The sequence below is a fragment of the Anguilla rostrata genome, chromosome 18 (genome assembly GCF_018555375.3).
Source record: "Anguilla rostrata isolate EN2019 chromosome 18, ASM1855537v3, whole genome shotgun sequence".
Classification (NCBI taxonomy): domain Eukaryota; kingdom Metazoa; phylum Chordata; class Actinopteri; order Anguilliformes; family Anguillidae; genus Anguilla; species Anguilla rostrata.
Window position 1 is genome coordinate 14448399 of NC_057950.1, and position 127014 is coordinate 14575412.

At 47.5% G+C, this 127014-nt stretch overlaps 6 protein-coding genes and 2 long non-coding RNA genes across 22 annotated transcripts in view; 4 read left to right on the forward strand and 4 right to left on the reverse strand.

Annotated features, from left to right (window-relative positions):
* disc1 (DISC1 scaffold protein) overlaps positions 1-20519 on the forward strand; it is a 28204-nt gene extending 7685 nt beyond the window's left edge. The window contains exons 4-15 of the mRNA XM_064318148.1: positions 1384-1540; positions 1768-1885; positions 2742-2965; positions 3685-3739; positions 4224-4395; positions 5089-5148; positions 5279-5305; positions 12678-12738; positions 13585-13810; positions 15317-15355; positions 17523-17645; positions 18727-20519. Coding sequence (XP_064174218.1) covers positions 1384-1540; positions 1768-1885; positions 2742-2965; positions 3685-3739; positions 4224-4395; positions 5089-5148; positions 5279-5305; positions 12678-12738; positions 13585-13810; positions 15317-15355; positions 17523-17645; positions 18727-18870 — 1406 coding nt within the window. The 3' untranslated portion in view covers positions 18871-20519. The remainder of the gene's footprint in view (positions 1-1383; positions 1541-1767; positions 1886-2741; positions 2966-3684; positions 3740-4223; positions 4396-5088; positions 5149-5278; positions 5306-12677; positions 12739-13584; positions 13811-15316; positions 15356-17522; positions 17646-18726) is intronic.
* Positions 20520-28537: 8018 nt separating this feature from the next.
* On the reverse strand, positions 28538-31946 carry LOC135244520 (uncharacterized). Its single transcript, XR_010326990.1, has 2 exons — positions 31640-31946; positions 28538-30687 (listed from the first exon to the last, which is right to left on the reverse strand). It is a non-coding gene; the product is annotated as an uncharacterized LOC135244520 (long non-coding RNA).
* Positions 31947-32079: 133 nt separating this feature from the next.
* On the forward strand, positions 32080-33639 carry LOC135244521 (uncharacterized). The gene is made up of 3 exons (XR_010326991.1): positions 32080-32382; positions 32536-32615; positions 33464-33639. It is a non-coding gene; the product is annotated as an uncharacterized LOC135244521 (long non-coding RNA).
* A 2233-nt stretch (positions 33640-35872) lies between these two features.
* On the reverse strand, positions 35873-73662 carry LOC135245102 (signal-induced proliferation-associated 1-like protein 2). Of its 7 annotated transcripts, none has more exons than XM_064317941.1 (20): positions 73529-73662; positions 57738-59302; positions 55687-55820; positions 55059-55247; positions 52073-52247; positions 51158-51261; positions 50144-50301; positions 49164-49740; positions 47310-47584; positions 44529-44750; positions 43902-44131; positions 43644-43729; positions 42639-43009; positions 42087-42311; positions 39832-39967; positions 39012-39231; positions 38722-38853; positions 37915-38032; positions 37571-37652; positions 35873-37240 (listed from the first exon to the last, which is right to left on the reverse strand). In XM_064317941.1, the coding sequence occupies exons 2-20, from the start codon at positions 59017-59019 to the stop codon at positions 37094-37096; spliced, it is 4863 nt and encodes a 1620-aa protein (XP_064174011.1). In that variant the 5' UTR covers positions 59020-59302; positions 73529-73662; the 3' UTR covers positions 35873-37093. The 7 variants fall into 7 exon arrangements, with proteins under 7 accessions (XP_064174011.1, XP_064174012.1, XP_064174013.1 ...); XM_064317942.1 differs by having other exon boundaries at positions 57738-59299; positions 73529-73661; XM_064317943.1 differs by lacking the exon at positions 73529-73662 and adding an exon at positions 72909-73058 and having other exon boundaries at positions 57738-59299.
* map10 (microtubule associated protein 10) lies at positions 73212-76819 on the forward strand. Its single transcript, XM_064317945.1, has one exon. The coding sequence runs from the start codon at positions 73450-73452 to the stop codon at positions 76393-76395; it is 2946 nt and encodes a 981-aa protein (XP_064174015.1). The 5' UTR covers positions 73212-73449; the 3' UTR covers positions 76396-76819.
* A 460-nt stretch (positions 76820-77279) lies between these two features.
* Positions 77280-81129, forward strand: ntpcr (nucleoside-triphosphatase, cancer-related). 2 transcript variants are annotated; one of them, XM_064317946.1, is made up of 6 exons: positions 77280-77429; positions 78474-78636; positions 78850-78952; positions 79355-79507; positions 80236-80295; positions 80462-81129. In XM_064317946.1, the coding sequence occupies exons 1-6, from the start codon at positions 77396-77398 to the stop codon at positions 80528-80530; spliced, it is 582 nt and encodes a 193-aa protein (XP_064174016.1). In that variant the 5' UTR covers positions 77280-77395; the 3' UTR covers positions 80531-81129. The 2 variants fall into 2 exon arrangements, with proteins under 2 accessions (XP_064174016.1, XP_064174017.1); XM_064317947.1 differs by lacking the exon at positions 77280-77429 and adding an exon at positions 78195-78391.
* A 1512-nt stretch (positions 81130-82641) lies between these two features.
* Positions 82642-111138, reverse strand: LOC135245101 (spectrin beta chain, non-erythrocytic 5). 8 transcript variants are annotated; one of them, XM_064317932.1, is made up of 34 exons: positions 110510-111138; positions 108886-108978; positions 106775-106882; positions 103944-104075; positions 102796-102987; positions 102602-102688; positions 101555-101673; positions 101163-101277; positions 100835-100912; positions 99925-100040; positions 98379-98541; positions 96254-96399; positions 96055-96157; positions 95798-95947; positions 95549-95698; positions 94302-94570; positions 93920-94058; positions 93417-93617; positions 92899-93051; positions 91893-92110; positions 91561-91744; positions 91294-91449; positions 90451-90747; positions 89821-89940; positions 87010-88776; positions 86495-86599; positions 86275-86343; positions 85904-85990; positions 85715-85806; positions 85467-85552; positions 85268-85337; positions 84688-84821; positions 84467-84601; positions 82642-84220 (listed from the first exon to the last, which is right to left on the reverse strand). In XM_064317932.1, exons 1-34 carry the CDS (start codon positions 110987-110989, stop codon positions 83973-83975), a joined length of 6762 nt encoding a protein of 2253 aa, XP_064174002.1. In that variant the 5' UTR covers positions 110990-111138; the 3' UTR covers positions 82642-83972. The 8 variants fall into 8 exon arrangements, with proteins under 8 accessions (XP_064174002.1, XP_064174000.1, XP_064174003.1 ...); XM_064317930.1 differs by having other exon boundaries at positions 102602-102685; positions 106775-106915; XM_064317933.1 differs by having other exon boundaries at positions 87010-88692; positions 106775-106915.
* On the reverse strand, positions 111134-112092 carry LOC135245105 (protein myomixer-like). The gene has a single exon (XM_064317950.1). The coding sequence runs from the start codon at positions 111360-111362 to the stop codon at positions 111135-111137; it is 228 nt and encodes a 75-aa protein (XP_064174020.1). The 5' UTR covers positions 111363-112092; the 3' UTR covers position 111134.
* Positions 112093-127014: the final 14922 nt, after the last annotated feature.

Consider the following 127014-nt stretch of genomic DNA (forward strand, 5'->3'; position numbering starts at 1 on the left):
GTATGCTTGTATGTGTACGTGTATGTGTGTATGTTTGTGTCTATGTGTGTATGCGTCTATGTGCGTGTGTTTGTGTGTGCGTGTGCTTGTGTGTGCTTGTGTGTGCGTGCGTGTGCGTGTGTGTGTGTATGTGTGCGTGTGTGTGTGCGTGCGTGCGTGCATGTTTGTGCGTGTATGTATGCTTGTATGTGTACGTGTATGTGTGTATGTTTGTGTCTATGTGTGTGTGCGTCTGTGTGCGTGTGTGTGTGTGCGTATGTGTGTGTGCGTGTGCTTGTGTGTGTGTGCGTGCGTGCGTGCGTGCATGTTTGTGTGTGTATGTATGCTTGTATGTGTACGTGTATGTGTGTATGTTTGTGTCTGTGTGTGTGTGCGTGTGCTTGTGTGTGTGTGTATGTGCGTGTGCATGTGTGTGCTTGTGTGTGCGTGTGTGCATGTGTGTGCTTGTGTGTGCGTGTGTGTGCGCGTATGTGCGTGTGCTTGTGTGTGCGTATGTGTGTGTGCTGGGCCTTCTGACCCCAGGCTGACCCGGTCAGAAGCTTTTCCTGTTCGCATCCCCCCGACCCCCCCCCCCCCCCTCCCAGATTCCTGAACTTCTTACAGTGTGAGGCACGGTATTTCCAGGACAATTAGGTCCTGTTTCAGGCTCAAAGGCCTGTCGGATTTTAGCCCGTCATTCTGGAGGAAGTAGAGTATTGCTGGAAAATGAGCGTGTGCAGGACTAACGCCTGCAGCTATCCCACCAGCTACCATGGTGAAATGCACCATGAAATCAGTAACATCTACCCTTCAGTAATGGCATTTTAAATAACATTTTACTTGTGAAATCATTATGGAAGAGTGTAGAACATTTTATGAATTATGTGACTTCATCTCTTGACCAGCATGTCCTGTTTAATTTGCCTCTCTTGTGTTCCGACTGTCTGAACGATCTGCTTCATCGGCCTGAACAGCAGCTCAGTAGGTCAGCTCATTGGCCTAAATTTAAGATGCAGTCTTCACTCTGTCCTCTGCCTGCCACAAGAGTTTCTGTTTTACCTGAAAAGCAGGTGTGTAAGTCTATGTGTGAGACAGAGTTCCTGAGGGGTCTCAGTGTATAGGTCTGTGTGTCAGATGCTGACAGAGTTCCTGAGGGGTCTCAGTGTGTGAGTCTGTGTGGGAGACAGGTCCTGAGGGGTCTCAGTGTGTGAGTCTGTGTGGGAGACAGGTCCTGAGGGGTCTTAGTGTGCGAGTCTGTATGAAATGCTGTTGCTGAGGTACCTCAGTGTGTGAGATGCTGTTGCTGAGGGGTCTCAGTGTATGAGTCTGTGTGCGAGATGCTGTTCCTGAGGTCTCCCAGTGTGTGACACGCTGTTGCTGAGGTACCTCTGTCTGCTTCTCCAGCGGAGCACTTTGGGCAGAAGCTGGAGGAGTTACGGCAGGAGAAGAGCGCGCTGCAGCTGGGCCTGCCCTCCAGGCACCCCGCCGTGTCCCACTTCCTGCAGCGGCTCCGGGTGGGGGTGAGCGTCGCCCTGCAGGAAAGGGCGGGAGGCCACAGCGGGTGAGCGGGGTTGGGCGGGGCCTTTACAGAACTGCTTGTACACGGCGGGATTTCAGCTTTGGGCCCAATCAGCTAGCACGCTAACATGGATGCAGGTTTGAGCCCATATTCAGCCCTGAGCTGGATACTTAATTTTGCATTGCAGCTTAACATCAGAGTCAGCTGTCAGTCAGAAGTAGCACTGTGTGCTGATCGTGCTGTGTTTGCGCTGTTTTTGGCGGGAACAGAGAGAGGCAGGAGATGGCGGTGGAGGAGAGGGGGCAGGGGTCGCCCCAGGACAAGGACCTCTCCCAGGACCCCAGGAAGAGGAGAGAACACCTGCTTCAGGAGAAGAAACGTGTCCAGGTAATGCGGTCACGGCCATAATGGACTGTAGGTGCACCAAAATCTCAGCTCAATACGGACCTCGGTTCAGACTTCACGGTTTGGTACATTTTTGGTACCGCAGAAGAAAATTAAATGAGAACTGTTAAAATCTCTTCATTTATTATGAAAATGTAAACAGTGGCCACAACTGGCCATAATTCCATGCTGAACAAAATTTACATGAAGTAATTGACTCAAAGTTTTGAAGTTTGCATAAAAAAAGATCCACACGTGTGTTAAAAGACTCTGCCTCGAACCATGAGAACTGTAATGAGTGTGCCCCCAAACACCGTGTCCCAGAGTGTGCTCCCCAACACCGTGTCCCAGAGTGTGCTCCCCAACACCGTGTCCCAGAGTGTGCTCCCCAACACCGTGTCCCAGAGTGTGCTCCCCAACACCGTGTCCCAGAGTGTGCTCCCCAACACCGTGTTCCAGAGTGTGCTCCCCAACACTGTGCCCCAGAGTGTGCTCCCCAACACCGTGTCCCAGAGTGTGCTCCCCAACACCGTGTCCCAGAGTGTGCTCCCCAACACCGTGTTCCAGAGTGTGCTCCCCAACACTGTGTCCCAGAGTGTGCTCCCCAACACCGTGTCCCAGAGTGTGCTCCCCAACACCGTGTTCCAGAGTGTGCTCCCCAACACCGTGTCCCAGAGTGTGCTCCCCAACACCGTGTCCCAGAGTGTGCTCCCCAACACCGTGTCCCAGAGTGTGCTCCCCAACACCGTGTCCCAGAGTGTGCTCCCCAACACCGTGTTCCAGAGCGATGCTACCTCCTGAAGTAACGCTCCTGCTTCTGAGAGCTTCGTTGCCGATAACGACGGTTTCCCATGCGCAGGAGGAGATGCAGGCGCTGCGCCGCAGGCTGCAGGAGCTGCAGGGGCGCAGTCAGCGGCTGGAGGAGGAGCTCCTGCAGGAGGAGCAGCTGGAGGAGGGTGTGGGACCCGCCCTGCGCAGCTGCAGCCCCGCCCAGCTGCAGGAGCTCAGCCGGGCGCTGGACGACCTGGTCACCTCCGAACACCACGCCCACATCTGCAGCCAGCTGCCCCCCCTCCTCCTCAGGTCAGAGTGCCCCCCCTCCGCCCCCCCTGGCCTCCTCCTCAGGTCAGAGTGCCCCCCCTCCTCCTCAGGTCAGAGTGCCCCCCCTCCGCCCCCTCCTCTTCCTCAGGTCCTTCCCGAGCTGAACACTGCCACCCCTCCCCCCTAGCTGGCACCCAGGCCCACCCCCATCAGGTCAGAGCTCACCCGGCTGGCCCCCAAGGCCCCTTCCCCCCCCTGCCCGGCGGCCTGGCTTCATTTCAGTGGCAGAGATGCTGGTTTACTCACAGCTCCTGTGAAGGAGGGCAATCATGCATTAGTTCTATTGAAGTACGTCATGCCCGGTGCCTTCTATAGTTACTGATAAGCAGTGATTGGTTTAATACAGTTTTATTTCTGCAAAGTGACTGAAGTGACACAACATGCCCAGATGCTGAGGTCTTCACTGTGAGTAGAAATAGACTTTCTATTCTGCTTTCCCTCTGGCTCATGAGCACAGTCAGGGGTGATTCTGTGCTGAGGATGAAAGATTCGCTCTCCAGGAAACAGGTGCTGCTGAGCGGGGGTTCCTGCGAGATGAAACAGAATAATTTAGACTAAACAGTGTACATGCAGTCAGTTAGACTGTGTAACCTGGGAAGCAAACCGTCCCATCCTGTCCCCCCCCACCCTCAGGTACAGTGGGTAACTTTCTCCCCCAGCACTGGAAACTGATGTATTCTATCCCTGTATTTTAACTGCAGGCTCGTGGAGCAGGAAGCAGCACTGAAGGCCAGTATCAAAGAGACCAGCGCTAAAGTAAGATACACGCATGTGATATTCAATGGCTTTCATTTTCCCTGAAATCTGCTCTTTACTTACAAAAAACCCCTTACTTTCATTTCCCCAGCACACTGACTGATACGTATGTATCCAGGAACAATAAAAAGGATTGTTTATTTAGATTCAAACTGCACCTTTTGAGTCTCTTGTTTGTTGAGACGGATGAAACGCGCTCTCCTCCCCGTCCCCACCTGCAGATTGCCCCACCCTTACCCCAGGTGTGTACGGCTCTGCTTTGATGTTTTTAGGTGAACTGTGTGTGGAGCCATCTCTATGTCTCAATCAGTCCGCCTCTAACCCACTGCTCCATAGCCACCATACCCATCCTGTTCTACTATACAAATATGAATGATCACTGAACGTTTCCTCTGAAGGTATGGAGAGGTAAGGAACACAGTGGGTATGATTTGATTGGAGGTCCTGTTTGAGTGACAGCTTTGTGGGCGGGGTCTCTGTGCAGGTGCTGATGAGTCAGAGACTGGGCGGCGGCCTGCAGAGGAAGGTCAGCGCCAGCGAGACGCAGCTGCTGGCCCTGCATGAGGCCAAACTGGCTGCCATCTCAGGTAGGCCTGCCCCGCCCAGCCCTAACCTGCCCCATCCTAACCTGCCCAGCACTGCCCCAACCTGCCCTAACCTACCCTAACCTACCAAATATTGCTCTAACCTGCCCCGCCCCACCCTGCCCTAACCTGCCCCGTCCTGTTCTAACCTGCCCAGCACTGCCCAAACCTGCCCCGCCCTGTCCTAAACTGCCGTGCCCTGCCCTGCCCTAACCTACCCAGCACAGCCTCGCCCTAACCTGGACTCTGAGCCTGAGTGTGTGTCTGTGCCACTGCAGGGCGTGTTTTGAACCTGAGTGCGTGTGCTCTGCCCGCGCAGGAGTGTTGAGCCTGCGTGTGTTCTGGCCTCTGCAGGGCATGTTCTAGCCTGTGCCTGTGTGTCTGTGCCGCTGCCGTAAGTGTTTGAACCTAGTGCGTGTGTCTGTGCCCTGCAGGATGTTTGAGCCTGAGTGCCTGTGTGTCTGTGCCGCTGCAGGGCATGTTTTGAGCCTGAGTGCCTGTGTGTCTGTGCCGCTGCAGGGAGTGTTTTGAGCCTGAGTGCGTGTGTGTGCAGCTGCAGGGCGTGTCTGGTCCCTGAGTGTGTGTGTCTGTACTGCAGGGAGTGATTGGACCCTGAGTGCCTGTGTGTCTGTACTGCAGGGAGTGATTGGACCCTGAGTGCCTGTGTGTCTGTACTGCAGGGAGTGATTGGACCCTGAGTGCCTGTGTGTCTGTGCTGCTGCAGGGAGTGATTGGACCCTGAGTGCCTGTGTGTCTGTACTGCAGGGAGTGATTACCCTGAGGCCGGAGCTGAGTGTGGACAGCTGATGTGTCGGCTGCTGCGGAGTGAGTTGGAGCCTGAGGCCTGTGCTGAGCTGCAGGGTGTCAGGCCCGGGAGCTGAGGTGGAACTGGCCAGTGGAGGAGAGCGGAGCGGCTGGCCTGCAGCAGCCGGACTGGCATGAACGGCACGCTCTGCACCGACCTGGCACAACGCCCAATACGGTGAGACGCACCGGGACGTCCCGACTGGGCTGGGGCGGGGGGGATTGTGGTGCTATTTGAGTGGGAGGTGGGCAGTGGGGTGTGGCATAGGGGGATGGGGGTGTGTGCTGTGTGGACGGGGGGGGGGGGGAGGGGTTAGGTGTGGTGCTGTGGGGGATGGGGAGTGAGGAGTGGGGGGTGGGGAGGTGGGGTGTGGCATGGAGGGGGGGGGGGCGTGGTGCTGTGGTGGATGGGGAGTGAGGAGTGGGGGGTGGGGAGGTGGGGTGTGGCATGGGGAGCGTGGGCACGTTGTTCACTTTGGCACACAGCTCACCTGAATCACTAAGTGCAAATCAAATGAACAGATTCCTGACATTGATGGTGAACAGCCTTTCCCTTTTCCACACTGTCAAGCTTATATAGATTATGGGAGTTTTATAATGAACACGTCAGGTACATGGTGATGCTTATCTTAGCTTATCTTATAGTGATTCACTCTCAGAATACCATCCTCCTCAAATCACACGTCTCGTTGCAGTTAATTGCCGTTTTGTGAAGGTCATTCTTAAAGCAGCCTATCGAAGGTGCCAGACTCTCTTGGGGGCTGGGAGGAGGGAGGTGCTAATTCTCCCCCCTCCCCATCCGTCCCGTGTCTGCACTGTCTGTTAATGATTCGTTCATTTGTGAGGGATCGGGGCCATCTTTCCTCCGCTTAGTCAGACGCTTATCGGTCATGATTATCACTTGAAGGCTTTTTCATTGTTTGATGTGTGGCCTAAAAACAGGTCCAGAGGGACAGAGGTGGCCACTAGGGTTTCATCACAGACCAGTCCTTCTTTGAAATTAAACCAGACAGTTTTTTGCTTTTGCTGTGCTGTGTGTGTCTGGGTGCACAAGTGACTGCGGGGGGGGGGGGGGGCATGGTCAATTTAACCCCAGCCACACCACTGCTGTGACAGTGATTGCTGTGATTCTTCCTGGTGGTGAGTGGAGTGGCAGTGAAATGGTTTGTGAAGCCAGTATCTCTGTCTCAAAGCTGTCCCTGTGTCAGGCATGGGGACTATTATTTAGCTATTATTTGTCTTGTTGATGGTTTGATATGTAGTTTACTTTCAAATCTGATTTAGTTACCGGGTTCAAACAGCCACCTTCAGTGCAGCTCTGTGCTTTCACTTCCGTAGTGAATGCACAAGGGGGCGCCGTTTCTTCAGGATGTGAGAAACCCATACTCCGTTTCACTCTCACACGCACAGATTTTTTACGGACACACATTTTTTACAGACTGTGATTCAAGCTTTTCTCGCTCTCCACAGTGCCAAATAAATGCTGTAAATTATCACTCAGCTTCAGTGAAACATTCTGTTTGAAACTGCATAATGATGTAAAGATTTTTCATTGCGGTAGGAAAGGCAGGGACGTGTTCAATTTAACCCCAGCCACGGCACTGCTGTGACAGCCAGGGAGCGGTTCTGACCCGTGGAGCATGTCACTGTGTGGAGAGCATGAGCTTTGTTTGACTACACCCCTCAGGTGCCCTGTGTCTCATACCGTTCAGGAAGAGACACATGAATGTGATGGTGCCCTTAGATTCCAGACCCCCGCCCTCGTTTCCACAGAAACCCCAGCCTCTTGATCCTTCTGACAAGGGGTTGAATTGTTGCCACTGGCAACAAGAATAAACCCTGATGGGTAATTATTGTAATTTCATGTGTTTAATTCTCAAAAAATGTGAGATGAATTCAGGGCGCGTGTGTGTGTGTGCATGCACATGCATGCAGGTGTGTGTGTGTGTGTGTGTACACTGGAGTGTGTTTGTGTGTATGTGCACTGGTGTGTGTATGTGTGTGTACATGTACATGCATGCAGGTGTGTGTGCATGTGTGTGTGTGTGTGCATGTACATGCATGTGTGCGTTAGGTGCAGTAGCTGGTAAATTATAGGTTATGTGTGGTGTTAAATGTCCACTGAGGGCGAGTTCAGTACAGCTCGCATGATATCACAATGGCTCTCTGACACATAAAGGGCACATTGTGTTCCTGTCCCCACAGGGAAGCGTAGTGTGACACGCACACTGATACACACACACACGTGCGTGCGCGCACACACGTACACACAGACACACACATGCATACAAACACACACACACACGCACACATAGACACACACGCATCCAAACCAGAATGGTGCTCTTGAGTTTGGAATCATCGAAAAAAAAAGCTTTGATATGAGCAGTAATCGGTTGTCTTTCGGGTGATCTTTGCTAGTGCCAACTGCTTTCTACACATCAAGTCACCCATAATAATAATCCTGACCAATGCAGATCATTGTTGTTTTAGTGGAGATTATTGTTGTCAAAATCTTTATATTTTCATCCTGAGCTCTTGCTACTGATTCTAGTTCAGAGTAAATTATGAAAAGAAAATCCAAAAACCAATTTATTAGTGTAATTCACAGACAATTAACAGCTTGTCTCCTTAGAGCCCTTAAGCATTAGTACAATCTCAGCCAATCAACCACAGGTCCTTTTTAGCAGAGGGATAATGACTCGATGTCAGAAGAGAGATAATGGACTCACTGTGCCCAGATGGATAATGTACTCACCGTGCCCAGAGGGGTAATGGACTCACTGTCAGCAAAGGGATAATGGACTTACTGTCAGCAGAGCGATAATGGACTCACTGTCAACAGAGAGGTAATGGACTCACTGTGCCCAGAGGGATAATGTACTCACTGTGCCCAGAGCGATAATGGACTCACAGTCAGCAGAGAGAGATAATGGACTCACTGTCTGCAGAGAGATAATGGACTTACTGTCAGAAGAGAGATAATGTACTGACTTTCAGAAGAGAGATAATATACTCACTGTCAGAAGAGAGATAATTGATATCCACTGTCAGCAGAGGGGTAATGGAGTCACCATCAGCAGAGAGATAATAGACTCACTGTCAGCAGAGGCATAATGGAATTACTGTCAGAAGAGAGATAATGTACTGACTTTCAGAAGAGAGATAATATACTCACTGTCAGAAGAGAGATAATGGATCCACTGTCAGCAGAGGGAAAATGGAGTCACTGTCAGCAGAGGGAAAATGGAGTCACTGTCAGCGGAGGGATAACGGACTTACTGTCAGCAGAGGGATAATGGACTTACTGTCAGCAGTTTGTCAGAGCTTCTCCATAGTGGCTTATCCTCTCCTGCTCACCCACAGTATCGACATTAACACATTCTCACATCACAATGGCTCTGTCAGCACCAATACCCATCATGCCGTGCACCCTTGGCTGGACTAGCCGCTGGGGCTCTTGACCCAGAATGCCGTGAGAAGGAGAAAATGAGTAAATGAATGAAGCACTGGTCAGCTCCTCGCTAAAGTTCCAATTCATTATTTTACTTAATGGGAACTTAGTTTCTGCATAATAGCATAGCATAATGAATGTTAATATCCTATAAGGAGAGCATTGACATTTTTTTATTTTTCCAGCTTGGAGAATATCAGACAAAAATCTAGGTTAAAACATGGCAGTTACATCACAGTTATTTGGCAGACGGTTTTATCCGCAGTGGCTGTTGATATCATGTGTTCTTTTTACATTTGCACTTCAGCAGGTGCTATAATCCAGAATGGTTTACACAGCACATATTTTATCGTATTTGATTTGATTCTCCATGTGAATGGATGCTTTGCCAGGCTGTGGTGCACAGCCAGTGGACTTCAGTGCGAGTGCTAATGAAAATGAGAAGAAGATGACGCTTCGGGACAGGTGGAGGTACAGCTTTCTTGCCGCCACAGCGTACGCGTCCTGGGGAACCTGTACAGAACGTTCCGGTACAGAGCGGCGGTGCGGTCCCAGCTCGGAGCAGAACCGCGGGGCTGTGAATGTGGAATATGGGAGCAGCGTTTATTAGAACCTGCGTTTATTAGAACCTGTCACTCAACCCGCCTTTCTGGATCCTTTGTGTCAGCAGCCAGCAATCTGTCTTTTACAGACACGCCCACCCAAAGCTCACATTTATCCTGCTTTTTAATCTGCTAATCCACTGGTGCATTTTGGAGTGTTATTATTATTATTATTAATATTATTAAGGTGAAGTACTCTGCTCAAGGGTACAGAAGAATGGGATTCAAACCTGCATCCCTCACTGCACACTCCTCACCACAATGTGCATTTTTCCTCGGTGAATGCTGACACATCAGACTTCGGTTGCATACTCAGATCTTCCAGAATGAAGCTCTTGTGTTACCCAGCTGTGGGCTCTCTGGCCTTGAATAGTCTGTATGGAAGCGGGTGGTAATGAAGCTCGTTCATATCCGTCTGCATTTGTTTTTTCATATTTTTACTTCCGTTTGTTTTTATGGATTCCTGCATTTTGGCTGCACTTTTGCGAACTCATATTTTGACAGATTATTGAGTGTTTCGCTGTCAGATTCAAGTCCCCTTGGTAACACTGACATCTCCTAGCAGCAGGGTAACCATGGCAGCAAATTGGGCAGCACTCACTTTCCCTCCCGTTTCTGTCTGTCTTTGTTAACGAGCAAACAGCAGAGTTCTGAAAGCATTAATCACGCTGAGCTCTTTAACTAGATTACCCCATACAGTTCCCCTCCATCCTTTAGTAAAAGTGGCATCTCTCTTTTTCTCTCCCTTCTCACTCCCCCTCTCCTCTCTCTTTTTTTCTTAGTATGGGAACCTCAAGGGTCCTATGAATCATATGATGCCTTTATTTTGGCAAGATTTTCGTTTAAATGTGTCTTTAGATTTCTGCTGTATTTTCTTGCATATTTAACAGCTTATGTGTTATTTTTGAATGTGCTGAGGTTTGATAGTGTTTCTGAGGTTTAAATGGCTGATCTCATTCGCCCTGGCTCAATTCAGTAATAACTGCAATCACAAGTTTGACCCTCAGGAGCTGCCATAGCTCAGTACATACAAGATATACATCTAACATAATGCTGTGGTCTCTGAACAGGACACGACCCCACCTCAACACTAGTCATCTTTTAGTTAAGCCTCCATTCATCCACACAGGGGACACGGTTCTCTCTTGTAGCCTAATTTCAGAGGGTAGTGCTGGGTGTGGGTTCAGGCTGTGCCTGAGTGGGCCTCCAGGGGTGGTGGCTGTGGAGGAGAATTCAGTCCACTGAAGCTCCGGTTCGGTTCCTTTATTAAACCTGACGCCCCGTATCTTTATTTATGAGCCGTCCTGTGAGTCAGGGCAGAGAAGCACAGCGCCAGAAGGCCGTGAGTGCGTGTGGATCCCCGCTGTGCCAGAGGTGGGGTGGGCGGGGCAGGGGGGAGAAAGAGAGAGAGAGACTGAGTGAGTGACTGAGTGAGACAGAGAGAGAGTGAGAGTGAGAGAGAGTGACTGAGAGTGAGAGAGTGTAGGTTGAGAAGGTTGATCGTAAGAAAGCAGCTGCCTTCTGTCACACACACTGTCACTCACACACACTATCATACTCTCAGATACAAGTGCAAAATGGGTGTGAGAGAAAATAGAAGTGTGTGTTTGACAGAGTTTGAAATGGAAGGCAGTTTGAATTCTCAGTTCCTGATTGGCTTTTTCTCAGACAAAGCCCGACCCGGAGAGAGAGACCTCTAATGCAGCTTTAAAAGTTCTCCATCATATCCAGTCTGTATGTGTCACTAAGTGCATGACCCAGTCTGTTTATTTCTATTTCACTGGATCGCACATACCCCTTCCAAACTGTACCCACCCCCACCATACTTACACCCTATCACGCCAGACATGTACCCACAATGCACAGGAACCTACACTACACACACACACACACACACACACACAAACACACACATGCAAACACACTATCATTATTCCTTGAAATATTGTCCGAGTGGGATCATTTCAGTCTGTAGAAGGAAACTTCCATAAATTATTCCTACCTTGGTGCCACTGAAAACACTATTTACAGTAATTTCGGTTGACCGCTTCTCTCATTTGCCAGCTTTAAATATTTTATAAGCTCTCGATTTCTGAGTTTAATTATTTTGTGCAAGTTGTGCTTTATTAGCTGTGTCTCCTGAGTGAGTGCCTTAACTCAGCAGGTTATATGAAGGACACAGTCTCAGGCTTCCGGTAATGGAGACTGTGGTCATTTAGAAGCTATTTAATGCTTCTTATTGCATCATTTCAACCTCAGCAAAGAGAGCGACCTCACACGCTGTTTGAGCGGTTTGTTCCTTCAGACCAGTACGTTTGTCCGTTTGATGATTAGAGTGTCTGGGATTTACTTTCTCATTGGCTTTCGTCAGCCGTTAAATTAGATTATCATTAGAACCAACCGTTAAAATCTCCTTAAACTTATTTTAATTTTCCATTTTATCGGTTTCGTTTTGGGGAATTATTTAAGTGTCTCTTGATGTGGTTAATGGCTCTCTTTTGAATGTTGTTTTCTAGAAGGCTCAACTGCAGTACTGAGTCTGATTTTATTAAATCTGGCTCAGTGTCACTTCAGCGTTTTTCCACCGTCCGTCAGAGATTTTACGCCGGCCAGAACACCAGGCTGGGTGGCTGAGTGGGACCGAGCCTCGCGTGGTTCTGTTTGAGGCCGCAGTGCGCGAGAGTCACACCGAGTCTGCGTCGTGAAACCTCGGTCTCCCTGCTGACTCCTGATCACAGTCTGTGCATGCTGCAGCCATTCAGACATGTGCTGTGGTAATTAGTCCCCTGGAAAGGTCTGCCTCTTCTCAGCCAAGATGCTCCAGTGTGACAGTGAGGAGAGCTTTGCGGAGATGGTGGAGACCAAGCGACAGCTCTGATATAAACTTAGCAAACTGCGCCAATTAGAGTGGGGGAACTTTTTTGCAAAAAAAAAAACATTCAAAAAATGTTTAAAAAAAAATTTTTTTTTTTGGGATCCTGGTGTCATCATCTGCAGGCCCTGAACTCATGTTTCATAATTAGCTAATTAGCACCTCTAATTAGCACCTCCATCTCTGCCCCGGCCACTTCCCGTCTCTGGCGCTGAGGATTGTGGGGCTGCATAGTGAATAGCGCTGAGCATGATGCGGGGGGAGGTGCGGAGCAGGAAGTGTGCGAAGCTGATGCTGATTGGTCAGTCTGGGTTTGGTCCTTCCCACAGTGCTGTGCTGTAACAGTCTTCAGCGCTGCCTGGAAAGGTGTGTTGCTCCTGCTGTGAGGTGAGAGGTACCTTTAGGCCTTATTAGCCCGGGCAAACATGCTGAGCCTTCATTCACTCCCCTGCTAAAGCTGTTGTCCTGGGTCGCTTTTGTTGTTTTGAACTTTGTGAGCACACTGAATCTGCAGATTGAGATGGTTTGTTAGCTGTGGTCATGCGCAGTCTCTTTGGTTTGTTGCAGCCATGGTCATGCACAGACTCTTTACATGACCGGTGGTTGTTTTCCTCCTTCACAGAGAGCATGCAGAGGGAGAATACCTTGAAGTACATCGAGCTGCTGGAGGACAAGCTGCACAGGTGAGTGACGCACGCAAAAGGCAGCATGCAGACTGTACAGGTGAGAAAGAGCGCCCCCTACAGTCCAGCCCATGCATCCTGCTGCTCGCCCCAGAACCCACAGTTCATTTTACATTGCGTCCAAGCCTCGGCTTTTCAGGACATCTTCCAGTGTGATGCTGCTGAAATCTGATTGGAGGAGCAGAATGATGGGCATCTCCAGTGCGATGCTTGAAAAGGAGGGGGAGGGACAGACGGTGTGGTGTGGGTGCCTGTGAAAAGGCTGGTCTCCGTGGAGACCAGCGGTGTTAAAAAGCAATTATCTCCGCCTTTTTATAGACTTACAGACTGACTGAAATGGGGCAGGGGGCTCATGTTCGCCTGAAAATTTGGCATTGACAGGAAGGGATGGGGTTCTGCTGGGGGGGTAGTGATCTGTGGAAGGGAGGGCTCCCAAAATAAACTAACTGCAATCTGTGTCTGGGACAGAGGTGATAGCACACTAACTCATCCTTATGTAACATTATTTTTCTTTCTCTCAGAGCAAGACCACAGAAGACAAATACAAATATGCCTATATATATATATATATATATATTATATATATATATATATAGACAATTACAGACTATATATACATAAATAAATAAATATATATAGAGTCTACATAATATTTTTAATTTCATTCCATTTAAGTACAATTGTACCCAGCATTTAATTAATTTCTAGCATGTGAACGTTGCTGTGCTTTACTCAGAGTGTGGGATGAGACCCCTGGGACTGGACAGCACTTAAATTGTCTTTACTGGGAGTACTGACTGTGATGTCACAGATTCTCCTCTCTTTCTCCCCCCCTCCTCCCCGTAGCTGTGGAAACTCCCTGCTGGAGCGCGTTTGGGAGGCAGATTTGGAGGTGTGCCACCTCCTGGTCCGCGCGCCCAGCTCCTGCGGGTCTGTCGGGGTGGAGGCCCCGCCCACTCAGGACCCGCCCCCAGAGCCACACCCAAAGCAGGGGCAGGACTGCGCTATGCTGACGGCCCTGGGGGGGCGCTGGTGCACAGAGACTGGCCTGCAGCACTCAGAGTTCACCAAGGTGAGGCACGCGCGTTTCAAAAATCGCATTTATGCACGACAGTGTTAACACGCCTCTCTGTTTTAATAATCGCATTTACAGGCGGAACGATGTTAACACACGCCTCTCTGTTTTAATGATCACATTTACAGGCGGAACGATGTTAACACACGCCTCTCTGTTTTAATGATCACATTTACACACAGAACGGTGTGAATATGCTCCTCTCTGTTTTAATTATCACATTTACACACAGAACAATGTTACCACACGCCTCTCTGTTTTAATAATCACATTTACACATGGTATGGTGTTTACATCATCTCCCTTTTGATAATCACATTAACGCACAGTAGTGCTCACATAATTTATTGGACACGAGCGTGCCTTAATTGAAATTTAATTGAATTACAGAGGCGTAGGAGATTCCAGCTGAGTGAACTGAGCGTTATCATGTGTTTTAATCCCTGTGTCAGTTGCACTTTGCTTACATTTCTGATGGCTCCTTTTCCTGAACACAAACACAAAACTTTACTGGCACTGCCACAAAGGAACTGCTCTGTACACTTCTTTTTGTTTTAGACTTTGGTTTTATCCATCTCTGTCCCTCCCATCTCTCTCTCTCTCTCTCTACTGCTCACTGTCCTGGTCCTGTGTAACGATGTGTTTTTCACGTTGTGTGGGTCTCTTTAAACTTCCATATACTGCACTAACCTTTACTGGTCTTCTCTCTTCAACAAGTAACAGGCCTTCGTCCTGCATGTTTTCTCTCCCGTTCATCCTCTCCCTTCCCCCATCCCTCTCTTTCTCTCTCTCTCTATCTCTCTCTCCTCTCTCTTTCTCTCTACGGCCTTGCTGAAGACTGGCTTCTCTTTCTAGCTTCTTCTTCTTCAGCCTGGTGGAGGTGAGCGAAGGCCCATGTGTCCTGCTTTCTCATTCTGATTTATTTTGCCGTGCCACAGGCAGCTCTAGACACACACGTCAAAAAGAAAACTGAGCCAAGACATTCCTTTCCTAAAAGTTAAAATGCCTTTATTAGGTCGACATAGCTATCAAAAAGGCTAAAGCAACGCCTACACACTGCGGCCACATGTAAGGCCTCCATCGCGGTTGTGCACATTCCGGAATTGATACGTACATGATTTGTGTATGAACTTGCTAAGGCTCAGAATACGGAGAACTCTGATAAATGAGGCTTATTATGAGTCTGCTTGATATGCTAATGCAACAAATTTGTTCCACAATATTTTAATTAAAAAAATAATCCAAGTGAAAACTAATTTCTTTCTGGTGATGTGTGATGTACTTTTGCCTATAGCCATAAACAATGTGATAGCCACCAGGTAGTAATTATTTACAGCATAAGAAACAGCTTATTTCAGTACAGCGGGAATACAGAGAGTATAATTGCACTATTGTTTGCAATTTGTCATTTATTTACAAAAATGATTTAGAATTTAATAATAAATAAGGTTGATAATTGTTTTTCAGGATTTAACGATCGTGTTTTTCATTTTGTTTTGACAGAAATTAGAAGAGTTTCTTTTCTGCATGGAAGACAGTCAGGTAAGGTGTAATATCTCTCGTGTTGTGTTGGTTATACTTGGTTTGCTGCTGTCCTTAAGCTTATCTGTTAATGAAGCCGCTGCCACTGCTGGCATGCCTGGAAGCCATTAGGAGTCAATGACTCAGGAGCTCCCATGATCCTTTGCCAATGCCTGACCTCAGACTCAGTGCACAGTGGATAATGGATCATTAGTAGCCTCCCAATCACATGCCTGTTGTGCTAGAATACCTTTTGATGGTTCACATCTCACTCATTTCGTTTTCTATATTTAATATGTTGCCAGTATTCCTGTGCTTTAATCTTTGAATGTTTTTTTAAAATTATTATTTTTGTTGTTGTGAAGTCTGGATGATTTTAAAAAACTGATGCAAGACAAAAGATGCATGTGGACTGGGAGTAGGAGTTAAGATGTGTCATGCTGTAAGATTCCATTATCTAGAAAAATTAAGTAAAATGATTCCCCCGTGTACTCTTGCCAAAACCCCCCCAAAGACTGGGGACCAAAGCAAAGCTTTTTCCGGGGGGGGGGGGGGTGGGTGCATGTTCATTGTTTTAATGGCCCAGGGGACTGCCCTCCAGCCTGCAGTGCTATCCTGTTGAGCCACAGACAGAGCGATGCTCGCCTAAAAATAACTTCAGCAGCACCAAATACCCTGCTTCACGGTGAGCCCAGGTGAGGGTATCTGCCCCCATTCCTGCAGGGCTCCCTGCCCCCCCTCTCTTCTGGGGTGAAATGGGTCTCTAAGTGCAGGGGGGTTGTTGCTAAATTGGCGGCACTTTAAAGCAAAAAAAAAAAAAAAAAGTGTCACAGCTCCGCCCCTCTTTTAGTTTCCATAGCGCCCGTGCCCTGTATAAACGCCCATTGGTTTATTTTCTTAAGCATGCACTGATTTCTGTATCATTTCTCCCGGGTTTATTTCTGTAGTTATTTCTGGAGGATGTAGCACTTGGGGTGGCCAGATTGGTGTGACACGCCCTTTAATCAGTACAACAGCTGGAGAGAGAAATTCATGTGGACTGTTTGTGGTTCTGTGGAACGTGTATTATACCTCCACCGTCTTGTGTTTGTGTGTACAGTTTTTGTTTTAGACAAAATTGGATAAAAATACACAAAACACCTTTTCCTCACTGATTTAGGACACATCACCCCGGCCTTACACCACAAATGAGTTTTTTAAATTTATTTGTTTATTGTTTTTTTACTTGAATCAATTTATAGAACAAACAGAATAAGCAAACAAAGACAAAGAATTCTACTGAAAACCTGGCTGTGGCAGTAAACTGGTGAAGGATGGTAATGTTTATGAGTCAGGACAGTATCACCCCTATCGCCACGGAAACGCTGATGTCGTACTTCTCTGAATAACCCCCATTATGGTCTATTATCATTTCAAGGCTGTTTGAAGGCCACTTCTCCAATTCACCATTGAATCTGCAAAATTACCTCCTTTTAGAGAAGGCTGTCAAAGTTTCTGTTATTGTCTTGAATTGACCTAAATTTTTCTTGCTGAAAAGACCAAAAACTTAAGGAGTGAATCTTAAAATATTATTTTCTATTTTGTTCTGTTCTGTTTTTCTCAGGTTCTGTGCAAAATGAAAAAGGGAGTGTTATATTTTGTTGCATTATACTTGAGTGTTACATTTTGTAGTCGACTGAAAAATACAAACTTTTGAATTCTGGAGCGAAGGCAGCATCTGACCTTCAGAAAATGAAGTCTTTGTAAAGTACTGAGTCAGATCAGTGTTTCTGTGCCTTGTGTGTGTGTGAGAGCGTGTGTGTGTGTGTGTGTTTGTGTGCAAAATCACTGTGGAGAGTGAGGAAACTAGGGCAGCTCCCCTTACCCATCCACCCGTCTTTACAGCAAGAGAAGGCTCACTGGAAGCTTAATTAGAGTGCGCTTGTAAGTGCAATACCAAAAACACAAGCTGAAAATGAGAGATTTGAGAAGAAGATTAAGAAGAGAACTCCAAGAGTTTTAATTATCCTGTTTTGGTTGCTACTCCTGCTCCTGTAAACCTATTAAACGCACTTACAGTACATACTTAATATTGCAAGTCACTCCAGATGAGACCATCTGATAAGTGGACGTGGTGTAAATACAAAGTTTGGTTGGCATGGAGATGGGGACTTAGCTACTAGGTGTCTGGCTGTTGTTTCCTGTACAGGACACATGTGACGTGGCTGCAGAGGTCACGGAGGTCACAGAACAGGGTGAGCTGATTGGCCGCAGACTGGAGTCACTGGAGGAACAGCTGCAGACTGCCATTTTGGACCGGGACCCTACCCTGGTGCATATCCTTATATTACACTCAGCATATAACATGCACTGCCCGTATACTTATATTACACTCAACATATTACATGCACTGCCCATATCCTTATATTACACTCAGCATATAACATGCACTGCCCATATACTTATATTACACTCAGCATATTACATGCACTGCCCATATACTTACATTACACTGAACATATAGATTGAATATACTGTCTAATTTAATCAAGCTCCATTTAAAGTGAACATAACAGTTGTCTATTATGACCTGTAAGGTGTGTGTGTGTGTGTGTGTGTGTGTGTGAGAGAGTGTGTGTGTGTCTGTGTGAGTGTGTGAGTGTGTGTTTGTGTGTGCGTGCGTGCGTGTGCGTGGCTGCACACTTGTTGAGGCTCGGACAGTCTGGCTGTTAATTTGATCTGCTGAAAAGGATATAAGTTTCATTATCTCTTATGATGTAGCGTGGTCCCTGCTCCATAATGCATGGGTGGTGGGGAAGTGAGCTTTAACAGCTGATTAATTATAAATGAGGAGAGATGAATGAGCCAGCGGACCATCTGCTGAGTAACACATCCCTTTGATTAGCCACTTAAACTGGACGCCCGCACTATTCATTTCAGTCTCCAAGCAGGTTAAACCGTCTCCCTTGATTGGCATGTCTGTATCCCTCAGTGGAAGATTCTGAATTATTTATCCTGGATAGTTTGTTTGGCCCAGTGCCGGCTCTAAATATAATGGTGTAGATATGACGGAGATCTTCATGAAGGATTTCCATGGTTTTAAAAAAAATTTTTTGTGAAAAAAGTTTTTAAAAAATGCCCACTCTGCTCTAAAGATACAGAAAACTATCCAAATGCCAGTGCTGACGGCAGAATAATGTCAATAATATAAATGAGGCCAGAATCACATGGTTCAGTACCTTTTGTTCCCACAAGCACAATCCATCTTACCGTTTTGCTGCGATGTTCTGCAGGGAAGAGTCCTTGAAAGTCATACATTTGTGGTTAAACGTGGTTGAGTCATGGTTGCATCATGGTTGCATCACGGTTGCGTCACGGAGAGAATGAATGCGTCCTTGACTCCTCCTGCACAGTCTCTAGAGGAGGAGGTCCAGGAGGTGAAAGCCACACTGCAGGCCATGCAGAGACACCTGGAGGAGGAAGAGGAGGATGACTTGGAGGAAAGGGAGGGAGAGGAAGATGAGGACCACTACTTCAGTGACAGCTGGACAATTTAACGCTTGGCGAACTCCCCCGCCTTTCCCCACATCCTCCACTCCCTGCAGGAGCTGGGCCGGCGTCCCCTTCCTGTCCTGAACCCGCCGAAAACGAGTGGAACGGGACTATTTCTGAGCTCCTGCAGACACACCCACAGCAGCTCCTTAAATCCACTAAACACTCCCCTGATGGGGCTCCTCTCTGCGCTGTGGGGATCCCCGTCTTCAGCTGTGGGAACTCCCAGAATTCCTCTTCAGTCTTTCCGCATGGTCACACTCAAGCACAAGGTGCATCCGTTACCATCTGTCAGAAGACAGCATCAGTGCTTTTTGGATCTGATTTAGAAATGCAGCAACATACCATAGCAAACACAAAACACAGGAAACTCATACTTATAACGCAGGGAATATTTCCACTCAACACAGGAAACATGTTCACGCAACACAGAAAATATGGGCACTCAACACAGGAAACGCATCCACACAATGCAGGAAACACGTCCACACAACACAGGAAGCTCATCCTTATAACGTGGGGATTATTTCCACTCGACACAGGAAAAAAGCCACTAAACACAGGAAACACGTCCACAGCAACAGAGGAAACATGTCCACACAACACAGGAAACACATCCACTCAATGCAGGAAACACGTCCACACAACATACATCCACACAACACAGGAAACACGACCACAGCAAGCGAGGAAACACGTCCACACAACACAGGAAACACGTCCACATACTGTAGCATAGGCCTATGGGGAAGGGTTTGACCACACTAGCCCCGCCCCAGGGAGGGAGGGGCTATGAGCGCTTGTGGAGTGCTCAGAATAATTAGGCTTTATGAGTTCTCGCTGAATTACTAATACTGAAATAACTATAATAACATTAATGGAGGAGATTGTTCATCCACACACTTGACTCCAACACCCTCCAGGGACCTAACATGTCTTTGCATAACTATTTTGTGTGAAACTGTTCTTTTAGGATACAGGATAAACATTCCTTGCAGGGACAATTTGTTACTTTTTGGAGCATGTACAATGTAGCATTGTCTTTGTTTTTTTTGTTGTTTGTTTTTTAAAGAGAAGTTTATATATGACAATTGCATTACATGCAATATAATATTTTCTATCACTTTTATTGTTATTTATGTGTGATGCTGCAGATTTTCTTAAACTGATATGACACTTTATCCTTCCATGACCCCCCTTGTCATTGCTGACTGGGATGCAGAGTGGTTACCATGGCACCTATTGTGGGTATGGGAGTGGTTACAGTGAGCCCCATTCTGGGATGTGATTGGTCCATGGTCCTGGGGGTGGTCCCGCTCGGCCCTCTTGAGAGGCATGTGCAGGTATGTTTGTGTACCTGTCTGAAAGGGAGGTGCCACTTAGCTCAGATTATTCTGATCTGCTGTTCTGTTTGACTGTACGAGTCTTGTTAAGCGTGTGAATGTATCCAGGCACTTTGTGTGTTTAAGGAAGGAACACCTGCAGCCCTGCAGGTAAAACCACTCCTTTAAGGTTTGTGTGCTGCAGTAACTTTGATACTGTATCCTAACTGCTGTGTCTCTTTTTACTGCATTTATGTTTTTAATCCTTTGCATTTTATTTCATATTTATTCATTTTCTGTTATTCTTACTAAATATATACCATGCAACACTTGATGGGCTTCTATATGAATTTTTGGATTACTCAGCACACACAGGTAACAGTGGTGATGTTGTAACAGCACACACAGGTAACACAGTATAGTCACTGTAACAGCACACACAGGTAACAGTGGGGCACCTGTAACAGCACACACAGGTAACAGTGGGGCACCTGTAACAGCACACACAGGTAACAGTGGGGCACCTGTAACAGCACACACAGGTAACACAGTATAGTCACTGTAACAGCACACACAGGTAACAGTGGAGCTGCTGTAACAGCACACACAGGTAACAGTGGAGCAGCTGTAGGTCTTCGCTGCTGATCTTCATCAATAAATTGAGATCCTGCACCTGCGCTTCTGGGAGCGGAGATACGGCTCATTCAATTTCCGCCCGACCCAGCCAGCGCGGCCGAACGCAAATGAGATGCATCCTGGGAAATAACAATATGAGACTCTCCCAGGAGGAGGTCATGGGTGGGGGGGGGGGGGGTGTTGGGCTGCTTCATGCAAGAAAGAAAGAGTTTGTTTAGCAGACCTGTCTGTGATGCAGGCAATTTTTCTGCCTCAGCCCAAGGGAACAAAATTGTGTTTAATATCACTCATCAAATTTAACAGAATTATGTTTAATATCACTTGCCGAATTTATTTGAGCCTTCAATGAGCTGTCAAATGCATTCAGGGTAGGGTGACAAATGTACATATTCCCTACATAATATCTGAGGATGTAGTCTCACTGCTTCTCAAAAGTGTTCCAGTATTTCCAGATCTTGGGTTGAGCTGACAAACTCAGAATAGAGCAGAATGCAGCAGCCTCTTATATTTACAGCTTTCTGCTCATAGATGAGTAATGCCATACTGCCCAGTGCATTAGCTGTGTTAGCATGCAATACATTACTGTTCACTTCATTAGCAGCATTAGCATCTAATACATTGCTGTTCAGCACATTAGCAATGTTAGCATGTAATAATGTGCAGCGCATAAACAGGGCTAGCACGTAATACATTACTGTTGAGAGTATTAGCAGTGGCACACACTTGCAGCACGCAGTGGCCACAGTGGAAAGTGTGTTCTCCAGGCGTGACTGAACGCTGTGACCACACGGTCATTGCACACGCCACACTGATGCCAAAGGACGCCGTCAGGCGTGTTTGGGATGTTGGCGAGAAATCACAGATGGCTCGAGCTCCCAGTACAGCAGGAATTAAAAGTGGAAACCGCCCCCCCCCAAGCGAAGCTGATGATCCAGTACATATTATACCTGGGGATAAGTGCTGCCGACTACTCTTGGGTGAGACTCCGCCCCTTCTTTCTCCTCATCCCCCTCAGAGTGATTTCTGTAGAACAACATGAGCAATTTTCACAAATTATCCTTAAATGATCGTACCTGCTTTGCTCACAGCTTTAGTGTGGTCAGTCTGTCAATAATAGATCCAAATATTCAGATGACTGCAACATGTCAACACACACACTCTCTCTCTCTCTCTCTCTCTCTCACACACACACACACACACTCTCTCTCGCTCTCTCCACACCTTTATGATTTTTTAAATGTTAAAGAATCTTTTTATACCACATGGTTTTTATGCTCACGGAGAAAGAAATTTGCCATTTTAAATGCTAACTGGTCTAGGATTTCTTCATCGAAATTACCATGTGAACAACATCAACATTTACAAACACTAATTTGCATCCATTGCACACACAAGCTATGACTTGTAATACAGGTGTACCCGCAGATAATCTGATAAAACAGATTTATTATGATAATGTGTCATATATTCACAGAACATTCAGGAGGCATGATGTTATCAGAGACAGGCTGACTCCATCCTTAGCTTAGAAAGATGGCTGCCGTGCAGGCTGAGGAAATGTGTCCTTTCATGCAGCTGAAGAGCGTGAGCTTTCTTTCTCTGGGGTTCCTCAGGGCTACGTTCAGGGACCTGTTGCTGATCCACATTTGCATTCTCAGCCTGAGGTCAGATGGGTTCGCAGGAGAGGAGACGTGACCGCCTTCTCTTCTGCTGTCTCTCCATGTCTGGAGCCTCAAGCACTGGAGAATGAGGCAAAAGGGATGGAAAATAAATATTCACATTTTTATCTTCGGTTTGAAAGATAATTCTCTGTTTTGCTGAAAAGGAAATGGACATAATTTACAAAATATTACAAAGGGTTGGCAGCGAAGGAGAATTTTCATTTTTAAAGTGTATTCAAGAGACTGATGGCAACAGTAGAATATGGCAGCACCTCTACCTCAGGTTTCATATCACGTCCTCTGCTTTAAATATTCAGGAGAGCTCATTCTGCCTTGTGATATTATTAAACGCACATAAATACTCACACAGACACACACACACACTCTCTCTCCCTCTCACACACACATTATCTCACATACACAGACACACACTCTCTCTCCACACATACACACACAACCACATACACACACTCACTCTCTGGGGGTTGAGATGACCCCAGTACAGATGAAACAGGAAGCAGTTGTTAATGATGCAGGAAGTGGACATGAAAGCTGTCTTTGAGCTTCTCTAATGCCTGTCAGCACACAGTGACCCTGGAACCTGGTCTCCCTTTCGCAGGGGCCTCTGAAGGCAAGCAACACAAAGCACTTATTTTGTCCTGTGTTTATTTGTTGTGATATTAAATTCTGCTCCACCAGCTGAAACTCTGCTCATTGTGACTTTTCAGCTTCATGGCCAAAAAAGTAATTCACTTCTGAAGAAATGCTGTTCCACAGAAGGGATAAGGAAACAGATCCATTATTCTGTTACACTGTAATTAACTCTGTGCAACCAAACCCAGGTACCTGTGAGAGCACGCTGGTGCAGCAGAAATGCTCAGCTCTTACAAAGAAAATCTGTGGCCACAATATTGTAAACTCCTTCAGACTCTTAAACGTTCTTCTCCTGTTTAGTTAGCATTCTGCTATTCGGCGATGATCCCAACATTGTTTTAATCGATTCTGTATGTACAGGTCCTAACAGGATGTGATCTACTGAGCACATCACTTCCTGTCTGAAACAGAACAATGGGTTTAGGGTTCAGTGAGGGTGTTGGGGAGGTGAGGTGGTGGCCAGGTGAACGGACAGGTGTGTTGTTGAGGCACAATGAGAGGGGCACTCTACACCCCTCAGTGCCCCATCGCAGAATCTCTCTGCAGGGACACCAGAATGAACGTCACACTCCACTGAGACCTGGATAACGGAAATAAAACGAGCTTCTCCTCTCCTCTGTCGCAGGCAGCCACCGTTAATCAACATTTTCATTTGCGCTTGCACTTGCATCGGAGCTCCCATGAGCGACAACAGCCTTCTCAAATCTCTAATGATTTCATCCAGGGGGAACAAAAAAACCTGCTCTCTCTAATCTGATCATTTTTAAACAGAAGCTAATTTGCCACCTGAATAAGGAAGGGAAACGGACTCCTGTCTGAGAGGCTGAAGTGTGAGAAAGGAAGGCAGTATCAATATGTAAAAGCCAGATTTTGATGCAATTTCTCTGTCCCCCACTGCAGAGAGACCCCATCCACACATGTCCAATCAAACAGTATAGCAGCACTTATGAGAACGGCTGGTCTGCACTGCAAGTAATACTCATATTGTGAGTCTGTGAACATCACTCCAGATAACACAAAATGCCCACACAATCTGTGTCACAGAACTGAGTTCTTACTGTAGTTCTCTAAAGAGCTACAGAAATTCAGTGTGATACAGGGGTGCAGTATCCACACACACACACACACACACACACACACACAGAGGATTAAAATACCCAGAGTTTAAAACCCCATGCTGGTACCTCTTTATCAAAGTAAAGCAGGGCTGAGCAGCTTGGTAGGCTAGCTCTGCTCATCAGCAGGAGCTGAAACATGCTGTCTTAACCAGGTGTGCGCCGCTGATTTCAGAGTCACACCTGTAATCAATGAATTGTTCGCGGCTGGCTCAGGCTGGCTTCAATCTCCAACCCTACAGGTCTCCCACAGGAAGTTCTCTCAGTGTTCAGGATGTTGAGCTGAACAGTACAAAAACACCTACTTCTCATTTCAAAACATTTCAGTCACGATTTTTTGAAGACATTTCAAGCTTTCATAAACCTCATAATTGTATTAATTTCAGACCTGACAGTACACTGCTCAATTCAATTGCACTACACACAGGTCATATGCGAATGGCTGCCGGTCGAGGTGTTGTGTAAACTATTGGAATTAAAGACCCGCTTTATTCAATCAACAGACAAGGTGTGGTTTTCTATATTATAAAACCCCCTGAGACTTACACCAGCAATTCGTCATGGAGCAGGGGGTTTAGCAGATAGCTGATAGAGAGGAAAGGCAGTTATGAAATGACCATCTATCCTGTGTGGATGTTCATACTGTGGTCAACTGTTAAGAGAAAATGGAGGCTGCCCAGGATCAAGCTTTCAGGGGAGAACAGTATGACACAAAAATCAGACATTTTCTCAGGCTGGTTCCAGGGGCACGCTGGGGGGTTGATCAAGAATAATAAAAACAGACCACCCCTGCCTCTATTACTGCACCTGGCCAGCCAGCCAGCCAGCCAGCCAGCCCTACAAAAAAATCACAGCTCCCCAAACTAAATGTTGTCAAACAGCAGAAAACGGGTAATTGCAACTCCACTCAGCATGCAATGTGTGTGTGTGTGTGTGTGTGTGCGATCATTCAGACATATGCGATAATTATATATCTGAGCAGTAGGAAGGTCAGATTGTAGAAGTGCATGCTGGGAGATGCTGGTTGATGTGGACAAGCTGCAGATTCCACATGGTAGAGTCGCAACCGAAAGATCAAGGGCTAATAAGAATGAAGGCCAAATAGTCAGACCTGAATGAATGAATGGATGGATGAATAGATGGATGGCAGATGTACAGTAACCAGCAGTGCTCTGGGAGAAGCTGTGTCCCCCAAGTCTTTCACGGAAGGAAAACGCACCCAGTGGCACAAACTGCCTGGCAACAACTGCAGAGGCTGACCTAAATAAGGAAACTGTGTATCATCCAAGCCGCTGTGTCATACAGGACTAATTCAGCCACAGCCAGCCGCACTGTGACTGCTCTCATACAGGATTAATTCAGCTGCACTGTGACTGCTCTCATTCAGGACTAATTCAGCCGCACTGTGACTGCTCTCATACAGCACTAATTCAGTTCCACTGTGACTGCTCTCATACAGGACTAATTCAGCCGCACTGTGACTGCTCTCATTCAGGACTAATTCAGCCACAGCCAGCCGCACTGTGACTGCTCTCATACAGCACTAATTCAGCTGCACTGTGACTGCTCTCATACAGCACTAATTCAGCTGCACTGTGACTGCTCTCATTCAGGACTAATTCAGCCGCACTGTGACTGCTCTCATACAGCACTAATTCAGCCGCACTGACTGCTCTCATACAGCACTAATTCAGCTGCACTGTGACTGCTCTCATACAGCACTAATTCAGCTGCACTGTGACTGCTCTCATTCAGGACTAATTCAGCCGCACTGTGACTGCTCTCATACAGCACTAATTAGCCGCACTGACTGCCTCATTCAGACTAATTCAGCCCACTGTGAACTGCTCTCAAAGCACTAATTCACGCACTGTGACTGCTTCTTACAGGACTAATTCAGCCGCACTGTGACTGCTCTCATACAGGATTAATTCAGCTGCACTGTGACTGCTCTCATTCAGGACTAATTCAGCCGCACTGTGACTGCTCTCATACAGCACTAATTCAGTTCCACTGTGACTGCTCTCATACAGCACTAATTCAGCCGCACTGTGACTGCTCTCATACAGGACTAATTCAGCCGCACTGTGACTGCTCTCATACAGGACTAATTCAGCCGCACTGTGACTGCTCTCATTCAGGACTAATTCAGCCGCACTGTGACTGCTCTCATACAGCACTAATTCAGCCGCACTGACTGCTCTCATACAGGACTAATTCAGCCGCACTGTGACTGCTCTCATTCAGGACTAATTCAGCCGCACTGTGACTGCTCTCATACAGGACTAATTCAGCCGCACTGTGACTGCTCTCATACAGCACTAATTCAGCTGCACTGTGACTGCTCTCATTCAGGACTAATTCAGCTGCAGACTGCTCACTTTGCAGCGTTTCTGAGAAATTGCTGATCTCTCCTTAACTTAAAGGTTTCAAGTTTTTTTGCCATTTGTAACAAGTACAAATACACTGGAATTCTTCTGCTCATCTCTGAGCATCCATTTCTCTTTAAAACAAATTTCCAGCCATGCAATTGGATGCTATGCAAGTTTTCTTGGATAAGGGCATATGCAAATAAAATGAACAATGATATCATAAGAAAATAGGGACATTCACCCACAATTCACTACTGCAAAGCTGGTGGACCAGCTCATAAAATTATGATTCATACTGCCCCTCCCGTTCTGGGGTAAATGACTACATACCCGACTCTGGGGTCAATCTCTGCATATCCCACTCTCGGGTACATTTCTGCATACCCTGCAGCAGGCTGCTCAGAAGCACCCGGTTTGTATTCCTGTAGCATTGGTCTTGAGGGAAGCCCGCTCTGTCAGAGGCTACATCCGTACCCACCGGTACCCCCTCTCCCCCAAAGACACTCCCAATCAGCCCGAGAGCTAACACAGTGTACCTGTAATCACATTGGCTCTTTTCTGGCAGAGACACCTAATCAAACATGATGAATCCGTGATCTCCCAGGAAACCTGAAACCTGTATAAAAAAAAAAATTCAGAAAGAGGGACAAACAAGGGAGGGGGGGGGGGGGGGTGAATGTTTCTAATTAAAACCACTGCGCTGAATGGGAATCTAACAGGAGTGGGAATTTGTCGTCTGTACACTCTACGGCATGGACCCCGTTAATTCAACCGTGCCGGTGCTTCACTAATATAATCAAATCAGAACCAAGTCAATTAAGAGCGAATTAAAGAGTTGTGCGAGCCTCCGGCCCCCCGTGCAGACCCTGCAGCTCCTGCAGATGGAACGAGGGATGCCCCCGGGGAGGCAGGCCGCAGCGCACCCGCGCGGGGCTTATGCAGATTCGGGGCGGTGCGGTCAGCCGGCGCCGGACACCGTTCCGTGTTCCAGTTTCGTGGGACTCCGGAGCACGCAGGCACCTCCGGCACAACTTTTCAGTTTTGTCGAAAGTTAAGCTCAGGCGGCTGTTAATGTAGGGCTGGGGCGTGCCTGCGATAGGAAAACACCCTCGAGCTTCCTGAAGCCTCTTTTCAGTAAGCTCGTGTGTATTTGGGCTCGTTCCGTCATCTGGCTTCACAAAAAATAAATGATTCTGCTTCTCAGAACAGCCGCAGGAGTGAACGGGACCCGAAGATCAGGCAGAAAGCAGGTAGCCTGAAAATAATCCACACAGTGTGGCTCTGAATTTATCTGTGCTTCAGATTAGATTTATGTGATTATTAAAGATACATTTAAAGCGGCTCCAAACGCAGACACACATTCATTTAAAGGTATAGAGGATAAAACACAATAGAGCACAAAGGGTTATTTCTATCACGCGTGTTATTCCAGAACACTTATCATGATGCATGTTCAGCGTGGAAATGAAATCTGGAAAATTGCCTCACGTGTGCAAACTCTGCGCGTTCAACGGTCTGGCTTAAATCCTTGGTGGAGGAATTGATTGAAATGGATTTGCTTTCCAGGCCTGTGCCGTGTATGAAAGCCAGCAGGTCTGCATCTCTGCTTTAAGACACAACTGCCTTGAATGAGATGCTGATATGCAACTGGGACTAATAACCATATGCTGATACTGATCTTCATCCATGGCCTGAGGGCGATGTAGCTCCCTAAAAGGAGTCCAGCAGCTTTGTTAAGCATGCTCCATCTCCCCCCCACTACCCTGCACCTCGCGCCCCGCCCCAATACCAGGCTATCCCTTGAGACGGGGTTGTGTTCATACTGGAGCCTGGTGCCCCACTGTGTACGCTGATGTTCGTTCCAACTCCACCATCCGAATACTAATGAGTTGTTAATGTTTCTTAAATAGGCTTAATGTCTACTGAAGGATCATTTATCCTCTTAAGATCACATTATGCCAGGAACAGATGAGTGGCAAGAAGGATAAATATTCCACATCCCTAGACTTTTAACAGTCAGAGCCTTTAATTTCCTGTAATGTGCTATTTTCTTTATAGAGGCTACATTTCTGAATTAATTCAATTATAGACTAGCAGGTGAAATCAATGGGGGTCTAACAGCTCAGTGCGTTCACACCTGATCACCTGAAACTTTTCATGTTCAAGAACAAAGAGCTCAATGACTGAGAATATGGCAATGAGAATAACTTGCAGTGAAAAAACAAAACCATTAGAACTTAAAGACCCCCTCCACTCAGTTTTTTTTAAATGATTAACTCCTCTTGGAAGGATGACTTTAATTATAGAGATTGATTTTTGAGCAGAACTTGTCACCAGAGTGCCTTTTTCTCTTCCACTTTACAGTATCGTGTCGGAAAAGTACACACACGAGCAAAATTTGTGATGTCACAAATATGTCAACCCTATCATGGTCCAATATGCAAAGATATGAAAATTATGGGACAGCGATGCGGTAAACAGAAACCTTTGCATACAGAAAGCAGACTAGTTAGTGACATTGTTATGATGGTTGGTGTGTTGGCATGGCAGACTGTGCAGTTTTAGGGTGTAAGCCCGAGGTAGGAACTTTGTTCCACTGGTTACCAACAGAGCCCATTCTAATACTCAAATGCGTGGAATTTGCCTATTAAAAATTGTTTGGATGTATGTGACGGCATAAAGGGAATCCATGCTTGTAGTGCACATTTTACAGCTGACTGCTTCCAGAACCTCATGCAGAAGTCGAAGGGATTCGCTAAGGAATTAATTTTGAATCTGGATGCCGTGCCTGTATATCCTGGGACCACAACAGCAAGCATTGCTAATTTGCATATTCATAAATTCTAGCATTCTTAATGAGGGCAAAGGTGAAGAGATGCTACAAAGAAATTTTCAGTAGTTTATTGAACTTTTTTGGCGGAATAACAATAGTAAACAATATACAATTTTTTTAAGGTTTTGAAATACATATTAAAGGGGTACTTTAAAGACATATTTTCAACAGCCCAAATTGACAAAGATATAACCTGTGACAAATCCAACACACACAGGGCTTTCCCAGGGCTGAGTTTGAAAGCGTTTTAGATGAGGCAAATCAGCTTTGTGCTCCTTCTAATATCAGAAGTATACTCATTATTATATCTTGTCATTTGGATATTAAATTTTTTCTAGAGAACATGAAATCACCTATTTCCATAATCTTTTTGGTGCTGTGTCATAATGCCCTGCTTTTACCAACGTTGTGAAGGTAGTTTGGCAGTGATGAATTTCACCCAGCCAATGCAGTATCCCTACAAAATCATCAAGAAGTCAGGAAACACTGATTGGAGCTGATATGGGTTCCGGGGTGTATTAGTGTCTGGGGGGGGGGGGGCGGGGGGGGTCAGGTTCCCGCAGAGCACTGCTGTACATCTCCCTGTCAGATGGCCCTTGCCTGGGGTTTGAAAACGGGGGTGTGAGTGATATCCTTTCTAAAATAGACACCGTTGCCGCTGAGAGCCCTTCGCTCTGTTGGGCTGGGATAGCTGCTCTGCTCTGGTCTGCAGTTCGGACTCACAGACTTTTATATGCCGACCGCTCTTCAAACTCACAGTTTTTGCAATTGAGAGTCTTGCAAGCAGGGATTCAGCCACAGAAACAAATTATTTCATTCCCACAATCCCCCTTTCATATGCTCCAGTCTGAAAATACGACGAGAACGACCGTGATTAGAAATGACAGTTACGACTATTTGTTCTCGGTAAAGCCAAGCCATTACCCTTCCATTCTGTATCTATCCAAAACAAAAATCAGTCACCTGTTCTGTGGGAACCTCATTTCAAACAGCGGCTGTAAACAGAGGCAGTAACCAGCTCTGTGATTTAGATGCAGGCGGCAGAAACAGGCTGAAGAGGAGGAACCAGAGGAAACTGGAGCAGGGAGGATCCCAGACGGGGGGGGGGGGGGGGCACACCCCCAAACCCCTCCCCCCCTCCTCTGCTGGACAGAAAAAGTGAGCAAAGCTCAGTCCCAAACTGTGTTGAGGCCAGGAGTAACCTCACCGCCTGTCACCTGTACCAGACCCTAAGAACCAGAAAGAGTAAGCTTTTATTATGAATCTGTTTCCTTATGGGACTAATTGGCCCCGACTTATTGTAGAGCCACCTTGTGGATTCTTAATAATTGCATTTTCCACTACCTGGAAACTAGTTGCAAATATTGTACCTTGTACAGTATCTTTTATTAAAAGCTGTGCAGAGTACCATTCATTGGAAAGTACCATGAATGATTAAAAGCAATAAATCATCCATAAATTGCAAATAAATAAAAAATAATTATTCAACCCCCACCCCCAAAGGTAAATAAAATACGTTTGCTAATGAAAAATACCACTTTTGAATTTAACATAAAAAGAATTTACTAATTAACATCAAAGACATCACAATCTGTACAACAAATAATTTTGAATGATACATTCAACCTAAGATTTTGTTGTTTTAGATAATCCAAAAGTAACATCAGTAACATTTAACCAATCCAATGTACTATCAGTGACATTCGGTCATAAACCCAGATGAAGATTACTATAAATAATGCACTTCCCATTTTGCTGTTCATATATTATAGGTCAACCAGGATTAAATCTGTGTGAATGCATTCAGAGACATTACCACCAATCCAATTATGAACATTTATTTTTATGAAATCTATTGTATTTTCGCCAGTACGTGAGAACAGCGATTAAAACATAGTGGATTAAACTGAGAGGGAATAACGATCTGCGCAGATATTCATGAGAACTCCCGTTACGTTTGGATTCTGGGTCATTTTGTCATGCGGGCAGTTTGGTATGAGAGGACAGAAAAGATCCTGTCTTCTTACTTTATGCTTACAACTGGCCGCTTCTCATGAAATCATTTCATATTTACCTTGCAATGCTCATCGGTCTTTGCTTAAAGTTTGGTTAAAACGTGTTACCATGAGACCTCCCTGTGGGGTGAAGTTACAGCACTGTTCAAGTGGAAGCATTCCTTACCTTCAGAAGCTCTGCACATCATCCCGGTCACATGGCAGCGCCACTGAGGTCATATGACCTGCAGTCACATGACTGTGAGCCTATGCATGAGCAGTACGTCAATGGGAGGAACTGATGTAGCAATTCCAAGGAGCCCAGGCCCAATTTAATCCTCCAAACACCGGGTAGGAAGAAACTATTTATCCCCAGTCTGGAGGATATAAAGGTTAATGAGGACATTCACCCAGTTTTCCCTTATTAAAAAACTCAAAAATAAGCACAAATGCACAGATATTTTGACCAAAGTCTTCTTCAGCAGACTGCACAAGAGAACAGTGCTTTGTGCAACTTAAAATGGACTGTGTTAACAGGTGTCTCACATATTCCTTAACGAGCTCCTTAACGAGGGGTAATTGAAGGGTATTGAAGACATCTGTTCTCAGCTCTTTGTAAATCAACAGAAAATACCGAGAGAGTGAACCACTTCTTTATTTCCATCAGCTAATTACACAATCAGGACTCAAATCTTCAGCTATAAAGCACAAAGCTGAAAATCCACACCAGGGTTGTCAAAGTCCTGGAGTTCAGTGAAATGAATCACTTGTACTAAAACACAGCAAAAAGCAGCAGACACTGGAGCCCTCCAGGACTGGAGTTAAACCAGCAGATGCTGTGGCCCTCCAGAGCTGGAGTTAAACCTGCAGACACCGTGGCCCTCCAGGGCTGGAGTTAAACCTGCAGACAATGCGGCCCTCCAGGTCTAGGTTTGAACACTCTTGATTTGCATTGAGTTAGCCATTCAGCACAGCTCTTATTCCATTTCAGCCTATTTTCATGTCATCTTTCCAAATGGCTGGGATGATTGACATCTTCGTTTAATCTGTCATAATGAATTTTTTTATTTCTGTTCCTGGCAGATATCAGGTAAACTTTAATCTCTGTGGTACATCTGCTCTATACGGTCATGGACCAACTAATCAGATCAAACCACAAAAATGTGAGTATTCCTTCATCAGAAATCAGATATATGATTTAGTCTACACATTATTAGCATTCACATGCTAACACGCTGCACCGCAGCTCATTAAAGCTGTGCATACTGCCCTGGTTTGCTCAAACTGTAATTAGCGGAAATAATCAATCGAGAAACTGCAGAAATTAAAAAGCGGAAAAAATCATGACCCTTTGATGACTTCACCTCAGGCAGTCTGGCTGTGAACTTAAATTCTCAGGCACACGCACAGGCAGACACTCACCCATACATGCACACACCCACACGCACAGGCTGACACTCACACATACATGCAGACACACATACAGCCACTCACACGCAAAGGCTGACACTCACACATACATGCACACACTCACACGCAAAGGTTGAAACTCACATACATGCACAGGCAGGCACTCACACATACATACAGACACCCACACGCAAAGGCTGACACTCACACATACATGCAGACACACACATACATACAGGCACTCATACAGGCAGGCACTCACACATACATGCAGACACACACATTCATACAGGCAGGCACTCACACATACATGCAGACACACACACATACATGCAGGCATGCATACTCGCATGTGAACGTGCTGAGGATTTCTTTCCGAGAAAAAATACATTCTAATGATTTATTTACATACACAGAAGCTGATTAACATCGTACATCTTTATGCACTGTGTGTACTTTAGAAACATGCCACCCACAGGCCCCCTGCTGCTCAAAGCGTCCTTGCAGGAGGTGTACCAATAATAACTTGTTCTAATGAGATGTCTGGACCAGGCCTTATGGCTACTGTACAGCTTTACTAAGACCTGCTTTTACTTCACAGCTCTACTCTCTCAGCTTTATTACATCTCTATCTGTCTCCATGGTATGCCTCTGCAGCACTGCATTTTCATTCACTTTGGCTCTGCATTACAGGTACTGTAACGCTGTTTAGTTCTTACTGCCACTGCATTTTAAAGGGCAGATTGCATGTAGTTCTTGCAGTTTGTTCCCTGGAAAATGGAATGATAATCAGGTTAAGTCATTTTTCTACAAAGGATCTTTCTTTTATGTGATCATCTAGAGATGATTCTGGAATTTTCATCATTATAGAAGAAGATTGGGTCAGTTCTCACTGAAACCTTATGACCGCGGATGTAAAAGAAAACATATCACCCCCCCCCAAAAAAAAATCAAAACTAGGTCTTTATTTTTTCTCCAATTCTGTGAACATCCAAATAATTCTGTAAACATGCAGCACTCGATTGCTGATTAACCATCCTTATGCATATGCAGGACAGCTTGGGGGAGTAGCACTGTCAGAAATTAGTGCTCACTGAAGCAATAAATGATGAATTTCGGAGATAGTTGTGTTTTGATATATTATATCAATTATATGAAACATACAGTAGTTTAAGGCATGTCATTAAAAATAAATGTTTCGTATCGATACCCCAAGACTTTTAATTAGTTCAAAATCGACCAATGCTTTCATTTTCTCCAATGTGGTATTTGGCAAATTATGACCCAGCCAACACAAAAAGGTTCTGACAATGTTGCTGCCATGGGGTGGCAATGTTAAAACACTGAATTCTGGTAAAATTGTGAGAACATTTAGAGTTAGCTGGGGAGCTTAGAAATCGCTGAAATTCTTTCTGATGAAATAATAGGCGGACAGGCAAAGCAGGGTCCTAAAAGATGACAGAATGGAGCCCTGGGACAGGAGTCACTGAAGCTCTACTGAAACATATGCAGACACACACCACTGTTTCCCAGAAGATTAATCCACCACTCTGATGGGGGCGTGGCTTACAGTCAATGCTCACATGTGATTGGTGCCCCTTCCTGCCAACTGCCCTAAACACAGAATGGTGGGACAACAGACCACCACATCCCAGCCAACACCAGCACCCTCAAAACCCCTCAAACCCCCCAGATCTGTATGGGGAGGGGTGGAGATTAAGCCATTCCTTGGCCCGGTCTCAATGCAGCATTCACAAAGTTTTACTCCCAATTAGTAAGGTATCTGCAAATTTTGAATGGCCGGGCAGTTGCTTAGAAACAACTAATTAGAAGTGTTAGTTTTTTTTAAATTTTATTTGTGAAGGAACCAAAAGCTGTGTGAAGAAAACGTGTGAAAGTCTGGAGCAGATAAAAGTTCTATTGGTTGGGGTGAGCTTGGGAACAGATTGTAGGAGCAATTAGACAGAAAGCTTGTGAAAATTTGTTTCAAACTAGTTTTTTAAAAACCCCTTATGTGCATTATTAACTTCAAAGCATTATTTCTTCTGAAACTTCTTTCCTTTGTAACATGAAACTAATTTGCCGTTAAATGACAATGTGTTACAGTGAACTGAAAGCAGGAAGTGGTCATTTGGCCAAAGTTCACATGAGGGTCAAACACAGCAAAAGAGCAGGCTGTCCGCATGCTTGTTCTTTCTTATTGGACCCCATGCAAAGCTCAGCAGCCTCACTACAGCTGGACAAATGGGCTCAAAGTTCATGATGTGTCTGACGCCAAACATCCACACCACAACTGACAGCCTTTTATTACTGCCAACAGGCCAATCAAAGGTACTTATTCTGCACCCTGCTGCTGTCAGCAGGCCAATCAGAGGTGCTTATTCTGTGCCCTGCTCCAGTCAGCAGGCCAATCAGAGGTACTTATTCTGTGCCCCGCTCCTGTCAGCAGGCCAATCAGAGGTGCTTGTTCTGCACCCTGCACTCTATGCAACAAATGTTGCCAGAAGGAGGAGGGGCCTGTGGGCACAGTATTTGCCGCATGCTCTTGACAAACTTATTCACACAATATCGTTGAGTGAAATGGCGGTTTAGGTCATGATTGTCCTGTTTTCTCCAGGGTTACAGGGATTTTCACACACCATGCATCCGCACGACTGCCAAATTAAAGCAGCCATGGTGAAAAAAGCAGCTGTTATATTGTGGTTTGGCTCCACTGAGAGGGTTCGGTACAGACAGTCTCAAACCTCATTTTCAAAAACACACCATTAAGTACCGAACCCGCCACTCCTCCCGGCTGTCCCCATGGTAACGCAGCCTCTACCCAGTGTTCACAGTTCCCAGGGTCTTTTCTCCACTCGTGGGGAAGGGTGGGGGGGGGGTGCCAGCATTCAGAGGGTTTGTCTCTCCCCTCCTGTATTGATTTTACATACCAGGCTACATTGTAGTATGCATCCCCCATACTACCCCCTCCACACACACACACACACACACAACACAGCAAGAGGCCACGTTCATCTTTACCACCTACATTTATTTTAAAAAAGCAAACAACGTCCCATCTTTAAAGGAAACGGACACGTGTAAAAGCAAACACACCTGTAATCAAGCAGCATCCAAACGCTGGCATCTTGTAAAAACATCGTTATTAGATTAATAACCCTGGCAGCCTCCCCACAGAGCTTTACCCTCTCTTAGTGCAGAACAACAGGGAAAAAACAAATATTCCTAATAAAAAAAGAACAGCAGTTTACAACAGGCTTCAATACTGCTGTTAAACGGGACACACGTTCTCTGGGTTTCTGTACGAAGGTAAACACATTTTGGCAGTGAATGAGGCTTACTGGCTCACATACTACACACACGGTGAGTCACAGACAGGGCATGTGTTTCTTTAAAAGAAAAAAAAAAGAAAAAAAAAGAAAAAATAATAATCGATCGTCAGTTCCTGTACAATAACATGGCGAAAACAGTGGCACTCTGACACAAACTCATCACATTAGTGCTAACTGTTACACACAGCTCTGTGACTACCCACTCACTACTTATTATTGCTAGGACATGGAAATAAACTACTTACGGAAAAGAAACACGTATTTATACATGTGTAAATCTAGAGAGAGCACCTTCTAACGTCAGAGCTACAGCCTGGTGGTTCTGAGGCCCGCTGGTTTGGATCTGATGGTTCTGACCCGGTCCGGCTCTAGGAGCACCCAGCTTCATTCCCCAGTGATTCCTGCCCTGGACGGGAGGGACTTCCTGTGTTTCCGGAACCTTCTTCCCTCATTAAGCTCCAAGTACTGCACATCCTTTGAGAGCACAGACAGACACTACAGCCACGCCCACAACAGTGTGTAGTTTACACAGCCACGCCCACAACAGTGTGTAGTTTACACAGCCACGCCTACAACAGTGTGTAGTTTACACAGCCACGCCCACAACAGTGTGTAGTTTACACAGCCACGCCCACAAGTGTGTAGTTTACACAGCCACGCCCGCAAAAGTGTGTATTTTACACAGTCAGGTCCATCAAGTGTCCGTCAAGTGTCTCTTACAGTACATAGTCAGGCCCATAAATGTGTGTGTTTTACACAGTCAGGTCCACAACTATTTATTTAACAGCCATGCCCATAACAGTGTACAGCTTATAAACTCTTAAAGTTTTACATTCTAGTGCAAGGGGGCGTGTCCTGGGCAGAGCAGAGATCCTTTTGTCCCAGGGGCAGGGGCTTCTTCATGGTTTCTTGTCGGTGGAGTGGAAGAACCAATCAGTGAACTTCCTCAGCTGGGCGGTGGCTGTCTGGCTCTCCTCCTGCAGCCGCATGTTATCCTGCCGCAGGTGCTGCACCTCCTCCTCCAACACCGCCTTATCCTCCTTCTCCTGAAACACACACACACACACCTCCACCTGAGAGATACACACACACCTCCACCTGAAACACACACACACACACCTCCACCTGAGACACACACACACACATACCTCCACCTGAGAGACAGACACACACACACCTCCACCTGAGACACACACACACACCACCTGAGAGACAGACACACACACCTCCACCTGAAATACACACACACCTCTACCTGAAACACACACACACCTCCACCTGAGACACACACACACACACACGCAGACACACACCTCCACCTGAAACACACACACACACCTGAAACACATACACACACAGAAGCTGTCTGCTCTTACCTTCTGCAAGTCATACTGCAGCTGTCTGAGAATCACTTCCAACTGGTTCACTTTATCAGTGAGGATGGCTGGAGAGCTATCCCTGAATAAAGGAGAGAGAGAGACGGGGGGAGGGGGAGAGAGATAAAGAGACGGGGAGAGAGGGAGAGAGGGGGAGAAGGACAGGGGATAGAAAAAATAGGGCGGGGGCAGTGAGAGGGAGAGAGAAGCGAGTGAGTTTTATATCCCCTCAGGTTAGCTTTGTTGTGCAGTTATAGCAACATGATGACAGTACATTTGTGCTGAGAATTGAAGAGCAGTGTGTGTGTGCGTACAGTATGCGTGTGTGTGTGTGTGTGTCATACCCCGGCTCCAGCACAGCTGCTTCTACTCCCGCTGCTCGTCTGCGCAGCTCCTGTGAGATCTGCAGAGCCTCCGCCCGCTGCATGTCCGTCAGGGTGCAGAAGGGCGCCACACGCTGGTCTGGAGGTAAACACACACTTACATTAACGCGCAGACACAGACACATGTCCATGCACACAGACACACATACACACAGACACACACACGCATACACGCAGACACACACGCACAGACACACACACGCACATACGCAGACACACACACGCATAGACAGCTGCTTTCACATGCAAATGAGCAGAGATAGCGGAAGTGCTGCTATACCCTAAAGCCACCATCTAAGAGCTTAATTACAGGAAGAGGATCCAGAGAGCTCTTCTGAGTGCTCACTGCTGGGTTTCTAATGTGGGAACAGCTTTATCTCAGCACTGAAAAGTGGCCTTCTCTTCACTAAGAGCATTACTGCGAGCACAGAGCTGTACACATGCTGATTCAATAAAACCACTCCAGCCACAAAACACCGAATCAGAGCAATCTCACCCTCTCATCCGCACAGAAACAGAGCACTGTCTAATCAGCACAGAAACAGAGCAATCTCACCCTCTCATCAGCACTGAAACAGAGCAATCTCACCCTCTCATCAGCACAGAAACAGAGCACCGTCTAATCAGCACAGAAACAGAGCAATCTCACCCTGTCATCAGCACTGAAACAGAGCAATCTCACCCTCTCATCAGCACAGGAACAGAGCAATCTCACCCTCTCATCAGCACAGGAACAGAGCAACCTCACCCTCTCATCAGCATCAATACCTTCAAATGCCCGCGCTGCGTCCACCAGGTGAGACCAGTCCAGGCCGGTCACCGTGTCAGGGAGTGGCATGATGCTTGGCTCACAGAACTTGGTCCGGTCCACTAGGGAGCCGTCAGAGAACCAGACCTCATCTGTGAAGGCCAGCAGCACTCACGTCAGTGATCATTAGTGTATGAACAAGCCTCAGTAGTGCTGTTTGTGGATGTGCCTTAGTCTTGCTGTGTGGGAATATGCCAGAGCTGTGTTGGGATGTGAGTGTGGGTTCTGGCAGTTTTGGCGGGGTACTCACTCCTCAGGTTGGCGGCCCCCTGACTAGCAGCCGTTCGGGGGGGAAGGGTGCAGCGGTAGGGGGGCGTGGTGCTGAACAGGATGTCGTTGGGCAGGGCGTGGTCCAGTGCCGAGCTGTGGGAGCCGCTGTAGGAGGAGCTTTTCCGGTTACCGCACACGCTCTCGTCCGACAGCGTGCGGCACAGCGAGCGGTGCGGGGACAGACTGCCCGCTGCCGACATCTGACGAGATGGACAGACAGACAGACAGACAGGGACATCACAGGGGGAGTGTTTACATTTATTCACAAACTGGGTGGGGGGTAGGCTAGATTCTTTCATCTGCAAGAAGTGGAGCAGGCAGGTGGAAGTGTTTGAGAATCAGGTCAGGCCAGTGCTGTGCAAAGCTGTATGATGCAGACCAGCTTAAACTGGATTAAATTGACTTAAACTGGCTTAAATTATTTTAGACTGGATTAAATTGGTTGCACATGAGAACTTCAGGTTTTGTTCTGATCAGACCTGGGTCAAATACGTATTTGTTTTGGATTCAAATACTTTTCTACGCTTTACTGATTTTGTCTGGTGTATTGGAACCAATTAAATACTCTCAAAAAGTGCAAACCCCACCTTCTGGTCATATTGGCAGGCTCAATTACACCAGGCAACATCAAAAGAGTACAGAAAAGTATTTGAATCCAAAACATATAAGTATTTGACCCAGGTCTGGTTCTGATACACAGCTTCTGACACACATTTACCACACACACAGGTACAGGTACCCCACACACATGCATGGCGTGCGTGCGTGAGTGTGTGTGTGTGTGTGTGTGTATATGTTACCGCTCTCCTGCTGTTCTCCTGCTGGTGGCTGTCCAGCATCATCCTCAGGTGCTCCTCCTTGGACAGGCTGTGGTGGAGGCGAGGGCCCCGCCCCGCTGCCCGGAGCCGGCAGGTCGCCTCAGCCGCGTACAGCCGCCTGTGGAGCAGCGGCAGCCAGTCAGTTACCGCCAAATCCGCTACAGAACATCTCAGACCATATCATGCCAGGGGAACTCCAAAGCACTTCTGAGACCAACGGCGTCTGAGCTGCTCTTCCAGCACATCCACTATAATCAGTGCCTTTAGGTGAACAAGCACACACCACAAGGGGATATATCAGGTGCTCTACTGCGGAAAGAGACACAGAGTCACAAACACACACACACGCCCCCTGGAGACTGGGAGGACTGAATGCAGGCATCACAAGATGAGGAGAAAATAGAATGCTGTCTGACACCTGATGTAGTGTCCTGAACGGTGAGCTAAAGACCCGGGCGGAGGTGGGGGGGGGGAAGGGGGGGTGTACAGGGACGTCACATCTGTGGAGTCACTGATGCACAAAGGAAAGGCTCCAGCAGGACACATAGGGGACTGAGCAACTGTGTGTGTGTGTGTGTGTGTGTGTGTGCATGTGTACTGTAAAGCACCTGTGTGTACCTTGTGCGCTCGGACAGTGTTTGTAGGAGAAAGGATAGTAACCCTTCAGCTCCACTGAAGCACAACGAAGGAAAGAAAAGCAGAAGATATTTACCCAGTGAAATACCCAGTTTTCAGTAAATAAACATCCCTGTTATATTTACCCAGTTTTTAGTGTGATAAACACCACTGTTGTATTTACCCAGTTTTCAGTTAAATAAACATCGCTGTTATATTTACCCATTTTTCTGTGACCCAGTTTTCAGTGAAATAAACCTCACCCTGTTATGTTTACACAGTCCCCTAGTGGAATAAACACACCACTCTCACATTCCTCCCAAGTCCCCAAAGCACTTTGACTGGGCTTCTGTACAGCAGGCTGGGGGAGTGCTAGCACGCTAATGTGCCCTGTTACTGTGCTGTCCCAGCTAATGACACAGGCTAAGGGATGTGCTAGCACGCTAAAGTGTCCCATTACTGTGCTGTCCCAGCTAATGACACAGGCTAAGGGATGTGCTAGCATGCTAATGTGCCCTGTTATTATGCTGTCCCAGCAACGCCACATGCTAAGGGATGTGCTAGCATGCTAATGTGCCTCTTTACAGTGCACCCACAGCTATTGACACAGGCTAAGGGATGTGCTAGCATGCTAATGTGCCTCTTTACAGTGCACCCACAGCTAATGACACAGGCTAAGGGATGTGCTAGCATGCTAATGTGCCTCTTTACAGTGCACCCACAGCTAATGACACAGGCTAAGGGATGTGCTAGCATGCTAATGTGCCCTGTTATTATGCTGTCCCAGCAACGCCACATGCTAAGGGATGTGCTAGCATGCTAATGTGCCTCTTTACAGTGCACCCACAGCTATTGACACAGGCTAAGGGATGTGCTAGCACGCTAATGTGCCTCTTTACAGTGAACCCACAGCTAATGACACAGGCTAAGGGATGTGCTAGCATGCTAATGTGCCTCTTTACAGTGCACCCACAGCTAATGACACAGGCTAAGGGAAGTGCTACCACGCTAATGTGGTCAGTAGCCTTGGGAGGCGTTCGTCTCCCATCTTTCAGGCATGCTTGATTAGGATGCAGATAGAAACCCAAACAAAGATCACAATATGGTTGGTTTCTGCAATACAGTCTCACACACGCCCGCCTGCCCGCACGCACGCACGCACACACAGCCGTTTCCAATTAACAAAGTATTTTTTTTAAAACAGTAAACAAGTAACTGCTGATGCAATTCTGAGATGCATTTCAAAAGCCCCATTTTAACGTCTAATTAGATCCAATTAGAGGGACAGGAATGGCATATTTTTACTGAACAAATAAAACAGGAACATTTTCCATGCTGAGAGACACCACATTTCAGGGAATTTGTTACATTAAGAATAATAGGACTGATTGAACAACAGAAACAAAACAGATATACACAATCCAGGTGCAAGCAGCATTTTGGCACCAACACCCAAAGCCCCTACTGTACACTACAGTACTGCAATACCCAATGCCCCTACTGTACACTACAGTACTACAATACCCAATGCCTCTGCTATACACTACAGTACTACAATACCCAATACCTCTGCTCTACAGTACAGTACTGCATTTACAACCCCCCCCCTCATGTTCACTTACCCACACTCCACCAGGTTCCCCTGCTCTTCAAGAGGGGGGCTGTCCTCTGCTTTCTTCCATCCAATCAGGTATTTGCTAGCCGGGGGCTGGCGGGGGTACGTGCGCACGTCGGGACCTGTCCCGGGGAGCACGGAGCCCTGCGGGACGATGTAGACCCTGGACTGGTCCAGAGAGCTGCTGATCTTACGACCTCGCATGGCGGGACTGCCAGAGTGATGGGAACCACTGCCCAAGGTACAGAGAGGATCACATGACCGCAGGGTGACCAATGAATAACCATTACTGAGGATCACATGCCAGGTGACCAATGAACCATATGGGATCCAGACCAGCTGACCAATGAATAACCATTACTGAGTATCACATGACCGCAGGCTGACCAATGAATAACCATTACTGAGGATCACATGACCACAGGGTTACCAATGAATAACCATTACTGAGGGTCACATGACCACAGGGTGACCAATGAATAACCATTACTGAGGATCACGTGACCACAGGGTGACCAATGAACAGCCATTTCTGCTCTGGCTGCAGGGGGTGTCTTACCTGGACTGGGAGGAGATCTCACTGAGGTCCCCGATGCTCCCGCCTGCGAGGGGCGGGGCAGTAACTGAGGAGGCGTGGCCTGAAGGCAAATAGATCTTGGCCGACTCCTCTTCTAGGCCGCTGTCCTCAGGGAGCTCGCCCCACTGCAGGCCAACCCGAGCACCCACCAAACCCGCCAGGGGCGGAGCCAGCAGGCAGGAGGAGGCGGTGTCGATGCCGCTGTCCGTGGATGCGCCCTTGATGTAGGTGAGTCCCAGGAGCTCGGGGTCCATCAGGTCCCCCGAACCGAAGCGCTTGTCATCGCTGCCGCTGGACGCGTTGCTGGAGAGTGTGTTACTGCTGGAGCGGCTGGAGCAGCTCCTCTCTCCCACCTGCAGGGGGCGGTATAACAGACATAATGCACCGCCCTGCCCCGTCTGGCCTGAGCTGCTGTTTTCAACATCAACAAAGAAGCAGCTCCAAGTAAAACAGGCCCAATTCCCTCCTCGCTCTCCAACGAATGGGGAGCGTGCCAATGCCAGGGCTGTCCCTAAAGCAGGGCTATATTTACATCTACCATCCTTCACCAAACTGCCACATTAACCATAAATGAGTGTTTCACAGTCCTTCAAACAGAGCATATTTCATAAAACTAGGCTACAGTGTAAAAGCATTATAGAGAGTACAAAATGTGGAGCTCTCACTTTAAAACTTTAATGTGCTCGTAAAGATGAACACGCACGTGATTATTCTCCCCCATTTCCACAATTTTCCACAGAAAAGTCTCCCCCAAGCTAAAATTAAGCAGTTTCTAATAAAGTTAAGGTCTGTCCTCCCAGTGCATTTTGACAGCAGCATTATTAAGAAGAATAACTGCGAGAAAAAAGCAGGTTTGTGGGAAAATGATCTTGCCCATGACACCCTGAGCAGCAGGCTGGCCTTTTCTCTGTAGATCCAGCCGCATCAGCTCAGTATGAACTGACAGTACCCCCCCCCCCATGTGCCCTCACGGCCCAGCAGACTCACACGGGACAGCTTGCTGGGGGAGTCCTTGCCTCCCTCGCTCTTCAGGGAGTTGAGGATTTTGGTGGAGGGGCTGTGCCATTTGGCCTCTGTGAATAGAAACAGGGCTAAGGGACAGGACCGAGAGGAAACTGTCTGCTCACAGTGTGAGTAGCTCACTGTAAAAGCACTGAACCCCAGACCCTGCGTTCAGCTGGACAGAGCAGGCTGTAGAAACACAGACAGAGCTCTCTCCAACACCACTGTGACTGAACGACTCACCGGCAGATCGAGCTCGCTCCAGCACCACTTCTCTCAGTGTGTCCCTGTCGCCATAGCCACCACGGCCGTCGGCTGCGTGCTCCTGCAGCGTCTCGAACCCGGGCTGCCCGCTGCCGCAGAGTCCTGGGTCGCTGGAGGAGGACTGGTTGCTAGGGGAACAGCGGTACTGAAGAGCGAGGTCCCCCTTACTGCAGAGGGGGGGCTGGGGGGTGTCTGCATCCTGAGCCCCCCTGCAAAATACACACAACAAGCAAGACTTACTCACAGAGCAATGGGAAGTTACACTACTCCAGAGTTACTACAGTGTCACTGCATCATTACTCCACCGTTACTACAGGGTCACTACACCATTTCAGCACTGTTGAATAAGTCTTTATTAATGGAACATGAGTCAATATGTTACATGGGTCCTCCCCTGTCCCTCTCCTGTCCATCCCCGTCCCCGTCCCTCCCCACCCTGCTCCACCCAATCCAACTGTAGTGTTTCACACCACTACAGGGAGAGAGGGAAAATGTGAGAAATAAAGGTAGAGAGAGAAAAAGAAGGACAGCAGAGAGAGGGAAATAGGAGAGAGGGAAGGCAGAGAGAGAGAAAGAAGCGAGAGGGACAGCGAAGGAATGTGGTACCTGGAGCCATCGGGCAGCTTCCTGTCGAAGGAGGCGGTTCGGGGGAGCGAGGGTGAGGCCTGCTGAAGGGTGGGGGAGGCGCGGGGGACGGCCTGTCCCGCTGGGGGGGGCACGCGGTGCCAGGTGGTGTTCCTCCGGAAGGGGGTCTTGTACTCACAGGGGGTCCCCTGACTGTCAAGCTTGTACTCCACCATGGGAACCCTGTAGAGCTCAGAGCAGCCCCTGAGAGGGAGGGGGGGTAGGGTTAGGAGGCCTGTGTGTGTGTGTGTGTGTGAGGTTAGGGTTAGGGGGCCTGTGTGTGTGTGTGTGTGTGAGGTTAGGGTTAGGAGGCCTGTGTGTGTGTGTGAGGTTAGGGTTAGGGGGCCTGTGTGTGTGTGTGAGGTTAGGGTTAGGAGGCCTGTGTGTGTGTGTGTGTGCGTGTGTGTGTGAGGTTAGGGTTAGGAGGCCTGTGTGTGTGTGTGAGTTTAGGGTCAGGGTTAGGCGGCCTGTGTGTGTGTGTGTGTGTGTGTGAATGTGCGTGTGAGTGTGTGTGCGTGAGGCTAGGGTTAGGATTAGGCGGCCTGTGCTTGGGGGTGTGTGGAACAGCGAGGTTAGGAGGGACTGATGTTCCTAAACGCCCCCTGCTGCTTGCTCGCCTCCTCTCGGTCCCCCCCAACACACCCCCCCAAGCATAACATTACAGACGTCTAATTTTTTCCTCAAGACGGCAGAATGAAATCCTTAAAAGGAAGCAGCTATTTACGCCTCCACAAAATGAAATGAAAACAGGGAGGGGAGATTCTAAAATAAATATGCTTTTTCTCACATGACTCAGTGACATCTGTCTAATACAACACTGTGAATCACTGCAACAATAATTTAACTGCAAAATGACAGATTTCTATAAATGAACAGTAACATGTCATAATAATAAAGTTCACTGCTAGGAAACCCCCTCCATGGCCACCATTAGGGCTCTGTGCTGAGGTTAGTGCGTCCACCATTAGGGCTCTGTGCTGAGGTCAGTGCGCTGCGTGTTGTTTTGATTCCTGTCTCTGGCTGTTAGGGCAGGCCGAGTCTGCAGTTCCCACAGATTCTTTCGGGCTGAGATAATGCCGCTGAAACAGCAGCAGCCTTTGTTGACTCGCCCCCCTTTCAACATGAACACTGAGGCTCTGGAAAACCCTTCAGATTCCTCCTCAACCCCCCTCCCCATTTCACAAGGACCCATAAGAAAACACCTGCCAAACACTGGTACCAGAACTACAACCCCTCCTACTAATCCCCCTCTACACACACACAAACAGGCACACACGCACGCACGCACGCACGCACACACGCACACACACGCGCACACAAACACGCATGCACGCACATGCGCATGCACACACACAAACCCAGACACACAAACACACACACACGCACACACACAACACATACACACTGACACACAAACACACACGCACACACGTACTCACACAACTGTACAGCTATTTTAAGGTAACCATACAGTGTCTGCATCAGAGGGAAGGAAAGGAGCAGTGTTTTACAGCCCTGCTGTTTGTTTGGTTCACCATCTCCCAGTCAGCGCAGAGGATGACTGTATTCTGCCCGACGGTTATAAGAGGTTATAACTCCCAGCGCTGTTTGTTTCTGATTCACACAGACACACAGGGGCACCATCTGCTGCCTCTGACCTCCCAGCCTGCTGCTTGAGCACACATCCAATCTCTCCTCTGTCTCCGCGGAAACATCAAAGGATCTCGCTATTTCAGTAAAGAAATCCATAACTCTGCATCACAACCGTACAACGCTCTGTTCAATTCTTTACGGGGAGAAAAGCAAACTGTGAAATTATATTTTTACATCATGCAGTATCATCACTGTTGTTCTATTATGATGCACCTGCTGCTATTTATTGTAATTCTTCAATTTTCTTCTTTTAACATCAAAAAGGCTCCTCTGCGTCATGAATTTTCTCTCACTCATCTGTTACTTGAACTATAAGCAAAATTCTCCGGCCCTGTTTCACTGTAAATATTCAAATAAGGGCATTGAGAGGTTTGGTTCTCAATCTGTTTTGTCAAGCCGTTCCTCTCAAACGTTGGCAGCCCCTTCAGTTAAACACAGTCGATTCTATTTCACAGTTAGCATGAGTCACCTCTTGAAGGCTGTGCTTACACTACCAGCTCAGCTACTGCTTAAGGGAGAACTTTAGAGAGGAAAGCTTTGCAGTACAACCACGGGGGCCAAGCGCCATTTGAAAAAGGGAAAAAAGAAGAAGGGGTTCAAGCCTTTATGAAGAAAAGCAGCAGAGATCCCTGAGAGAGCAGGATGAACATAGTAGGGTGAGGGACAAGGCAGGGAGTGTTCAGAGAAACCTGAGTGATGCAGAGCAGCAGTGTTATGTAACGTGCAGAGCTTGATCTATAAGTGTCTGCTAAAGCATGTTAATATGTGTGCTAATTCATGTGCTAATGCATGTGCTAAAGCGTGTTAAAAGCATGTGCTAAAGCATGAGTGTGCTAATGTGACTGCTAATAAATGTGCTATTGTGTGTGCTAATGTGTGTGCTTAAGCGTTTGCTAATGTGCATGCTAATGGTTGTACTAAAGCATGTGCAAATGTGTGTGCTAATCCATGTGCTAAAACATGCTAATGCATGCGCTAATGTGTGTGCTAACGTGTGTGGTAATGCATGTGCTAAAGTGTGTGCTAATGTGTGTGGTAATACATGTGCTAAAGTGAGTGCTAAAGTGTGTGGGGGTGGGGGAGGGCGGGGCGGGGCAGGGCAGATCATACCTCCGTGGTGTACCATCCTCTTGTGGCTGGATGATCACCACGTTCACGGTCGCTGAGGTGCGCAGCAGATCAATCATCTGCTCATGTGTCAGCGTAGCCACGGCAACGGCGCAGATCTCCACCAGCCGGCTGCCCTGCCGGAGCCCCGCCTGCCAGGCGAAGCCGAACGGCTCCACGTCCGCCACGATGCCCTCGAAGTTGACATGGAAACCCAGCTGGCCCAGCCCGTTCCTGCGCAGAGTCATCTCCACAGTCTCACAGCCGCGAGAAACAACCTGGAGCACAGGGAAGAGAAGCGCGACCTGAAACACAGTCTGCAGCACAGGGGCAAGATGCGCTACTGAAACACAGTCTGCAGCACAGGGGCAAGATGCCCTACTGAAACACAGTCTGCAGCACAGGGGAGAGTTATGCTACTGAAACACAGTCACCACATTTAGAGTTCTACAAGGGGAGGAGCCTCTGGAGTTTACAGACAGAAAGTTAGGGAAGAGAGAAGTTTAGAGAAAGAGAAGAGTTTAAAAGGAGAGAAATTTAGACAGAGAGGAGCGTAGAGAGAGAACGGTGTGGAGAGGGGGGGAGTTGCGGGAGGTTTGAAATAACAGACTTTCAGAAAGGGTTTCATATGAAAATAAAGGCAGTGAATGATGTCTGTGCTCATCACACACAAGTGTTTCCTTAAAGGATCAAAGCCACAGGGATAAGGACAGCTCTCACACAAGAGCACTCTACAGCACATTCATCGTCTTTCCTGTTTTTTTTTTTATTTATGCACTGGAGAATATAGATTTGCATTTTGTCAAAAAATTATTTTCCCTCATGAGACACTGAACCGAAGAACTGCAGCACAAACAGTTTAAAATTACCATTTTATACTTTTCGTATAGGCTCTCCTACATGCTGTCCTACATGCTTCTGAAGGCTTATTTTCCTAAATGATGACGTGCACACACTTTCCACAGATTCTTAGCACCCACACCACGGTGCTGTGAACACACAAGACTTTTGTGTGTGCATGCGTGCACATGTGCAATTAAAGCTGAAGTTTAAGTTGAAATTCCTGTTGCCTAAAGAAAACACATTTCTACAAATCAAACTCAAACTGCCCCCAGGTTAACAGGCTCTGTGCAGCGTGAATGCTGCAAAAGATTTGGGTGAGGACTCCATATGATGAATTACAGGCTGCAGTGTGGTTTATCAGGGTCGATAGGTCCCTGTTTACTGGCACACACAATAAGGCCCGGTTTCCACAGAACACTAAACATCACAGGTCTGTTAGCTCCCAGAGGCTGTTAAACACAAGTTGACTGGGGTAACAACCCGCAGAATGAAATATTACGTTTAATTGCAGGGGGCAATTCCAGTAGCAGTCCACAGACTGAGGAATGCCGAGCGATTGGCTCCCTCCCTTCCTCCCCACTCATCAAACAGAAAAAGCCTTTCTGAAAGGCAGCCAATAATCTGCTCCTTCATAAACAACCCACACACTGATTTACTTCCTGCCCAGCTCTCTGGAGGAAGCGGCCATGTTTAGCCCAGAAGGTCAAAAATAACCTCAGCCAATGATCTCAGACAAATAAAATACCCGCATACTGTACACAGGCCAACCTACTGGGGATTATGGAAGAAATTGCATTATGAAGTAACAAAAAAAGACACAGACAAAATCAGCAACCGAACACACACACACATATACCCACACCACACACACAATCAGCAACCAAACACACACACACACTTACACGCACACATACACACACACACACGCACGCACGCAGACACACTCTCTCACACATAGACACACACACACGCATGTACGCATGTGCGCACACACACACACACACACAGACACACCTCCAAACGCTGAACTATTTCCCTGATGTCCTCCTGGCAGTCCTCCAGAGCAGAGATCATGACGCATTCTCCACGCTCGTAGAAGATCTTGAGGCTCAGGGCCGCCGAGCTCCAGCCAATCACGTCGCGGCAGGAGCAGTTGAAGACCACGTTCCCGGACTCCTCCTCGATCAGCACGATGAACTCGTTGGAGACGGCCAGCAGGCTCTCCAGGTGGGCGGACCGGGCAAAGTCTCGGGCCAGGACGCTCCAGGTGATGGCGCCGACGCTGAAGAGGTGGGCGCCGTGGCGGGGGCGGGTCTTCTCCTTCCTCTTGGCGCCCAGCGAGATGAAGCTGAACTTGGCGCCCGAGTCGACGGCGGCGCCGCTGGCGAAGTTGGCGGCCAGGTCGCGCAGGCTCTCCTGCCTCATGCGGGCGGCCATGGCGCGGAACTTCTCCGACTTGTGCGCGGCGTTCTCGCCGTTGATCACCTTGGCCAGCAGGAAGTCCCGGAACACGGCCGACTTGGGGAAGGTCACCCCCTTGGGGATGGGGGGGCCAAAGGGGGGGACGTCTTTAGACCGCGACACCGCCACACTGGGGGGGAGAACATCGTGGGTCTGACACAGCACCACTGACAGAGTAATAACCACACCGGTCCTGACCGTAAAGACTAACTCAGAGGTTGCAGGTTCACATCCTGGATGGGGCACTGTCGATGCACCTTTGAGATAAAGGCAGATCACCTGACCTGCTTTAGTGAATATCCAAATGCATAAAGCCAGAAAGCAAAAGAATTTTTGTTACCTGGGTGAGGACACCTCAGTAAATGAATAATGAAAGATAATTGAACATAAAGCTGTTTGGTAAACGTGTCATATGATTAAACACACTCTTACCTGAAGCACACACCCTTACCTGGAACACACACTCTCAGTGCAGGTGTAACACACTCTTACCTGGAACACACACTCTCAGTGCAGGTGTAACACACTCTTACCTGTAGCACACACTCTCAGTGCCGGGGTTGTGGACTCTGACGATGATGAAGATGTGCTGGAAATGGGAGCGGATGTTTTTGGGGGTGAAGGGGAGGGCTCCGGGCTCCTGGAACACCACGGTGACGATGTCATTTCCTATGTGCCGTTTGCGCAAAAGCTACGCACAGCGAGAAAGGAAGAGAGGAGATATTAAAACCCTAAACCCTGCTCTGCTCACCCTGCATCCAGATATCAGCTCTGAACCCCACCAGTCCCAGAGGGACCCCCCTTGTTGCTGCCAGTGACTCCTGACTCACTTCCTCTCGTCTGAGTGACCTCTGACCCTGTGTACAGGAAGCAGCCTGCCAGGGACACGGTTCTGGAATGTTCTAAGTCCTGTCATCACTGTGAGCAGGCCTGTCTGAGACTGGGGTGAGCTGCAGTGGGCGTGTCCAACATCCAGGACACTGCTTAATTGGTTTATTAATCAGTCTTATCCACACCCTGCTCACATCGGCAACCATCCAATTAATTCCACTAATCAGACCATCCCCAGGCCGTAATAATTAACACCTGCATAAGGTGCCGTCACCACGGCAACGCTGCCTGCAGACATGCCGGTTATTCTGAGCTGGGGAAGATTGGCAGGTGCGTAAACTGCAGGTATGATAACTGGCCCAGCAATCTGCACTTGCCAATCAAACCCCCAGGGCCAGCAAGGGACACACACTCACCCACCCACCCACACACACACAGACACACAGACACACTCACACATTCTCTCACACACACCCACCCACACACTCACAAACACACATTCTCACACACACACACACCCACCCACACCCACACACACACACACACACACACACACACACAACACACACACACACACACACACACACGCACACCACACGCACAGACACAAACACACATTCTCTCACACACCCACCCACCCACACAGACACACTCACACATTCTCTCACACACACTCACCCACACACACACACAGTCCGGAGGCACAGTGCACTCACCTGCTGTCTGTTATTGGGTGTGTAGGGGAGCATGGTGGACACATGGAACATGAGCTCATAGTCCTTATAAGTGGTGTACAAGGAGTGGGTCCCTGTAGAATCAGCTGCAACAGAGGATCAGGGCTGGTTACTGTACAGTTACACAGAGGATCAGGGCTGGTTACTGTACAGTTACACAGAGGATCAGGGCTGGTTACTCTACAGTTACACAGAGGATCAGGGCTCCTTACTCTACAGTTACACAGAGGAACAGGGCTGGTTACTCTACAGTTACACAGAGGATCAGGGCTGGTTACTCTACAGTTACACAGAGGAACAGGGCTCCTTACTCTACAGTTACACAGAGGAACAGGGCTGGTTACTGTATAGTTACACAGAGGATCAGGGCTGGTTACTGTACAGTTACACAGAGGATCAGGGCTGGTTACTGTACAGTTACACAGAGGATCAGGGCTGGTTACTGTACAGTTACACAGAGGAACAGGGCTCCTTACTCTACAGTTACACAGAGGAACAGGGCTGGTTACTGTACAGTTACACAGAGGAACACGGCTAGTTACTCTAGTTACACAGAGGAGCACGGCTGGTTACTCTGCAGTTACACAGAGGAACATGGCTGGTTACTCTGCAGTTACACAGAGGAACAGGGCTGTATGTGTGTGTGCATGTGTGTAACGCGTGTGCAGTGTGTGTGCAGTATGTGTACGTGCAGTGTGTGTAGTACTGTATGTGCAGTGTGTGCATTATGTGTGTAGTAGTGTACGTACAGTGTGTGTAGTACTGTATGTGCAGTGTGTATATGATGTGTGTAGTAGTGTACGTGCAGTGTGTGCATTGTGTGTGTAGTATGCGTACGTGCAGTGTGTATATTATGTGTGTAGTAGTGTACGTGCAGTGTGTATGCGCAGCTCTTACTCTTGTTGTCCAGCTGCGCTCTGTACTTGCTGAAGCCCTTCAGTCGGACTGTCTGTCCCAGCAGGTCCAGGAACTGTGTGAAGGCCGGGCCAGCGCTCTCGTTATTGTACATCTGCTCCTCCGTGCTCTGCCCCGCCCGGCAGTACAGCACCCCCACCTTGTGCTGGAAACTCAGCTGCAGTCGCACACCAATCAGAAGGGTCCAATTAATCACACACACCAATCAGAAGAGCCCCATTAATCACCACTGCAGTCACACACCAAACAGAAGAGCCCCATTAATCACCACTGCAGTCACACACCAATCAGAAGAGCCCCATTAATGACCACACACCAATCAGAAGAGCCCCATTAATCACCACTGCAGTCACACACCAATCATAAGAGCCCCATTTATGACCACACGCCAAACAGAAGAGCCCCATTAATCACCACACACCAATCAGAAGAGCCTCATTAATCACCACACACCAATCAGAAGAGCCCCATTTATCACCACACACCAATCAGAAGAGCCCCATTAATCACCACACATCAATCAGAAGAGCCCCACAAATCATCACACACCAATCAGAAGAACCACATTAACCACCACTGCAATCACATACCAATCAGAAGAGCCCAATTAATCACCACTGTAATCACACACCAATCAGAAGAGCACCACTACCCGCCACTGCAATCACGCACATCTCCAAAGAGCCCCACTAACCACCACTGCAATCACGCACCAATCACAAGAGCCCAATTAATCACCACTACAAGCACACACCAATCAGAAGAGCTAAATTAACCACCACTGCAAGAGCACAGTTATACTGTATATCAGCCGCCTGTTACAGCAAAGTCTTTATCTGGTGGCAGTGGCCAACTGGGAATGTTAACACAGTTTCCTTCAGGCTTCTGTCTATCAGAGATCCCTGTAAAGTCTGTGAAAGTTCCAGAGCTCTGACCAGCACTTCAGTCAGCTGAGGTTCCCTTGCCCACCGTCGCCATGGAGGGCAGGAAGTGGCAGCCCGCTCGTCCGCTGCACGCCAGGGAGCCCGCTTAACACTAATCTGCAGCAACGGGAATCTTTACATCTAACACGCACTGCGGCTGTGTGAATAACAGCTCACTGGGCCTCCCTGTTTAATCAGGGTCATTACTGCTGCTGCACAGCCACGTCGACAGCAGCCAATCAGAATGCCCTGATGTTCCCTCCGCAACTACAAGAGTCATTTTATCATAACCCCAGAAGGAAAAAGGATAACATCTGATACTGCATGTAGCAATGCACACGGTGTTAGGTGTGTGCTGGTACACAAGACACTTGTGTATGAGGAATGGTCTTTAAAAAGCACACAGTGTGCTTACACTTTCAATGAACAAATGACAAAATTCTTTAAATAAAAAAACTATGAATGAAAAATAAGGTCAAGGGTAACTGAAAGAATGCAGGTCTTCCATATCAAACATATAAACATATAGTCTGCACTGTATACGCTGTTAAATATAAAAAATACGCAGTTGGTACTGTACGCTGTGTTAAATACAAAGATGCACAGTCTGTACTGTACACTGTGTTAAATATAAAGGTGCACAGTCCATACAGTACACAGTGTTAAATAAAGACGGAGCTCTGTAGATCCACGGTGGAGATCAGAGTGGCACTTTGACGCAGTTCTGAAACAGCGGAATGTTCTGAATGTTCTGTTCAGCCAGTCGCCGCCATTTTCTGCAGGACACGCGTCTCCCTCCTGCAGGTCAGGTGGTACCAGCACGCTGTTGCCATGGAGACTTTAGGCTTGAGGCAAACTGTCGCAGATTAGGGACCGGAAACCCGTTAAATCACCGGGCAATCACTGATCTCGCGTCTCCGTTTCAATCAGCGCCAGTGATGACACACATCTGTCATACAAGCACGCAGATGGAGGGCCTGCCACACGCGCACGTACGCAACTGTGCTGCTGTGAGTAGTGTGTGTGCGTGCGTGTGTGTGTGTGCGTGTGCATACGTGTGTGTGTATATATGTGCGCATGTGTGTGTGTGTGAGTGCATCCATAAGTGTGTGTGTGTGCATGCGTGAGTGTGTGTGCATGTGTGAGTGTGTGTGTGTGTGTGTACGTCATGCGTACACGTGTTTCTACATGCACGTGGCTCACATCGAATGAGAATCTCTCTCTTTCTCTCTGATGAAATCAGTCTAACAGACATAATAACCATAACAAGAGAGGATCTGTTCCCTGTCTGCTGAGCAGAACATCATTACTGCACATCAAAAGCACAAAATGAAGGGCTTATTTTCCGCACGTAATCCCACGGAGGATTATTAAAAATCACATAGTGAGGCTTTGAGAGGAGCACAGACTCATCACAGCGCACCATCCTGTCCCATTTCACTCCAGAACAGTGAGAAAATTCATGTCTGATTCCAAAATGCCCAGCATGCACTGCTACAGGCCCATCTGAATTAAAGTGGCGTTCTCTTTCATACACACACAGATACAGATCTGTAATACTGTGACTGTTACATGCAGAGTACATAATTTACAGTAAGCTTGTATCTTACGCTGTTTATATTGCGCTTGGTTAATGCTTTATGGTTCAGTCTGCCATGTCCCTTAGGGCTAATGCCATTCTCTGTGCTGTAAGGCCTTTTGTTTTATAGTGACCATCTGATTCCCTTTTGCTCTAATACCCCCTGTGATCATGCAAACAGATGTGCCCAACCTCAATAAGGTCATCAGCCAAACAGGAAGTAAAGGGGGTAGTAGGAGGACAACAAGGAACAGTAACAGTAGAAGCAGCAGCAGCAGTCAAGGGTTTAGCAATATGTAAGCATGCATGGGTATGTACAACATAGTTAGGTATAAGCATTTCAGTTGCTAGGGCTTCTCAGGCTTCATGGAGCCTCATGGTTTGGGGTTCACCCCCCCCCCTTCACTCACTCCCCCCAGCCCCGCATCCCACTCTCCTCCCCCCTCCCCAGTTCCCCAACACTCACCCCCTGCTCGTCGAGCCGGACCAGTTGCTGGGAGACGTGGGGGGAGCTCAGGGCCAGGCGGAGGCACTGTGTGTTCAGCTCGGGCAGCACCTCCTCCAGCACCTCCTTCAGCGGGAGCCCCCGGGCAGTCCCGTGCCGCGCTGTGGAGGGGACCGAGTCCTCCAGGATGGCCCCCCTCAGAGCGGTGAGCTGCAGCCAGGAGGCGGGGCGGGGGAAAGGGGGAGGGATGGAGCGAGTGAGATTGTGGGAGAGGAGGACAGAATTCAACTTTTCAAAAAATTATTTTAGTATGTTGTGTGTATATAAAGTATGTGTATATGTGTGTGACTCTATAGTATCTGGCTGTACTGTGCAGTAGAGCTGCGCTCTGTAAACCCTGTGCAGTAGAACTGTGCTGTGTAAACCCTGTGCAGAAGAGCTGAGATGTAAACCCTGTGCAGTACACCTGTGCTGTGTAAACCCTGTGCAGTAGAGCTGTGCTCTGTAGACCCTGTGCAGTAGAGCAGTGGTGTGTAAACCCTGTGCAGTAGAGCTGTGTTTTAAAACCTGAGCAGTAGAGCAGTGCTCAGTAAACCCTGTGCAGTAGAGCTGTGCTCTGCCTGTGCCCGGGCTGTGCGTAGCGCAGTACCTCGCTGGTTCTAAAGGTGATGCGGTAGGCGTACTGCGTTCCCTCCTTACTCCTGCCGTCCTCCAGCCGCTCCCGACGGACGCTCAGCGCCACGGGTCCCAGGTTCTCATCCACGCCAAAGTAGTTCTGATGCTCTGCAGGTGAAGAGGAACCCAACAGCATCACCGGCCGCGACTGGCTTTCTGCCCTTTCGCCCTCTAATGGTCACAGCTGGAACTGCAGGAGCTTTCTCTATTTTAATGCGAGCTTGTTAAATCCTGCGCCAAATACATTACTAACAAGGAATTAAAAATAATCTTGTTTTTATTTACCAAAATAGAGTTTTTTTCCAACATCACTGCCTATAATAATTACCAGACCATTGTAAATCACTCCAAACTCCACCTCCCTGTTCATACACCTCCCTTTATGTCCAAAAAGTATATTCTATCACAGAAAATTATTTTATGAGGTTTTGTGAACTGGTTCGTGATTTCCACTGTGTTTATGTTAAGCTGAAATTCATGGTAACAGGAATTAATGTGGTACACAACCAAGGCGACAGGGATTCAATAACAGCTTAAACCCACATAAGAGATCGGTGTAATCCACCAGCCTTTTAAGAGCCTCAGCCTAGGGCTTGAGGTCAAACATAAATCCTTTAGTCAACACGTCAGTATGGATACTCTGACCTATAATGTGACCACGTGACCACATGAGGCCAATCAGCAGCGCACTAGGAAGCTGACAAAAAATTCAGGCCTCTCATTTATGACATTTATGAGTGCGCAGCTGCTCAACTGCTGCAGCCAGTCTGTGTGTGTGCGTGCATGTGTGCGGGTGTGTGTGTTTGTGTATGTGTGGTAAGACACCCCTTACGCTTAGGAAAAGAAATTAGTAAATATAAATTACAAACAAAGTTCCCAAACACCCTCAACCTCCCTGTAAAGGGCATCTAAACACCCCAAACCTCCCTGTAAAGGGCATCTAAACACCCCAAACCTCCCTGCAAAGAGCATCTAAACACCCCAAACCTCCCTGCAAAGAGCATCTAAACACCCCAAACCTCCCTGTAAAGAGCATCTAAACACCCCAAACCTCCCTGTAAAGAGCATCTAAACACCCCAAACCTCCCTGCAAAGAGCATCTAAACACCCCAAACCCCCCTGTAAAGGGCATCTAAACACCCCAAACCTCCCTGTAAAGGGCATCTAAACACCCCAAACCTCCCTGTAAAGAGCATCTAAACACCCCAAACCTCCCTGTAAAGAGCATCTAAACACCCCAAACCTCCCTGTAAAGAGCATCTAAACACCCCAAACCTCCCTGTAAAGAGCATCTAAACACCCAAACCTCCCTGCAAAGAGCATCTAAACACCCAAACCCCCTTGTAAAGGGCATCTAAACACCCAAACCTCCCTGTAAAGAGCATTTAAACACCCCAAACCTCCCTGTAAAAAGCATTTAAACATCCCAAACCTCCCTGTAAAGAGCATCTAAACACCCAAACCTCCCTGTAAAGGGCATCTAAACATCCCAAACCCCCTGTAAAGGGCATCTAAACACCCAAACCCCCCTGTAAAGGGCATCTAAACATCCCAAACCCCCTGTAAAGGGCATCTAAACACCCAAACCTCCCTGTAAAGGGCATCTAAACACCCAAACCCCCTGTAAAGGGCATCTAAACACCCAAACCCCCCTGTAAAGGGCATCTAAACACCCAAACCCCCTGTAAAGGGCATCTAAACATCCCAAACCCCCTGTAAAGGCATCTAAACACCCAAACCTCCCTGTAAAGAGCATTTAAACATCCCAAACCTCCCTGTAAAGAGCATCTAAACACCCAAACCTCCCTGTAAAGGGCATCTAAACATCCCAAACCCCCCTGTAAAGGGCATCTAAACACCCAAACCCCCCTGTAAAGGGCATCTAAACATCCCAAACCCCCCTGTAAAGGGCATCTAAACACCCCAAACCTCCCTGTAAAGGGCATCTAAACACCCCAAACCTCCCTGTAAAGAGCATCTAAACACCCCAAACCTCCCTTGCCACAGGTGGGCGGACAGCCTCACCTTTCCCGTAGAAGTACTTGTGGTAGTAGTAGGCCCCCAGGTCGATGTGCTCGATGATGTAGCGCTTGACCTTCTCCCGGTGTATGGGCTGGTTCTCGCGCGGGACCTCCAGCACGGACACGCCCGCGTTGGTGCAGTGGGAGCTGAGGGAGGACTCGAAGGAGCAGCCCTCCCCCGCGCCGTACGGGGGGGCGCTGGCCCGGGACAGCGAGATCCGCCTCTCGCCCTCGCCCCCGACCTCGTTGCGGAAGAAGGGGCAGCTGAGCAGCAGCTCGCTGCTCTTCCCGTCACCCTCGTCCGAGTCGCGGTCCTCCCCCAGGTCCTCGCGGCTTGCCCGCGCCGGCTCGGCCGGGGCCCCGCCCCCCGGGGGCGGGTGCTGCGAGGCGGCCGACGCCCCCGTGGAGGTGTTCCTCCTCCTTCCCGGGCTGCCGCGATTGGCCAGCGCCTCGCCGACGTGGAAGAGGACGCTCTGCACGTCGTAGTGAGCGAAGCACTTCCGAGCTCCGCGCCGCCGCCGCGCCCCGTCCTGCTCGCCGGGGAGCCGCGCCCCCTCCTGCTCGCCCCGCCCGCCCCGCAGCTTCCGGAACAGGGAGGCGGTCTCGGAGGGGTCCGCCCTCCGCCGCTGAGAGACGGCCTTCTCCCGCTCGTGCGCGTGCGGGGGCGCGGCGTCCATGGCGATCTCCCCGCGGGCGATCTGCGCGGCCGTCTGCAGGCTGGGGGAGGGGGCGGAGGGGCCGCGGGGGGGCGGGGCGTCGGCGTGGCCCCCCCACAGCGCGGTGAGGAGCCCATCCTCACACACGCCCTGCTGGTCGATGGAGGAGGCGCTGCCGTACGCCCGGCGCAGAGACGCGCCCGTGTTGGGGTTGAGGGCGCGGCGGTCGGCGGGGTCGTCGGTGTCCATGTCGCTGATGGTGACGTCGCTGCTGCTCCGCTGCAGGACGGGGTGCAGCCCGCGGGCGGGGAGGACGCTCAGGAGGTTGTCCAGCGAGTATCGGAGTGCAGGGTCGCCGGAGTTCGGGGGGGCGTCCCCGCGGGCGCCGTTCTGAAAGCTCGTCGCCGCCTCGCGGTCGGCCAGTGGCCGGCCCTCCCAGCCCTCTGTCCTGGGGAGCCAATCGGATGTCCTCGCTCGCACCCCCATTTTGGGCCGAGCCGGCGTCCCGTTGGCCTTGTTTCCGGGGGGGCCCGTGGCTCTGGCGAGGGGCTCATCAGACTGCACGCTTGCGTGCCCCCCCGCCCCCCCCGGCGGATTCGCTCTGTCTGTGCTGGGGCTCCGATCGCTCATTTTCCCCTCGCCGCGTCCTCCGCAAGCAGAATCCCACCGTCCCGCCCCATTACACCGCCATCAGTCACTTACCGCCTTCACGAGAGGACACGCCCGCTCCGCTACCCAGCAACCATCCAGCTGTCAGCTCTTATCACACGTCCATAACTCACAGGAAGAGGGCGGGGCGATGCGGGATGAACTGCCTGTCCATGGTAAGGTCAGAGGTCACGGTTCAAGCTCGCGGGAAGTGAACTCGCGCCACGGTCAGCAGACGAGGAGACGCACTGCTTCACACCATCTGCTGGGGGAGAGAGAGAGAGAAATCACTCATTAGATGAAACAGGACATCCAGCAGATTAGTACAGGTTTCAGTGACTGTTTGCATGAGTGATGTACAGCTCTTTCTCACACACAGATACAGAACAGGTTTCAGAGAGACTGTGTTTGTATGAGTGATGTACAGCTCTCTCTCACACACACAGATACAGAACAGGTTTCAGAGAGACTGTGTTTGTATGAGTGATGTACAGCTCTCTCACACACATAGATACAGAACAGGTTTCAGAGAGACTGTGTTTGTACAGTAACTGAAACAGCAGGACTGAGCCTCAGCATACTACTAATACAAAACTCAGCACATCCTGCGCATTTAAAGAGAAAGCACAAGCTCTACCCATAAGCCCGAGCTGCATGGAACAAAGCCAGCATCCCAGAATACCCGCTGGAAATAACAGGGCTAACAGCAACTGATGAGGTTTACTGTCTGAGAACAAGACAGGGGAGATGGGGGCAGTTTTACCTTTAGCACTACCATACTGTCCACATGCACGCACGCACGCACACACGCACACACACACACAAAGTTGCAGTGTAACAGAGTAAGAGAAACCATATCTTTTATTTCGGGGTCCCCCTGGCCTCCAGACTGGCCGTCCAGCTGAAAAACTGAGAGATACTGTGATGAATTAGCCAACAGTCCCGTACCACACAATCATCAACCGTGATAAAATCAAATCAAATCATCCCATGAACCCCCGATTCCTCCCCACCTCCTCCAGGCACCGCACCCCCCCCCCCCCATATTCCCCCACTTCCCCCTCCCCACCTGCCCTCCGGTCCCGCTCCATGTGGGACTGAAGCTGATCCACATGTGCAGGGAAGCGCCCTTTCCCCCTGGAATTACTACATCCTGCCACATCTTACCCACGCAGCAGCAGCCATTCATAATCCGGGGGCTACAGCCCGGCACCGTTTACTCAAGCGCACTGTTCAAAGCCAGCGAGCGGCGCGAGGGCAACGTGGGCCAGATGTAGATTAGCGCTGCGCTACAAGTGTCTCACTGTCTGCCGTGTCCAACCAATCAGAAGGCCAGATGCTGTTAAGCACACTTTCAAAGGGCTCCAATCTAAATGCACCATTACGAGCATCTGAGACAACAATGATAACAGCCTGCGCTTTTGTTAACGGGACCCAGCAAACACGATTCAGAGGAAGTCTCTGGAGTTGCAGTTAGTCAGCCGCTCTCTCTCTCTCTCTCTGTCTGTCTCTCTCTCGCTCTCTCTGCGTGAGCTCTCTTAGTTTCCACTGCCAGAATATCTCAGATTCCCACGGAAATGGAGTCAAGCCTAAATCTCCTCGTCTTAAGTAGAGGGTAATGGTGAAAGCGTCTATAAACGCTCCCAGAGTCCGGCTGATGAGGAGAGGAGTGGATGCTTCCAGAAGCACGGCTCCATGTTAATGTCAGTGCAGCTCCTGAGCAGATGGGTCTGAACGCAGCCTGTAACAGCCCAGCTGTGCCCTCTGCGGAGGTGCACAGGCTGATCCTGCAGAGGAAAAAGCAGCTGTGATGGCCTCATCGTCTCCGCCGTTCCTCGTGTGCGGAACTGCGAACCCGAGCGGAAGGCCCAATCAAAACAGGGCGCCCCGCTGGTGAGCAGCTCCCTGCTGACGCATGGCCTGTGTCATATTAACTCACCCCCCACCCCCCCCGCCCCACATGGAACACGCCTGCACCGTCAGGACAACTCACGCCCACGGTTATCTGCCTGCGAGCAACATGTTATTAAGGACAAAATGAAGGTCTAGACGCGTAATAAATTGTATTCCAATGACACATGTTCATTACTATTCCAATAAAACTGAAGAATGGAAATTTAGTCAGCAGGTTTTTTTGGATTTTTTTTTTAGGTCAGTTGATTTTTCTGTGTCTGTGTGGGGAGTCACTCCGTCACACAGTCAGTCAGTCGGTTCTCTCTGCTCTGTGAAGCGATCTCGGAGTGCTGAGGAGGTCAGCAGGAGACGCGGTTCTCAGGGTTGAGGAGGTGAGCAGGAGACGCAGTTCTCATTCGTCAGTGCGCCTCTGTCGCAGATGGAGTGGTTATCATCATTAGCAGTGCACAGAGGAGAGCAGGCTAATTACAGCAATGAACTCATTTCTGCCTCTGAGACAGAGACTGTCCACTCTGACCCAGAAGTTCCACCAGGTCTTAAAATAATCCTGCGGCATCATGGCCTGATTCTAACAAGGGAATATGAATAGCTTGTCATAATGGGCACAGCGTTTCACACAGCACACAGCTTCAGAAAACTAATGTTTCATATAGCACACAGCTTCAGCAAACTAATGTTTCATATAGCCTAACACACAGCTTCAGCCAACTACCGTTACAAACAACAGCTTCAGCCAACTACCGTTTCAAACAACAAACAGCTTCAGCAAGCTAGTGTTTCATACAACAAACAGCTTCAGCCAACTGCCATTTCAAACAATAACCAACTTCAGCAAACTAGTGTTCTGTAGAACAGCTTCAGCAAACTACTGCTTCAAACAACAACTTCAGCAAACTAGTGTTTCATAACGGCTTCAGCCAACCACCTTTTCGAACAAACAGCTTCAGCAAACTACTGTTTCAAACAACAAACAGCTTCAACAAACTAGTGTTTCATACAACAAACAACTTCAGTTAACTAGTGTTTCATATAGCACACAACTTCAGTTAACTAGTGTTTTATATAACACACAGCCTCAGCAAACTAGTGTTTCGAATAAGACAGCTTTGGAAACTAGCGTTTCATATAACATAGCTTCAGCAAAATTGTGTTTCATAGAACTTCTTCAGTGTAACTTCATGCAAAAGTGTTTTGATTATGTCTCACTGAAGGAGGTGCTGCAGTTTAGTATTGCAGAGCGCTTCAGAAGAGCAAATTGCACAGCTAAGTGACAGCTCATGTACATGTACAGCATTTGTAGGGGAAAAAATTAAATTAATGTACGCACACACACGTACACGTACACACACACATACGTACATACACTCACGCACTCACACTCCCACTCACACACGTGCACTCACACACACACACACACACTCTCTCTCACACACACACACACACTCTGTCTGTATAAAGTGGGTCAGAGTGAAGGAGACTGCTGAATAGAAGACAGTGGGAGTGTTGCCAAACCGTGCTTCAGGAAACTCTTGCAATTACACTGTAGGACTAATTAATTTGGGGATTTTAATTGCTTAAATTGGGGATCTCATGCTTTTACTGCCAGCGCTCTGGGGCCTGGGAAACCCAGCTCCCCTCCTTCCCCAGCGGCCTGAACATCTGAGCATCCTGAACACTGTGTGTGCATGCGTGTGTGTACGGGTGTGTGTGTGTGCTTGCGTGCATGCATCCATACACGTCTGTTCGTGTGTGCATCTGTGCATGTGCGTGTGTGTTTGCAGACTGAATAATGAGATTTTGTGCAAATGAGACAAACATTTCTTTCAGCAGTCATTGTGTTTACTGAACAGCAGCAGTGCTTATTCATGGCTTTGTTTCAGCGGTAACAGCTGTCGGCACCATAATCCTTCCCTTCAGGCATCACACGAGTCTGGGGGGGTCCATGTCACACACACTGTGACCAAGGCCTAGAACACCTGATACACACCCGCCCCCCCCACCCACCGCCGCCTCTGATTTTAGTGAATAAGGGAGGGCATGAATTTACCTTAATTAGTCATTTAATGCAATCATTTAGATTTTTAGATTTGCTCAGTGTTAATCTGCAGTAATATCATGCATCTCCAGAGAGACAGCAGCACCCTTTGAGAAAGCTGAGGATTAAACAGGGTGGGGGGACAGCGCAGGCAGGGGGCTGAGGGGGAGGGGGTCGGGGCTCTGGGGGCTGGGGAGGGGGGGCTGGGACTGCTGCGTGTTTCCATGGAAAGCAGGTTTCTGCAGGAGGGGTGTTTGGTGCCACAAATGTTCCACTATGAAGCTTCTTGGGATCTCAGCCGAGATGAAAATGTGTCATAAATAGATTTGGATATGATCCCTGTTGCCGTGGTCACCGTTATGAATGTTATTATTACTGGTCTTCACAGGGAGCTGCGATATTAGCACAGGGCAGAAGCCCTGAGGCTCACCTGTCTGCAGGTTTCACAGGAATCTGAAAGAACTGCAGCATAGTCCAGTCCTACAGAGTGGAAGGTACACGCACACCTCAGCCAGATCCCCAGGCAACTTAACCCTAACCCTACACCAAACCCAAACTCTACCCGAACCCTAACCATAACCCAAAAACAAACCCAAACTCTACCCTAACCCTACCCAAACCCAAACTCTACCCAAACCCAAACTCTACCCAAACCCAAACTCTACCCAAAGCCAAACCCTAACCCAAACCCAAACTCTACCCGTACCCTAACCCAAAAACAAACCCAAACTCTACCCTAACCCAAACCCAAACTCTACCCAAACCCTAACCCAAATACAAACCCAAACTCTACCCTAACCCTAACCCAAAAACAAACCCAAACTCTACCCTAACCCTACACCAAACCCAAACTCTACCCAAACCCTAACACTAACCCAAATAGAAACCCAAACTCCACCTTAACCCTACCCAAACCCAAACCCTACCCAAACTCTACCCAAACCCAAACACAAACTCTACCCAAAGCCAAACCCTAACCCAAACTCTACCCGTACCCTACCCCTGCAGAGCAGAAGGTAAACGCAGACTTGCAGCCACACATCTTCTCTCCAGGCAGACGGAGGCCAGCAGCCAGGCTGAGGCTCGTCTGATTCAGCGCCAGTCAAATCACCGCGGCCCCGCGCGTAATGGAGGGCGCTGGAGAAGGCCTCGTTAACTCAGCGCAGCCTCCCGCTGGGAGCCGCGTGCGTTCGTCTGGGCATGCCGCGGGTCACCACGGCAACAGCTCCCGTGTGACAGCGCTGCCCAACCAAAGGTCTCGGGTGACAGCGCAGTTATGATACCGCTGGCCGTCACATCAGGTGACCTTAAGCAGAGCTCTGTGAGACGCAGGCAGGCTCTGGACTGGACCACAGGCGGAGTGGGAAGGGGGGTGTGGGGGGGTGGGAGGTGGGGGGTGTGGGGGAGGTTTGGGAAGTAAAGCTGTGGAAATGAAGGCAAGCTGGGTGATACTGTGGTGTAGTGTACACACATTGCACACTGTACACCACACACTCTGTATGCACTACACACTGCCTGCACACTGTACACTGTCTGTATACACTGCCTGCAGACACTGCACACTCCCTGCACAGGGCCTATATGCACACACACATGCATGCAAGCACGCGCTCAGAAAGCCCACATTCTGCTCCCCTAGCAGGGGAGAGGAATCTGGCTCTCAACACAAGAGTAATGTGTGTAAACTGCAGATATGCTGAGGCTGCATATTTCCCTCTGCAGGGGAACAGAGCCTCTTTATCTCTCCCTCTCTCACACACACACACACACACACACACACACGCATGCACACGCGTACACACGCACACACACCCACCCACCCACACACATGCACGCACGCACGCACGCACACGAGTAAGTACAACAGCCGATGCACAGCCTCCACTCTTCAGCACAGCCAATCAGACAAAATCTCCACAGCTGTCCTTATTGACCCTTACAATGAAGAGGGAATAAATATTATTCAATGAACTAAAACATGCAGAACTAACACAGCAAATCACTCGTGCCTACATATGAAACGCATAGCAGGAAAAGCCCCTTTTCAGACTGAAATCCTGTTTCATTTTCCAAAAAGAGTAAACAGGATTTCCACCCACAGTCACAGGGGCTGAATGAGGTGAAACAATGGCACAGCAGTGACTTCACCCTTTTAACACGAGAAAAGACTCCAGGGCAACCAGCAAATCCTCACCAGCAGAAATTCTTGTGTCTTTCATAAACACAGTCTGCTTTAGCTTTATCAGAGGGACAGAGACAGACTGTAAGACAGGAGAAGTGGATACAGGGATGCACATCCTCCATACTTGCAGAAAATATTTACACTTTTTTTTTTTTTTATTTCCACAAATTATCCCAAATTATGAATAATTTAATTTCCCTATCAAAAGAAGAAAAATGTGCAATTCTATTAGGAGAAGGATCAACAGCCTCAATTGAGGGACAGTCAGTGACCACCCACCCCAAGAGACATCTCAAGGTTCTACATTTTGTACACAGTAAATGCAGTCTTGTCACACAGGCTCCAACTGATTATCATATATTATGCAAAATACTAAGAGCAGAATCAGACCGGCATAACTTCAGGCGGTAGTACATTTCCTAGGGGAAATGACCCCAGGTCAAAGTATCTTTCCATCACAGGTATAGGTCAGACATATCCTCCCACAGAGTAAACACACAACTGATCTCTCCCCACAATAAGGTTAGACTGAGGTTGATCTCTCCCCACAGTGAGGCTAGACTGAGGCTGATCTCTCCCCACAGTATGACCAGACTGAGGCTGAGCTCTCCCTACAGTAAGGCAGCACTGAGGCTGATCTCTCCCCACAGTAAGACGAGACTGAGGCTGATCTGTCCCCATAGTATGACCAGAACGAGGCTGATCTCTCTGCACAGTATGACCAGACTGAGGCTGATCTCTCTCCACAGTAAGACCAGACTGAGTCTAAATTATAAAACTTTAACACATTGAAGCACGGGGCAGGGGCCTTTTTTCTCTCTCCTGTCACCCCATAACCATGTGTGACATCACCGCCTCACTCCAGCCCCCAGAGAACCCGGCCATGCTGCTCTGCCCCGTTGCTAGGCAGCAGGCTCAGACATGATGAGCTCTGAGTGACAGTGCCTCTCCCGTGCCCTGAGGAACAGCAGCAGCCTGATGGCCATGGACAGTGCACATAGGGCATAGGGCACAGATCATAGGGCATAGGGCCCAGGGCACAGAGCATAGGGTACAGGGCATAAGGCACAGGGCAGTGCACATAAGGTATAGGGCACAGATCATATGTCACAGGGCACGTGGACCGTCCAAGCCCACCGGCTGCGGGAAATGCAGGTCTTCACACAGCGTCTAGCCAAAGGGTCATTCTCTGGGAGAGAAAATGACAACGACTAGCAAGCCGTCAGCATTAAACATACCTGCCAGACCCGTACTGACAGGACACATTAACCACACGCAACAGCCGCACTGGAGCTGACCATGGCCGCGTGTTCCTGCGGGACATGCTTGCCCCCAGACGGAGTACAGAGCGACACACCTGTGACACGTCTGGTCATGCGTGTGACTCGTCTGGTCATGTCTGAGCCCCGGTGCCGTTACCAGGCTCTCCCGAAAAGCACATCCAACACAAGTGTGAGATCCAGCGATGCGCCCCCAGCACTGAATCTCTGACACTAAACCAACTCTGCGTGGGATTAAAAAAACATTTTCCAAACATGAACAGTGTTACATAACTGTGAACATGTCCCCGCTCCGCATGATAAAGGAAAATGCCAAAGCCTATTGGCATCTAGCCTAAACAGAATGACCTGACCAGGCATGCCCAAATGGTGGGCTACCCAGAAAACCAACAATCTACACCCAAACACCAGAGGACAGAGAGTAATTCACCTCTATAACCCAAATCTGCACAAGAGGGACAGCTGCTGGATCAGTATGTCCTCCCTTCCCCAATGGAGACTATTATAGACCCAGTCACACATTTTACATTACATTACTGGCATTTAGTAGACGCGCTTATCCAGAGATAACCTGCGACCTTTAGGTGACAAGACTGGTTCCTCACACTGCCGCCCAGTTAAGACCCAGGCAGCACAAACTTGAGCTCTCAGCAGCTCTACTGAACCACAGAGGCCTCCAGAGAAGAAATGACATCACTTTCAGGACCCCTCACATCACAGTGCTACACTAACCCTGACACTGCAGACCACAGGGTGCTGTTCTCAGGAGCTGCAGCATGCTGACTGCCCGTCTCTACCTGAGGGGGGCCGGGTCGCACTGCTAAGTGCTCAGGGCTGGACCATTTGCTTCTGTTGTCTTTAGTTTGACCTCACTTGGCTCCAACAGGCTGACACACACATACACGCACACATAACCCTTCAACAGTTACTCTTCACAAATACCATCAACATGTTACTCTTCACACACACACACACACACACTCAGACACACATCTTCAACACATTACTCTTCACTCACACACACACACACACACACACATCTTCAACACATTACTCTTCACTCTCACTCACACACTCACCTTCAACACATTACTCTTCACTGACCCACACACACACCTTCAACACATTACTCTTCACCCCCACACACACACACACACCCCTTCTACACGTTACTCTTTACTCACACACACAAACACTTTTAACATGCGACTCTTGATTCACTCACACACAAAAATGATCTATCATCATAATAATGTCTCTAGAAAACTAGGCAAAATGTCCTGATTTGCCACTGCTAATAAAATCCATACCAGCTCCTTATGAAAATAATGATTAAAGTTGAAACAGGTGTGCAATTAATGTTACACACCCACATTGGCTTATGGCTCAGACATAGCAGGTCATATGCTTAGTCATGATAATTACACCAACTAGGATTGAGGCCTGCAATTCCGTTTATGCTTATTCATGTTTTATTTTATTTATTTTTGCTGTAACAGCACTGAGTATCAGGTTCCAAAACTTGTAACAAGTTTATGAGGAGGACTGGTAGGAGATACGGAAACACTATCAATGGGCAAATCCATATTCCAGCAGCTGTTTCTGACAAGCTGCTTCCTGTAGAACCACAAGATGAGTGTTTATTTAGTTAAAAAAAACCTGCAGTAAGGCTGGAGAAAGAGCTGGACAGATTGCTAGAGACAGCTGGTGATTTTGAATGCTCTCCGACGCTCTCCCTCAACAAGATGGATAACATTCACAGCTGAGACTAATGCTCCCAGGGTGGCACATAGGCTAACATTACTCCATCATTTAACAACCCTGTGTGGCATATAGCAAAATAAACCCAGCAAGGATACTCTGCCTATACAGACCAGGAGACTACACTGTTAAACCTGTAAATATAGACCAGCAGACTACACTGTTAAACCTGTGAATATAGACCTGCAGACTACACTGTTAAACCTGTAAATATAGACCAGGAGACTACACTGTTAAACCTGTAAATATAGACCAGCAGACTACACTGTTAAACCTGTAAATATATACCAGCAGACTATATTGTTAAACCTGTAAATATAGACCAGCAGACGACACTGTTAAACCTGTGAATATAGACCAGCAGACCACACTGTTAAACCTGTGAATATAGACCAGCAGACCACACTGTTAAACCTGTAAATATAGACCTCCAGACTACAGTAGCAGTAAGACAGGACAGTAAAGTTCGGGACCTGTGCTCTCTTCCACAAAACCTGACAAAAGACAGCCGAGGACAAGCACAGTAAGGCCAGCACAGTCACGTGTGCGGGCTTTCAATCAGCTACATCGGGACAAAGAGAGCCGGGCTAATTCAGGATGCACAGACGAAATGGGCTCTCCAAACACACTCCTCCAGGCTAACAGAGTGGACCTTCCTTTGCGTTACGTTCATTCACCGCCCATATCAAGCATAAAGGGACAAACGGCTGCATATCGCGCCAACTTCTTTTGTCTGTGGAGCAGCATTACACACAGCCAAGCTTAATTCCCATGCAGCTGCACCCCTTCTTAACATATTAGGGATTAGGCACGCTGTCCATTGTTTCTGTAAATTCACTTGAGGGATTATTACCATCCACACCATTGGAAATAATACAGCACAACATGCCAAGCACAGGCTCATTGCTTTACTGAAGAGGTGTCCATACAGAGAGAAAACAACGAAAACCATGTACCATGAAAGTGTACTGCATAAACCAAAGATAGGGCGGTGTGTCCATCACAAACACTGGAGTAGTACGAACGATGAGCTGTCAGAAAAGCTACATTTACACAGCCCATCCTCTTTAAAAAAACAGCTTTGTGGAGAGGCTTATTGTGACTCAACAATAAATGGCTTTTGCATGCGTAGATTTAGTCTCAACGTAGTAAGCTTTCTGTACTAAGCTTAAATTTGCTTTTGATATCACAGACCAATAAATGTATTTTTAATTAGTATTTGATCCCTATTTAAAAATGTCATACTTACTTTTCAAATCCTGAAATATCATTCATTTTATAATCAAGCAATGCATTGGCTGAAATAAATATTTATAAGCAAGATCTCAGTTTCACATTAATGAATATGTCAGCCAGTTACGCAAGCCTTTAAAATATCCCAAGGGACATTTTATATTCACTCCCGCGCCCCCCCCCCCCCCAAAAAAAAACATCAAAAGACAAGAGTACCTGCAGGTCACCCAATCTGCTTGAATGTTGGCAGACACTACTTCCATATGGCCACTTAATTTTCACCAGGCATGACTAATTATGTCATTATACAGCGTCAAAGCAAATGGGTTGGCACTAGTAGCAATATTGAAACAATTACTAACTTTGTGGCACACTGGACCTTCCAGGCCCCGATGAATTCCTTTGACAATAATTTTGGAGGCAAGGACACTTACTGTCTATTGGCTCAGTATTTGGTTTTCAGAAAATAAAATAATTAACAGCGTTCTTTTGTATGGTATTTCAAATTACATAATAGATTTCAGTTACATTTAAACGATCAGGTACGGCACATCACAATATGGCAATATTTCAGGTACCCGTTCATTGTCGTCGCTTCAAAGATTTTACAGGGTTTACCCACGAGGCCCCCATTAATCTTTGACATTGTCACAAAGAAACTATCACTAGACAGTGGCTAGAATCGCAGCACGCGAAAACCAGCACTTCGTGGATCCCGCGCTGGGAAAAAGATTTCACGAGGAGGCAAAAGGCACAGATCAAAAGGATGAAAGGCTTTAACACCCAGTCCATGTGTTCACACCTCCTCATTCACCGCTGGAACCAACTGTGCAGTCGATCCTCTAAATTAACCTTGCTTAAAATGGCGTGGCTTGCAATGCCTTTCACCGAACAAAGCTGTCAATATGAAGACAATAAGTAAAAATGCACCCATGTGAGGCAGTTTATCAACCAGCTATTGCATATTTCTTTGTTCTGAATGCATCAGACAGAGCACGCTTGAACTGAGTCTTACAGTGTTTTTTTTTTTCCAGAGAACTGAGGCGTCTCGCAAGCTGAAGCAGTCGTATATTAATATTAAGGGCTATGATAACAATACTCACTTTCCACAGGTAGATTTTTGATGCTAAATGATATGCCCCTGGTGGCCAAGCTAAAGCCTCAGCTAAAATCAATCAGCCAGCCTGATCTAACACGTCAAAACTCGTGCATTATCGTAATGGAACGTTATCATCACCGGCATAACTGACGGGTCCCCATCCTGCAAACTAAAGCTACCAGTTCCGAGCGATCAAATGAAGCTATACTTTATCAGCGTCAAAAATGTGAGCCGTCGACCAGTATGTTTATTTGCCATTCATCTCACAAGTCTTCCAGTCGTACCTTAGCCGCAATTTATTTAGTCCATCTTCACTACCATCAATAAACTAAGACAAGCCGACTGGCGAGAGAGAAATATGCATGAATAACAACGAAACTGAATAGCAAATGTCTAGTTTGAGTATGCTCACTGTGTGAGAATTAACAAGCTGTTAAATGATTGACTTCTCGGCTCGAGGTAACTGAAAGCTTAACAAGCTCTATAACTTCGTTATCAAACCGCAAACCCAAGACTGCGACCATGCTAGTTAAACTGCAAGTATTTAACAAACCAAAATTGTACGATAACTTTCAGGCAACAAATTGTTTTGTGTCCATGATCATGCAACGTTAGTTAACTTGCGGGGTAAATCCATGTCCATTGCATATAAATTACAAACGCCTTTGTTGTTTTTTGTAGTTTGGGAAACGTATTACTATGCACAGAACGTGCTACAAAGCTATCCTTAGCTAGCTACCAACAAAACTTATCTGGCTGTCTACCTATAAACTTGCGGTCCTAACATTGGTTCTTCAACTACCTGTAATTGTACGCAGAAATTGCCTAAAATTGAACGCATTCGTGATCTTACCCCCAATGCTGGCCATAGAAAATCCCATAACAATATTCCGAAAAATAGCTATTTATGACAGATTGCCTCCTAGTTGGTGAACCTGTTTTCCGGACAGCCCTTCTTGACTCTCGACAGAGAAGTGAGCCGCCCATGCACTCGCAACTCCGCCGTGAAAATCCAGCATCCAACTAAAGCCATTCTGAGTACCGCTCCAGCTGACAGCCCCAGTGATCGGGATTCGCCTATCTCATGAGCTGATTGGCTGAGAGGCTGTAGAACTTCACATAGCATCCTTACTCATTCGTGTGCTGAGCAGTCAATCATTGCACAGGCTTAACATTTTGCACTCCACTGGGTCAAGTTCCATCACGTCGAATCGAGGGCAGCGCAATCAATATGCTGCTTTGCAAAAACTAACCACGTAAAAATTAAACCAGTAATTTCGTGTAGGCGAATATGGGAACCTCCGCCGGAATTTGCGTTGAAATCTTTGCAGCTTCATCAGCCGGGTCACAAGTTAAATAACGTTGCTACTGAAGTCATAGCAGCAAACCTGGACTGCTAGTGGCACCAACTGGAGGGTTTAAGAAAACAGTCCTATATAAAATATGGCACCTCCATTAGTAACAAATGGGATATGATTTACGTCTGACTGGTTTGTCTAAATCATTGGATTGGACGCAGAATGTAATAATTTTATTAGGCTGTGGACAATTGTGCTTTCCTTTAGAATATATTTTTCTTTAAGACAAATTCGTGCTATGTTCTAGCGATAATCCCGTTATCTCAAATAAAATGCCATAGCTCTGTATGAAAATGTCACGCTATTTTTAGTCTCAGACTACTGAGGTCGGGTCAGAGAGACCATTGGCATGAAAGAGTCAAACAATTTAATTATACACCTATATAATCACATTCAGCAGCAGTATAACCAGTATACATATCTGGCTTCATACGTCTTGTTAAGACCTAGCGTGCATGTTGAATTGAAATGTTAAACAGTTGTTTACCCTGAGGGATTAATAAAGGATGTGCTATGCCTATATAATGCGTTTCACAGCAGATCTATCCATAGGATCAAGGTTTTGCACGAGAGACCCCTCATTGACCTCAGAGGTAGAATTACTTAAATTGAATGCATTAGATTTTTCTAAATTAATGGGAACGCTTCTGGGTGAATGAGAGGCATCAATTGTAAAGCGCTTTGGATAAAAGCGCTAGGCTATATAAATGTAGTCCATTTACCATTGTGTGTGTATATATATATATATATATATATATATATATATATAAATATATATATATATATATGTGTGTGTGTGTGTGTGTGTGTGTGTGTGTGTGTAGTGATACAAATGCATTTCTCATATAGGTATCTTGAACATTATTTGCTTTTAAAATAAGCATCTGGGATAGAACATCCCACGTTCCCACCTTTAGTTCGAACACGTAGACCTCTTTCCACACAGCGTTGTCGCTCAGACCACTCCAACACAGTAAAATAGTAGTCTGGATACGTTTTTTATACTCACCATATTTGCCTGAAGAAGACCCGCAACAGTCAAATTCAAACGGGTTGCCTCCACATTATTGTCCTGTTGTAGACATCTGAACACATCAACAATGTAGGCTACCTGCTGGATGCGTGAAGACTAGACGACGGCAACAAACTCCGCTTTAGTTCATACAATAAAGAGGATTCACATATTTTCCCCACGTACTTCATCTGTACGAGCAACCTTCACATAACAACTTCCAAAGTTGGCCAAACTACGGCTCCCAGAGCACTCTGCAGACGCGTTGCTTACGCTAAAAACCCGCGACAGTTTGTATCCTTGGAGCTTAGCTTGGAGTGTCAACGGATTTGATGCTAGTAAGACAGTAAACTAGTAAGAGAAGTTATATATTAACTAACGTGCAGTTCATAATTTGCTATCCTCTTGTATTATAATTTTGTCTGAGCAATAATTTTATTTGGTCGAAAATATATATGTAAAGCCGACTACCACACTACATTTGAACAGTTACTGTGCATAATTTCATGTAACTAGCTAAAGCTAACGTTAACCAAACATGGCTGATGGTGAAACGTATGCTTCGGAAACTCTTTTTTCGTTTGAGGTGTTGGTGGAGTATATACGAATCCACAAACCTGGTTTAGTGAAGAGAGGGTTTGAGCCAGCAGTAGGGGTCCGCCTCTTGGATTTCCCTACTTTGCTCATTTACCGAGGGGAGCAGGACGATTCTCGGCACCAGGAGGACTCGGACAGTGAGAAAGAAAACACGGCGACCCACATTTCAAAACACGATGCTTCACTTCAGCAACATATGAATCGCAGCATGGAATACCGATTCAGGAAAGGCAAATCGTGTCTGTTTAAAATAAACTTGGATTTATTTCATACGCATCTCTCTAATGTGCCTCTCTATGTTATGGTTTTGGATTCAAGAAACGAAATTCCCAAATTGATGGGAAGCTCCATGGTCTCTCTTGCGAAAATTATCGACGTAATCAAAACGGACGTCAAGCAGCTTGGCATTTGTACCCCATCTGCGCAGGGAGAAAAGGGATTATTTGGCATATATAATCTGATGGGCGAAAAAATAGGCTGCATTTCTTTGGGATACAAACTTTTAAGTTTGGGAGCAAGTCTGATACCACACATTCCTGAAAGTAGGGTTTTGCATTTTGGTTCAGGTAAAACTCCTGTTAAACAACCTTTGAAACCATCTGATAGTGTCCCAGAAACCAAAACATACAGAGGCGAAGGCATTCTGCAACCCGACTCCTCTAATGTACTTTATCAGAACATTGAGTTAGACGGACAGCAAACCGACGTTGTGGTGTCAGAGACGGAGGCAAAACGGGCCCCCGCTGTATCGATGGGAACGCAAACTGAACCGGCAAGAAGGCAAGTGAAGAGAATTGAAGTGGAGCAAATTGACTTTGATAGGGAGGGGAACCTCAATGTGTACTGCCCCCCTCCTCTGTACTACAGCTGCTCAGAGGGGAGACGGGAAGAGGCGGACGCAGACAGATACAGGCCGGTGGACGTGGCGATGGAAGCACTCAGAGTTGAAGATCTCCATGCAGAAGACGAGGAGCTGGATCTCCCTGCCGAGAGGAGGAGCGTAGGTCCCTCAGGGGAGGCGCGGAGGAGCAGAGCTACGGAGCAGTCCCAGGCACCTCCCGCTCTCCTGGGGGAGGCTCTGAGACGGCTGCCTTTATTGAGCGCGCTCCTGCAGGAGCTGTCCCAGTTAAATGGCCAGGCTCAGGAGCTTCCTTTTCCTGCGCCCGCGGGGCTCGCCTGGCAGCGCCAGCCAGTGCCACATACCCCCACACCGCAGCCCCGCAGCTCCTGCGCATCACCGACATCCAGAGGCAGCAGGTCACCCAGCCCCCGGCTCAAACGCAGCCAGGTGAATTCAGCAGCCCCCCCGCTCGCCCCGCCGAAACACCTGGGCAAAGCGCAGAGGCAGAGCCTAAGGCCTGGGAAGGAGGCCCCGAAATCTCCTCCGAAGAGGAAATTAGTGCACCGTCTGACCAAAACCGTGCGGCTCAGGCTGCAGCAGCACAACCCTGACGTGCTGAGGGAGCAGGAGCGCAGAGAGCAGCTGTGGGGAAGTCGGGCCTCGATACTGAAACAGGCCAGCGGGAGGCGCCACCGGCCCAGCACCGCTAAATCAGGGCAGAAGCTAACCAGCTCCCCCAGGGGCCAGGCTCTGGACTGGACTGCGAATCTGGACGAGAACGTGCAGACGCTGGTTAGCAGCGTGGACCTCGACTCTACCCGGACAGGAACACCACCATTGCAGCCCAGAGCGTGCAAAAGAGGCGGGGGCCGCCGGACGGGTCAAAGTGAAAACGGCAGCGCCGTGCACTTCAGTCCTCCCTATGACCACGTTTCCAGACCCGCTGCAGAAGGAAGCCCAGGCCTGGGTCAGAACCGGACCGTGCAGGTCCGCATCCCCAGCGCGCTGAGCCAATACTCAGACCGCAGCGATGGAGGCGGGGCCCCGAGCGACACCAGCGACCCCTGGCTCCCGTTGAATAACCCTGGATTCCGCAGCCCCGCGGCACTCCGCTCAGATTCCTGCAGGGGTTCCCCCGATCCCGGTGAGTACCTGGACGATTTCACCAGCCCGGAGCCCACGGAGGGCTTCTCCCCAGACCTCCCTGGGAGCCCGGAGCCAGCCTCGGGCAGGGTCAGCAAACAGGCCTCAGGCATCAACAGCGCTTCCCAAGAACGCCGTAGGCTACAGGCCTCGGACTCCGACAGCGCTTCCCAGGAACATCGTAGGCCACAGGCCTCAGATTCTGACAGTGCTTCCCAAGAACGCCGTAGACCACAGACCTTGGACTCCGACAGCGCTTCCCAGGAGCGCCGTAGACCACAGGCCTCAGATTCCGACAGTGCTTCCCAGGAACGCCGTAGGCCACAGGCCTCGGACTCCGACAGCGCTTCCCAGGAACGCCGTAGACCACAGGCCTCGGACTCCGACACCGCTTCCCAGGAACGCCGTAGACCACAGGCCTCGGACTCCGACAGCGCTTCCCAGGCGAGCGGCCGGCCGGCCCTGACTTTCCCGGTTAAGTCGAGAGGCTCTCCCCAGCGCTCTCTCAAAGGCACTCACATCATCAGGCCTCGCACCCGGGCCTCAGCCATCAGCATCTCCTCGGGAGACAGCGAGCGTGTGTCTGCCTTGGCCCGCTCCGGTCCCGCCAGGCATCGTGGGTCTGGAGCAGCGGGCGGGGCCGCCGGGGGACCCTCCGTCTCCCAAGAGTCCGGAGGATCTGGGGTCCAGCTGTCCGAGCGCTTCGAAAACAGCCCGTCACCCCAAGCCTGTCCTGCGGACTCACGTTTACTCTCTAATGACTCTGAGCTCGACTCCGTCGTCTCCCCTCCTCCCGAAAACGAAGGAGAAACGAGGGATGAACTTGGGTCCTTAGGGTTCAGTAATAAATGCCATCACATCTCAGAGCTGGTGCTAAGTAAGCTCCCAGGGTACACGCTGTGAGCACTATAGTGTCTTTTCATGCTTGTACTTATTCTGTCATCTGTCATCCTTCCAACTCGTACATGCGTTAACTCCTGATAACTGCATATGCTGGACTCCATTTTGAGGATTTACACGCAGCAGGAGAAAATAAAACCAGTGGAATCTGCAGTGCGTGGTACAATTATTAGATTTGCAGTTCTAAGTTATCAGTTGCATTTTTTAAATAAAAACACATTGCAGTTTACAATAATCACACTACAAAACATGCAATTCAAAAAGGTGTAATTTTTTAAATTTTATTTATTGGATACTGAGGAAAATTCTTTTATTAGGAACTGTGTCCACTGAAGTGTTCATATTCTGAATCCAAATATCTATAAATAGTAATAATGTGTGTACCATATTTTTCAAATGGTGATTCAAATAAAAACATAACAGATGATTTCTGACTCTTGAAATAATTTACATCACAACATTGCAGTTTAATTGGAAAATCAATGAAATAAGTAAAGTACATCACACGACATTCAAACATGCATACAGCAGCATAATACGTAGTCGTTGTATGTTGTAAGGTAACAATATAGATTGATTTAGCCTTCTGAATGTAAGGTAGGCTCCTTTAGCTTTCTATATGTAAGGTAGTGATAGAGGCTTATTGCTGTGCGTGTTGAGCTGAAAGTTGAGAGCAGACGTGGGTAGAAGGTGAGTAGCATTTCCACCCAGAGTCAGTGTTTTCAATCTACTGCAGACCGACTAGTATCTCTCATCAGCCTCTCCTGTAATATTTATTGTGAATTGATGTGTAAATTAAAAGGAAGGGACTGCATTCGATATTATAAATGTAAATGTATCCAAAAAACAAGCTTCTGAGGTCAAGAATGTTAAATTGCATGTCTTGGGCCCGCCTCGTGTGGAAACATTTGGAATTACAGGCGCGAGCATTTCTTACGTACTGAGCCGGCGCACGCGCGTGGTGTGCTTCTAACTTGCACAGTAGATAAAAAGGGACTACAGCATGTACAAACATATATTTCTGACAGGACCTCCTGGTAAGTATAAACTCTGGAGGTATTAAAATGTCCGTAGTGGGCTGTTACATTCGTGAATCCAGTGCAGTTAGCCTAGTGGCTATACCCAGCCGAACCCTAACACAACTTGTAACGTAACTAACCTACAATTGCTTGCTTGCAACGTGTAGCTAGCTAGATTGCTAACTATATTTTAGTTGACTAGCTAATTCCAGCCTCGATGCGACCCTGTTTAGCGTGAAAGTTAAGTACATTTTCCCGAGATGAGCTGCAGTTGAGTGAAATCTCATTTATTCATAATTAATTTAACCGCCTTGCATGTTAGCTACGATTGTTTGTCCGTGCGTTGCAGTAGCTGTTTAGCTGGTTAGGTGGGTACTTACACGATTTTGCATGCAAGAAACTATATAATTAGTCGCGCTAGTATAAGTGCTTTCCCGTGTATCACATTGTACGGAAAGGCATTTTAACCAGTAAAGAAATACAAATACATGACTTGTGTTTTCTAAATATTAAAAATCTCTTTTCCTGAATACAAGTTTGTAATTATACTCAAGGTCAGCTATATATGCCTGGGATTAGATGGCTTTTCAGTCCCACAGTTTGATATCTAATTGGAGTCTATTCAGACAGTCAGAGATGAACCTCTGTTAGTCCTGCAATCACAGCCATTTCTGCACGTTCTCGCACCTGCGGGGAGTCACTCATCTAAGGTCAGTGCTTCTGTGAATTCAGCAAGTTGCCCTGTGGGAAGTCTGATGTCAGAGGCTTTTGTCACATTGCTTTCTTGTCTGATGAGGTCACAGTCAGTCTTTTCCAGTGAGATTCCAGTCACAATGCTCATGGATTATAATCACATTTAGAGTCAGTGACCCCCTGCTTTCTGTTATTTTAACGCCCTTTTCTGCTCATTTTAGCTTGTAGCAGCGTTTTAGCTTTATTCACGCGTCCCATGTCTATGCTGATTGCAGGCAGGACCTCCGGTTTGTATTTTGAATGTGAACTGAATTTAATAAAAGTGAAGCAAGGCCTTGAATGAAGGAGGCCTAACCGCTGTCTTCTCAGGTGTGGGGAAGACCACTCTGGTGCGGAAAGCGTGTGAGGCGCTGACCAGGTCTGGTGAGACCCTGGACGGGTTTTACACGGAGGAGGTACGGGAAGGTGGGAGGAGAGTCGGGTTCGATGTGGTGACCCTGTCAGGGAAAAGGGGCCATCTGTCAAGAGTCGGGTACTTTGCTTTTCTCTTTTTAATAATCAGTTACTGGAATATTTACTTTTATTCCCCCATTTGTAATGACCAGTCACAGCTGTAGGCACATTTGTGTCGTAGAAACAGAGCCCCACACCTCCATTTCCTTACTAGATTTGCTGTTGATTTGTGTGGCTGGGTACAGCATATTGGTATGGTGATCTGTAATAGTCCTCCTGCTCACATCCTCAGGGAATCCTCGGGTCATTCTTCTGGGAGGCGGGAGTACAGGGTGGGCCAGTATGTCGTCGATCTGCCATCGTTTGAAAACCTGGCACTCCCTCTGTTCAGAAATGTAAGTTCTCACAGCGTATCACTGTGAAATGTAACTGGGTCCAGTGTTTAAGTGCAGGGAAATGTGATTGGCTCCAAGCTTTCAGTGCAGGGAACTGCGATTGGCTGCAGCGTTTCAATGCAGGGAAATGTGATTGGCTGCCGGGTTTCAATGCAAGGAAATGTAATTAGCTCCACGGTTTCAGTGCAGTAAAATGTGATTGTCTGCATATTAGTCTGTCTGATGTGTGTGTGTGTGTCAATTGCTGTCCTGTGTGTTTGTGTGTCAGGCAGTGTTCTGTGCATGTGTGGGTGTGTGTGTGTCTAATGCAATGTTGTTTGTGTGTTTGGTGCTGTCCTGTGTGTGGGTGTCAGGCGGTTTTCTGTGTTCTAAGTGTTCTCTCAACACTGCCCCACCCTCCAGGTGGGCGTGGCAGTGGGCAGGGGAAAGAGGCCTGTGTTTGTGATCGATGAGATTGGGAAGATGGAGCTCTTCAGCCAGTCGTTTGTGCGAGCAGTGAGGCAGGCTCTGGATGGCAACGGCTGCTCCATTCTGGGGACCATCCCCATCCCAAAGGTAACAGTGCTAGTGGGATGCTAGGCTAATGACCATCCCCATCCCTAAGGTAACAGTGCTAGTGGGATGCTAGGCTAATGACCATCCCCATCCCTAAGGTAACAGTGCTAGTGGGATGCTAGGCTAATGACCATCCCCATCCCTAAGGTAACACTGCTAGTGGGATGCTAGGCTAATGACCATCCCTATCCCCAATGTAACAGTACTAGTGAGACGCTAGTCTAATGTAGTCTGCAAAGCTTAAGTGTTTAAGAGTTTAAGAGCTCCTGATCCCATACTTAACATGTATGGGGTACTGCTTTTGCTTGATGAGTGTCTTCTGAACAGTCATCTGGATGTAATCATTTTGAGAAAAGTGGTCGTTTGGGAGCATTAAGTGGTGTGAGTGTTCTATCACTGTATCTGCTTTAGGGAATACGCATTTCGCTTTTGAACTTTCAAGAGTACATCATTTCCTTTGCACGCAATTGGGTCTTATGTTTTAATTTGAGAGCCCTGAGATGTTGTTGAATAACCATGAAAATGTGCACTGAAGGTGAGCTCTCGAAAGTAAAATATTCAGGGTCATGCTGCCTAAAAAAATGTTCACAATTACCCTTTTCGGTAAATTATTTTTTGCTGAAATGAAAGATTAATCTAAAGTTTAAAGATTACTTCAGGTAATTCATAGCATTTGAAATGGATGGTCTGAATGTGTTTCTAACAGTCAATCATGTTCCTTTCCTAAGGGCAAGCCTTTGGGACTTGTTGAGGAGGTTCGCAGTAGGAGAGATGTGAAGGTGTTCACCGTAAGTCCCCTCTACACACACCCAAACATTCAGCATGTATACCCACTCCATTATTCAGCATCTGCACATACAGAATCTACACACACCCTAAACTTCAGCATCTACACACACCCTCACATACAGCAACTATTGTACAATTTCTGCTTCTTTTTGTTTTCCCCTCCAGGTTACCAAGGACAACAGAGACGTTATTCTGCAGGACGTCGTTGCTGCAGTGCAAGAGTGCGTAAAATAAGCACCTTAGCACAGGAGGAATGAGCTTGGCGTGTGTGAACGCACGGCCAGATAATACCCCCTGTTTAATGCCCCAGTGCCTCCTGTTTAACTCGCCCCTCCTGGTTAGCAGCAGGAGGAGCGTCGCTGCCACAGTGGAGGAGCGGGGTTAACGTGCCGGCTTTGTGATGTCAGTCACGAGTTTGTAATCTGCGCTTTCGCCGAGGGCCAGCCCCTGGAACATTTAGGCTAATTTGAGACTGCGCAGGGGGCTGCGTCTGGCGCAGCTCCACTGAGGAGCGCGGGGCGGGAGGTCAGCGCAGTGTTCCGTGCACAGATTAGGACTCCGGGCTCATGCGGTGTGAAAAGAATCCGCGTTTAAAAGCCGCTAACAACGCCGACAGGCCCTTGGCGGCTTGTCTTATTGCATAAATTATTGTAAATAAATCTGCTTTGGGAACATAAATGACAGGTTATATTTTGCAGGGACACATTAGTCGGTGATGTGTTTTTCTGTGGTTTTTTTTTTTTTTCCTGTCCTGAAATATTGCAACTACAGGTTTGTTCAGACTATACTGTGGCATATAGCAGTGGTTGAAAATAAAATGTTGAATCGGTTAAGGCTCGCTTACTGTTTCTCAGCAGGAAAGATTTATTTTACTTTACTTTTTTTTTCAGTATATTTGCGGTCGAAACTATTCCATTTGTGTACATTTATTTTGATTTATTTTAGCAAGTGACAGTCACGGGTAATGGACCTCTTAAAAGGGCATTCAGTACCGGCTCATATTCACTTAATTTGAACTGTATGGTGAGAGTGGATGACTGCGATTCTGAACGGCCTGATGATAGCACGCTAGCACATTAGCGCTCTTTTGATGGAATCAGGCCAACACGGGGAACAATGTTTACGTTCATTCGAACCGGCAAAGAGGACAGATTAGAGCCATGCAGTTTATCTGTAGGGCACCTGCCAGTACCAAGAATCCCTCAGCAGAGACAGCACACAGCACTGACATCATCTGTACTGACACCCACAGCACAGACAGCACACGGCACAGACACCCTCAGAACAGACATTCTGGTCTTGCTGCCAGGAAGGTCATGACCTCTGTGGGACTGCAGCCTAATGGGGGCATTCACCAGCTGATCTCACATTAATATCTGGTCAAACGGATCAGTGATCATTCCCTCATAACCTGTCATAAAACAGCACTGTGATCAGATCATTCAGAACACTGAACTGGAATAAATAATAAAAATGCCAGGTAGATAAATGGACAAATGCATAGCAGCTTTGTTCATATATGCTCAACATGACCGAATGTGGAATTTAATGTTTGGAGTTCACAGTGGAAGGTTGTGTTTGTTCCATCGTTGTAGTTGTAGTGTCATCTAGTGGCAGAGCAATGTAACTGCACGTTACAAAGGCGTGTATTGCCTGGAGACATCCTGTAGACCAATGGTAACCAACCCTGTTCCTGGAGATCTACCATCCTGTAGATTTTCATTTCAACCCTAATTTGGCACAACCGACTTTACTAATTAGTGACTCAACAGGATCTCTAGCTGTTGAATGAGGGGTGCCTTAGGGTTGGAGTGAAAACCTGCAGGATGGTAGAGGAATATGGTTGTTTACCACTGCCGTAGATGTACTCCTGCCTTTAAAGAACAACAACTAAGGCTGTTGTTCATCATCTGGTTGCTTATTTTTTTCTACCATTTGTGTAATCTCTAATCTCAGCAAAGTTTTATGTAATTGATTTTATTGTGGTGTTTGATTTACAATTTCACTCACCCTTTGAAGGAGATGTGATTCTGTTTATGCAGTTCGGAAGTGTGAAACGCATCACCCGTTCTCTTAAGAGAAACTCTGTGGCTGAGGTGCTTATTGTTCTAATCCACACTGGCTGTTGCATGCAGAAGTGGCCTGGAATGTTCCACGTAGGCACAGGTCTGTGCTGAGTATGCTGATTGAGCCTCCAGCATCCCAGCAGTGTGTCAGTGCTTCGCCCCTGAGCTCCCGTCTCGCTGCAGCACAGACGATTCGCTCGCTGACTGCTCCGTAATTGGGTCCAGGAGGGGTGGACTCGGCCAACAGGGTAAACCAAGAAAAACATCCGAGAACCTATCTTCTTTTTCAGTGTTATTTATTTAAAATGTTAGTTCTGCAGTCACTCCGCTTACAAATATCATAATGAACAAAAAAGCAGTTTCAAACTGCAGGAGAAATTATGATATCTTGTAAATGATATAAATGAGGTTTTGTGGTATTTGTACTGTTGCTCTACTCATTGACCGAAGACTGGCTAGGGTCTGCCGTCAGATTGGAATGCTGCTGAGCTATATTGTGATAAAAGGTGGTGAAGTCTGAAGAATTAAGATTTAAAAAATGAAAACACAGAAATGGTATAATGTCAAGGGCTACATTTTCTTTATATCCTGGGGCAGTTGGAGTGTCACATGCTCCATGATTGAAGCCGCTGAAGTACATACTGTTTAGTTATCAGTGACTTATAGTACGTAATGTCAAGTAGTTAAAAACCTAAACTAGAATTAAGAGTCAGTTTATTTCATACGCAGAAGGAGTGTGTCTGATACTAGACTAAATATGATTGATCAGAGTGGTTTAGATGTGTGGTGTAGTGTAGACGGGCAGCCTGATTGGTTAGTGTAGATTTGCAGGCTGATTGGTCAAATTGTTCTAGATATGTAGCCTGATTGGTCAGGGTGGTATAGAAATGCAATCTGATTGGTCAGAGTGGTGTAAATATGCAGCATAAAGAGCACTCCACACAAAGGTGAGATTTGGGCTTCTACGTGTAATGTAAACATGATGTTTTATATCAAAACTGCACAGTACACAGCAATACATATTAATAAAACAAACATTCAATAAATATTAGGAGAATGGGCAGCTATGTGTCAGTAAAGGCCAGACACTGTAGTCACAGATAAACTGATTATAACTGCAGAGGTGAAACGCTATGGGGCTTAGCCCGCTTTAGGCCACACTATCTCCTCACTGAGAGACGTGCCTCCTCTGATTAGCACTAGCTCTGTTGCAGTACTCCACCTGGCACTGGAGACTCAGCGAGGCACAACTACAGACCACAAATTGAAAAAAAAGATGGTTAAGCAAAACAAAAGTATAGCTGATTGCGACAGCAGGCTGGGTGGCAGACTACATGTACTGTATTTCAAATTCATAAATGATTCAGTAAAAATATTTAGCCGTCTTCTGCTTCATGTCAAGAGCCTTCTGCAGATTTGTCAATGACTCCTTTTTTGTCTTTGATTCTAATTTAAAAAAATACTTAAACACAGTTCAAGACCCATTGTTTTGCAGATACCAGACTGCAGGGAGAATGTAGATATCTGTAAATATGCAGTTAAGTGAAATTGTTCTGAGCACTGGAACTATGAGAGTGATGCTGCATTTTTTTCCCCTCAGAGGTCGGAGATCAGAGGTCATGTGTCCACTCCTTCTTCCCAAAAAACCTCCTGAAGACAGACTTGTTTCGCGGTCGGGGGAGGCTGACATAACTCCTCCCACCAGGGGAGTCTGGGAAAGCCTCCTGGCCCCAGCCAGTCAGCCGCGGCGCTTCACAGCTGTTGGGCGTGGTCTCGTCTCCAATGACCAGAGTGACAGAGTAGCTGGACCCACCCCCACGGGTGGCAAGAGGTACAGGGTTGATCTTCTGGTAGGTAGCTAGGAGACACACATGGCTCTTAAAATCATACTGACTGCACAAAAGTGAGTGATGCATCACAGTTTTGGTTAGGGCAGGGGGGCAGAGGGCTTACCTGTGGTGACAGACTGTGAATGAGATGGTGGGGTGGGGGGGGGGTAGAGGACTTACCTGAGGTGAAGGAATGTGAGGGGGGTGGGGGGGCAGGGCTTCCCGGATGCAAAGGACTGTGAGGATGGGGTGTTGAGGTGGGGGGCGGGGCCTACCTGAGGTGAAGGACTGTGAACGGCGCTTGTTGCTAGGACGGTCTAGACTGTCGGTTACTGTGGGGTCCCCAAACTTAGGTCTCTGGGACAGCCTCTGCTTCACCGCATGCCGCAGGGAGCTGTAGGAATCTGGGGCTTTATGATGATAAAGAGTGGCAGATGACTAGCTTGCTCACGCACATGATGATGGTACTCTCATGGCTGGGGTGTGTGGCTCTTACCACTATGACCTGCATCTGCAGAAAAACGGGGGGAGAGGTCCTCCAAGTTCCCATGGTGCCACTGTGGGTTCTGTGTGCCAGCTGTGGTCAGGACTACAATCTCTTTGTCTTTAGCCATGCCTGTGTGACCCCTTCTGGAGAGAGAGGGTGTGGCATTAACCCCAGGGGGTCACAGGTAGCACTGAAAGTCCCTGAGAGTGCTCCCAAAAAGAATTAATGTGATATGTAATTTAAATTAAATCATTTCCTTACATGTTTTGTGTAATGTTCCGATGTTATATTAGTTGAATGAATATTTAAGTCTCCAAAGTTACATGAAACTATGGAGCTTCCTCTTCTGGTCATTGAATGAAGTGAATACACAATCAGGTCTTGCTGACAGATCATAGCATGGGCAGATAGTGGTTAAAGAACTTGTGACTCCTGCTATAGCTCAAGGGGTACGTGCATGTATGTGAATGTGTGTGTGTATGTGTGTGTGCGTGTGTGTGTGACATTCCTGACATTAAAAAGCAGGATTATTGGTTGTTTATGTGTAGGAAGGAACTGGAAGGAACGGGAGTTCTATAACAGTTCTTACGTGGTTACAGGCAGGTTCTCCTGTGAGCCGGGCTCTGAGAAACTTCTGGAAGGATCTGACTGACTGAGACCTATTGAGAAAAGACACACACACACACACACACACACAGTTAGTGGTTTCTGAAAGTGAGGGTCAGTGGTGGTAAAATAAACCTGTACTGATTCGTTTGTGGATAGTCTCATGTGTTTTTTTTTTTTACCAGTATTTGCCTGGATCTTCAGCAGCCATTTCTTCATTAGGAAACGAGAGGAGGCGCTAAGGAGGTACTCTGAACCATCACGTAACCTGGGGGTGAGACAGAGGGCCTCTCAGAACACAACAAAGCAAACTCAGCCTGTCTAAAAACACGGTAATCTCAGCCTGTCTAAAAACACGGTAAATTCAGCCTGTTTAATAAACACAGTTAAAAACAGCCTGTTTAGTGAACACACTCCTGGTTTTGCTCACCGCAGACTGAAGCAGTTGCTCTTCTTGGTGTACTCCAGAGCTGGAGAACATTCTGCTCCGATGATGGTTAGCGGCAGCCCAGTCTCAGAGCTCTGTACAGCATACAAACACAGCACATCATCATCTGCTAAACACAGGGCCGTCACCCCAGACTCCCTGGGTTGACTGGTCCCAGTTCAGACCGCTTACCCTCAGAGTGTCCTTCCTGTCCTGGTAGAAGCACAGAGTCTGCCTGTACAGGACGGCATGGGAGGTGCTCCAGGTACGGCAGGGCGCCTGAGGGGGAGGTACAGCATTAATGACCCACCAAGCTAAGAGTGGTTATACCCCTTAATAATCCCACTCACACAATCTCACTTCCCTCCCGCCCTCCACCCACCCCCAGCTCCTCTTCTCACTCTGGCCCCTCCCCCTCACTGTAGTCTCACCTGTTTCATGTTGGCCCCTCCCCCTCACCTGGCTCCTCCTCCTCACCCACCTGGCTTTTCCCTCACCACCTCTGGCCACCCCCCTCTCACCTGCTTTCCCCCCCCTCTCCACGCCTGGCCCCTCTCCCTCACCTTTTTCCCTCCCGGCTGTAGTCTGTGTTTCCTCTCCAGAGTCCCCTCCATGGACTGGAATTCCAGCACCTGGAACACAAACCACGAGCTGCTCTCATAGTACTCTCAATTTTAATCTGTTCACTAGCTAGTTAGTTAATTTGTTTGTTTGTTTTTATGCTCATAACTCTGGCCTAATGAACGCAGTCACGCATGCAGGTGGTGCCGGTGGGGGCTGTACCGTGCTTCTGGGGTGCCCCCCCGCAGTGGGGCTCTGTCCCTGCTCCTCTCTTTCGGCCGCGTCTGGGCCCCCCATGTGGACGGACAGCAGGCTCATGGACTGCACCTGCCGGGTGTGCAAATGCTCTGATTTGTAAAGACAAAATACAAATCCACTCCCCCTTCCCCCCCCTCTGCCTTATAACTGACCACAAATCTAGTCACTGCCTGCAGTATGCTGTCTAAATGCATTTCATGACATGGCTAGCATGGACAAGGTTTGCTGCTGTTTTGTTTATATATGCTTATAATATATATAATATTTTTGTAACATATTGGCTCCAATGCTGTGACCATGGTTGGAGCATCGTATGTTGATGTGTTTTTTCCCACTCATGCATGTGTTGGCAGTGGAAGCCGATTTCAGAGGAGCACAAACTGATGACACAGGTCGGCTGAGGGGGAGTTCACTGGCTGCAGATCTGAGAGAAATCAACGGTCACTTCAGAGCGTCGAGCTCCTGAGCGTGCACCTCACCTTCGGACAACCTGTGTCCGCCCCCAGCTCCGCCTCCACCCCTTCCTCCTCCTCCTCCTCTTCCTCCTCTCTATACTGATAGATATACTTCTCCTGGTCCTGGATGTCTGGCAGTGTCACAGAGTCCGCGGCCGTCTCGTTCACCAGGGCGATCTGCCCGCAGGCCGGGGCTCGGGACGGAAAGGCAGCCCAGGACTTCCTGTCGGGTTTGGCGGAGCGGTTCGGCCTCGGGCTGGGGTTCGAGGCTCGGGCGTGGTCCCCGACGGGCAGACGGAGCTCTGCCACCAGGAGGCTGGGCGCAGAGGCGGTGATCAGCTTCCTGTGGAGCGGCGCTGGGTCCCGTGGGCAGGGCTCCTGGGCGTGGCCAGGGGGGGTGCATGCCAGCTGGTACATGATGTCGGAACAGATGCTTTGGCGGAAGCTGGCGGTTTGGCTCCAGATGCCTTCCAGCTCCTCCTCTTCCTCCTCAAACTGCTGGTGGTCAGGAGGGACAGCGTCTGCCGCAACTGCGCCAGCATTCCCGCTACCGGCTAGCTTCTCCAGCGACATCCCCGTCCCGCCCGTCCTCCTAGGAGGAGTACTGGGAGGAGGCTCTGGGCTGTGGGGGTGGGGGGCGTGGGGAGGGGCCGTGAGCGGGGTGGGGATGTTGCAGTCGCTGGGGTACACGTGGGCCGCTGACGGGGCACTGGATTTAGGGTCCCGCCTCTGGACCTCCAGCACAGCGGCCAGTTTGTCCCACTCCTCAGCCACCTCTTCATGCAGGCTGCTGATCCCTGAGAGAGCGCTCAGCTGCAGATCCAGCAGGCCATCGCTGTATGTGGTCTGTCTTTGCTCTGGTATGTCATTGCTGGATGTGGTCTGTTCCTGCTTTGATGTGTAATTGCTTGATGTGGTCTTTCTCTGTTCTGATAGGTCATTGCTTGATGTGGTCTGTCTCTGCTCTGATCGGTGATTGCTTGATATGGTCTTTCTCTGCTCTGATAGGTCAGCAGTCAGTGTGCCCATGCTCTGGATGGTAGCCGAGGTGTCCTGTGAGCTCCTGCTGTCCTTCTGAAGGCTCAGCTCCTCCTGAGTCTGTGGGCGGGGCCTCGCAGTGTGCGTGCGCGTCAGTTTGAAGGTGCTGAAGGGGGCGGTTCTCTCAGGGTGGGCGCCTGCAGCACGCCTGTTCAGTTCGGCCGGGCCGATGGTAATTATGTCGGGGATGCTGGGGATGAGGGCTACATCCTTCTGCAGGTCAAAAGTCAGCACTGAACCCAGCGAGAGGTACCTGCAGTTCCTGCTCAGTCCAGCAGGGGCTGCCCCTGAGCTGCAGTCTGATTGTGACGCAGTGAGATCTGACTGGCCGGTACATTCGGCATCGATGTCCCTAGCCAGAGGGTTCCTCAGGTAGCCCGTGCGCTCGGCGTCGGGCGCCTCCTTCCTCTTCCTGTCCTGCAGGGGCCAGGTGTGGGTGCTGCAGGCCACTTCCTCCTCTGGCTGCTCCATTTCCATGATCCTCTGGATGGTGTGACGCCGCACGTCCCTCTTCCTCTTCCTCTTCTTGCTCCGGAGCTTCAGGCTGCTGAAGACGGAGCTGCCGCCGCTCCCGGGCGGGGTGTGGCCGGGGGCGTGGCCTGGGGCATGGCCGGCCCACGGTTGTGAGCAGGAGGAGGAGGAGGATGATGAAGAGGCGGGCACTTGGATCTGGCAGGGAGAGCGTGGCAGGATAACATTCCCACCAGCAGGGGGTGCCACTTTGCTGTCCTGAACATGCAAATAGGTACTTACCTGCAAAGAAAAGAGAAGAACATGTAAGAGAGACACCTTGTGTCCTGCGGACCAGGGAAGAGCTAACTGGTGGTAATCCACAAAGCCCCATGCTGATGGCCACAGCCTTGCATTCCTTTAAAAACACGGACAGGCTTTTTTCTGATATATGATGATGATATCTCATGTTAGCGATCAGAGCGCAGTGCAATCTGGGGCCTCCCTGTCACACACACAGAGCACCCTGATGACATCACATGAGCTCAAAGCACAGGAAAGGTAAAGATCAGCTGATCTGTAGAAGACAGTCAAACGACTCGGATATACAGAGAATGAGCACACAGACAGAGTAAGCAGCCATCAGTGTACGCTTACCACTACTAGCAGGATTACACATGCACGTCACAGAACTGTCATAGCCTGGCCTTTAACTTCACCCAACTAATCTCACTTTGCCCAGGGGTCTCATATCCTGCAGTGAAAAGCTTATATCTTAATAACAAAGAATGAATCATAAATCATACAGCAAAAAGTTTATAATCATAAATCTATACAGTGAAGAGTTTATAATCATAAATTTGTACAGTGAAGAGTTTATAATCATAAATTCGTACAGTGAAGAGTTAATCATGAATTGATACAGTGAAGAGATTATGGCATCTTGCCTTGGCCTCCAGGTAAAAATCTGACTTATTGAGAAATGGGCACAACTTCAGTATTTACTTTACAACACGCAGAAAAACAGCATTTACATCTAGGACTGAAATGGTTAACGTATTAATCTGACCGATTAATCAAGGGAGAGATGCATTAGTCAAACAAAATTTTATTGAAATTTTAATTTTTATGCACATTAAATGCATAACGTTCACCAATACCATGAACAAAGGTGCTTTAAAACCGTCCAATCATAAAAATACGGGGTCATGGTAGGGTCACCAGCAGCCCATTACAGGATGTAGTATCCTGTACGGTTAGTAGGGTGTGTCCCCAGGGCGGGGCGGGGACACAACGCAGGCCTCATGCAGCCCAAAACGCAGCATGCACCGTCGTCCCAGCAATTACCTCTTCCATGCTCTGCCGAAAAATCTTTCTCTTTCGCTTTAAACTACCGAACGTATTTTCCAAAAGACCCTGGCAACGTCTCCAAAAGTCTTTACAGGCAGAGGAGTGAGACTCCACTGGCTGAGGAAGGAGAGAAGAAGACAGGAGAAATGAAGAAAGTGGAGGAGGGAAAGAGGGAGGGAGGGAGGGATGCTGAAACACATTACTGCACAGGGAAAATAAACAGAGATATGTGTGACTGGGATCAGGAGTCAGGAGTTTTAGTGGAAGATGTTACACCATCACTCTATTACACTATTATACCAAATGCCTGTTTATTTGAACTAAACTGCCACATCATGAACAAAGATCAGTTATTTATTTCCAGAAAATGCAAAAAAAAAAAAAAAAAGACACACTCCTAGAGTACTTCTCAGGAAAAGAACACAGTTATTCCTGGAATACTCCTTGGTAGTGTGCTCATTGGACACACACTGAGAATACTCCTTAGGGGAGTGTGTTAGTGTGTGTGTCAGTGAGCTGTATGTGTGTGTCAGTGCGCTGTGTGTGTGTGTGTTTGTGCCGTGTGTGTGTGTGTGTGTGTGTGTGTGTGTGTCAGTGTGCTGTTTGCTCATACGCAGGAGTACTCACCCTGTGCACAGGCTCCGTTGCCCCCTTTACTGCAAACGGTGTCTCTGTCTGCAGGGTGTCGCCCGTTTTACCGAAACTGAGGATTAGGTTGACGGTGCCCCCCAGTGAGGGGGTGCTGGGCTCCTGTGTGAGTAGGAGGGGCGAGGTCAGTGGGGTGGGCTTGTCCAAGGCTCCGCCTCGCAGCCCCACACTGCTCATCACCTCATACCCGTCCTCCGTTTGCAGCGTTTTGTCATGGCAACTGGGACTTACTGCCGGTTGATTGGCTGGTGTTCCTGTCAGGCCCTGGAGATCCGGCTGGGCACAGCAAAGAGAAGCGTCCCAGTTACTTCAGATTTAGAAACTTCAGATTTATATCTTTTTCAATTTATATGTTTCTGATTTATATACTTAAGATTTATATTTCAGATTTATACTGGTATATTCATTGGTACAACTCTAACTCTAGTGACACTAGCCACTAGCCACTGCTCTATATGTAGTAGGATGATGGATAGTTCAGCCTGAGTAACGGTGCATGTGGGGCAGGGCTGACTTTACCTCTGAGTAACTGTACCTGTGGAGCAGGACTGTATTGTAGTCTCTGAGTAACTGTACCTGTGGAGCAGGGCTGTATTGTAGACTCTGAGTAACTGTACCTGTGGAGCAGGGCTGTATTGTGGTCTCTGAGTAACTGTACCTGTGGAGCAGGGCTGTATTGTAGTCTCTGAGTAACTGTACCTGTGGAGCAGGGTTGTATTGTAGTCTCTGAGTAACTGTACCTGTGGAACAGGGCTGTATTGTAGTCTCTGAGTAACTGTACCTGTGGAGCAGGGCTGTATTGTAGTCTCTGAGTAACTGTACCTGTAGAGCAGGGCTGACTGTAGCCTCTGAGTAAATGGCGTCTCCTTTGGGCTCCGCTTTCCCCTTCCTGCCGTTCTTCTTCTGGTGTTTCTGAGACCTCCAGCGCACTAAAATCCATCCCAGCATGCTTCTCAGCTCCTCCATTCTCTCTTTTATCTGCAGGAAATGGGGAGGGGGTGGCTTGTGAGCAGGAGACATGGCAAGTGCACAGCACTCGCATGACACGCGTGCAGTGTCTGGAAGGCGTGACGCAGCACAGGGCTTTACCAAGTCAGACAGGTGATGCCCTGAGTCCATCAGGGTCTGTCCTGCAGCCGCCAGGTCGTCAAAGTCTCTGAACTTCTGCTCAATCTTTACGTCCATCTCAGAGGCCTCCGGCTGCTCACCACCCGTCCCATCATGCACTGCGTTTTCAGAGAAGATGCGAGCCCGGGTGTCCTCTGTCCACGAGCTGGTCGGTTTGGGGGCGGGGGGGTTTAGGGAAATTATGTGAGAATATGACTATATCAGATCAGGAGTGGCGTAATGGAGATTTGGTGATTATATCAGGATATCTGTCCATTATAACAGGGCAGCTGTGATTGGTCACTGTGTCTTACATCATTGCCAGGTAATTCCTGAAGAAGTGGCGGAGCTGCTGGAACTGCCGCAGACGGGCGTGATTCTGTGCCGCGCGTCTGCGCAGCTCGTCCCAGGACTGCAGGGTTGCCCGGAGCTCGGCGCCCAGCCCCTGCACCCTCTCCGGGTACTGCTCCCGCAGCCGGGCATGCAGCGTCACCATCTCCTCCACCTCCTCCTCCATCAGCGCCAGGTCTGTCTGCAGAGGGGGGGTGGGAGCATTCAGGGAAAAATCAGGCACACCTCCACCCTGCCGTGTCCCGTCCCACTGCAGCTTCTGTCCCAGCGCTTCCAGACCACAGGGTTCTACAGCCTCTTTATTACGTAAGCAGGAGCCAAATGCTCTCGTTACTTCAAGCCCCTTGCTTGCCTTTTTGATGGTGTTTGGAGGCTGGTATTGGCTGATGGAAGGGGCTTTAGGATACAGAGAGCTCTGCATGCCTGCAGAATTACCGCAGCGCTATGTCACAGTGAAAGATGAGGTAATTTCTGTTACTTCATGGTATCGCATCCGGACAGCTGCGATTGCATGTGATGAACATATTGTTCACCCAAGTATGAGTCATACAGCACCCCCACCCTCACAAACAGTGCGGTCTTCTGGGGGTAATAAAATGTGTTGCCTGTGTGGGGTTCCTTCCTGCAGTTCAGACTGCAATCTTCTCCACAGAGCAGGGCTGGGCTGGACTGGGCTGGGCTGGGCCGAGGCAAGCTCCACCCATTTTTATTGATCATAGGAGACTGGGGGAGTTTCCAGTATCTAAGAAAGCTGCTGTGAGCCCACCGCCTGCAAGTTATGAGGCTGATTAAACTGCTCCATTATATCTACACTGTGGGTGTGGGTTAAGGTTAGGGTTATAACCTGCAGGTTATGAGGCTGATTAGCCAGCTCACTGTGGTTGTGGGGAGCTACATCTCCTGTATCACTGATCAGCCTGAGGTGCAAATGGCCCTGAAGGTTCAAAGGTCAGAGGTCAGAGGTCTCACCTCCAGCTCCTCCTGCTGCTCCTGTAAGGCCTCCAGACCGCATCGCTCCGGCTCGCAGCGCACCGCCATGTCTGACTCCGCCCCCAGAACATCCGCACTGAGCTGCGCCGCGCGGCACAGCCGCTGTGTGATCCTCGCTGTCAGAGACGTGTGCTGGGGGGGGGTCGGGAGGTAAAGAGGGGTCAGCAGGGGTCAGCAGGGGGTCGTGGGGGTCAGGAGATATGAGGGTAGTACAGTAAATCTTTTTAAAAAACCATACTTTACAACAGCAGCTGTTTGACTCTCCCTCAACCCATTATGATGAAATACAGTATAGCAGTAACTGTCCATGTATGCTTTAATGGGGGGACTGCAATAGAGTTATGGAAGGGGGAGGGGTGTACTGGAGTTAAGGAGTGTGAGGGGTGTATTGGAGTTAGAGAGGGGGGAGGAGTGTACTGGAGTTAAGGAGGGGGGAGGGGGGGTATTGGAGTTAGGAAGGGGTCGCCGTGGTGACGCCCCAGCTCCAGGGCTCTTACCTGGCTGAGCAGCTCGTGGAGGTCCTGCTCCTGGCACAGGGAGCGGCCTCTCTCCCTCACTGTGTCATTCAGCATCTCCACTGCCTCCCGCAGCTCCTCCACAGGGTCTCCCATGCTCTCCATCAGGGGCTCCCTGGCCCTGCCCCCATCCGCCCGCAGACCCAACAAGGAGGCCCTGGAACCCATCTCACTGTGAAGAGTCTGAGACACACACACACAATCACACACACACACACACTTGCAGGTAGACAGTGTATGACGCCTCAACAGGTCAGACTTGGCCCCAGTTTTCAGAGAATGCATGTGAGAACAGCTGTAGTGAAGTAGAACACAATCTAAAGGGAATTGATACCCAACAAGCAAGGTTCTGTGTTTACTATACCATAAGGAGCGTGTTTATTATACTTCAAAGTGTCTTCATCAAACACTGCCATGTGGCATTGCCTGGCTCTTCTGTGGGCTGACAGGGCGTGATGTGGGTGTGGCTCAGGTGTGGTGCTCACCTGTGCCAGGTCTCCAAAGCGACTCCCCTGCTGTTCCTGGCTCTCCTCAAGCTCCACGCGTTCCAGGAACTCCGTCAGCATGCGTGTGTCCTGCAGCTCGGAGCTCTGCTGGGTGAGAGCGCTCTGCACCCTGCGGTACCTGAGGACGCACAGCGACTAGAGACAGCACTATGTGCGACAAGACGACTAGCACAGTCCCTAACAACATAGTCATCAATAGCACAGTTACTAACAGCACAGTCAGTTACAACGCAGCCACCAACAGCACATTCACCGACAACACACACTCTAACAGCAGTCAGTAACCGCTCAGTCACCTGCAGTCATTAAGAGCACAGTCACTAACAGCACAGTCTCCGAGAGTAACAGCACAGCCACTTACTTCTCCTCCACCTGCTCCAGGCGCAGCGGGAGCTGCTGGGTGTGTACGTGCGCGCAGCGGCCCAGTCGGTCCACCTCCTGGCGCAGGAGGCGCAGGAGAAGGCCGCGCTCGGACACCTCCCTCTCCAGCAGGCTGCTCTCCCGCTCGGCGGCGGTCACGGCGGCCGTCAGCGCCTCGGCATCCCGGGCACTCCTGCGCCGCTGCAGCGATGCCTCCACCGTCTGCAGCCAGCGCTCCAGCGCGTCCAGCTGCGCCAGCACGCGCGCGGCCTGCAGGGGGCGGTACAGGCCTGCTCTCACTCCCTGCCATTCACCGCTCCTTATCACTCTGTGCCAGTGCTAACCAACCCTGTTCCTGCAGATCTACCATCCTGTAGGTTTTCATTTAAACCCTAATTTGGCACACCTGACTCAACTAACTAGCAGCTCAGCAAAGATCTCTAGCTGTTGAATGAGGTCCGCTTTGTTAGGGTTGGAGTGAAAACCTACAGGACAGTAGATCTCCATGAACAGGGTTGGGCAGCCCTGCTTTAGCTCAAACTCAAAACTTGAACTTTATTTATTTGTATAGCACCTTTCATACACAGGGCAGCTCAAAGTGTTTCATAGTAGGCAATATGTAAAAACATATAAATGACATAAGCATAATGAAACATCCTTTGCTAGGATTGGAGTGAAAACCTACAGGATGGCAGATCTCCAGTAAGAGAGCTGGTTACTGTGCTCTGCTCTGCTCTAATGCCACAGTTTGTTACTCTGAGCTGTAGGGAAATTGTGTGTGCTGATGACTGAGGAGAATCGTAAAACGTCCTAAACGAAACAGACAACTGGAAAAGGAACAGAGGAACTGAGATGGCTTTGGTTAAAGGAGCTTTGGACCACTCACTGAACTGTCACGGTCAGTTTAGCGAGTCCTTTATCCCCGATAGTAAGAGCATTTGACGTAATAGAGGATGAAGTCTGATTCTTTGCTTTGACTTTCCCACAGACTCAGAAAACCCACAGTACAGATTTATGCACTCTGATATCTAAGGCAGCCAGATTTTCTGAAGAGACAGATCCGGAGAGAGAGAAGGTAAAAAAAAGAGATAGAAACAGAGAAAAAGACACAGGGAGAGAGAAAGAGACAGAGTGAAAGACAGGGAGAGACAGAACGAAAGACAGAGAGAAAGACTCAGAGACAGATAGAGAGAGACCTGCTCCCTGAGTAGGAGAGCCCAGGCCTAGCAGGTAAGGATGGGCCTGTACCTCCAGACTCAGTCTCTCTGTCTCCTGCAGGAGCAGCAGGTTCCTCCTGTGCCTCCTCTTCAGCTCCTCCCACAGGCCCTCCAGCTGGCCCAGGAACTCCTCGATCTTTGCGCTCCCTGGGTGTCCCGCCCGCACCAGGCTCCGCCCCTCCTGCAGTGGACGAGAGCTCGACTTTAACCTCGTGTTCTGGTGATCGCTCGGGCCTGACGGAATAGTGGCGGAGGCATCATTAGCGATGGCCACGCCCACCTTTTTCACCACCTGTATCCTGGTGGCGTTGGACTGGATCTCCTGCTCCAGGGCCGCCTGCTGCCGCTTTGCCAACTCAAACCCATCCAGAGTCGCAGTGCAGCGCACCTGGGTCGCCATGGCAACATTGTCCTTCAGCCACGAGAGGGTCTTTGCAGGTAAGAAAGGAAGAGAGATGGCACGTGATGTAAGCAGGATACACACTCACGCACTCACACGCAGAACACCAGAGTGATGGAAAGAATTAGAGCAGTCACCTTGTCTGCTGACACGGTAAACTTCTGCAGCTGCGTGTGGAGCTGTGGGCGGGGCTGTGGGTGACCTTTCTGAATGCTGGGCTTGGATTGGCTTATTTGTTTCCTGTTGTAAAATAAAAGGCAGCATGCGGTGGTAATTTTAAGGTTCGTCAGCTTCATATAGTTCATATAGGAACAAGGAAGGAGCCGCAAGTGTCACCTTTCCATCCCAGGCCGATTTCTGCCAGTGACATCATCTGCATGAGCATTACCACTTCCTGTGGCTGAGGGGGCGTGGCTCTTAAGCAGCAGCTGTTCATCCTGCCTGTTGGCCAACTTCCTATTTCTCCCAGGGTTTCCCATGCTCTGTTCACAAGAACACAAACAGGCATCATGAGTGTGTGGGATGTGAGTATGGGATATGAGTGTGTGGGACATGAGCGTGTGGGACATGAGTGTGTGGTTCAGGAGTGTTTGGGATATGAGTGTGTGGGATATGAGCATGTGGGACATGAGTGTGTGGGTCAGGAGTGTTTGGGATATGAGTGTGTGGGACATGACTGTGTGGGATATGAGTGTGTGGGACATGAGTGTGTGGGATATGAGCATGTGGGTCAGGAGTGTATGGGATATGAGTGTGTAAACATTTTAAAAGTAATCAGACACATTGGATTCTCGCCCTTTATGACTATGTAGCTCAGAGGGGAAAGGGGACCCAAGCAGCTCCCCCTTATTGTTACATTTATGTCTGCGTGTCTCCAAAGCTGCCCAACATGAATCACAGGCAATGTGGCCTGAATACCTGGGACTGAGTTGCATCACGAGTGGACTCAAATCAGAAGTATATTTATTGGAGGCCAACATCACTCCTGTACTTCCTCTTACTGCTGATGAGTGTAAAAGTTCCCTCCGGTTCTGATTGGTTGTTTTTTCCTCTCGTCCCTGAGCTGTGGGGTGATGTCACTCCCACCCTGCCCATCTGGCCTGCACTTCCCCCATCTGGAGCTCGTTAGGGCTGAAAATCTGCCAAGCACTGTGTTTACACTGCACATCGCACTTACCCCACATCACGCACCACCAACAGGAACCCAGAGCGCTGTGCCTTACCAGTGTCCTGCACACACACACACATGCGCACGCACATGCACACACACACACACGCGCACGCACGCACACGCACACACACATGCACACACACACACACGACTCACACGGGCTGGGGGGCAGTCTTGTCACCATAGCATGGAAGAGTCCAGCCTTGGAAAGATCAGTTGGCTGTGACAGATGGTTTGGCAATGAGAATATAATTCAGTTGTGGTTGTGAAAGACTGGTCAGTGCTTTGTGTTTAACTACACGTTTGGTTTTCATCTGATTTGGTCTTTTAAATAGTTAATGTTTCAGTCTAATAAATTTCCCCTTGTTCCAATATCCGTCAGACTATCAAACATTAACCTAAGGCAACACAGAACAGACTGATAACATCACTACTGTGCTCATCTGTAATTATGGACAAATAACTAAAGTATCCTCAACGCAAAACCACAAAACGAGTCGTCCCAGATTCCTACGTAATCTTCAATGTCCTGTCCTTTGGCGCCTGTATATCTACATGGTCCTGTTCTCTCCAATGACCCTGAAAATAACCTGAATTAATATTATATAAATCCAATGAGAATACCCTCTTTTATTTTTGCTTTTGTGTTTAATTTAACCATAATGTTTATTTTAGTCCACAGGATATGAAATCCATTCGATTTTCAGCTTTAAAAGAAATGAGTATTTATGCTGGCATGCGGTTTAGCTATGGTAAGATATTTTGGGGGAACTTTATGGATTTTGTGCGCCAGTGTAAACAGTGTTTTTACAACTCTCCTCGGTAATGTGTATGTCTTTCAGAGCTGGGAGATGCTAATGAGGATGTAAAACAGTCAAACACATTTACACTTTTCTCCAGTATCCTTTCCAGCTTCCCCAAGGTGTAAAACTCTACTATTTTGGCGCATTAAACACGGGGGACTTTTGCAGATGTGGCAGAAATCCTGAAACTGAGACAGGACATTGGAAATGTTCAGAACACGTGTTTGAGCACCAGAAGACTGACAGTAGTACTGACTGCAGCAGGAAATTGAACACAGAACTGACCACACCAGGAGACTGAACACAGCACTGACCACACCAGGAGACTGAACACAGCACTGACCACACCAGGAGACTGAACACAGCACTGACCACACCAGGAGACTGAACACAGCACTTACCACATCAAGAAACTGACACAGCATTGACCACACCAGGAGACTGAACACAGCACTGACCACACCAGGGGACTGAACACATCACTGACCGCATGTCCTTTTAGCCGGTTTTGCTCCTCTTTGATCTCTTTTCCCATGATTCTTTGCGTCTCAGCTCCCATGCTGCGCTGCTGTTCCTTGGCAGGGGTCAGGGGGTCATGGTCCTCCCTGAAGCAATCGGAGCTGGTGACGGGGAGGCCGGACTTCTCATTCCTGCAGAAAAAGAAGAGGTCCTGATGCAGAACTGCCAGTGCTGACGAGCCTGGGTCAGGCTGTGAGATTGAGCCCACTGAAGGCCCTGATCTGAACAGGCACGGCTACGGACGCCTTCACACACCAAACAGGCATGACTATGGACACCTTCAAACAAAGAGGCACAGGAGGTTACATCTGTACCCATAATAACACCACTCTATGTAATAATTTAATGTAGACATTCCCATCCATACAGGATTCATCTCTTAAAACTGAAAAGACGTAGAAACATTAAGAAAGTTCATGTCTGCACACAAACATATAACGTAATATAGCTAGTATAGCATAAAACACCATGATGACATCAACAGCTGGGCCCAGACATTATTACAGTACACAATTACACAGTGATTGCCAAGAATGATCTCCATGACAATGCTCACAATCCTGGCTAAGGAAATTCCGTCTTCTCTCGTTGACAGCTTTGACGAGCCTATCCGCAGCGGGACGTGCTCGGGACCACAGAGCTGTTCTTATTGGCCTCCAACGGCATGACGACACTCGGAGACGAAGACGAACGAGGAATCTGGGCCAATTACAATCAGACGGATGGCGTTTACGCAACATCCCGGGGGGTAGGGGTTTGGGGGGGGGTCAGCAAGACAATAACACCAGCGATATAGCCACGCGTCTGACACAGTGACCTCACCTTCTTTGGGGACTCCAGAAATCTGCCGGGGGGGGACAGCCTGGTTTGTCTGCCCCAGCTCTGCATGAGCAGGCTCCGATTCTGGAGCCATAATCAGTTAAAGATGCACTGGAAAGCTCCCCAGCGCACAGGCCTGCTTATATATACGAGCAGCCAGTATACCAGTCACTTACCCACCACTCAGCTCTCTCACACGGCTGGAGATGCTCTGTCTCGCTGTGTGTTCTTCGCTAAAGATGTGTGTTGCATGTTTCTTTTCATCCGTAAAGAACAATAACAGCATTTAATAGATCCCAGGGCCCGGGCATAAACAACAACACTTGTCTTTAAGTAAAAACAGGACATTTTAATTTTAAAAAGCCAGCGAGAAACCAATGAGACTGCGGAATGTGGAAGTGCTCAAATCTTCCAGAGATTGGAAAATCCAACAGAAAACGACTCCTTCCACCTCTCTTCAGATAACATGACCTACTGGTATCTTTGCACTACGTGCAAACTAAAGGCGTACTCACTCTTAGCAATCATTTCCAGCCCAAAGGGACCGCAAGCGAAGTAGCACAGCACTAGCGCAGAAGTGGAAAGTAGTTCCAGCCCCGTGGAGGCCGCATCGCGCCCATTAAGTAATTAAACCCCTGCATGACCCAGGATTGCAGGGACACTGTTACCTGGGGAGGCTGGGAGGAAACACCCACCTGACAGCCTTCTGGAGCAGGGCCCATCCTTCCTTCACCTCCCCCTGCTTCTGAAACACCCTCTCGGCCAGGGCGGGGTGGAGCTTGGACAGCTGAGATACTGTGACCTCCAGCATCTGGGAACAGGGCAGGAAGGGTTTTAGGTTTGGCGTTGGGAGGGTTTAGGATGGGGGGGGGGGGGGATGTTTGGTAGGAAATTACTCAACACATTTGGATTAGATTTATAGCCTTGGAACAAAATATACTTTATGCTCTTAAAACATTAGGTCAAACATGGTTATTTTAGAGATGGAAATTAATTATTTTACACAACCACAGAGGACTGCTGTGCTGGAAGGAAATCCCACAAGACCAAAGCCTGGTTTGGACCAACGGCCAGTTACGCCAGACCGCTTTGTCTATAACTTTTAGAGCTCATAAACTATTTTAAAATTGTTTCTTCAGTACACAGTTGTTAAAATTTTTAAAGAGCTCGTGCAGATGGGAGACTCACGCATAGGTCACAGGTAGAAATAGTTTTAAAGCTCATGGTTTAAAGACCATGTTTATGAATGAAGTGTTGCTTTATCACATATTAATGTTAGTTAGCATTGGACATAAATGTTTTTAAATGTGTGCTTTTTATGTCACCATTGTTTGATTCCGAATATTGTTTAGCAAGCTCTGGAGGGAGGGGGGGGGGGGGGGTAACTGGCTGTTAGGTTAGAGTTTTGTAGGGTTATGGTTAGCAGTGTTGGTTAGGGTTAGTAATGTTTGTTAGTTAGGGTTATGGTTAGGGTTTATAGTGTTTGTTAGTTAGGGCCGGTTAGGGTTTGCAGTGTTTGTTAGTTAGGGTTAGAAGTGTTTGTTAGTTAGGATTAGAGTTTGCAATGTTTTTTAGCTGTGATTACTTAGAGTTTGCAGTCCTCACCATCACTTGGCTCCCTATGTCCCGAATCTCTCTGTCTCCACTGTTCTCTTGTTCATTCCGCACACAAACGCTTTTCCTCTGAGCAAACAGAACAGAACAGAACAGAGCAGAGGTCAGCAGACATATTAGAGATGTCAGGCGGATTATTCCGGGAGAAATTAATCCTGAACACATTCCTGTACAGGGTCCAAGGGCCGCAGATGTGAGCCAGGACAGTGAACACAGGCAGAGGGGGAGCAAACGCTTCAAGGCTGAGCAGCATTGCTGATAAATGGGCTTATTTCACTTTTATGGCAATTTACTGGTGCAGTTTGAATGTGCATGTTACCTTGTTACTGATGGCAGAGATTATATTATCCGCTTGCTGGTAAAAAGAGGACACCTCCAGAGCCAGCTGAAGGTTTTTGTGGTAGTCCTTCAGGAGGGACTGGACCTTCAGCCACCTGTAGTAGAGAGGAACCAGGGTCATGGGTTGAGTTCCTAGGTGGAACCAGGGTCACAGGTTCAGTTCCTAGGTGGGGTTCTGTTGCAAGTGTTATGCAACACTAACTGCCTCAGTAAAATCCTATGTAAAACTGGAGGAATTTATTGGTTATTATCGCAAGCTACAGTGTCACTGTTACAGGATCAGAGAGACCTGTGAATGTAGATAACGTGTATTGGTGTGGACAATAATAAGACAATAAGCAGTACTGTGATTGGAAGGGGTGGGGGATGTACATTTTGTTGATATGTTTTCTCCGGGTAGAAATGTTCTTCCCCTCTGTCTTCCCCTGTTTCTCCAGCTTTAGTGCCAGGTGGTTGATCTCCTCATAAAGAGAGCGATAGAGCTGTTCATCCTGCAGGAAGACAAGAGAAAAACCATTAGACTAATGCTGCATGTAGCATTAGAGCAGTGGTAGATAACCATGTTCATGGAGATCTAGGTCCTGTAGGTTTTCACTCCAACCCTAACAAAGCGCACCTCATTCAACAGCTAGAGATCTTGTTGAGCTGCTAATTAGTTGAGTCAGGTGTGCCAAATTAGGGTTTAAATGAAAACCTACAGGATGGTAGATCTCCAGGAACAGGGTTAGTTACCACTGTGTTAGAGTAATGCTGGGTGGGTGCAGTGGAGGACTGCTGTACAGTGGGTTCAGTAGGACATGCGTTCTGGCAGTACTTGTAATATCAGCTGTATAATGGAACATGTAAAGTGCTTGTAAGTTGATAAGTGCTCTGGAAGGGTCTGCTACATGTAATGGGTCGCAGTACCTGTGATAGGATAAAGCTGTGTGTTGAGTAAGCTGTTGTGTTTGAGTAACACTGCGTATACGCACTGACCTAAAGCGTTGGGATAATGCTGTGTGTATGTTGGGGTAACACTGTATATCTATTCTGTGGTCTAAATGCTCTGGAACAGATGATGTCATACAAGATGGTCCCTGAAGCTGTTGTGCATTTCAAAGCCATTACACACAGCTCAAAGCACGTCCTCTTCCCAATGATACTGACTCCAAAGGACACTAACCAAACTCATGAATAACAGATTCAATATCTGGGAATGATCTCAGCTCTTATCCTGACAGATCTTTCATCTTAGATATTTTAGACATGCAGATGTCCACCATCACAGCTGTCACAGTAATCAAAATATGTAGCAGTTCAGAGATCAGATAAATGTTGTAGGCCTGTGTGTTTACCAGCTATTGCATTTGAAACCAGACACAGAGCAATGACCCAACTGAGGACAGCACACAACCTAGCTGCTCTGAGTATAAAACTCACCTCTTTCAGATCCAGGATTCTTCTCGTCAGCTGCATCCTGTCGATGTTTTCCCCCTGGAATTTAGCCAGCCACTGTTCCTCTTCCTGCTGACAGATTAAAATTAGGGCATACCCAAAGACAGACTGTTTAAGGTGTACCCCAATTGAGAGGGGTGGGGGGTAGGGGGTTCCCCTGGAGCAGGAGAGGGTCTTACCTTTTCTTTGATCCATGCCTCCAGTCTGTCCACCTTCCTGTTGAACTCCTGAAGGTTCCTGGCTCCGCCCACCGCCTTTGATTGGCTGGCTGCCGCCTGCTTCAGAGCTTGCCATTGGTCCTTGAGCTGGCCCAGCTGCTTTCTCACCTGGTCAGCAGTAGGGTTGGGCTTGCAGATCAGCTGCTCTCCCATCTTTAAACAACACAGAGGAGCGTCACACCTGTGAGTTGCTTTGTTAGGTACTATTGCAGTAAACTTACTGAGCTAATTTGATACAAAAGTAAAGCACACAGTTAATATGAAACACTGTTAGCAATCTGTTCTGCTCGCTGGAAGCTGATTGACACAGATCCCACATGTTTCTTTTTCACAGCAGAATCTATAGAACCCAGAAAGGAAAACAAAGACTGTGTTCCAAACTGTATACTTGTGTTCTACCTAGGGAGGTGCGATTCGGTTTATTGTGCTCTAGATAGAACTCAAGTATACAGTTTGGAACACAGCCAAAGACTTTGAATTCAATCATTTCTCTCCAGGTTTTAGAGCTGTGACTGCTGTGTAGATCCACTGTTTTCCCACTGTCATTTTGCATAGTTTCCTTAAAAATTAACTGCGCACATCCTATATCCATTAGGCCTCAATGTGCACAGGGCTCGCTTTATTTTACTATAGGCCTGTAATGGCAAAATCTTCACTGAAAATCACTTCATATTAAAATGGTTTTCGCAGGGAATGTTCTGGATGCATGACCATAGTACCAGCTAATTCAGTCAATGCCAAAGGAGAGAAGGGATAAAACGGTTATATTTTTACATTTAAGGTTGTTCAAGGTTTTTATTTTTTATTTCAAGTAACCATCTGCAATATGTTCCAGGTGATTTTACTGGAATGATGGAAGAAACTGTCTCCCTGCTGGCACATCCAGCCCCTGCAGATACTGTTAGGGAGCACAGGAAGATCTGGGAAGACATGAACCTTTGTGAACCATCAAACAAACCGAAGTAACACATTGAATATGGAATGCTTTCCATACAATTTTGTTTTTTCTCTGTGGTAATTTAAGCCAGTTCTGATATTCCCAGCTTTTTCTGGGCTGGTCACTCCATCTCACCGAGGGAACAGTAGCCATTGTTGTGTGGCGTAGTCACCTGGTTGAGCTGAATCAGGGTGTTCTCAAAATCTCTGAGGTCCCTCTGCAGGGTGTGAGACAGCCCGTCCTGCAGAGGGCGCCACTGCGTGTCCCTCAACTCCTGCAGCTTCCCCTTCATCCACTCCTCAGCCTGCAGGTCAGGAACACACTTACTGTTACCAAGGTGACCTAGACTGATAAACATTATAAACCTTTCAGGAATACAGTAAGTACAGTCTTACTGTTACTAAGGTAGCCTAGCCTGGTTCATTATACACCTTTCAGGAAAACATTCTTACTGTTACCAAGGTAGCTAGACAAGCTCATTATACATCTTTTAGCAACAGTCTTACCTTTACCAAGGTGCCCTAGCCAGGATCACCATTCAAGAACACAGTCGTAGCATTACCAAGGTGATCTAGATGTATGCTCATAGGCACATTATACCCCTTTTGTGAATATTTTTCTCTTTAAAATTCAGCGCCTGTCAGACTAAACTAGCACGTGTGAAATAAACCACCATTAGTCAACTTAGATTATATTCTCAATCCATTTAACGTTGCTCCTAATCATCTTGCCAGTTTCAGAAGGTTAGCTGTATGTTCATTTAAAATGTCTAGCCAAAATAATCCTGCTATGTTAATATTTAAATTAAGCCTGGTATGGAGTTAGTTTGCTAGGTAGCTAAATATTTACCCAGTCAGAAAATGAGTCTGCTAGCTAGCCAGACACTTTGGCTTTGATTAGAATTGCTGTGTCACTTAAACATGACAGAATTGGTTTGAGTAGTATTTACAGTATATATAAAACAGGAAATTGTACTGGTATCCAAAATCTCAAGACTGGGTAGTCCAGATATTTCAAAATAAACGCTGGGCCCTAAAATCATAAGAGAAAAGGGTGAGATTTGATTTAGAATTGGTTTGGGTGTGGAAATGTGCATTGAGGGGGCCACAGATTTAGCTCCGCTTGGGGCCCCTACCTGTGGCCCCTGCTTGTGGCAACAGCAGAGCAGTTATTAGGTCAGGGAACTTTCCTCTCCTTTGTTCTGTCAACTTGGCTGTGGAAATACTTTGTTACCTAAACAGTTTTTAAAAGGTTTGCAGGAGCCTGTTCAAGGTTAAACACACAGCAGCCAGTCTGGAACGCAGGATTGCATCATCTTTTCCTGTTCCCCGGGAGACCAACAGCCAGACCCCACAGAACATCTTTCAGCTCTTTTTTTACATACAGTCAGGATGTATCACACAGAACTACTTCACATGCAGTAATACTGTAAAATGGTGTCACATAGAACTACTTTACATGCAGTAGTACTGTAAAGATGTGTCACATAGAACTATTTTACAAGCAGTAATACAGTAAAGATGTGTCACACAAAACTACTTTTCATGCAGTAATACTGTAAAGATGTGTCACATATAACTACTTTACATGCAGTAATGCTGTACAATTGTGCCCCACAGAGCTACTTTACAAGCAGTAATACTGTAAAAATGTCATCTTATATATGACATGGAGGTGGCTTTTTGGAGTTTTCTTTTTTTTTTAGTAATATTTATTCAACACCCACTACAAATACATAGCAGCATTTCTAAATCATGTCAGTATGCAGTAGGGATGGGCGATACCACTGAAAAATGAAACATCAGGATTGGAAGTATCAATACTTCAGTATTGATCTGCCCATCACTAGTTTACAGTGAAAAAATAAAAGACATGTACCTGCTAAGGGCAATATAAATATGGCAGGATATTACCAATTACATGTTAATCAAGAGAAGGATTTATCTGAAAGCACAAAATATATATTTTATAATTGTGGAAATAAACAGAAATTATTCTTAAAAGGGAAGTTTTCTTTTCTCATATGGGCGCAATGGAACACACTGAGAGTCCCTGGTGTCTGTGGCCCCTGATGGTGAATGATAGTGAATGATAATGAATGATAGTGAATGATAGTGAATGATAATGGATGAAGCGTTAGGGTCCGGTGTTCATTACACAGCCACGCGTAATGTGTGTCCTGTGCTCATTATTTTGCCTGTGCTGTTTTGTCCTGCTGGATAGATCCTATCTCAGCGTGTCTCAGCTGTGACTGCATATTTCTGGCTCAGTGAAACACCTCACCCAGAACAGTTCCTGGACTGCTGGAGCCGATAAGGCCTGCTGTTTAAACCACACACGCCGCTGCGCACAACATTTGGCAAAAACACGTTACCCTGTTCCTGAAACTGAAATATGATGTCATTTCTTTTCTTCAGAACGCAGTAATTAACTTTAATAGCTCCCATGGGCAATGAGGCATTTCTGATTGGGAAAAAAGTGCAAATAAATAAACAGTCCTGTCCCATCGTCCCACAACAGCTCCAATAATATGCTGTCTGGTAATGACATCATACAGGAAGTCACTAATGTCTGTGCAGCTTCCTGTATGATGGCTAAAAAACAAGGTGTGTATGATAAGGAGTCAACAGATTACAGCAAATCTGATATGCAGTAACAGCACAATCACCTTGGTAGCTGTCCTCTTTTTTAAGTTTTGCATAAAAAAGGCAAAAAACACTGACTGCTAGTTTTCAGCAGTGATATGCTCTCATCTCTTCTCATCTGGATTGAACACAATATAAAATGGAGGCCTTCGTATTTCTCGTTAGTGGTGCTGCTCTACTGTGATTGGCTTGCACCTCTTCGGCTGTCTGATTTGATTTGATTGGGTAATTTAATATATGCGTCACACCATCCACACCATCACGTGATTTACACAGATTATATAAAAGTATGTTCTTTAAACATCGTTGAGGATAAAAACATGCAATCTGATTGGCCGACAGGGCTTTCTGTCGTTACCTGCAGGAGCTCTCTGTTGAACAGGGCGTTGCGCTGAGTGAAACAGCAGCCGTTTGTGGGTGGGGCCTCTGGATGTCCACAGGGCGGGCCTTCACCCTTAGGCAGCTCCTGATTGGGTGAGAGGGCTCTTGGTACAGGAGTCTGTAGAAATATGAACACAAACTGTTGAATGGGACTGTGCAGTAGTACATAACACATAGTATTCAATACATAGTACATAACGCAGTGCATAATTCAAAATTTGAGTTGCATGAGTAGTACTGAGTGGGTGGATGAAAGCACCAGAGTAATCATGTTGAATCGATTAATTTAGAAAGAGTGAAGATGCGATGCAGCTGGTCCAGAGGCCTGTGAGTCTCGCTCTCCACTTGGCTTCCGCTGTCTCTGCGAGGTGAGAAGACGGATGTTCTGTTTCCCTTGCGCTGTGTTACACAGCCGTTACACAACTGATGACACACTCGCTGAGGTATTTCAGAATGGGATGATGTTTTCAGAGCACACAGGGCAAGAAAATATCCATTTGGTCATGATTACATTAAAAGTGATATTTCAAAACAAGCAGATGCCTGTTTTGTACAAACCCTTGCAGATGTGTAGAATCTGTCAAGAAAAAATGTGTTTGAAAGGAATAAAAAGAAAGAGGTTGAAAAGATATTTAATTAAAGTCACTTTTACTTTACACTGCATAAGAACTGAGTGTTTGGGGGGTGGGGTACATCTATATACATGCAAGTATGTATGCTTGTTTTAAATAGGAGGCAGGACAGGTTAAGAAAAGGCCCATCTGAAATAATGCTGGTGATTATGGGTGTAAGGATCAGCACTTCACTCCACCCCAGCTCATGACGTGGGAATGTTAGACTGTTCATAGAAACTGTTAAGTACACTTTAGCTTTTGTAAGTGTTTAATCTACATGTTTAAAGGCCATTTCAGACGTGTCAGACCGCCTTCTGGTCCCATCCAGCTACATTACTGTCAGCACTGTGCTAGATGCTGGTGGGGCAGATGAATTGTGTGCTAGAATGTCCTTTGGAGATTAAGAGTATTTCCTCTTATAATTCAAGGCGCATGTGGCCAGGGAGGAGACCCTCGCCATAGGCCAGTTTACAAACTTGTATTCGCTGTATAAGACTGGAACTAGGGCCCAGCGAAATATTGCCCCCCATAAAAACTGTCCTCAGAATGACTTTAGCAGCCAGCCTAAATGAGGAAGGGCAGGGGTGGGCCTTTGAGGCAGTAGTTAATGTGAACTTGGCAGGGGACAACATGTAAACATATTTCCTCATGTTTATAAAACGCCAGTGTTTTTCCAGCCCCTTCTCACTGGGGCTCTCTATGATTGGCAGGTGCTAAGAAGAGCTATTTCCTGATTTTCCCACAATCCCTTTCTGTCCAGTTATGTTTCCTCAACCTGCTCTCTGACCCCCTGATTCCACGTCTCTCTCTCTCTCTCTCTCTCTCTCTCTCTCTCTCTCTTTCTCCCATAGCAGTACTTAGTCAGAACTCGTTTTGGATTGACTTTAGCTCAAGGTTTGGTTCAACACAATGAGGATTTCAGTTACAAGTTCATATAAAAAGTCAGCTTCAGCCACATAAATAAGCATTTAAAAATCCACTTTTAAACTGGATCACAGGTGGTCAGGCCACAGACTTACAGGATCAAAGGACAACCTTTAAAAAAAAAAATCCATCCCATATGAACCCAAAACCACCGTAAAAAACTATGTCACTGTTTTTATTCGATGTTCATGACTTTAAATAATTGGTCGCTTAGGTTTGGCAGCAATATTATATGACATCACATCCTAAACTCCAAGGGACTATTATTATATGCAGAGCTTGCTATAACAAAAAACAAAAGATTTTAATATGAATCATGGCAAAATAAATAAAATAATGCCTGCCAGAAAGAGAGAGCGAGACATCTCATCACTTTTCTGAGATTCCAAAGACGTTATTTAAGGAACACAATAAGAACGAAAAAAGGAACAACATCATGAAAGATCTTTAAAGTGACTTGAATGCAGGAATAGAATGGAGTAAACCAAATCTGGATGTGACAGAGATGTCTGTTGTTTCAGTAGTGCCTGAAAGGCTGTTTGAATAGTACCTGAAAGGCTGGACTGGTCCTGGTGCCGGGTCCACCTGACCCTTCCTCCTGGAGGCCCTGTTTCCCCACACGGCCATCTTTCCTGAGCAAAACCTGCAGTATGAAAACCAGCTCAGCTAAAACAATGACTCATTACACCATTACAACTCTAACATTGCGGCTAATATGACAATTACAACAACGCTTTCTGTGAAAAGTGTGATAATGAAGCACTTATTAAGGCAATCACCATGCTTAGTAATGATACACAACACATACAATAATATTTCCACAATGATAGTATTTGTTGAATTTGTTTGGAATAGCAGTATAATCACTCAGTCACAACGTATGTAACCTTTGAAATTCAAGTTTTTACAGTACATTTTTATCAAATTAACAAGAACCATCTCTGAAACTGTGAAAATCACAGATAATTTAAAAGAAAAAAAACTGTAGTTACAGTGAATGGTATATTACTATACACATAACCTGTTATTCACTGGAATCCAATGCACTACGTATAACCAGTTTATCACCGTTCACGACATGCTCTGAGTATAAGATATTATAACTGTTCCCATATTAAGGCCCTAAACTGACACGGTTGCATCGCCCTGTGTAATTGCAGACCACACGTGTTTAAAATGTTGGAGTGTCCTGTCGCTGAATGATCTCATCGTCTTGTGTGAAACTCTGCCAGATAATAAACGCATTCCTTCAGTTCAGTTATTGGAAACGGCGCGCTTGTTTTCCGTTCCTTTTGGGAAACAACTGGAAATGCGAAATGTATATGACAGTTTGTCAGTGGAGAAAGTAGAAGTTTATTTTTCGTGACACGTAGGCTGTCCCGATCGCTGACTGGGTTCACCTTCACTAACACATCAATAAAGCAACGTGTTCGAAAGAGACAGCATTTTCTCAGGAGTGCATTATAGAGGAGAAACATTATCCTGACGTAATCTGGGTATCCAGTAGTCTCTGCACCAGGGCTCGCAACTACAAGATTCTCACACCGAAAAATGAAACCACCTGGAACCCGGTCTGGAATGGAGCGGCAGACGCGCGCGATGTCTTCTCCCGACGCGAGTAGCCGTCCGGACCATGTTTAATCTATTAAGAGGTACAGCTCCATACTGGTCTAAGCCATTGCTTCCATCAAGCAGTGTTACACAACCTGTGACCCTACCCGTATAATGTTGCGGGTATTTCGTGGTAAATAAACACAAATTATATTATTGAAATAATTAATATTTATATTTTTAAAATATGGGTATTTGTATAATGACTATAAAAATAGCGCCATGCAATATTTTGTTATTATGATTTTTAATCTCTCTCGGCACATATGCAAAGATTGACGTCGTGATTTTTTTTCATTGAACTCCATTACAATAAACTCAGAAAACGCCAAAACAATACGTTCATGATCAACATGTTATTTAAGCATAATGAGAATAATTATAATAATTTTCACCATACAGATTCTCTTGGAATAGAACAGCAAATAAGGCAAATCAGAACAGCCGAACAAAATTATTGTTAGATATTTAGTTTATCTGTGTTCATGTTCTTATCACTCTTGACATGTGACAACTCTGCAAAATTAAAATAGTAATTAGAAAAGAAAGGAATTGCCCTGTACCTTAAAATGAGAACTGGGCTTGTTCTCACAGCTCACCCCTATGATCCTGGGAAGGGGTTTGGAGGGGATGTTATTGTTGTTGTTGATATTTTCAGATTTGGGGGTCCCGCAGCTCTTGGGCTGTATCCCCAGAGGGGGCTTTGGGTCCCCAGGGGGCTCCGCGGTCCCGGAGATGGTGATCTTCCGGATGGCTCTGGAGGAGGAGGAGAGGGACGCGGCGTTCCGGTTCTGGTGGTCCTCCTCCGCCGTCTCCACCTGCTGCCGCTCCAAACGGCTCACCTGCACGGCCACAGGTGATAAGCGTGCCCCGCCCAGATAAAGCGACACCTGGTCGCTCAGGTTGTGCTGCGGCTGGCGGTGCTGCAGGTCCTGGTTGGGCAGGTAGCTCTCTGTAAAATGGGTGCATTTGGGCCCTGCAGGCACAGAGAGCTTGGTGCCTATAGTGAAGGGCTGGACTTTCCTCATCATGCTTTCCGCCATGGCTCAAAAATCACGGCTCGTTTTAGTAATATTATATTTTTTAAAAAGAGTCTGTTGTCTCTCTCTGTTTTCTCTCTCTCGCTCTTGAAGTCCAGTGTTGGAGATAAGTTATTTGTTAGTTTCTTTTTTTTCAAGTTTGTGGGTCTCAGTTGTCCGCCTTCTTGTGCATGTTGAGAATGCAGAGCACGCAGGACAGGATGGCCTCGCGCGACTCCTGCGATCGCACGCGCTCCCAGACGCGCTGCAGCAGGGACCCCAGGCGGGCGGCGGCCAGCGACAGGCTCCTCCTGAGGAACTGAGCGGCCAGCGCGGCCAGCCTGCTCCCGAGCAGCCGGACCAGCAGCGAGCGCAGCAGGAGGAGCGCCGCTGGCATACTGCTGTCAAGATGGGAGGCTTCCCGAAAAAAAAAAGAAAAAAAAAGAAAACCGCAGGAGTGGAGTCAGAGCGTCGCGTCAGAGCATGTGCGTTGCGGCTGCACACCCCGGCTGGCGGGACTTCCTCTCCGAGTGGGAAGCAGAAAGGGCCGTCAGATAAGGTGCCCGATGTTAACGCGGTCCAGCCTGATTCTCCACACCGGCGCTGCTGGGGAGTGAGCTCATATCGTTTACATTAAAAAGAAACCCCACACTCTCACCTCCGTGTCTCCGATGACTCTTTCACTCCGTGAAACATGCGCGCCGAGAGAAAATCAAGAAGAAATCACGAGATTTATCCTGTGCCTTTTGTAAGGGATGAAACAGAGTTTCTCTGCAGGAGCGAGATGATTCACGGCAGGAGAAGAAGAAGAATCAATTTTTTTTTTTTAAAACAATGTTCTCAAAAAATGCAATTTCACGTCAAGCCCTTAAAAAATGAAAGTTTTCAGAAATGAAAAGGAACTTCTTGAAATGAGAGTGTCGGAACTCCAGAAGCATTCCTTTGGCACGGGACTGCAGTAAGAGAAAGTGAGAGAGAGAGGCGTGTTTTTTGTCTGGCCTGCTCGGGAGAGAGGAGGCTCTGTCAGAACAGCAGCTGTCAGGACCTGCTGCTGTGGAACAGTGAAGCCCTTTCTCCTGCTACTTTAAGAGACGGCAGCCTGCATGGACAACTGTTCCCCCCAGCTCTCCTCACACACTTGTGCCGAATTTTGCTGAAGTGTTGTGATGAGAAAGGGGGTGGGGGGGGGCGGGTTTTGGGGTGTGTGTCACCAGAGGGGAAACATTTCCTAAAAAAGTAAAACTTGCTTCAACAAAGCCCTCACCCCCTGTCTCAGCACCTGGCCCTCTCTGTGTCCAGTCCTTTGCGTAAAGGTCATCTTACGAGTGCTATTTTAAATCCCCTACAGCTGCATACTGAATAAACACATTCTTATTGCTTTATGTTTTAAACCCTCAGATTTTATTCACTTACTTACTGTTATGCTAATTTTGTGGCTGACTATCAGAGACACTGCGTCCACTCAACCGTGAATGTTCAAATATCAGACACGTTTTGCCCACTCAACCACATAGGGCTTAGTATCAGAAACGCTGTGTCCACTCAACCCCGTCTTGGTGAGTATCAGATACACTGCATCCACTCAACCCTGTCTGTCTGAACGAGTGCTGGGCAAGACATGGTTAATAGTATTTTAAAGCTCTGGGAAGAGCTTTAATGCATTGCCCAAGAACACAAAAAATATGTGTGTTCACACGCGTGCTCGCATGCACGCTCCTGCATGTGTGTGCTTGAGACATTGGCAGAAATGATTATGGCTGGTAAAGCGCGTAACAGCTTAGCTCATCACTGTCTTCTATCTTTTCATATTCTCTGAATGCCAGTGTTCCAGAAACAACATGACCCTCACTGTACAAACATGACCAAAGCTTCCATATCTCCTGATGGACGGCTTCTTCCATTAGGACTGAAGAACAGAGGGAAGTGGCATGGAGGCCTGAGATGATTATGACTGTTAATCATCATTACTGCAGGAATTAGTATCTTCCTAATAGGACACAGATTAATGGACTGTAGTTATAGAGCCGAAGTAGAGTATTTTCCAGAGCTATTCTGACTGTGTATTACTGTAACCCTTGTTATCCTGATTACATGTCTGAGTCTGAGTTCTGGAATGGAGACAATGACAAAAGGATTTATTGCAACAAATCAGGTTCAACTGTATGAACACAGAAAAAATGTGCCGCTAGAGCATAGATAGGAGTGTGTATACCGTGTCCTTTAAGCTCCGATAAGAAAACTAAAATATTAAGCAATCACAACCACTTTATGTGTTTATTTAACAGAGAAGGTAGGAAATCTGTTCTGGCCCTTTCTGAGCTAACATTTAATGAGGAGCATGCCTAGCAGATTGGCCCAGGTTTTTGAAGTTTGGCAATGCGCTAGATTCAAACCAGGTGTCCTGTCCCAGGATTTTGGTTTAGGCCACTGTAGCACCTCCCACGTGTGCCTGGTCACAGTGTGCTGTGCATATGTCAGGCTTTTAATCCATTTGAGTAGGCTGCTGTGTAGCCCTTAAGTGAGGACACATCCACAGTGTAATGGGTCCTTTTAAACCACAGCCCAAACCAGCCACACACGAATGGGTCCTCTTAAACCACAGCCTGGCCCAGCCACACATGAGTGGGTCCTCTTAAACCACAGCCCAAACCAGCCACACATGAGTGGGTCCTCTTAAACCACAGCCCAAACCAGCCACACATGAGTGTGTCCTCTTAAACCACAGCCCAAACCAGCCACACATGAGTGGGTCCTCTTAAACCACAGCCCAAACCAGCCACACATGAGTGTGTCCTCTTAAACCACAGCCCAAACCAGCCACACATGAGTGTGTCCTCTTAAACCACAGCCTGACCCAGCCACACTTGAGTGTGTCCTCTTAAACTACAGCATGACCCAACCACACATGAGTGGGTCCTTTTAAAGCACAGTCTGACCCAGCCACACTTGAGTGTGTCCTCTTAAACCACAGCATGACCCAGCCACACACGAGTGGGTCCTCTTAAACCACAGCCTGACCCAGCCACACTTGAGTGTGTCCTCTTAAACCACAGCATGACCCAGCCACACACGAGTGGGTCCTCTTAAACCACAGCCTGACCCAGCCACACTTGAGTGTGTCCTCTTAAACCACAGCATGACCCAGCCACCACGAGTGGGTCCTCTTAAACCACAGCCTGACCCAGCCACACTTGAGTGTGTCCTCTTAAACCACAGCATGACCCAGCCACACACGAGTGGGTCCTCTTAAACCACAGCCTGACCCAGCCACACTTGAGTGTGTCCTCTTAAACCACAGCCCGACCCAGCCACAGTACAAGAGGTGGAAAGTCCAGGAGTAAGAAAGTAAAAATCCTGCCATGTGTTTCTTCCACTCTGACAGCTCACTTCACTAATTAGTTATACCTCCTGGCTAACAAAATGTTGGAGAAGACTTTTACTTTCTGTACATTAAATTACATTACATTACATTACAGGTATTTAGTAGACGCTCTTATCCTGAGCGACTTGCACAACCTTTTTACATTGCATCTTGTGCCTGGATTTTCCACCACTGGCCACAGTACCAGCAGGGAGCCTGCAGCTCTCATGATGCACTAGATCATGTAAACATGGTGCTCTTTCAGGTGTAACCATTGGAAACATCCCACCGTTAAGTATGACATCATGGCATTAAGCATTCTTGAAGCTAAATTCAGATCTGGCTGAGATAGACAGCATTGTTATAAATTCAACATTGTTTTGATCAATAACACATTGGCGAGGAGGACTTGCTTGTACTTTGAAATGTTGTGTAATTAGTATCCCCAAGCAATATAGGATAAAATCCCAATCTTTGAATTCAATTTTTATTGGAGGTATTTTTGATTTGTCATATTTCTGTTTGATGGATTTGAGGTACGGTTGGAGATAGTGAACGTTTGACTGAGGAGCAGGCTTTATGAATGACACAGGGCCTGAGATCTTTAGTAGAGGACGCTTATGTACCTGCAGAGTGTGCCTTTAGCTTTATGCACCTGCATAGAATCTCTCTAACCTTATGCATTGGCATAGCATCTCTTTAGCCTTAGGTACCTGCATAGCATCTCTTTGCCCCTTAGGTACCTGCATAGCATCTCTTTAGCCTTAGGTACCTGCATAGCATCTCTTTAGCCTGATGTACCTGCATAGCATCTCTTTAGCCTGATGTACCTGCATAGGGTCTCTTTAGCTAAGCTATGTAGGCTTTGACCTCCCCCCAGCCAGTACAGCAAGTTTACTTTTCTCTCCATACCCAGAGGCTCAGTGATTGTGTCATCAGCCTAATCCACAGGAGGAATGTTGTGATTTTTTCAATTATTCACTCATTGAACAATTGAAATCATAGCGACTTAAAAAGTAAAATCTATTTATATGCAATAGGCATGCACAAAGAACTTGGTACTTATAAGTATATGATACCACATTGGGTATTACGTCTTCATTTAAGTGTAGCTGTGTTTGTACAATGTGTTCAGAATGCTGAGAAAGTGGAGCTAAGCACATACCAGAGAGGTGAGGTCTGCACACCTGTAGCACTGAGAGAGAGAGAGAGAGGGAGAGAGGGAGAGAGAGGGCTCAGCTTATCGGGGCTGAGGGAAGTCTATGTGCACTGGTGAGGTAATACAGAAATAAGAGCTGCTAATATACTTTCTGAGTGTCTCCAGCTCTGTGTTATACAATATCTATCCTCGTTCTGATTGGGTGGGGTGGGGGGTGTTTAGTCCTGATATGTTTCAGATGAAACCACACTTACTTACAGGCTTAATATCAGCATAGTCGTGTCCCATGTCAGTGCTGATAATACCTGACAGTGTCAATGTGTCAGTGTGTCAGTGTCAGTGTGTTAGCATGTCAGTGTGTTGGTGTTAGTGTTAGTGTGTCAGTATCAGTGTATCGGTGTGTCAGTGTGCTAGGGAGTCGGTGTCAGTGAGTCGGTGTCAGTGTGCTAGTGAGTCGGTGTCAGTGTGTCGGTGTCAGTGCGCTAGTGAGTTGGTGTCAGTGTGTTGATGTGTCGGTGTCAGCATGTTGATGTGTCGGTGTCAGTGTGTTGGTGTCAGCATGTTGGCGTGTCAGTGTCAGTGTGTCGGTGTCAGTGTGGTACTCCTCAGATCCCAGAACCGCTCCTCATAGAGCAGAACCGCTTCTCAGAGAGCAGCTAATTCAGCTACAAAAGGCGCAGCTCCTGAACAGTGCACCCATTGATGAGCCCCCGCGTCACGAGGAGAAATTAATATAAATGTCCAGGAAATTAAGTTATGGAGCGAGACACAGTCCGTTTCTGTCATGTAACAGAGTACACGTTTCCCTGCAGTAAGCCCTCTTACTGCACGGTGCTGGGCTCAGTCTCCAGCCATGTCCGCTGTGAGTGATCTGAAACCGGTTTCAGGCCGTAATCGATCAGAAAGGAGATCTGAAAGGGCGCAGTTACTCCATCAGTCCTGCCAACCAAAGCCTGCTATAACAAAAACCTCCGGCCCCCATGCCGTGACATCATCAGTCAGCCGGAAGTGCTCCTAAAGTGCACGTCCCCCTTCAGTCTGTGTGCCTGGCTAAACACTGGGGAAAAGCTATTCCTCTTATTTCTTTTCATAAAAACATCAATCACTTATTCAGACAAGGAATGTAACCTTTGACACTGTCTGAAATGCATTTGGAGTCAAGTAAGGCTTTGGTTGGAAACCATGATAAGCCCTCTGTTTGGTTTGGGTCTAACTGACCCATTTTAAACTTTCAGTAAAAGAGGAATGATACTTTTAAGAGATGCATTTCATCACCAGTGACTAAACCAGTCTAAATTTGGTTCTTGTTTTGTGTTTGTATTTGCTGTTCATCATCTGTATTTGTCTTTTTGCCTAGATGGTGTCTTTGAATATAATAAGATAAAGGTGAAAAATTATTGAAAATATCATTTAAAAACAATAAATAACAGTATTAAACTGCATGAAAATGAATTGTTGAATGTGATCTAGCGCAGGTAGAAGGCAACTATTAACCATATACATTGTTTATATTGTTTGAAATTCAGATAAAAATAATATACTGTAGATTGAGTATTTTTACTTATTGCTATATTTTAAAACCATAATAATGTCCCTGGTATATTTAAGACAGGTTAACAGTTTCACAGGTTCTAATGAACAGTACACAGAACACAAGGGTTAACTGCAGTGTTCTGTTGACTCACAGAGATACAGTAATTATGTCTCCTGGTTCTATCACACGTTCTGGAGATTTGTTTTCATTTGTGGTCTGTGAAAAGTAGGGCTTCTTAGGTTTAACTGCCACTTTCTTTTTTAACTGGCAGAGGGGGGATTTTGATTGGCTGTGATTCTCTGCAGGAAGCAAATATGAAAGTGAGGACTGGGGAAAGAAAGCTGATGTTTGAAGTGGCTGAGGCTGAGATCTACTGTAGCATGTATCTGTTGATGTTTAAATCATCGCTATGGTTACCAAGTGTTTTTATATGCTCATGCGTGCCTTTAAACTCAGGTGTTTAATGACAGTTAAATAACAGGTAAAAACTGGGAGAACTGTGCTGGAAAATTTTTGTCATGATTCTGTGTTTTCCTGTCTGTGTTTCCCTTGTTGGGCCGCCAGATGGCGGCACTTCTGTTTTGTGACCTGCTCTCCCCTGTTAATTGTATTATTGTTTTCCATTATTGTCTCGTTATTCTATCATTGTTCCCACCTGTGTCTTGTTATCCCCTCCTTTTCTGGTTTGATTGTTTTTTGAGTTCACCTGTGTCTTGTTACCCCCTGTCTATTTAAGTTATTTGTCCCCTTGACTCAGGTGCTGGTTCCTTGTGTTTGTTTCCTATTTGTGTTCATTTCTGAATGTATGTATTCTGCCTGCTTCGGTCCTGCTTGTGCGTTGTGTGTTTCTGCCTGCATTCCTGCTGGTGTGTATTCTGTCCTGCCTGTGTTCCGCCCTGCCTGTGTTCTGTTTTTTTGTCCTTTCTCAGATTTAAAAATGAACTAAATCCCATGCAGCTATTTGCCTGTTACATAATATACTTCCCCAATTATGACCTGGGGTGACTGAAGGACAACAAATGATCTAATGTTCTGCCATGATGACATACGAGGCATGTCTTATATAAGGAGGTAAAACTGACCTCCAGTGCTCGGCGGCCATATTTATTACATTCCTATCAGCAATGAGAGGATGTGACGACCTCACACCGCTCATCCATCTGAGCTAAGGACTGATTGTTGGGGTCAGAGCTCAAGCTTACTTTTCCACTCATAACACTTTTCACTGGTCATTACACATTACAAAAGGACAAATTTAGCTGAAAGAAGAGTGCCAACTGTTGTCATGTCAATGAAAAGGAAATGCTTTCGAGAAGCAAGCAAGCAGTTAATCAAAAATGAGCACCTTCCTGTTTAATGGCTGGGTTTTTAAAGACAAAGATAAGGGCATGTTTCAAACCCTAAAGGCAGTGGAGTTAGAGAGTCAGGTCTGTAAACACGGTGGGTGTTGGGCGGGGGGTGCAGGCTCAGTGTAGAGTGGGCGGGTGGTGATTGGGGGCAGGGGGTTTGGATGGGGGGGACAGACAGCCTGGGGGGCACAGTGAACAGGTGTGTGGAGGGACACAGCCAGCCTGGCCTTGGACAGCCGGCCAGGGCAGCATCTATAACAACTGTCATCCAGCAACTGTGCTATAGGCAGTGGCTTTTTTAAAGAGAAAGTGACTCTGGGTGGAGGGGCGGGGCTGGTACAGCTCCCAGCCCCATCAGGCTGTAGTATAATAGGGGACAGTTATACCCTTTTACATTACTATAGATTCTTTTATTATCTTTACACCGCACATGCAGATAGTTTAATGCATAAAGCTACACATCGCAGATATTCATAAATATATCATTTTTTTGTGTTATTATGCCCTAGTGCTCAATATATACGCATTCATCTGTGCCACATCCTCCAGAAAGTATTACAATTTTTTTTTTTTATTTCATACGTAATGCAAGTATCTTGGGTGGCAAAAAACATGTCGTAGTGGAACTAGTTTCAAAAATATAGATTGCATTTTTATTGAATGTCCTTGTAGTGTAGGGTTTCAGTATATTAAGATATGCGATTCCTGAGCTAAAGACCATAGTCTCATGTCTGGGGATGTGCATGTTTCAGTACAGCAGAACATGGGGGAGAGGGGCTTGAGTTTCAGCTGCAGAGATCCTTCCGAATATGATACACACAGCTCTCGTCAGCGTGGAATAAAGAAGACAGAGCTCTGTTCTTTCAATTGCAGCCAAATTGAAGGAAAATGTATGAGTATCTTCTGTGGGAATTAGGTCATGTTTTATGATATCATCTTGGACTGTTCTCTCCTGTTGACCGAATGCCATTTGAAGGACATCAGAGCAGTGCATTGAGCGCACACATAACACACAAACCTACAGAGACACGTATGCCGCGTGGTTATATGAGGCGTAATGACGACCCCTCTCCCGTCGCTGGGCTGAGACACGCGGCCTGTTGGAGATGAGGGTTTGAATGCACTGCCATGGCTGAGGAGGTTTCTGAGTGCCAGCGCTTGCAGCTGAACTAAATAAGTGGCGATACATTACATTACATTGCATTACATTCATTTGGCAGACGCTTTTATCCAAAGCGACGTACAAAAAAATGCATTTCATGGTCGTAGACAACTGCTAAACACGGGTTCAGTAAGGTACAATACTTATTTTGTACAGCTATTTCTAGCCGAGAACAGTGAACACTATTCTGGCCTAACATCTGCAAAGCCAACTAGGCAGAAGAATAAGCTACAGTATTAGGACAAATACAAATTACCAAGAGGTGCTGGGATGAAGCAACATGTAACAAGTGACAGGAAAAGGGTTTAAAAAAAAAAATTTATATATATTTTTTTACTGTGAGCAAAATGTAGAAGTCCTGGTACGGCTAACTGGTTTGTTCCGGAACCACGTCAAGCACAGGTACTACCTCTGGCTACAACAGTCTTTTACTGTGGAGAGTGTGTGTATGTGTGTGTGTGGGGGGCATGCATGAGGGTGGTCACGTTCATAGCAGGGTTTGTATAGTTCTGTTCCCCTGCTCTCCACCTACGCAGCCTCCTCCTGTATACAGTACATACCTGCCTTATACATTAGCCTGGATTACAGAAGCTGAACTGTACTGCCTTTGCACGAATAGGTTTTCTATCCCCACAACGGGATGGTAAAAAGTATAGATGTACTGGTTATGCATAAGACACCACTAGCATAACATCGGGATAGCATTGTTAAACTGATACATTAGCCGGAGCAGCCAGAAGGTTAACCAGGAGAGGCCTTTTTGAACAGAGGCCTTTCGTCCCCCTGCCCCAGCGCGATGCGCGGCCCTCCCATCGCCCGGCATGTGGGCTGGGGGGCGGCTGCGCCGTGCCAGGTGCAGTTGTTACTCTGTCTCACGGCGACGGAATTCGCGCTGGTCCAGCGGGACAGCCCGACGCTTGGGAGAGGGGGGTTCGGCCGCTGCATGTGTTTGTGAAAGCATGTCAAACCTGCGCAGAGAAAATGCGGCGAGCGGCCGGAACGTGGTCAGCTGCGTTGTCACCGACAGGTGAGTCTGCACATCGACCAATCAGCAGCGGGGAAATGGTATCTGTCAGCCACCAACCAGCTGCGGGGGGAGAGCAGGTGTCTGTCTGTGAGCTGCTCGCTTGCAGATTTATAACTGAGCCTGGTCCTGCCTCAGCTGCTCCGTGACAGACAGCCACGCTGGGGCGGGTTCACCGCTGACATCATCTTTACTCAGACCCCTTTCACCGCTTTCACTGCTGAAAGTCAAACCTGTTCCATATGCCTGCGGGACACCCAACCATAACTTACACTTTTCACATTTCACTAACAGCGCTGGGCTCTAGGGACTCCTGCACTGTCCCTTTAGTGTATTCATTCATTTAAAACTTGTGTGCAAATACTGAAGGAGGAAAGAAAGAAAGGAAGGAAGGGACTGGGGGACTAGGGACTGAAAATGGCCTTTATTTTGCCTGTAAATATAGTGAGGAGCCTAGTTCCAAATTACATGGAAGCCATGGCCTCCGCAAATTGAAAATGCTTTATGACATCTGAGTAGAGTAAGGCAGGGGTGCCAAACTCCAGTCCTGGAGGGCTGCTGTGTCGGCAGGTATTCATGTTTTCCTTTCAATCAGCAGCCAACTAAGGCATTGAAAACAAAGCGTGTGGACTCTTTAGCCAATCAAAGACTTGAATGAATCACTTGTGCTGAAACTCACCGAAAACCTCCAGGCACTGTGGGCCACCAAGACTGGAGTTTGACACCTAATTCAGTATGTCGTGAGATATGAAGTCCTGAAGAGTCCTGAAGAGGTCTGACCAATAGAAGACACTAAAGCAGACTTCATGCTATGAAAGAGCTTGTGAAATGCAGTGATCATGTGATACAGCCTGCCAGAGGAGACCGTTTTCACCTTCAACAGAGAAACACCAGTCTCTGCTCTCTTCTCATCAGAAGCTGGCATGCCGCAAATATTTACAGGGTGTGAAAATAATTTGGCTTCAGTGTGTGCTGAACTGGTGTTATGCGTGACGACTGATTCCTCTATGACAGCCATTCCGAAGCCCCGCCTGTCCTTTGGAACCGAGCCGGCCCTCTTGTTCTCTGTGTCTGTGACGACTTGGGAGATGAAAGAAGCGGGACGAAAATAGCACTACAATTTATACAGATATATTTTCAAAAACCTCTTTTAATGTTGGATGAAAATGTGAATGCGCCTGACACAGGGGGTGTCACGGAGGTCACAGACAGCTGTTGCGTGGGCTGGGAGGAGGAGCATGGGGGGGGGGGTTCAGGGAACAGGGGCTCTGCACAATCATTGCCATTGTGTGCATGTCCTGCAGTAGTCACAGTCAGGAATGCCTACAGGCAACACACCCAACCTGGCCGGAGCCTGTGAGCAGTCAGCCAATCATCACCCCTCAACACCCCAACCTGGGCGGAGCCTGTGAGCAGTCAGCCAGTCATCACCCCTCAACACCCCCAACCTGGGCGGAGACCCCCGACCATTTCATGGGCAGCTGGCTCACATAGGTCACACCTGCTACCCCCCAGTTGCTACATTTGGGGCTCATGTCCCCCTGTCACTCTCCCCTATTGCAGAGCCCACAGCAATACAGAAAGGCCTCAGGCTTCACTCAGGGGGTGTGGCCTGTTACATGGAGCTGCAGCGACAAAATCTCTTTTCACTAAAAATAAGAGCAAAAACCACAAATATAAATATGGTGGATAATAGAAAAGTCTTTGAAAATATAACATTTTGAGAGTGGCTAAATTCAGATATTTTTAATGAAGATGTCTATCTCTGGGTGAATTCACACAGGGTGAATGGAGATTCAAGTCTCTTCATCAACATTTTGTATGGCTGGGCCCCTCCTCCACTGAATAGGTTCGTTAACTCTTTAAAGGGTGAGATCACAGTTATGTGATTAGTATGTTCTTAAATGACCATTCTAATGCTGATGTAAAAATCACTACAGGTAATTGAAAGCAGCGGATTTTTAGAACACTGACTTTAATTAAAAAATTTTAATTAAATTTGAAAAAATTCCAAAAAGCCTATTTTTCAAAGTGTTAAACGGAAGGAAAATATTAATTCAACAAGAGCAACCCCAGGGGGGCAACAGTGAGCCTTGGTCAGTCAGAGCAAATTTGGCCAGACAGCCTCTTCAGTTAGTGCCTTTCATTTTAAGAGCACATTCCCCGTGATCGTTTTACCAGCTATCACACATTTACAAATCAGTTCAGAGCCTGGCTCAAAGAAAATTAATGTATTCATAATATATATATATATATATATATATATATATATATATATATATATATGTCATGGTCCTGTTTTCCTGTCTGTGTTTCCCTTGTTGGGCCGCCAGATGGCGGAACTTCTGTTTTGTGTCCTGCTCCCCCCCTGTTAATTGTATGATTGTTTTCAATTGTCTCGTTATCCCATCATTGTTCCCACCTGTGTCTTGTTATCCCCTCCTTCTGGTTTGATTGTTTTTTGAGTTCACCTGTGTCTTGTTACCCCTTGTCTATTTAAGTTCTTTGTCCCCTTGACTCGGGTGCTGGTTCCTTGTGTTTGTTCCTGAATTCTGTTTATTGCAAACCGTATGTACCTGCCTGTTGTTCCTGACTTGTGTTTTGTTTGACTTTCCCTTGTGCTCTGCCTTCCCGTGTTCTGCCCTGCCTGTGTTTTTGAGTTCCTGTTGTTTTCTGTTTCTTTAGATTATTTTTTGAGTTTGTGTTTTTGCCCATTGTGGCCTTGTCTGTTCCCTACTTGTTTGCCTGTCGTGTTAGTAAAGTCTTTGTTAATTTTCCCTTTTGAGTTTGTTTTTTCCCTCTGCGTTTGGGTCCCCCCTACCCGTACCGTGACATATATATATATATATATATATATATATATATATATATATTGTGTTTGTTATTCAGGCATCCTCATTCTGTTCATTCTGAAAACGTGTTTCAAATTTTATTAATTTCATATGCAGTGTAGATGTTATTTTTACTTGTTTAGTTTATGTTTAGTGAATAAGTTTACATTTGTCAATTTCTGTTCTAGTCTGTTCAAGGACTCATATTTTGTAATATCCCCTCACGACATGACCAAATGATGGCAAAATTGAGTTTGGGAGACCACTAGTGGAGAGGAGGTAAAAGCCTGATCTTTTCAATTTCAGAACAAACAGTTTCTTCAGATTATACAGATTAGAAGTCTAATTTTAAAACCTGAGTTGAGTATCTGCCTCTACACACCTGTGCTTCTGACAGAATATCCTGTGTGAAATGTTTTAAACATTTAAAGAGCGATCAAACAGTTTAGAGAATTTAAAATGTGTATGCACTTGTGTCTTTGCTTGCACTGTAAGTGGTTCAGGATAAGAGCATTTGATAAATGTTAGGCAAGTAAAGTATTGGCTGTTCAAAGTATTGGCCCCTAGTATTGAACTTTGAAAGCGTTAGCCGGCTGCATTTTTTTCCGATCCGCGGCTTAAAGTCAGGGTTGGAAATATTAGTGTAAAATCACGCGTGGTGGTAGCGCCCGAAGCATAGGTTCTGCTTCTAGGGGGCGCTGTCTGTGAACACTCTAGCAGTGGTTTGATGGTCCTAGGCCCTATTGTCTGGGAGCTATTGAACCTTGAATGCGTTAGCCGGCTGCATTTCTTTCCGATCCGCGGCTTAAAGTCACGGTTAGAAATATTCGTGTAAAATCGCGCGTGGTGGTAGCGCCCGAAGCATAGGCTCTGCTTCTCGGGGCCGCTGTCTGTGAACACTCTAGCAGTGGTTTGATGGTCCTAGGCCCTATTGTCTGGGAGCTATTGAACCTTGAAAGCGTTAGCCGGCTGCATTTTTTTCCGATCGGCGGCATAAAATCAGGGTTGGAAATATTTTGTAAAATCGCAAGGGATGGTAGCGCCCGAAGCGAAGGCTCTGCTTCTCGGGGCCCCTGTCTGTGAACACTCTAGCAGTGGTTTTATGGTCCTAGGCCCTATTGTCTGGGAGCTATTGAATTTTGAAAGCGTTAGCCGGCTGCAATTTTTTCTTGTCGGCGGCTAAAAGTGAGGGTTGGAAATATTCGTGTAAAATCGCGCAGGGTGGTAGCGCCCGAAGCATAGGCTCTGCTTCTCGGGGCCGCTGTCTGAACACTCTAGCAGTGGTTTGATGGTCCTAGGCCATATTGTCTGGGAGCTATTGAACTTTGAAAGCGTTAGCCGGTGGCATTATTTTCCGGTCGGCGTATTAAATTCAGGGTTGGAAATATTCGTGTAAAATCGTGCCGGGTGGTAGCGCCCGAAGCATGGGCTCTGCTTCTCGGGGCCGCTGTCTGTGAACACTCTAGCAGTGGTTTGATGGTCCTAGGCCATATTGTCTGGGAGCGATTGAACTTTGAAAGCGTTAGCCGGTGGCATTATTTTCCGGTCGGCGGATTAAAGTCAGAGTTGGAAATATTCATGTAAAATCGCGCGGGGTGGTAGCGCCCGAAGCAAAGGCTCTGCTTCTCGGGGCCGCTGTCTGTGAACACTCTAGCAGTGGTTTTTTGGTACTAAGCCCTATTTTCTGGGAGCTATTGAAGTTTGAAAGCGTTAGCCGGCTGCATTTTTTTTCCAGTCGGCGGCTTAAAGTCAGGGTTGGAAATATTCGTGTAAAATCGCGCGGGGTGGTAGAGCCCGAAGCATAGACTCTGCTTCTCGGGGCCGCTGTCTGTGAACACTCTAGTAGTGGTTTTATGGTCCTAGGCCCTATTGTCTGGGAGCTATTGAACTTTGAAAGCGTTAGCCGGCTGCATTTTTTTCCGGTCGGCGGCTTAAAGTCAGGGTTGGAAATATTCGTGTAAAATCGCGCAGGGTGGTAGCGCCCGAAGCATAGGCTCTGCTTCTCGGGGCCGCTGTCTGTGAACACTCTAGCAGTGGTTTGATGGTCCTAGGCCCTATTGTCTGGGAGCTATTGATCCTTGAAAGCGTTTGCCGGCTGCATTTCTTTCCGATCCGCGGCATAAAGTCACGGTTGGAAATATTCGTGTAAAATCGCGTGGGGTGGTAGTGCCCGAAATAAAGGCTCTGCTTCTCGGGGCCGCTGACTGTGAACACTCTAGCAGTGGTTTGATGGTCCTAGGCCCTATTGTCTGGGAGCTATTGAACTTTGAAAGCGTTAGCCGGCTGCATTTTTTTCCGATCGGCGGCTTAAAGTCAGGGTTGGAAATATTCGTGTAAAATCGCGCGGGGTGGTAGCGCCCGAAGCATAGGCTCTGCTTCTCGGGGCCGCTGTCTGTGAACACTCTAGCAGTGGTTTGATGGTCCTAGGCCCTATTGTCTGGGAGCTATTGAACCTTGAATGCGTTAGCCGGCTGCATTTTTTTCCGGTCGGCGGCTTAAAGTCAGGGTTGGAAATATTCGTGTAAAATCGCGCGGGGTGGTAGCGCCCAAAGCATAGGCTCTGCTTCTCGGGGCCGCTGTCTGTGAACACTCTAGCAGTGGTTTGATGGTCCTAGGCCCTATTGTCTGGGAGCTATTAAACTTTGAAAGCGTTAGCCGGCTGCATTTTTTTCCGGTCGGCGGCTTAAAGTCAAGGTTGAAAATATTAGTGTAAAATCGCGCAGGGTGGTAGTGCCCGAAGCATAGGCTCTGCTTCTCGGGGCCGCTGTCTGTGAACACTCTAGCAGTGGTTTGATGGTCCTAGGCCCTATTGTCTGGGAGCTATTGAACCTTGAATGCGTTAGCCGGCTGCATTTTTTTCCGATCCGCGGCATAAAGTCACGGTTGGAAATATTCGTGTAAAATCGCGTGGGGTGGTAGTGCCCGAAATAAAGGCTCTGCTTCTCGGGGCCGCTGACTGTGAACACTCTAGCAGTGGTTTGATGGTCCTAGGCCGTATTGTCTGGGAGCTATTGAACTTTGAAAGCGTTAGCCGGCTGCATTTTTTTCCGGTCGGCGGCTTAAAGTCAGGTTTGGAAATATTCGTGTAAAATCGCGCAGGGTGGTAGCGCCCGAAGCATAGGCTCTGCTTCTCGGGGCCGCTGTCTGTGAACACTCTAGCAGTGGTTTGATGGTCCTAGGCCATATTGTCTGGGAGCTATTGAACTTTGAAAGCGTTAGCCGGCTGCAATTTTTTCCGGTCGGCGGCTTAAAGTCAGGGTTGGAAATGTTCGTGTAAAATCGCGCGGGGTGAAGGGGGTTTAGCGCCCGAAAACAGTGGGCTCTGCTTCTCGGCGGGCCGCTGGCTGTGAACACTCTCGCAGGGTTTTGATGGGTCCTAGGCGCCATTCGTCTGGGAGCTAGTGAACTTTGAAAGCGTATTAGCTGGTTGCATTTTTTTATAAACGGTCGGGGCGGCCTTAAAGCAGGGTGGAAATTATGCGTGTAAATCGCGCGGGGTGGGTAGCGCCCCGAAACCTAGGCTCATGTTCTCGAGGACGCTGAATTTGTCTGTGAACACTCTCGCAGTTGTTTGCGGTAATAGGCCTATTGTCTGGAGAGTCTATTGAACTTTGGAAATGCAATAGCCG

What these genes read in the sequence shown, in the direction of transcription:
- LOC135245102 (XM_064317941.1), bottom strand. Translation starts at nt 59,019, where the DNA reads ATGAGCGATCGGAGCCCCAGCACAGACAGAGCGAATCCGCCGGGGGGG. An exon ending in AGCGCAGCTGGACAACAAGA is followed by an intron (nt 51,262 to 52,072) that starts GTAAGAGCTGCG and finishes CCTCTGTTGCAG; the next exon opens with CTGATTCTACAGGGACCCAC. An exon ending in GCAGCTGTGCTGGAGCCGGG is followed by an intron (nt 37,653 to 37,914) that starts GTATGACACACA and finishes TCCTTTATTCAG; the next exon opens with GGATAGCTCTCCAGCCATCC.
- map10 (XM_064317945.1), top strand. Translation starts at nt 73,450, where the DNA reads ATGGCTGATGGTGAAACGTATGCTTCGGAAACTCTTTTTTCGTTTGAG.
- ntpcr (XM_064317946.1), top strand. Translation starts at nt 77,396, where the DNA reads ATGTACAAACATATATTTCTGACAGGACCTCCTG. An exon ending in GGCCATCTGTCAAGAGTCGG is followed by an intron (nt 78,637 to 78,849) that starts GTACTTTGCTTT and finishes TCACATCCTCAG; the next exon opens with GGAATCCTCGGGTCATTCTT. An exon ending in GGACCATCCCCATCCCAAAG is followed by an intron (nt 79,508 to 80,235) that starts GTAACAGTGCTA and finishes TCCTTTCCTAAG; the next exon opens with GGCAAGCCTTTGGGACTTGT.
- LOC135245101 (XM_064317929.1), bottom strand. Translation starts at nt 110,989, where the DNA reads ATGGCGGAAAGCATGATGAGGAAAGTCCAGCCCTTCACTATAGGCACC. An exon ending in AGAAAACATATCAACAAAAT is followed by an intron (nt 101,278 to 101,554) that starts GTACATCCCCCA and finishes TCTCTACTACAG; the next exon opens with GTGGCTGAAGGTCCAGTCCC. An exon ending in TCTCTGCCATCAGTAACAAG is followed by an intron (nt 100,913 to 101,162) that starts GTAACATGCACA and finishes CTGTTTGCTCAG; the next exon opens with AGGAAAAGCGTTTGTGTGCG.
- LOC135245105 (XM_064317950.1), bottom strand. Translation starts at nt 111,362, where the DNA reads ATGCCAGCGGCGCTCCTCCTGCTGCGCTCGCTGCTGGTCCGGCTGCTC.